The following is a 144179-nucleotide window of genomic DNA, read 5'->3' on the forward strand; positions in this document are numbered from 1 at the left end:
TGACTATATTTCTAAGACGTATGCAAATCAGATGTACTCAGAACTAGGTTTTTATTGAAAAATTATTCATCATATGGGGAAAATGTTTCCCTAACCATCACAAAAGGGCATATAATGAAAAAATAAAGTATTTTTTACCTCTTAGATTCACAGTTCTCCAGGCTGTTTCCCATAAGACAGGCACAGTCCCTCCAGAAGCAGTCTGTACTTACACAAGCGTAAACACAGGTATCTTCAATAAGTTATTCAACTTCTTTAGGTGTCTTAGTCTATTTTGTGCTGTTATAACAGAATATCACAAACTGGCTAATTTATTATAATGAGCAGAAATTTATTGGCTCACAGTTCTGGATGCTGGGAAGTCCAAGATCAAGGTGCTGGCATCTGGTGAGGGGCTTCTTGATGCGCCATCACATGTTGGAAGGCAGTGTACAAAGAGAAACTGTGTCCTCACAAGTGGCATTAATCTATTTGAGGGTGGACCCCTCAGGGGGGCTTAAACACCTCCAATTAGGCCCTACATCCCTATACTGTTGCCTTGGGGATTAAGCTTCCAACACATGAGTTTTAGAGGGGACAAAAACTGGGCTTCAGCGTCCTCATCCTTAGAATTATGAGGCTGGGCAGAACGTTTCCCAAACTTACTTGCTGGTAAGAATCATTTGGGAGGACTTGTTTAACATATAATTTCTCCAACCGAAGGCCCTGGGATTCTGATTTAGTGAAAATGCAGTGGGATTTAGGAATTTGTATAATTGGAAGAATCTCTAGGTGACTCTTATTATTAGGAATTTGGAGAATCACTGGATTTAGAGAGTCTCTAACAGTTAAAAATTTTCAAAAACCTATAATATTCTGCCCTTTAGAAATCCTAATATGATCTTATGTTGTACAAATCAGAACTAATGAAGAAGAAAGGTGCCTTTATGGGAGCATAGTAAAGTGACTGAAAGCCACCATGTGGGCCCTTTTCCAGTAACAGTGGGGAATGTCGGCACCTCTCCTTGGTCTTGTTGCTTTTGCATGCATGGAAGCTTGTAATTGTGATTTAGTTTGCTCTGATGACATGGACTTAAGGAAAGGAGCATCTTTTCTGGGCAATTCAGTGAAGATTAGAGAGCCTGGATCAGTCAGGAGAGGAATGTATGCGACTTCTTCTGTAAAAGCTGGGAAGTAAATGGAGATGGCTACAGACAACAGAAGGCAGTTAAAGCCTTCCCCAGATGGGTATGACTGGGTTTTAATCCAGATCTCAGCTTGAATGGATAACATGACCCAAACACTTGGAACTTAGGACTAGAAATGTAGCCCCCTACAAAAGGACTTCTTACAGCTGAAGAATCTCTCAAGTAGTGCAAACAATCTCTCAAGAAGATGCGTTCGTTTCCCTACATGGACTGTACCTTTTGTAGGGCCTTCCCTGGCTTGAGTGTGTTTGTGAGCACAGGCACACATGTGTGCACGTGCACATGTGCATGCCTGTGTATGCAGGCCGTATTAGGCCATTCCTATGTTGCTATAAAGAAATACCTAAGCCTAGTTCATTTATAAAGAAAAGAGGTTTAACTGGCTGATGGTTCTGCAGGCTGTACAACAAGTGTGGTGCTGGCACTTGCTTCTGGTAAGGACATCAGGAAGCTTTCAATCATGGTGGAAGGCAAAGGGGGAGCAGGCACGTCACACAGCGAAAGCAGGAGCAAAAGAGAGAGCAGGGAGGTACCACACAGTTTTAAACAACCAGATTTTGTGACAACTCACCATTGTGAGGACAGTACCAAGCCACTCATGAAGGATCTGTCCCCATGACCCAAACACCTCCCACCAGGCTCCACCTCTGATATGGTTTGGCTCGATGTCCCCACCCAAACCTCATCTTGAATTGTAATCCCAATGTGTCAGGGGGAACCTGGTGGGAGGTGATTACATCATGGGGCAGTTTCCCCTATGATGTTCTCCTGATAGTGAGGGAGTTATCATGAGATCTAATGGTTTAAAAGTAGTTTCCCCTGCTCTTTCTCTCTGTCCTGCTACATGTAAGACATGCCTTGCTTCCCCTTCACCTTCTGCCATGATTTTAAGTTTTCTGAGGCCTCTCTAGCCATGTGGAACTGTGAGTCAATTAAACCTCTTTCCTTTATAAATTACCCACTCTCAGACAGTTCTTTATAGCAGAACGAAAATGAACTAATACAGAAAATTGGTACCGGGATAGCAGGGTACTTCTATAAAGATAACCTGAAAATGTGGAAGCGACTTTGGAACTGGGTAAGAGGCAGAGGTTGGAACAGTTTGGAAGGCTTGGAAGAAGAGAAGATGCGGGAAAGTTTGTAATGTCCTAGAGACTTGTTGAATGGTTTTGACCAAAATACTGATAGTGATATGGAAGTCCAGGCTGAGGTGGTCTCAGATGGAGACGAGAAACTTATTGGGAACTGGAGCAAAGGTCACTCTTCCTCTGCTTTAGCAAAGGGACTGGTGGCATTTTGCCCCTTCCCTAGAGGTCTGTGGAACATTGTTTTGTTTTGTTTTGTTCTGAGACAGAGTCTTGCTCTGTTGCCCAGGCTGGAGCACAGTGGTGCAATCTCAGCTAACTGCACACTCTGCTTCCCAGGTTCAAGCTATTCTCCTGCCTCAGCCTCCCGCGTAGCTGGGATTACAGGCGTGCACCACCACACTTGGCTAATTTTTTAAATTTTTAGTAAAGACAGTGTTTTGCCATGTATCAAACTCCTGGCCTCAAGTGATCCACCTGCCTCAGCCTCCCAAATTGCTGGGATTACAGGCATAAGCCACCATGCCCAGCCAAGATCTATGAAACTTTGAAATTAAGAGAGATGATTAGGGTATCTGGCAGAAGAAATTTCTTTTTTCTTTTTTTTTTTGAGATGGGGTGTTGCTCTTGCTGCCCAGGCTGCAGTGCAATGGTGTGATCTCAGTTCACTGCAACCTCTGACTCTCAGGTTCAAATGATTCTCCTGTCTCAGCCTCCTGAGTAGCTGGAATTACGGGCACCCATCACTCCACCCTACTAATTTTTTGTATTTTTAGTAGAGATAGGGTTTCACCTTGTTGGTCAGACTGGTCTTGAACTCCTGACCTCAAGTGATCCACCCGCTTCAGCCTCCCAAAGTGCTGGGATTACAGGTGTGAGCCACCACTCCCCACCAATTTAGGGTATCTGGCAGAAGAATTTTTAAGCATCAAAGCATTCAAGAGGTAACCTGGCTGATTCTGAAAGCATTCAGTCGTGTGTGTTCACAAAGAGTTTATCTGAAACTGAAACTTATGTTTAAAAGGGAAGCAGAGCATAAATGTTTGGAAAATTTGCAGCATGACCATATGGTAGAAAAGAAAAACCCATTTTTCTGGGAAGAAATTCAAGCCGACTGCAGAAATTTGCATAAGCAAGGGGGAGCTGAATGTTAATAGCCAAGACAATGGGAAAAAATGTCTCCAGGGCATGTCAGAGACCTTCATGACAGCCCCTCCCATCACATGCCTGGAAGCTCAGGAGGGAAAAATGGTTTCTTGGGCCAGAGCTTGGTCCTGCTGCTCTGTGCAGACTCAGGACTTGGTGCCCTGTGTCCTAGCTGCTCCAGCTCTAGCTGTGGCTAAAAGGGATCAAGGTACAGCTTGGGCTATTGCTTCAGAGGGTACAAGCTCCAAGCCTTGGCAGCTTCCACATGGTATTGGGCCTGCGGGCCTGCAGAAATCAAGAGCTGAGGCTTGGCAGCCGCTGCCTAGATTTCAGAGGATTTATGGAAATGTCTGGATGTCCAGGCAGACGTCTGCTGCAGGGGTGAAGCCTTCATGGAGGACCTCTACTAGGGCAATGCAGAGGGAAAATGTGGGATTGGAGCCCCCACATAAAGTCCCCACTGGGGCACTGCCTACTGGAGCTGTGAGGAGAGAGCTACCATCCTGCAGACCCCAGAATGGTAGATCCACCAAAGCTTGCACTGTACACCTGGAAAAGCTGCAGGCACACAATGCCAGCCCATGAAAGCAGCCGCAGGGGCTATACCCTGCAGAGCTGCCCAAGGCTTTGGGAGCCTACCCCTTGCATCAGGGTGTCCTGGATGTGAGACATGAAGCCAAAGGAGATCATTTCAGAGCTTTAAGATTTTATGACTGCCCCATTGGGTTTTGGAATTGTATGGGGCCTGTGGCCCCTTTGTTTTGGCCAATTTCTCCCATTTGGAACAGGAACATTTACCCAATGCCTGTGCCCCCATTGTCTCTAGGAAGTAGCTAACTTGTTTTTTGTTTTACAGGCTCATAGGTGGAAAAGACTTGCCTTGTCTCAGATGAGACTTTGGACTTTGACTTTCGGGTTAATGCTGGAATGAGTTAAGACTTTGGGGGACTGTTGGGAAGGTATGACTGGTTTTGAAATGTGAAAAGGATATGAGATTTGAGAAGGACCAGAGGTGGAATGATATGGTTTGGCTCTGTGTCCCCAGTCAAACCTCATCTTTAGTTCCCCACATGTTGATGGAGGGACCTGGTGGGAGGTGATTGGATCATGGGGGTGGTTTCCCCCATGCCGTTCTCATGATAGTGAGTGAGTTCTCAGAAAATCTGATGGTTTAAAAGTGGCAGTTTCTCCTGCTGTCTCTCTCCTGTCACCATGTAAGCTGTGCCTTGCTTCCCCTTCGCCTTCCACCATGATTGTAAGTTTCCTGAAGCCTCCCCAGCCATGCAGAACTGTGAGTCAATTAAACCTCTTTCCTTTATAAATTACCCAATCTCAGGCAGTTCTTTATAGCAGTGTGAAAACAGACTAATACAACCTCCAACATTGGGGATTACATTTCCACATGAGATTTTGAGGGGACAAACATCCAAACTATTTCACAAGCTAATTTCCACAGTCATTAATGAAAGATCCTTATATTTTTACTTGGTTTTGGTGGTGTTGGGGGAAGGCAGGGTGCAGGCATTAAAGAACCAGCATCTATTTTTTCTGCTATTCCTGACATAAAGAGGAATAAGGGCACTTAATTTAAGTTTATTTTACCAATTTGGGAGTTGTTATTACTCACACTGATCATCAATAATAAATATATATGATGAAATGAAATGGCTTTGGACTGGAAATCAGGTATGTCTTGATGTGGCACTGCCACTAAGGAGCTATGTGACCTTAAGCAAGTCACTTACATCTCTAGACCTGATTCCTTGTGCAAATAATGAAAGTGTAGGCTAGGTGGTACCTGATTTTGCTTATTCTAAGGTGTGCTTTTTTCACATTTTAATATTTCTGAACTTGGGATGTATCTTATAATCAATGGGTGTCTCACAATTATTATTGGCAGAGTTTTCTTCTTGGCTGCCTTTATAATCTGCAGCATATTAGATTCAATTAAATACTGTACTTAGCTCTATGAGTAGCTACATAATAAAGCCTTATGTTTGCACATTAATATAATACTCCGCATCTTCCAATTATGTTCTAAATACTCATTCATGCATTTCTAGAGGACCCAGGTTGGTGGTTTTCAACTTTGGCTTCCCAGAGAAGACGTGAGCTGACTCTTATAAAGGAATTGTCACTTACCTGGCAGGCAGAAAGGAATGAACAGAAGAGACAAAAGGAGGAAATATGTGGGAAGTCACAAAGACGTAAAAAAACAAGACACATTTGGAAAATGTCAAGTGTCTTGTATGGCTGGACAACAGAGTACACATTGGTAGCTTAGCAGATGAGGCTTTAGGAGGACATAGGAACCAGATTGCAAGGGTTCTGGGTAACATCCTAAGAAGCTTGGATTTTATCCTCAGGGTTAAGGGTGCTGAAGGTTTATCAACAAAGAGGAGATCTATCCGGATTCACCTCTGAAGTTCAGGAAAATCACTCTGGTGGTATGGGAGATTGTCATTTAAAAGGGTGAGGGAAGTAAGATGAGTTAAGAGGTTGCTGACATATTCAGACAAGAAACGATGACAGCTTTAACTGACAACTGGTAGGAAAATGAGGGAGAAGAAATGAAGCTGAAAGATATTTATAGAATGTTGACCAAAGAGGTCCAGAATATGAGGGAGGGATCAAGGATGATTTCAAAGTCCAAGCATGGGGCTCACGCCTGTAATCCCATCACTTTGGGAGGTCGAGGTAGGAGGATCACTTGAGCCCAGGAGTTTGAGACTAGCCTGGACAACATAGGGAGACCCTGTCTCTACAAAAAAATTAAAAAATTAGCCGAGCATGGTGGTTGCACCTGTGGTCCCAGCTACTTGGGAGGCTGAGATGGGAGGTTGGCTCGACTCTGGGAAGTCAAGGCTGCGGGGAGTCATGTTCACACCACTGCACTGCACTCCACTCCAGCCTGAGTGACAAAGACTGACCCTGTCTCCACAGAAAAAAAAAAAAGGGAAAAAAGAAGTATAATTCCCAGATTTCTGGACTAGCTGCCTAAATGAAAAACAGTGCCATATAAAGTTGGGGGCTTAAGAAGAGAAGAGGGTTTGAAAGGCCAGAGTAGTTACGTTTTGCTTATGTTGATTTTGGGGTGCCTGAGAGAAATATGCAATTGAAGATGTTCACAAAATAAGTGAAAAATAAGTCTAGTTCTCAAAACAAGTTTAACTCTTATGATATCTTTAGGTAAAAAAAACTTCCATTTATTTGCTCCTCAGAATCCACTCTCCACCATTCTCCACCCTTCTCTGTGTTCTGGGAGGCTGAATTGTATGCATTACAGACGCTTCTTGTTAAGGTTGGCCAATTTGGAGCCCTGGCAGATCAGAGAGAGAGAGAGAGAGAGAGAGAGGATAGTCAGCTTGAGGTATTTGTTGTCTCCTATCTCCCTCCCTTCCAGGTCAACAGCTCCTGTCTGGTGGCCTTCTCCACACAGCTCTCTCAGAGTTCCTCAACTTATCCCTTCCCTTGATAGTTTAGGCCAAATTGCCCGATTTGAATATACCTCCTGTTTCCTTTTGGGGTCCTGATTAGTACAGTATAATGTACCAGGAGTGGCTAAGGAAGAAGAAATGGAAAAATAAATTGGTTTGCACACATATTTAAGGAGTGCATGGCACTTCACCTTACCCAGGGGAACAGGAACATGAATAGTGCCAGGCATGCGATGGTATCACAGTTTCTCATATATGACTGGTGCGTGGCATGAGATGAAGCGAAGGGGTAGGACAAGGCATTGGGAAATCAACTGACTCCAACTGACTCCAACTGAGAAAATATGTGGTCATTCAGAAATCTTCAGTGGCAGTTTTGACGAAGTCCCCCATCTCCTATGAGGTCACAGGGAAAGAATGGCTGAAGACCAACTTTTTAGGGCCTAACGGTTAATGGTAAGAGCTGCAGAGTTTCAGCACTAATTAAAAGCTGAATGTTGATAAGTGTTTAAGTCTAGGACACCAGTAGGGAAAGGGTGGAACCTTGAGACATGGGATGGGATGGGACCTATGGGAAGAGATAATCAAGGCTAAGAACTCTGAACCCAAGTGCCCCACACCACCCTTGGTTGCAGAGCCAGCCTTCCCTGCACAAAAGCCCTTTAATGCTGCATTTTGGGACAGCTGCCTTATAAGCCAATGCCTCTTCTGAGGGCCCACATCTGCAAGCCTTATTGCCTCAAGGCACAGGGCTTGGTGGACATCTTTGGATTTTTTAAAAATCCTTCAGCTGGGCACAGTGGCTCATGCCTGTAATACCAGCAGTTTGGGAGGCGGAGGCTGAGGCTGGTGGATCACCTGAGGTCAGGAATGCGAGACCAGCCTGTCAACATGGCGAAACTTCATCTCTACCAAAACTACAAAAATTAGCTGGGCATGGTGACGCATGCCTGTAATCCCAGCTACTTAGCTGGGCATGGTGACGCATGCCTGTAATCCCAGCTACTTGGGAGGCTGAGGCTGAGGCAGGAGAATAGCTTGAACCTGGGAGATGGGGGTTGCAGTGAGCCGAAATTGCACCATCACACTCCAGCCTGGGCAACAAGAGCTAAACTCCATCTCAAAAAAAAAAAAAATTTCGTCTCTCCCCTCCCTCTGATCTTTGGATTTTTGAGGTAATATGGACCACATTTGGGCATGCTGCTCTAATCCACTTAGTGGGCAACTCACAAGGCTACTGATTTTGAGTGTAGTCAGTTAAGCAAAGACTCTGAAGCAAGTCCAGGCTGTTATCCCAGCTTCCCTGTAGCTGGGCTTTATAACCCAAGGATACAGTGGTCCTGGAAATTTCTGTGTCAGCCGAAAATGCTATATGTAGCCCCTAGCAAGCCCCAACAGGAAAATCAAACACAAATCCCTAAGGTTTTAGAATTGGAGGACCATGTCTGCCAACGAGTATTCTTCTACCTGAAAAGTAGCTTTTAAGAGGCTCCTGAGCCCTTGTAGAGACTTAACACCTGAATCTGGGACCCCGTGTGCCTATGAAAACTGCCCATCATGAACTGAGTATTCATGAAGGGTAGTTAACTCATGATCCATCAAATCATATAATTAAACATGCACAGTAGCATTCCAAATAGAAGCGATCATGTATGAGACCAGGCTGAAACAGCCCAGAAGGCACCATAAACTATCACAAGCAGGTGGCCCAGAAGCCCACAGTACCTGCTCCTGGTACCTTCCTCCAGCCATCCTTACACCCTCATAGGGAGTTCCCTGTGGACAGTTAATGAAAGAGGCAGACAAGGAGGAATCAAGGACCTGCATCATTGACCAATCTGCATGGCATGTTGGTACGAGCTGAAATTAGAAAACTGCTGCCTTACTGCTCCACTCAAGGGGGCCCTGAAATATAGTGGTAAAGGACAGGGTTGGGGGAGGACACTTTATTATCTACTTCATGTGTAAATAAAGGTAGGCTGAGTATGGATCTGTACTTATAAATGGGGACTGGCTGGTGGGTTGTTAGCTGATCAGGACCTGGGAAAGAATTAGGCTAGAAAATTGTGACAATAAGATCTGGAGGGTGGAAAGTACATGAACGGACCTTTCAGAATGGTCACAGAATGTAGAGCTATGTCCCATATATCTTAGGCCCTCAAACCTAAGAATATGTCATCTTACATGGCAGAAGGAACTTCGCAGATGTGATTAAGGATTTGAGCCGGGAAGTGTATCCTAGATTATCCAGGTGGACCCAATGCAATCACAAGGATCCTTTTTTTTTTTCTTTTTTCTTTTTTTCCAAGACATGGTCTCCCTGTCACCCAGGCAGGAGTGCAGTTGATGCAACCACAGCTCACTGCAGTCTCAAACTCCTAGGCTCAAGCAATCTTCCCACCTCAGTCTCCCACGTAGCTGGGACCACAGGCGCATGCCACCATGCCAGGCTAATTTTTTATTTTTTGTAGAGGCGAGATCTCGTTATGTTGCTCTGGCTGGTCTTGAACTCCTGGGTTTAACTGATCCTCCCGCCTCAGCCTCCCAAAGTGCTAGGATTACAGGCATGAGCCACTGTGCCTGGCCATAAGGATCCTTATAAGAAGAAGACAGGAGTGTCAGAATCAGAGAGAGATTTGAAGATGCTATACTGCTAGCTTTAAAGAACAGTTCATGGCTGGGCACAGTGGCTCACACCTGTAATCCCAGCACTTTGGGAGGCCAAGGCGGGTGGATTACCTGAGGTCAGGAGTTCAAGACCAGCCTGACCAACATGGTGAAACCCTGTCTCTACTAAAAATACAAAAAATTAACCGGGCTTGGTGGCAGGCACCTGTAATCCCAGCTACTCAGGAGGCAGAGGTAGGAGAATCGCTTGAAGTTGCAGTGAGCAGAGATTGTGCCACTGCACTCCAGCCTGGGCAACAGAGCAATAGTCCATCTCAAAATAAAATAAAATAAAATAAAAAATAAATAAATAAAAAAGAGTTCATGAGCCAAGGAATGTAGGCAACCTCTATAAGCTGGAAAAAACAAACAGACAAACATGCATCCCTGGGGGCAATTTGTTTTGTTTGTTTGTTTTTTTGAGATGGAGTCACACTCTGTCGCCCAGGCTAGAGTTCAGTGGCACAATCTCGGCTCACTGCAGCCTCACTTCTCGGGTTGAAGCGATTCTCCTTGCCTCAGCCTCCTGAGTAGCTGGGATTACAGGCACCCACCACCATGCCTGGCTAATTTTTGTACTTTTAGTAGAGACGGGGTTTCTTCATGTTGGTCAGGGCTGGTCTTGAACTCCTGACCTCAAGTGATCCACCCCACCCACCTCAGCTTCCCAAAGTGCTGTGATTACAGTGAGTCACCATGCCCGGCCCCTGTTGCCAATTTGATTTTAGCACAGTGAGGCTTCTAAACTACAGAATTGTAAGATAATAAACGTGTAGTTTTAAGCCAGGAATTCTGTGGTGACCTTTTGCAGCAGCGATAAGAAACTGATATACCATGTAAATGCCCATCAGAGAGTGTTCCCAGTGGAGGGGGCACTTCATCAATCAGGTGGGCCGATGACTTGTTTTATAGATGGCAGTCAGCCTTTATTTTTTTCTCAATTAGCAATAATCGCACTTCAGATAAACCCCATTGTCTATGATGCTGCCGCTGCATAAAGGTGGCCTTTTTTATTTTTTATTTTTATTTTTTTGAGACAGAGTCTCACTCTGTCGCCCAGGCTGGAGTGCAGTGGCGCAATCTCTGCTCACTGCAACCTCTGCCTCCTGGGTTCAAGCAATTCTCGTGCCTCAGCCTCCCAAGTAGCTGGGATTACAGGCATGTGCCACCATGCCTGGCAAATTTTTAGTATTTTTTGTAGAGATGGGGTTTCACCATATTGGTCAGGTTGGTCTCCAACTCCTGGCCTCAAGTGATCTGCCCACCTTGGCCTCGCAAAGTGCTAGGAATACAGGCATGAGCCACCATGCCTGGCCGCAGTCAGCCTTTTAAAAACAATTTTATTTTAAATAGAGACAGGGTCTCATTCTGTTGTCCAGGCTGGTCTTGAACCCCTGGGCTCAAGCGATCCACCCTCCTCGGCCTCCCAAAGCATTGGGATTACAGCTGACACGCCTAGCAGCAGTCAGCCTTTTTCCCCAGCCACCTTAGTGCTAGCCTGATGGGCTCATGTACAAAATATATATTTAGTTTTTTAATCCTCATGTCAAATTATGAGGTTAGTACTATTATTATTTTTTCTGTTTTGTAGATGAGACCAGGGCATGAGAAGGTTAAGTAAATTCGCCAAAGTCATATTGTCAGTAAGTAGTAAAACCAGGATTTGAACATAGGTCATCTGACTCTGGTACTATACTATCCAATATAGTAGCCGCTAGCCATGTATGGGTTTTTAAAATTAAATTAAATTAAAATGTAGTTGCTGTCATACTAGCCCCATTTCAAGTGTTCAATAGCCACATGTGGCCAGTGGTTACCATATTGCACAGTGCAGAGAGAGAACATTTCTATCTTTGAAGAAAGTTCTATTGGACAGTGTTGATCTAGAGCGTGGGCTTTAAACCAATATGTCCTTCAGCATCTCCCATTGATAATCATATCAAGCTCTAAATCAGGTCACAGTGTGGCTGAGACTCTTCTCCAAGCTGCTAAACAGCGACTCCTATGGCTGCCTTGAGTCCTGTAGGTTCTTCAGGTTCCTATGAATATGTTACTGACACAAAGAAACCCTTATAACATTGGTGTTGGGGGTTCAAGCTTGGTAGCAAATAGCATTTTCTAGAATGTCAAGGGAGCTGCAAGGACTAAAATATGTTGGCATCTGCATTTGTGGCTGGTACCATGTCAGATGGTACTTGGGGGAGGGGGAAGAAAGATATTAAAGACCTATATCATAAAACCATTACCCTCAAAAAATGGACACAAGACTAATTTCATTCATCCCCAAAATATTTATTAAGTGCATACTGTGTTCTTGGAATGGTTCTCTCTTTTTAATATTTTATTTTTTGAGACAGCATCTCATGCTGTCACTCAGGCTGGAGTGTAGTGGCATGATCTCAGCTCACTCCAACCTCCACCTCCCAGACTCAAGGGATCCTCTTACCTCAGCCTCCTGTAGCTGGGACTACAGGTGCATGCCACCATGACCAGCTAGTTTTTGTATTTTCTGTAGAGACAGGGTTTCACTATGTTGCCCAGGCTGGTCTCGAACTCCTGAGCTCAAGTGATCTGCCCGTCTCGGCTTCCCAAAGTGCTGGGATTACAGGCATGAGCCACCATGCTCGGCCGGAATGGCTCTAGGCATTGGAAATTCATTGGCAGATAAAACAGACATGGTTCCTGACCCCGTGGAGTTCATGTTCTTTCCTGGGGGAAGAGAGATATTGAGTAAGAAATGACCAGTCTGATGAGTGTTACAAAATGGGAACTATAGGATGCCTTGGAATGAAATAATTAAAGAGCCAATAATGTAAGTGCTCTAGGAGTTCATAAACGAAAAATAGCCATGTGCACTAAAACTGGAAACACAAAGGTGACTCTAGTGACCCACCAGTAATAGGACGTGTTCTTACTTTAGGCAAGTGTGAATCTTTACGAGATTTTTAGCAGGGTAATGACATGTTCAGATGTGTTTCAGGGAAGCAGTATGTCGCAGAGGTCAGGCATTCTGGAAACAGGTAGGTATAGTTTAAATCCTGCGTTTGCCACTTATTACCCTTATGAACTCACTTTTACTATCTCTAAATGGGATAATCATGATAGTACCTACCTTGTAGGTTTTTGTAAAGAATAAATGAGACAATGCATTATAATGTACACTGTTATTACTACTACTTTTTTTGTTGTTGTTGTTACAGAGTCTCACTCTGTTGCCCAGGCTGGAGTGCAGTGGCATGATCTTGGCTCACTGCAACCTCTGCCTCCTGGGTTGGAGCAATTCTCCTGCCTCAACCTCCCGAGTAGCTGGGATTACAGGTGTGCGCCACCATGCCAGGCTAATTTTAGTATTTTTAGTAGAGATGAGGTTTCACCATGTTGGCCAGGCTGGTCTTGAACTCCTGACCTCAGGTGATCCACCCTCCTCAGCCTCCCAGAGCGCGGGGATTACAGGCATGAGCCACCACGCCCAGCCCTATTTATTTATTTTTTTAATCTTAGATCCTTGATCATTGTGTAGAGGACAGATTTGAGAGGATTAGATTATTGGGAAGAGAGACCAATTAGTGGGCTGTTGAAGTAGGCTTGGGCAAGCGATGAACTACAGTAGTGGTTGTAGAGAGGAAAAGAATTTCAGCTATTCAGAGAGTTTGGGGGAAAAAAGGTATACCAGCAATTCCACTCCTAGGGATATACTCAGGAGAACTGAAAACATCTGTCCACACAAAAACTTGCATATCAGTGTTCATAGTGATGTTATTCATAATAGCCCAATAATGGAAGCATCCCAAACATCCATCAACTTATGAATGAATAAATAAAATGTGGTATATCCAAACAATGGACGATGAAATTTGAAAACATTATGCTAAGTGAAAGAAGCCAGACACAAAAGGCCACATTATTGTATGATTCCATTTATATGTCCAGGATAGACAAATCCATAGAGACACAAAGTAATTTTGTGGTTGTTAGGCATTGGAAGGAGGTAGAAATGGGGAGTGACTGCTAATGGGTACAGGATTTATTATGAGATGATGAAAATGTGCTTACAGTGAGCCAGGCACTGATCTAAGAGCTTTACATCTAGGAAGTCTTTAACCCCTACCAACAATCCCCTGATGAAGATACTACTTTTACATCTCTATTTACAGAGGAGGAAGAGAAATGAAGCAGAGAGATTGTGGCTGAGGTCACAGAGCAGAAAGTGACAGAGCTGGGATTTGAAGCCAGGTGTGTCCAGCTTTAGAGTCCTTGCTCTTACTCACCTCACTATACTCCTCTTAGTATAGAGTAGCTAGTATGATATCCTTTCTGGCTAATTTATCCGTATTTTATCAAGGTCTTTCAGGATACCACACCTTGACTCAAAGGTGTGACGGAAGACAACTATTATAGATTTATTTTTGGTGAGTTTAGGGGCTGGCTTTCTCAGGCTAGCTCTACCTTGTGGCTAATTGACTGCCAATGACATTTCCTCTTTTACCTTCAGATCCTAATTGAGGTTCATAATTATGACCCTGAGGCACTACAGGTTCTTGAACTACCCTCTGAATCATGAAAGAAAGATTAAACTGTGCACAGCGTGGTTCATTCATTCCATAAGTACTTATTGGGTGCCTACCAACAGGCACCCAATACTGGCAACCTGCCCTCGTGAAGCTTATAGTTTGATGAGAGAGAGAAATATATATTAATCATATAATCACACAATAAGTATAAGATTGCAACTGTGACAAGGGCAACTAAGAAGAGATGTCTGGTGCTCTGAGAGCATAGCAAGGGTTTGACCCATCAAGGTCACGAGGGGTTGAATGAGTTGCGATCCCCAAGCATGAGGGTAAACCAGGTAAAGGGAAGAAGGGAGAACATTCTAGGCAGGGAGAACATGCAAAGCCCCCTGGTGGGAGGGAGCATGGTGAACAGGAGGCCAAGATAGCTGGGATAGAGTGAATAAGGAGGAAGATGCTGAAAAGGCAGGTGGGCCATACCACAGAGTCTTGTGGGCCACATGGAAGAATTTGCTTTATCCTGAGAGATGAAAGCACAGAGGATTTGATCAGATTTGCATACCAAACCAGTTCTGGACATGAAGGATGACAATCCCTATTATAATTGGTTGCTTCTGGTCAAGTATTTCATCTTTAATTGTTGACCCAGAAGACTACGTACAGCCATGCTGCCTAGACCGGGTACTCTAGAACATAAACTCTTCCAGGGCAGAGCCACCTACTTTTGACTTGTAGGTGTGATTTGCACAATGCATTCACTTATTAGAAGGTTGATTTTAAAAGACTGGCAATCGGCCTGGCACAGTGGCACACGCCTGTAATCCCAGCACTTTGGGAGGCCAAGGTGGGTGGATCACTTGAGGTCAGGACTTTGAGAACAGCCTGGCCAACATGGTGAAACCCTTCTCTACTAAACATACAAAAATTAGCTGGGTGTGGTGGCGCATGCCTGTAGTCCCAGCTACTTGGGAGACTGAGGCAGGAGAATTGCTTGATCTTGAGAGGCAGAGTTTGTAGTGAGCTGAGATCGCGCCATTGCACTCCAGCGTGGGTGACAAAGCAAGACTTTGTCTCAAATAAATAAATAAAAATAAAGGACTGACAATCATCTAGCCTAGTCTTTTTACATCAAAAAGCTAGGCGTTAGGCCAGGCATGGTGGCTCACTCTCACCAGTAATCCCAGCACTTTGGGAGGCCGAAGTGAGCAGATCGCCTGAGCTCAGGAATCGGAGACCAGCCTGGGCAATGTGGCAAAACTCCATCTCTACAAAAAATACAAAAATTAGCTGGGCATGGTGGCATGTGCCTGTAGTCCCAGCTACTCAGGAGGCTGAGGTGGGAGGATTGCTTGAGCCCAGGAGGTTGGGGCTGCATTGAGCTGAGATCACAACACTGCACTTAGCCTGGGCGACAGAGTGAAACCCTATCTCAAAACAAAAAAAACTAGATGTCTTACATAAATGCTGCCTCATTTAAACCCCACCAGAGTCCCATCAGGAAGATGTTACTGTTATTCTTGCCGTATGGGTTCAGATAGGTTAAATAACATGTTCAGGTTACTCCACTACTAGATGCCCAGGAAAAATATTCAAAACCCTCCAAAACTCCTTCCTTAAAGAAGCCCAAGTCAAGGGCAAGTAGGTGCGATACTGAAAGGTTGTTCCTACAGGCTGCATCTTTGAGAGTGCTGTTGTAAATAATTTTCACTACTGCCACACCTACTTTGACCCCTAAGAACCAGGGGAGAGGCCCCGTCTTCCTCTTTCTAGTTATGTGCTTGCTCATTGGGGTGTGCCAGCAGCACGCCGGCCTCCAAAGGCCTGCCAAGCAACCAAGCATAAAACTGGCCTACACAGACTCTTTTTAGGCAAGTAATTAACACCTGTCTTTTCTCCTCCAGTTTTATTCAAATAGCCTAGTAACTAATAGAGCCGGTTCATCAAAGCAGTTACAGTCAGTGTCTTGAAGCTTGACTGCTCAATGAAGTTCAAGGCAAAGTACCTTTAAAATACAGTTCTAATGTCCTATGTGTAGGAGGTGTTTCTTCCTAGCAACATCCTTGGGGCACAAATAACTTTTGCCTGGGAAAACATCAGTATTCTCAAAAATAATGACACTTAACTTTTCTCCAAGGTTCTACATTTTCTCTTTCTGAAATGAGTAACAGGACAAATCAGACAGGTTCTGAGAGCCTGTACTTTCGTAGGAGGCGTGGGGAGCAAGGTTGGCACAAAAAAGAATTGAGGCATTGTTTCTGCTCTGGCACAAGAAAGTAGGACAAAGCCCTGAATTTCATGGGTGGGTTCTGATTCACCCTTTGCATTTCTTTTTTTCCTTTCCTTTTTTTTTTTTTTTAAGACGGAGTCTCGCTCTGTCGCTCAGGCTGGAGTCCAGGGGCGCGATCTTGGCTCACTGCAACCTCTGCTTCCAGGGTTCAAGCGATTCTCCTGCCTCAGCCTTCTGAGAGTAGCTGGGACTACAGGCGCCCGCCACCACGCCCGGCTTTTTTTTTTTTTTTTTTTTTTTTTTTTTTTTTTTTTTTTTTTTGAGACGGGGTTTCACCATGTTGGCCACTGACCTCACCTCGTGATCCACCCGACTCGGCCGCCCAAAGTGTTGGGATTACAGGCGTGAGCCACGGCGCCCGGCCAGCATTTCCTTTTAATGTTCATATCCAACAATGAGGAGAGATGAGGAGCAGGGAGTCTGGGGGATGGGCATGGAGAAGGTAAGGAAGAGGTGAAATGCAGGCAGTACATATGTACTTGATGGAAGACACGAAACATAAGGCCAGAGAAACTAGACCATCAGAAGAGGGACTGGAAGAGGAAAGAGAATGGTTGAAAACGAACTGAGAAACTAAAGGGAAGAAAGCGAGGAAACAGAGGGAAAGAGGAAATGCTTACATGGGGGCAAGTACTGTTCTGTCCTTACCACTAAAGATCTGGCACGTGATCTGGTCTCCCTCTCACTTGACTCCAGCCAGACTGATCTTCTTGCTCTTGAACATTCATTCCTTCATCTGGACCCTTCCACTTGCTGCTCTTCCTTCAGGCATCTCCCAGGCCTGTCCTTCCTTCCTTCAAGTGGTCTCCCTAACCACACTCTACATGAAATAGCACCTCCCTTACCCTTATTTTCCTTACTCTGCTTTATTTATGCTTGAAGCTCCAGTCACCATCAGACAGAATTTCTGTGTTTTGGCTACTGGCTGTTGTCTGACATATACCCGCTCCTAGAACGTAAACTCCACGGGAACAGGGACTTTGTTTTGTTCCCTGCTGTATCTCCAGCACCTACAACACTGCCTGACACCCTGCTGGGTGACCGATATACGCCGGATGGCTCAGGGAGTGGGTGCAGGTCGAGGAAAGGGTATAGCAAGAGGTATGTCCGGGAGGGATGTTTAGGGTGTGCTTTTAGTCCAACAGAAAAGCACTTTCCATCCTTTTTCTATTTCTCTCCTCTCCTTCTCCCTCCCTCCGCACTTCAGAGGTTGGGGAAAAGCTGCGGGAAAGCAGGAAATAAGGAAAAATCCTAAATTGCCCAGCTCGAATTCCAATGAAAAATTAATGAGCGAGGAAGACAGGGAGGCAGGGAATAAATGCACATGCAAAAGTGAAGGAAACCAGTGGAAAGCAAAGAAAAAGGCGAACAGACGTCACTCTCTCTGGTCACGCTCCCCGACTCCCCAGAGGACAGGCGAGGCGCTTCTGGCACACGCCCCCGTCGCCCCGCGGCCGCGCGGCGTCACCACCACTTCGGAGAAGGCCAGGCCCCTCTTCCCCCGCGGGCTTCCCCGCGCCCGCACCGCCGAGGCCCCAGCACGCGCCCGGGGGAGCCGCGAAGACGGCGGGGACTACAGCTCCCAGGATGCCGAGCACAGGCGCGCCTGCGCAGTGCGGTCGGAGGCGGCGGTCTGTTCTCCGCTGAGGAGGAGCGGGGCAGAGGAGGGAGGCAGCGGGTGAGAGTTCAGAGTTCAGCAGCAGCAGCCCGAGCCCATGATTCCCATATGCCCTGTAGTTTCTTTCACCTATGGTGAGTCTAATGTGGCCCGCGAGGCCTCTGCCCGGCCCCCTCCCTGGCCCCGGGCAGCGGGGAGCCGCGGGGGTTGGGGCAGGCTCCGGGGAGGAGGCGGCGGCCGCCACCCGGGCGTGCGAGTGAGTGAGGGAGTGCGAGGCGGGAGGGGGAGGCGGCGCGGCCGCGGCCTGGGCCCCGCCAGGGCTGCTCTCACGGCGCCTCTCTCTTTCTCTCCCTGCCCTCCCTCGGCGTCTCGGCTCCTCTGTGTCTCTTGTCCCGCCATGGGACCCGACTCTTCGTGCCCGCCGCAGTGCCCAGCCGGCTGGGGGAAGATGCCAAAATGGCGACCGGCAACTACTTTGGATTCACCCACAGCGGGGCGGCGGCGGCGGCGGCTGCGGCCCAATATAGGTAACGGCATCCTGCCTTCTCCCTGTTCGCCCCTTGCTCTCCCCTCGGCCCCGATCCTGTCGATGCGACGCCCCCGCGCCCGCCCCCAGCCATCCCAGAGCCCCGGCCCGCTGCAGGCCTGGCCCGGCCCAGCCCCGCGGCCTCTCCCGCCCCGCCTTGCCCGGCCCGCGGCGGGGAGCGGCCCCCAGTAGGGGGGAGGTAGAGACGGCGGAGGTGTAGGGACGTGGAGGCCTCAGGGCCCTTCAGCGGCCCCTTAACTAAAATGGCCTCCTGCGGCCGCCGAGCGGAGCCGCCACCGCCGCCCGGCAGGCCCCCCAGTCCCCGCGTCCGCGCGTCCAGCCCCCACCTCCCATCTTCTTCCCACTTGGGGGATGGAGAGGGTGGCTGAAGGGACCTCACGGGGAGTGCCGTGTCGCAGGTCCACTGGCTTCTCCTGCGACGCCTCTCTGCGTCGTCGCCTGGTGCTTCAACCCCCGGAGCCCAGATAACGTGTCGTTGTCTCGGGTACCTTTTCCTCCGCCGTGGGGCTTCTTCCCCAGACGCTCCATCGCTAGCGAGTCCTGCTGACAAACTGCGGGTGTCACTGTGTTCATCGGGTTCCTTTAGTTTTTCCTGCAAGGAGAGAGGTTCACATACCAACCACCTGTAAATTGTGTAGTTCTTAGACTGGAAAAGATGTGCGAAGTTTCTAGTGCTGATAAATGAGTGCCCAGCCTTGTTTGAGCTATGGAGTTTAGGCCCCAGGTGGGCCTGTCATTCTCCTTGCGGGGGTCTTTCCCCTGCGGGGAATGGTGAGGAGGGAAGAAGATGCAAGTGAGATTGTACTGAGTCATTGTAATGCACCGGATGAAATCCCTACTTTAAGGGAAGCTCTCATTTCTGAAGTCTGTAGTTCATTATACATGTTACCAAAGACAAACACAACAGTGGATTGTTAAATTGTTACTTTTGAGTCAATCTGAGACTTTTGATTCAGGCCATAAGCGCACACGGCTCCTGCGTGATATGCTTTTTATGTATGTTAGATGTTGGTTAAACCCAGGCAGTTTTTTTCATTTGATTTACTTCAGGAGGCACGGTGTTTAATGGAAAGGGCATCATTGGGAGCCAGAAGACCCGAGTTCAGTCTCTTTTGCTCTTGATTTTTTTTTTTTGAATAAATAATTTTTCTTACAGAGAAAGGACCTATGTTGCCCAGGCTGATCTCGAACTCCTGGGCTCAAGTCCTGCCTCGGCCTCCCAGAGTGCTAGGATTACGGGCATGAGCCACCACACCTGGCCTCTTTTGCTCCTGATTTTATGACGTTGGGAACATCATATAGTTGGGTTTTCATGCTCATCATCTGTAAAATGAGATGCTGGGCAAACTATCTTTTTGGGCTGAAACTTGTGGTTTTGAGAAACCAGGTTACTGTATTCCATGGCATCCTAAGATGCCATTTGTTGTAAAAGGTACCATTATTGTAGGTAGCACTAAAAAAAAATGCTGCCAGTTAAGACACTGCTTAAGACTCCATTAAGAGATGTCAAAATGTATAAATGTGCATCATATTGGTGAAACTAGATTTTACTAATTGTTGAATGCCATGTGGCATTTTACAAGTGTTTTTTCATGAGGCCTGCATTCCAGAAAAAGCACTGAGATGACAAATTATTACAGCAAAATCTTGGGGCATTTCAAGTATTAGCAAATCGTTTGCTTATAATTTTTGATAATTAGACAACAAAAAAAGTTTCAGCTACTTTGATAAAACTTTTTAGGACTTTTAAAAAATTCAACAGCTTTTTGGGGTACAAGTGGTTTTTGGTTACGTGGATTAATTATATAGTGAATTCTGAGATTTTAGTAGGGCTAATAATTTTCAAGGAGAGGAAAAAACCATCTTTTTCTCAGAAGAGATAGCTAATCAGCATCTGTGCCATAAATCTGCTGGCAATTACTAGTATTCCGTCTAGAAAAGATTGTGTTTAACCATTACAATTTTACTTGTTTTACTCAGGTTTTTTCTGTTTTTCTCATATGGGCTGAGTGATAAGATTTGTTGAATTACTAACTTTATTTACTGTAAAGTGGTGGGTTCTTTGTGGCACTTCTGAAATGTTTTTCCTAAATGCAGACCTACAGATAGAAATGAAGAAAGGAAATGCTGATTTAAAGATAATTAATAATTTTTTGATAAAATATTTATGTGATTGTTTTATCCCAGTATAGGGAACTGTGACAGAATTTCTGTTTCTAATAATTTTTTTTTTGGCTTTGAAACTCAAAAGTTTAAACTGTAACAACAATCCAGGTTACTAAGTTGATTAAGTGTACATCTGATGAGAAAAGACTAGTCTTTTGACATTACTTATATTGCTAAAACTTAGGCACTCTTGTACATAAGGCCTTGTATATAAACATAGTACATGAAAAGTGTTTGCATTTAATGGCAAGAAATCAGGCCCAATAATACTGGGAATTTTGGCAAGGAAGATGAATGAATAACATTAATAACAAAAGCACATGCAAAAAGTGTGGTGGTGATGCTAATTTTTCTTCCTGGCTGGAAATAATTATAATGGAAATTTTAGAGATGGAAGACCAAGGTCTACTTTACTAATATTTTTTCAAATTTGAAGATCTCAAACTCAGGAAAATCTTAAGTACAGTTCACGCCTGAAAACATATGCAGTTTTTTTTTTTTTTCCAATCAAATTTGGATAGAAAATAGAGTATTCATGGAGGGCCAACTTTTTGTATTCGCAGGTTCCACAGGGCCTACTGTGGGACTTTATGTATGGATTTTTGTATACGTAGCGGTCCTGGAACCAATCCCCTGCTTATATGGAGGGATGACTGTATTTATGTGTAAATGATGTGATTGAATTGCTTCACCTATCATTGAATACAGATAAAGTAAACATCCTACACCTAAATGTAATTCCAGAGGCCAGGCGTGGTGGCTCACGCCTGTAATCCCAGCACATTGGGAGGCTAAGGCGGGTGGATCACCTGAGGTCAGGGGTATGAGATCAGCCTGACCAACATGGCGAAACCCGGTCTCTACTACTAAAAATACAAAAGTTAGCTGGGCATGGTGGCGGGCACCTGTAATCCCAGCTACTCTGGAGGCTGAGGCAGGAGAATCGCTTGAACCGGGGAGGTGGAGGTTGCAGTGAGCCAAGATCGTGCCATTACACTCTGGCTGGGCGACAGAGACAGACTCCGTCTCAAAATAAAATACAATAAAAGTAATTCCAGCTCTTAGTTTTCTTGATTACAGCTCTGTAAGATATTTGATTAAATTTATTTTAGATTTAGACTTTTTAGCTTGTTAATATTTGAGATTCATAATGGCACACTAAAGATCAGATTCTTTAAGATGTAAAGATCTGTAATAATGAATTTGTCAAGTATGGCTACTAGTAACTTGTAGATTAGTTACCACGTTTTTCATTTGTGTTCATGCATATTAGACAATTTTGTGGTAAGCGTTTCTCAGTCTTGTGTTCTAAGTCCCATAAACTATGGAATTTTTTTTTTTCCTGTTTTGTATTTTTTGTTTTTTTTTTGTTTTTGAGACAGAGTCTCCTTCTGTCACCCAGGCTGGAGTGCAATGGCACGATCTTGGCTCACTGCAACCTCTGCCTCTCGGGTTCAAGTGATTCTCCTGCCTCAGCCTCCTGAGTAGCTGGGATTACAGGCGTGTGCCACCACGCCTGGCTAGTTTTTGTATTTTTAGTACAGACGAGTTTCACCATGTTGGCCAGGCTGGTCTCAAACTTCCGAACTCAGGTCCTCCGCCCGCCTCAGCCTCCAAAAGTGCTGGGATTACAGGCATGAGCCACCGCGCCCAACCTTGTTTTGCATTTTTTTAAGTCAAGTAAATAATGCCAGTTAAGTATTCGTTTGTATGTGTTTACATGTGTACGTTTCTGATAGCATGTTAATTTGAGGGTGCACAGGAGAAAGCAGATTTCAGACATGGTGAAAATGTAAGGATGGCTTCATGGCCAAAAGGGAACTTGGTTAGGTAGATAACCTGTTAAGAGTAGAGTACCTTTTTTGTTTGAGGAAATGCACTTACATAAATCTAGTTTTATTTTTAAATAAATCTTGCGGAGAGAACTATTATGACAGTTCTAAGGACTTTAGGATAGCAAAGAATATGAGGAAAGGTAATTCTCAGTAGAAAAAACTTCCTAATAGTTTCATAGGATCAAAAATCATTTTTTTAAACTTCTTCATTGTCAAAGATAGAGAAGTTCTGATAGGAATTCTTCAGTTTTTGAGGAGAATTCTTGGCATATACATTTATAAAAGCATATGTAATAAACGTTATAAAATAATCCCATTATATCCCACAATTAATGAGACATAACCATTTCTTTGAGGCTTTTTTTTTTTTTTAAGACATGGTCTCGCTCTCTCACCCAGGCTGCAGTGTAGTGGTGATCATAGCTCACTGCAGCCTTGAACCCCTGAGCTCAAGTGATCCTCCTGCAATGGGCTTCCAAGGTGCTGGGATTACAGGTGTGAGCCACTATGCCCAGCCTCGTCGAGAGTTGTAAACAGCCACTTTTTCTTTATTTATACTTTAGAAAAACCTTGGCCATAGCAGTAAGTGGATTTTGACTGTTGCTGTACCTTAAGCATCTGCCAGTCAAAAGAAGGCATCTCATCTAATGATTTTGAGATGTCTTAGAGACTTCCATTCCTAAAGGATGAGGTAACTCGGGTAGGGTAACAGTAGCTTGGATAGGCTGATAAGCTAATGAGTTTTCCTTTTTTCCTTTCTCTTTTTTACTTTTTATTTGAAAGTAGTGTTATTAAGAATATTGTGTCTTGAATTCAGGAAAGAATAAAGGTAACACTAGTAAGGTAGAAAAGGATTAAACACTGAGAAAGTAAAAAAACCAGGTGAACAGGTTTTTGAAACCAACCTTGGTGATGGAAATTTACTGGCTTTACAAAAAAAAGAAATATTGCAACGACTAATAACATCAATCCTTCCATTGTTGAATCAGAGACCTTAGGATGTACACTGCATGGATAAGCTTGAAATAAGATAATTTTCATTCCAAAAGGATTGTTGCTATTACACTGATGGTATAATGGCTATTAGTCTTAATAGAGTAGGGTGAGCCAGAATATCCCTGTATAGAATAGGTATCTGCTTGAGTATGCTTTTGTAAACTGCCTTATAGTACACTGTGAACAAAAGGACATAACTTTGGAACTATATAGAGTTTGAATCCCAGCTCCATCCCTTCAGGCACCCTGGCCAAGTATCAACTTCTCTAAGACTTGGTTTCCTCACCTGACTTGCCTTGAGGTGAAGTTTAAATATAAAATTTTCTAGCCTAGTGCCTGATTATCAATAGGCATTCCTATCAATGCTGTTTCCTGCAGAGATTTAAGTAATAATATTATAAGGGTTTTAGAAGGATTCCTTGGTTAATATCTATCATATATTTATATAGAGAGTTTCATAATCTCACAGTAAAATGTTTTAAAACATTTGGAGTCCTCATTACTAATAGAGAAAGAAGGAAAGTTTCTATTTACAGGTAACATGATTATTATGCTTGTCAGGCAAGAATATGAGAACTAATAAGAGTACAGCAAGTTTTCTGGATCTATGATCAGGCAAAGGCCAGGAGCGGTGGCTCATGCCTGTAATCCCTGCACTTTGGGAGGCCGAGGTGGGCAGATCACTTGAGGTTGGGAATTCGAGACCAGCCTGACCAACATGGGGAAACCCTGTCTCTACTAATACTACAAAATTAGCCAGGCGTGGTGGTGCATGCCTGTAATCCCAGCTACTCGGGAGGCTGAGGCAGGAGAATAGCTTGAATCCAGGAGGTGGAGGTTGCGGTGAGCCAAGATCGCGCCATTGCACTCCAGCCTGGGCGACAAGAGTGAAACTCCATCTCAAAAAAAAAAAAAAAAAAAAATCAGATAAAATCAGTAGCATTCTTGTTTCATCAATATTGAATTAGATTATTAAATTTCAAATAAGTCCTGTTTATGTATAGCCACCAAATCTATTAAGTAAGCAGGAATAAAACAAATGAAGTATTCAAGACACTTTGAAGAGAAAATACAATAGGATAAAAAAGTCATAAAAGATGACAAAGATGGACTGTGTTCATGAGTGAAAAACCAATGCCATCAAATTATTATCTCCTATATATATTTAGCATTACTCCAATAAAAATCTCATAGGATTTTTGGTATAACTTGATAAAGGGATTTTAATGTATATAGTGAGGAGAGTGTTCAGCTAAAAATATCATGAAAGTCTTGCAGAAATGATAAGGAAGGACTTGTAATATCAGATACCAAAATATTATTAATAGAAAAATGTGGTATTGGTACAGGGATAGACAGATTATTGAGTTAAAATAGAGATCCCAGAGATAGACATGCTTATATAAGCAGTTGGATTAGAGTATATATCTAATATATGTCTGTTTAAATAGATGTATTTGTTTAAAAAATAATCAGCTACATTTTTACTCAGAGACATAGATCATCAGGTTAATCAGAAGACCATTCAGGCTTATAAATGTTGTAATTGATGAAGTATGTTAGTATTATTTGGATGGATCTTTAGTCTACTTATTAAAGGTGCTTGACTATTAATTGTCCATGACACCACTCTGTCAGAATACAGGATTAGAGTGATTGTTCTGAGTATAGCGTTTCTTAGTATTTCATGAAAGCCATGTACAGTACAGCTTTTATTCATACAGAGATAAAATGAATGAAATAAACTTTGGGTTTTTTTGGTTTTATTTGAATATTAGTCTTGTATACACTTTATATTAAAGTGCATTTGTAGGGAATAATTCACTTATTTAATATTTTATGAGCATCTACAATATGTATAGTCCCTGCTTTCAGGGAGTTTACACTTCTGGGGCATGAGGGTGGAGACAGATGAGTCTACAAGTAACTATGCCATTATAATTAAGTTTTAATGAAATACTAAAATGGGAAATTGGAGGATTTTGACTATGGAGTTTGAGGTAGACTTCGTGTTCTTTCATTCTGAAAATCAAGGGAAGGTCATTTTAGACAAAGGAAAAGTATTGAGCCAAGACAAATATCTGGATTGCATGATATAATAGAGACTGGGTTGGCTCTGAAGTCAGACTACCTGAGCTGAATCTGGCTCCTCCTATTACCTGCCATGTGACCTTGGGCAAACAGTTTCTTGTTCGTTTTTTTATCTATAAATTGAAGATAATATTTTCTTTGCCTCATAGGAAAACTGCACATGTAAGAGAATAGTTCAATGAAATGTCATAAACCGAGTGTACCTGTGTAACTTGCACTTAAATTAAAAACAAAAACAGAACATTATCAATATCCCAGGAGGTTTTTACATTCTCCATTGTGTTGTTTTGAGGATTCACTATTATTTGTAAAGTGGACCTGGCAGTGACTCACACCTGTAACCCTAGCACTTTGGTAGGCCTAGGCGGGAGGATTTTAATCCCAGGATTTTGAGACTAGCGTGAACAGCAAAGTGAGACTCTGTATTATTAATAAAATGAAGAAAAGAAAACATTATTTGTGAAGTGTTCAGAACAGTATCTGGCATATATTATATCTCTATCAATGTTAGCCATTATTCAGTAGGTGGCTGGTGAATATGGATGAAACTAGAGAAAGTACACTGCCTGGCATATATCAAGCATTCAGTAGACATGTTTTAAATTATTTATAGAAAAATAAAGAATACAACTATGGGGCCAGGCACGGTGGCTCACGCCTGTATTACCAGCACTTTGGGAGGCTGAGGCGGGCGGATCACAAGGTCAGGAGATCGAGACCATCCTGGCTAACACGGTGAAACCACGTCTCTACTAAAAATAAAAAAAAAAATCAGCCGGGCGTGGTGGTGGGCGCCTGTAGTCCCAGCTACTCGGGAGGCCGAGGCAGGAGAATGGTGTGAACCCAGGAGGCGGAGCTTGCAGTGAGCCGAGATCGCGCCACTGCACTCCAGCCTGGGCGACAGAGCGAGACTCCATCTCAAAAAAAAAAAAAAAAAAAGAATACAACTGTGGTTACCAACTTTAAGGTAGGACCAGGGAAAGAAATAAATACTGTGTGAACAGAGAGCCAGGAGAATTTAGGGTCATGAAAACCAAAAGATGATAGCAAGGTCGTCAGCTTTAGAGTTGCTGGATTAGGGATTTAGTACAGTTATCAAATTACTGGTGTAATTTTAATGAGTAGCCTTTGTAAGGAAACTAGAATCTGATCACTTGGAGCTACAGAAAAAAATAGCATAAAATTTTGCTTAAAATAAGTTTGTAGTCTAGTGTTCACATAGATACTTAAGAGCTCCAGAGGTCACATGGGCTTAAAGTATTGGGAAGCACTGTGGTTGAAATCAATCAAATGAAAATAAATTTTTTGAATTCATATTTCTGGGAAAAGCTATAGTATAAAATACACTACTAGTATGGTAGTCAGCATTAAATGGGCAAGGCATGTCTTTGAAAATAGGCTTGAAGAAATATGACCCTTTTTGATGGGAAAAACAATAAAACTGTTTAAACAATAACCATGTAGATGAGAGCAAAGAGTGCTGTGATTTATGAAAGTGGCTTTACAGCTTCTCTTACTTCCCCAATCCTGCCCATTCCCAAACCGTTTTATACTATAAGCATAATGGTCTCTATGAAATGTAAATTTAATCATAACACTCTTCTGTTTAAGTTACTATCAGAATATCTGGTTATCCTAGTTTTATATTTAGAAGTCTGTAATGCTTCACCCACATTTACGAAATTCACACACTTCCGAAAATATTCGTAGTAAGCTTGTAAAAGCTTGACAGTAAAAACTGAATTGACAGAAGGTTAGCTTTTTTCCCATCTCACTCAGTGTGAATATTCATACCTTTCCTTGAAGAAGTGTTAATACATTTGAGAAATGATGAAGGATTTATTTTTCGTGAGTATAAAAAGTTACAGAGGTCGGGTGTTGTGGTTCATGCCTGTAATCCCAGCATTTTGGGAGGCTGATGTGGGTGGATTCCTTGAGCCCAGGAATTGAGGTCACCAGCCTGACCTCAAGCAATCCACTTGCCTCTACAAAAATTAACCCCCCATCATGGTATACACCTGTGGTCCCTGCTCCTCGAGAGGCTGAGGTGGGAGGATCACCGGAGCCTGGGGAGGTCAAGGCTGCAGTGAGCCTTGATCGAGCCACTGCACTCCAGCCTGGGTGACAGAGTGAAACCCTGTCTTTAAAAAAGAAAGAAAGAAAAAGTTACAGAGTACTTCATTTTAATTAATTTATGGTATCCTTCAGAGTTTATTGTACCCAACCAATAGTGAGTTTCTTTTTTGAGTAGTTCTAGTTACAAGGATTGACATTCCATGACTTTTATTTCTTAGAGGCCTTCCAAAGAGCAAAGAAAACATTTCCCTTATTTTTCAAAATGGAATAAAATTCATCCTATCTAGCAAGATTTATATCATGGGATCTTAAACATTTTGTTGTTTTATCATTCTGTGAATTATTTCCTCTATCACGTATTCCCAACTATGTTAAAGACTAATATAATTGGAAAATGGAAGAATGTTGGAATCACCTACAAGGGTGGTACAGTAGTGAAATAACTGGATGATATTGCATTGCCCAAGTATCATATCTTCTTTCAAAAAGCTAGAAAAGAAAGTAGAGACACTAACTTCATAGTTGGCTTTTAGTTTTCCTTCAACACAGTTGAGAATGCAAAATTGTTCATTCTCTGCCCATACCAGCAAAGGAGAAGAAAGTTGACACAGGAAAATGTTTCCCGATTATCAGATATATCATAAGATGAATGCAAAAAGCACCGCTCTAGACCAATGATAATGTTGAAATTGTATAAGCAGAAAATCTCAGGCTACAAGTCTTCAGCTGATAATGTCCTACATGAATTTTTCAAACTCAAGAATCAATACATAATACATTTCTAAGGATTAAAAAGGAAATATGCCATTCTCATTCAGTTAGTCATTCACTAGAAGGGACTTCGTTTTATAATATTCTGTGAGGAGAACCAGAACATCCTATTTTGCTAAGCAGATACTTGGCAGAATTCTTTCACCTTTTTGTTGTTGTTTTGAGGCAAGGGTCTCGAACTCTAGCCCACGCTGGAGTGCAGTGGCACAATCTTGGCTCACTGCAAACCTCTGCCTCCCAGGCACAGGTGATCCTCCCTCCTCAGCCTCCTAAGTGGGACTACAGGCATGTGCCACCGTGCCCAGCTTATTTTTGTAGAGATGGGGTTTTTGCCATGTTGCCCAGGTTGGTCTCAAGCTCCTGGATTCAAGCGATCCGCCTGCCTTGGCCTCCCAAAGTGCAGGGATTACAGGCCTGAGCCACCGTGCCTGGTGAATTCTTTCATCTTTTGTGAAGTTTATGCACTAAAATATACTTGATATGGTTCATTAGTGGACAAATGCTGAAAACAGATGCTTTATATAAAAGTGATTGGAAAAAAGTAGTTGGTGTAGAAATGAGTTATTAGATTAAACATTCCAAATCTAAAATTGAAAATGTTTTGCAGGTAGGGAGTAAAGAAGATGGCCATCTCTTTAACAAAATAGGAGCCATCAGACGTTTCAGAAAAAATTTTTATGGATTGTATTTTGACCCTGCAAGTGCAGGAAGAAGAACCAGAAGTAATGATGAACCAGATAGAACTTGTTAGAGATATATTTCAAATCTGGAGTCAGCATTTGTGAGGTGGGCATGTTCCAAGTTTGTGCATCAAAATTGAGCAGTTAGCTGTGTTTAGAGAACATGGTCCATATACCTTTGAAGTCAGGGCAATATGGAATAAAAATTCGGGTTTACTATAATTTTTTAACTACTGTAATTCTTATTTATAGAAGTTTCTAATCGTTCTTTTTCGTTATCCCTTATTTTAATGGAAATTATTTGTTAAATGACTAAAATTAAAATAATTTAAAAGATCCAGTGGACGCAGATGGGAAATGGTGATAGCTGTCTTTCCTGGTGAGTTAAAGATTACAAGAAAATTAACAATTTTCATACGACATTTAACCACCTTGCTCCCCTGTGGTCTACACCATTCTAGTGAGTTGGTAGGAATTGTAGGATAAGCTGTCTTATTCTAGTGTTTAAGAAGAAATCAAGCGGCAGGGCACAGTGGTTCATGTCTATAATCCCAGCACTTTGGGAGGCTGAAGCGGGAGGATCACTTGAAGCTGAGTTTGAGACCAGCCTGGGTAGCATAGCAAGACCTCATCTCTGTTTAAAAAAAAAAAAAAAAACAATTAGCCAGGCATGGTGGAGTACACCTGTGGTCCCAGCTACTTAGAAGACTGAGGTAGGAGGATCACGTGAGCTGGGGATGTTGAGGGTGCAGTGAGCTGTGATTGCACCACTGCACTCCTTCCTGGGTGACAGAGTGAAAAAAATAAAAAGAAGAAATGGAACCTAAATTTAAATTTCTTCTAAAATCTATGGTAATAAAATTATTATTATAATAACATTGCAAAGATAATGGGAGCATGACATTACAACATCAAGAATAAGGAATAGCCAGGTGCTGTGGCTCACACCTGTAATCCCAACACTTTGGGAGGCTGAGGGGAGAGGATTACTTGACCTCAGGAGTTTGAGACCAGCTATATATAAAGAACTCTTAAAACTCAACAAAAGTCAAATAATCCAATTTAAAAATTGGCAGAAGACTTAAATAGAAACTTTACCAAAAATGACATACAAATGGCCAAAAAGCATATGAAAAGACGCTCAACATCACTGACTACCATAGAAATGCAAATCAAAACCACAATGGGCCATCACCTCACATTTAGTGAGCTATTACCTACATTATAGTAAACCCAATTTTTTATTCCATATTGCCCTGAAAGGTATATGGACTGTGTTCTCTAAATACAACTAACTGTTCAACTTTGATGCACAAACTTGTAGTGGCGCAATCAAAGTTCACTGTACCCTCAACATCCCCAGCTCAACATAGCGAGACCAGCATCTCTGCAAACAATTACCCGGGTTTGGTGGCAGGTTTCTGTGGTCCCAGCTACTCAGGAGGCTGAGGTGGGTGGATCGCTTGAACCTGGGAGGTTGAGGCTGCAGTGAGCCACGTTTATACCACTGCACTCCAGCCTGGGTGACAAAGTGAGACCCTGTGTCCAAAAAAAAAAAAAAAAAAAAATAGCTGGGCATGCTGGCACACATGCGTAGTCCCAGCTACTACTCGGGAGGCTGAGGTGGGAAGATCATCTGAGTCTAGTCTGCAGTGAGCCATGATCTTGCCACTGCACTTACTGGGAAACAGTAAACCCTGTTGGGTTAAAAAACAAAAACAAAACAAAAAGAATAAAGTTGCTTTGTCTTTGGGGTGATTCTGTGAGGAAGTTTGTCTTTTTTTTTTTTTTTCAATGTTATACCTAATTTAAAGACATTTAAATGTCAGTAGTTTCGTAGATACATAAAATGCCACAATTTGTCCTAGAAAAGTCCAACACTGTTGAGCATTAAACTTGGACTAAAGGGAAGGTCAGATTGTGTTTCATGTGCCATGAAAGAGAAAGAAATGTTGTATCTATCAACTACTTTGCTGTTTTACCCAAAATTGAAACATGCACACACACAGTATGTTTTCTAAGGTACGAAAAGCACATTTAATGTGAATAACAGAAGCTGTCTATGTTTTCTTTAGATTTTTCCCACTTCATTCTTTATAACTGCAGAAATACAATATTCTGTTTCCACCTGGTAGTGGTTCCTCTAGAAATGTAACATGAATATTTCACTTAGTCTAAAGTTAGTCATTAGTTTTATTCCCCTAACCAATAGACTTAAAATATTTTAAACTTGATCAGTCCTCCTGATTTTGTGTTCTTGTTATATGATAGCTCAGATTTTTTTAACCCCGTGACCAATTACTGTTGGACACAATTACTTGTTTTATATGGTCAATGATTATTTAAGTTTACCTTCATATTTACCACTCTTTTTGCTCAACATTCATTCATTCTGAGATCATTTTTATTCTTTCTAAAGTAAATCTTTGAGAATTTCCATTAGCGTGGGTCTAAAAAACAGGTTTTCCCTCTTGCTTTCGTTTTTTGAGACAGGGTCTCACTGTGTTGCCCAGGCTGGAGTGCAGTGGTGCAATTTCAGCTCACTGCAGCTTCAACCTCCCGGGCTCAAGCAGTCCTCCCACCTCAGCCCCCTGAGTAGCTAGGATTACAGGCACGCCACCATGCCTAGCTAATTTTTGTATTTTTTAGTAGAGACAGAGTTTCACTGTGATGCCCAGGCTGGTCTCAAACTCCTGGACTCAAGAGATCTGCCTGCAATAGCCTCCCAAAGTGCTGGGATTACAGGTGTGAGGCACCACAATCAGCCTGAGATTTTTTTGGTTTTTTTTTCTTCATCTTAAAATATCTTTGATTCTACCTCCTTGAGTAGTCATCACTTAATCTCTGTAGGCAGTTTTTTCCCTCTGGCTGCTCATAAGAGTTTTTCTTTATCTTTCATGTTTACAGTTTCACTTAGATATATCTTACTGTGAATTCTTGTTTACTAGGGTTTCTTGGGACTCCTGAATCTGAACATTGTTATCTTTCATTAATTTTAGGGAATCTCTTGACGTTTTTTTTCTATATTCCTTCCTAGTCTTTCTCTCCATTTGTAATTCCAATTAGATGTAAGTTAACCACTTTTTATTTTATCTTCCAAGTATTTTAATCTCTTTAAAGTTTTTCATCTCTTCCTCTCTCTCTGTGCATTCTGGGTAATTTTTACAGATAATTTTCTCATTCACCAGTTTATTGCCAGCCATGTTTAATTAGTTATGCAATAACCTATCTGAGTTCCTGACTATAAATTTGTCAGATGATTTAGTTTTAAAAGTTCATTTGGTTGTTTTTGACCCATCTTGTTCCTTAGTCTTAGTTTTGACAATCTCTTTTACTTCAAGTGTGCTTAAACATTTTGTATCCAATAATTCTAATGCTTGTGGTCTCAAAAAATTTTTTTTCTTTTAATTCTGTACACTTTTGCTTATATTAGTGTATTTCCCTTGGGTTTTATCATGATTTTTTTTTTTTTTTTTTTGAAATAGGGTCTCACTCTGTCACCCAGGCTACATCCCAGGCAACATCACCCAGGATTGCAGTGGTGCAGTTGTGGCTCACAGCAGCCTCAACCTCCTGGGTTCAAGCAGTCCTCCTGCCTCAGCCTTCAGGACCCCACCATACCTGGCTAATTAAAACAAAAAAATTTTTTTTTTAAAGGCAGGGCCTCCCTTTATTACCCAGCCTAGTGTCAAACTCCTAGCCTCAAGTGATTCTCCCTCTTTGACCTCCCAAAATGCCAGGATTACAAGCTTGAGCTACTGCGCCTGGCCTCTTAAGATTTTTTTGATTGAGGTTTCCTGTTTGTTGGAACGTTATTTGCAGCATTTACAGAAGAATATGTGTTTTGTGTGACCTGGAAGCACTGTCAGCCTTGAGTTACAGAGGTTAAGTATTTTCGGGTTAGGCTTGCTCAACAGGTAAGTGTAATGCAAATATTCCAAAATCGGAAACTTCTGGTCCCATGCATTTCAGATAATAGATAGTCAGTCTGAATTAAACTAACTTCTTGGTTGGGAATTTGCCTGGTCAGATAATGTGAATTCTAGAGTCCAAACCTAGGGGAAGACTGTCTTGTGCCTAAGAACTGTCAGGAAAGTATTTTCTCTTCTTTACCCACACCTGGCTTATTTTTGTATTTTTTAGTGGAGACAGGGTTTCACCATGTCTTGTGCCTAAGAACTGTCAGGAAAGTCTTTTCTCTTCTTTATCCAGAGCAAGACTGATATAGGAAAAAGTTTCCTTACAGTTCTCCCTTAAAAGATGGAAGAAGAGGCCAGGCGCAGTGGCTCAAGCCTGTAATCCCAGCACTTTGGGAGGCCAAGCCGGGAGGATCACGAGGTCAGGAGATCGAGACCATCCTGGCTAACACGGTGAAACCCCGTCTCTACTAAAAATACAAAAAAATTAGCCGGGCGTGGTGGCGGGCGCCTGTAGTCCCAGCTACTCGGGAGGCTGAGGCAGGAGAATGGCGTGAACCCGGGAGGTGGAGCTTGCAGTGAGCCGAGATCACGCCACTGCACTCCAGCCTGGGCGACAGACCAAGACTCCGTCTCAAAAAAAAAAAAAAAAAAAAAAAAAAGATGTAAGAAGACTTTTTTCTAATTCACCTACTGTGGTGGTTCGTTTGGTAGCCCCAAAGTTGTAAGCTGTTGCTTTCCAATTCTTCCATGTCTCTGCTAACACGGAAAGTGATATTTGTGCAGTAGCTTGCTGTGTAAGCTGAGAGATTGGAGCCTTGAATAAGGGATATTGCAGCTGCAGGCAACAGAATCGGGGCCTCCCTCAGGCCACTCATGCACTGTGCATTCTCCCTGAGAACTAACACCAACATCTGGTGGGACGCTCTGCTTTTATACTACTCAAAGTGTGGTAGGCAGACTGGTGCTGCTCTGTGACTTCTCTTGTTACTGCCTCATAAAAGGTATTTGTAGGATGATGTCAGTCACCCAACTGCTAAACGTACTATAATTGTTTGTTTTGAGACAGAGTCTTCCTCTTCACTCAGGTTGAAGTGTAGTGGTGCAGTCACAGCTCACTGAAGTCTCTAACTCCTCCTAGGCTCAAGTGATCCTCCTGTCTCAGCCTCTTGAGTAGCTGGGACTATAGGCATGTACCTACATGCTAGACTAATTTCTTTTTTTTGAGACAGACTCTCTCTGTTGCCCAGGCTGGAGTGCAGTGGCATGATCTCGGCTCACTGCAACCTCCGCCTCCTTGGTTCAAGCGATTCTCCTGCCTCAGCCCCCTGAGTAGCTGGGACTACAGGCATGTGCCACCACGCCTGGCTAATTTTTGTATTTTTAGTAGAGACAGGGTTTCACCATGTTGGCCAGACTGGTCTCGAACTCCTGACTTCAGGTGATCTGCCCACCTCGGCCTCCCACAGTGCTGGGATTACAGGCATGAGTCGCTGCACTCAGCCACACAGAGGTTTTTAATTTTGGTGTAGTCTCATTTGTCTAATTTTTTGCCTGTGCTTTTGATGTCACATCCAATAAATCATTGCCAAATTTCATGTCATGAAGCTTTTTTCCTTTGTGTTTTCTACTAAGAGTTGTATAGTTTTAGCTGTTACATTTAGATCTTTCATCCATTTTGAGTTAATTTTTGTATATTTTGTAAGGTGAAGCTCCAGCTTTTTTCCTTTTCGTGTGGATGTCCAGTTTTCCTAACACCATTTGTTGAGAAGACAACGCACTGAATGGTCTTGGCATCCTTGTCAAAAATTATTTGACTGTATATGCAAGGCTATGTATCTGGGTCCTCTATTCTATTTCATTGGTCTGTATGTCTGTATGCCAGCACTATACTGTTTTGATTATCATAGTTTGAAATTAGCAAGTGTGAGACTTCCAACTTTGTTCTAATATTTTAAGGTTGTTTTGCTATTAGGGATCTCTTGAGATTCCACAGGAATTTTAGGATAGATTTCTTTTCTGGCAAAAAAAAAAATCACTGGGATTTTTATAGGAATTTCACTGAATTTTTAGATCACTTTGGGTAGTATTAACATCTTAACAATAGTTTGCCTTCTAATCCGTGAACATGGGATGTCTTTCCATTTATTTGTGTCTTTAAATCTTCCAGCAGTGTTTTGTAGTTTTTAATACACACGTTTTTCACCTTCTTGGCTAGGTTTATTCGTAAGGTTGTTTTCTTTTCTTTTCCTTTTTTTTTTTTTTTTTTTTGGAGACAGAGTCTTGCTGTGTTGCCCAGACTGGCACGATCACGGCCACCTGCAGCCCTGACCTCCTGGGCTCAGGTGATCCCAGCCACCCAAGTAGCTGGGACTACATGCACGTGTCATCATGCACTACTAATTGTTTTTTGTATTTTTCGTACAGATGAGGTCTCACTATATTGTCCTCCCAGCTTAGCCTCTGAAAGTGCTAGGATTACAGGCGTGAGCCAGCCACAGTACCTGGCCTGAGTTTTTTATTCTTTTTGACGCTATTGTAAGTGGAATTGTTTTCTTAATTGCCTGTTTATTGTTAACGTATAGGAATGCAACTGATTTTTGTATCCTGTAACTTTGCTTATTTCCTTTATTAGTTCTAACAGTTTTTTGTGGAGTGTTTAGTGTTTTCCATGTATAAAATGATGTCATCTGTGAACAGATGGCTTGATCTTTTTCAATTAGGATGCTTTTTTTTTTTTTTTTAGAAAGAGTGTTTCTTTGTCATCCAGGCTGGAGTGCTGTAGCACAATCTCAGCTCACTGCAACCTCCGCCCCCTGGGTTTTCAAGCAGTTCCCGTGCTTCAGCCTCCCAAGTAGCTGGGGCTACAGGCACGTGCCAGCATGTATGGCTAATTTATTGTAGTTTTATTAGAGACGGGGTTTCACTGTGTTGGCCAGGCTGGTCTCGAACTCCTGGGCTGAAGTGATCCACCTGCCTAGGCCTCCCAAAGTGCTGTGATTACAGGTGTGAGCCACCAGCACCTGGCCTAATTTGGATGCCTTTTATTTTTCCTGCCGTATTGCTTTGGCTGGAACTTAAGTACTATGTTGAATAGAAGCAGTAAAAGCATGCAGCTTTGTTTTCTTCCTGATCTTAGAGGAAAAGCTTTCAGTGTGTCATCGAGTGTGAGGTTAGCTATGGGCTTTTCATAGTTTTTATTATATTGAGGTTATTTCCTTCAATTCCTAGTTGGTTGAGGTTTTTTTTTTTTTTTCTTTTTTTAATCATAAAAGGATGTTGAATCTTGTCAAATGCTATTGAGATGATCGCTTGGGTTTTGTCTTCCATTTTATTAATGTGTATTACATTGATTTATATGTTAAACTTGTCACCGTATTTTAAACTGTTAAAGAAAACACAAATGTTGTAGAGAGTAGATGTGATGGTTAAGAGCACATACACACTGGGGCCACACTGCTTAGGTTCTGGCTTTTACTCTGCCACTTACTAGTGATTTCATATCTTGGGTTTAGATTAAACAATTTTCTGCTAGGTTTCTATTAATTATAAACCTTATTTTACTGTAATTAGTAGTTTTTATTAATGAATTAAGCAATTTTCCTGTTGCGTGACAGAAACTTTTTGCATAAAGGGATAATAAATAGAGACCAAGAAAATAAATGGTGAATAACCATTACAGACTCAAGTTAATGGTCTGCATCATGAAATGAAGATTCTCAAACTTTTGGGTTTCAGGATTCCTGTAGCACTTCTAATTATTCAGAACCCCAGAGTTTTTGTTTATTTGGGTTATATTGGTATTTACTATATTAGAATTAGGCTGGGCACGGTGGCTCATGCCTGTAATCCCAGCACTTTGGGAGGCCAAGGCGGGTGGATCACCTGAGGTCAGGAGTTTGAGACCAGCCTGGCCAACATGGTGAAACCGTGTCTCTACTAAAAATACAAAAATTAGCCAGAAGGTGGCAGCTGCCTGTAATCCCAGCTACTCGGGTGGCTGAGGCAGGGAAAACTGCTTGACCTAGGAGGCAGAGGTTGCAGTGAGCCGAGACTGTGCCACTGCACTCCAGCCTGGGCAACAGAGTGAGACTCCGACTCAAAAAGAAAGAATAAAACTATTACACATTAACCAAAAATATGCTTATGAAAAATTAGTTTCAAAAACAGTGAGATGAGAGGCATTGTTTTACACTTGTACAAATCTTTTTAATGTCTTAAATTAAGAATATTCTAAAATTTGCCTTTGCATTCAGACTGTTGCAGTAAATTATTTGGATTAAAATATATGAAGGCAGCCTGGCCTCACACCAGTGTGTAATTAAAAAGAGAACAACCTTGTGTGGACCTCCTGAAAGGGTCTCAGGAACCCTTAGAGGAGTCCCTGGATCACATTGAGAACCACTGTTGTATACAAATTAAAAACTCCCCAGAGACCTTTAAAGCATTCTGGTTTTATTTCTTTTGGTGCTAACCTCCACATCACTGAATAGTATTCCTCTTTTGCTATTTTGTAACTTATCAACTTTATGCATATATTTTTATTTCCTACAATCACAGTTTAGGACTGCATTGCATATGCTCTCTTCTCATTTCTCCTCTTCCCAAATTCAGACTATTTCTGTTAATTTAGACAGTATACTCCATTTCTAGTTCCATCAAAGCTAGACAGTATATGAGTACTCTGTAGTTTTTAAAAATTCTTGAAACTCTTGTGTTTCACTCCTTCTCTTTCCCTACTTCACTCCCCAAACTTAATGTATACTCTTATTTATGATAACGTTTACATTATATTCTGTAATCATAGTTTATCTTCTCTAATTTAGATTGATTCTAAAACTTTAAAGCAAAAACTTTTATCTTATCAATAGTATTTATTGTGGAGCCTAGTACCATTCTATGATTATGATTTCTAATGTGTTCCATTTTACAATCCTGTACCGCTTATTAGAAAATCTTCCTAGGCTCAAGTTCAAATGGATTTTTTCCTCTTTTATACCATACTGATTGCTCACCTATAAAGTCTTTTATTGGGATCATGCCTTTCTTGAGCAGTTTACATTTCCTGAATTCATTCATTACCTTTTTTTCTTTTCTTTTTTTTTTTTTGAGACGGAGTCTCACTCTTTCACCCAGGTGAGACTGCAGTGGCGTGATCTCGGCTCACTGCAAGCTCCGCCTTCTGGGCTCACGCCATTCTCCTGACTCAACCTCCTGAGTAGCTGGGACTACAGGTGCCCGCCACTGCGCCCAGCTAATGTTTTGTATTTTTAATAGAGACGGGCTTTCACCGTGGTCTCTATCTCCTGACCTCGTGATCCACCCACCTCGGCCTCCCAAAGTGCTGGGATTACAGGCGTGAGCCACCGCGCCCAGCCTACCTTTTTTTCTTAATCATGTTGTCATTTCTTAAAATTTGTCTAGGCTCCCTGTCTACTGGCTCTGTGCCAAGTCCTCTGTTTTTCTGGATATCTTTCTCTGAGAGGCTTCTGTCCTTCCCCTAATTCCAATCTATACTCACTTCTCTCTGGGCCTGCTGCCACCACAGCTGCTGACCTAGGCTTTCATCTGTTTGCAGGATCCCATGTTTTCTTGGTTTACTTTTTGTTTTAGCTGGAATATATCTTCATGTAGCTTCCTAAGAAAAGGTTATAGTAGGTAAACTCCTTCCATCCTTGAATGGTTAAAAAATCTTTATTCTGCCTCCATAGTTTGGCTGGGTACAAAATTCTACATTAGTAATCATTTTCCCTTGAATTTTGAAGATAATACCTTATCTTCTTGCTTTAGTGTTACCAGTAAGAAGTCTAGTTTTCATTTAGTTGCAGGTGCCCAGTTTTTCCCTCTCTGGAGACAGGATCTTTTTGTCTTGAAAAGTAAAATGCTATGTCTCTAGGTTTGTTTTTTTCACTCTGTTTTGCTCTCTGTGAGCTTTTTGAATTTGAAAACGTGGTTCACGTCAGGAGTGGGAAATTTTATTTCTTAATTTTTTTTATCTTTTTTCTTTTCTGTCATTCCTTCAGGCAGGACATTGGGCCTTCTAGACTTATCCTTTCTTTTATATTTTTCATATATTTATCTTGTCTATTTCTCAACTTTATCTTCTCTTCTAGGTAGTATAAAGTTCTTGTTTTATAGATACAAATTAGAGTTTTTGAAAATTCTCATCTGTGGCCTTCATATGTTCATTTCCCACATGGTCATTCTTAATTGTTTTGCAGTTTATAATAGGCTTTCTTCAGACATGTGGTGATTTGTGTTGTCTGTTCATTTTTTAAAACTTTTTTTAAATTAAAAAAAAATTTTTTTTGAGACAGGGGTCTCACTCTGTTGCCCAGGCTTGCAGTGGTATGATCTCAGCTCACTGCAACCTCTGCCTCCTGGGCTCAAGTGATCCTCTTGTCTCAGCCACCCAAATACCTGAGACTACAGATGCATGCCACGACACGTGGCTAATTTTTGTGTTTTTTGTAGTGATGGAGTCTCACTGTGTTGCCAAGTCTGGTCTCAAACTCAAGATCCAGCCTTCTTGGCCTCCCAAAGTGCTGGGATTACAGGTATTCCGTGCCCAGCTTGACTGTTATTTTTTTAAGCAGTAAGATTGCCTGGAAGTCTTGAAAGTCTTATTTTTTGTAGTGAGTCCCTGGCTCACTTTTTGTTGTTGTTGATAAGTAGGTAAGGAGCTGGCCATTTCTTGAGTAAGAATATAGAGTGTGTGTACTCTGTAATAATTGCTTACGTGCTTTCTTTTCCTGTTTCTCCTCAGGGAAAGTACTCTTCCATTTATGTCTGACGCTTGAAGTGTTTCTTGGCTTCCTTTTTTTTTTTTTTTTTTTTTTTTTTTTTTTTTTTTTTTTGAGACAGGTTTTACTCTGTCATCCAGGCTGGAGTGCAGTGGCACAATCATGGTTCACCGTAGCCTCAACCTCCTCTGCTCAAGTGATCCTCCCACCTCAGCCTCCTGACTAGCTGGGACTAGAGGCACACACTACCATGTGTGGCTAATTTTTTAAAAATTTTCTGTAGAGATGTGGTCTTTCTACGTTGTCCAGGCTGGTCTCAAACTCCTGACTTCAAGCAGTCCTGCTGCCTTGGCCTCCCAAAGTGCTGGGATTACTGGTGTGAGCCACCGTGCCCAGCCTTCCTCATGCTTTTGGTAGAAGATATGGTTCCAGTCCAGATGATGGTTAGAGACCTGGCTATACAGAGCAGAGTTAGACAATGCCAGGGATGTGTAAATAGCAATTGCTAAATCTGCTGGCATGTTTTTCATATTTCATCTTTTCCTGGGACTGGTGACTGTATAATTTATTGTTCAAACTGAGACATGTAGGAGAGTGAAAAGTACTAAAAGTAATAATTACACCGGCAGTAGGCATTAACCAGAACATATGGTCATTCCTTCTTGAGTCTCATGGACATTTAGGGTGACGATCAGAGGCAGTATAAGTTAAATTGGCTTCCTGGTTGACTCAACATTCCCATCCTATTCCCACCTGCTTTTTGTCTAATAGGACATGTTTTGGGGACAAATACTAGATAAGGAGCAGTGGGATGAATAGAAACAGTCTTTTATATAACCAAAATTACTCTTAGGTGGTTTAGTCTGGATGTATTTAATCTTATCCTGTTAGTAAATGTTAAATACAAGTTTCACAGACCTGTTGTATTTGTATTTTAAATAGTATCTTTTTTTTCAGTTCTAGGAATTTTGGAAAAGTATGACATGTTACTGGCATTTTCTTACAGATATGGAGTTGTTCCTAGAAAATGTTATTCCCAAACAAGTTTTTCACTGTTTTAATGTAAACTTTTCCTGTCATATTGGCATATATGTAGAAAATGTTAGTTTTATATCAAAATATGGAAACCTCATCCAGATAGAAATTATATGAGTTTCTTTGGACTCTGTTCTAAGTTTTTTTTGTTTTTTGTTTTTTGTTTTCTTTTTCATATTGGACTGAAATCTGCCACCCTGTAACTTCCAACTATTGGTTCTAGTTCTGTTCTCTGGAGCAGCATGGAGTAAGTGTCTTCTATTAGAAGGCATCTGTCACCTTTTCTAGACTGAATTTCTCCAGGTGTCCTCCCCTTTTTATATGAAATTAAAACCCATATCTCTGACCTTCACATTGATTCCCTTTGGAATCTTACAATCTAATATGAACTTCCTAGTTTATCAGTGTTTTCCCTAATACAGTTAAAATATGATAGCCCCAAATTTTAATTTAATTCTGTACTATATTTCTATGTTACTGTGCACACCAGTACAGAATACCTTGTACTATAGACCATCAATCAGAGACTGAGTTAATTAGTGCAGCTTCAACTTTTTTTTTTTCTTTCTCTTAGCTATTCTTAGTTGTTGGCTCATACTAAAATGTGGTCAGCCTAAAACCTATCAGCTAAATAACTGTTGGGGCTCTTCTTTTTTTAGTAGGTGTTTCTGCCTTAGTAATGTAGCTTTACCTTGTGGAATTGAGTGTATTATTCAGAAAACCTAGAACAAGAAATACACTTTTATATGCTAACATCTGTAGGCCTTTGGTTTTAGTGATATAGGCTTTCAGTTTAAAAGTTAAAATAAACATATTGCTGTAAGAACTTTAGCTAGAAATTCATTTGATTGCTGTTTTGGAAAATGTTTTTGTCTCTTTGAGGTTTAAATGTTTTTAATTGCAAAGCATCTGATTTGTGTCTTCTTTTACAAAACATGCTATTATATATTTAAAAGTAACTTTGTATAATGAAATGCTCCCTGTAAGCTGGAAAATGTATCTAAAATAATAGATATTCCATTGTAGGTTTTGTACCCTGGAACAGAACTTCTCAACCCTCAGCACTATTGACATACTTTAAATAATTCTTTGTTATGCACGGCTGTCCTGTGCATTGTAGGATTTGTAACAGCATCCCTGGCCTCTATCCACTAGATGCCAGTAGCTCACATATCACCACCTCCTCTGCAGTTTGGTCATCAAAAATATATGCAGATATGGCCATATGTCCCCTGGGGGAAAAATTCCCCCAGTTGAATACCAACTGTCCTAAAGCAACAGAAGTATTTTTTAATCAGCTGGTCAGTAGTTTCTACCTTAAATTTCTTTCTGTAATTGGGCTAGAATAGAATATTTTTCTTATGATTTCTTTGTAGAGATTTGTAAAACTGTACAACATAATAAAGAACTTTACATGTAACTAACACTAAAGTTCCTAATTTGGTCGGTTTTTTCTTTTCTTCCTAATACTGTTTTTTATCCTAGTTTTTAATTCCTGTTATGTGATACAATCTATGATCTGAAACGTGTGACTATATAATGTATTGAGATTAAAGAATGAAAATTAAAAAAAAAAGAATGAAAATTACAGAACAGTAATAAATATGATATTGAATAGGAAGTTTATTGAGTTCAAGTACTTGACCTTTTGTGGTCCGTGATTAAATTACTTGAAAATGTGCTTTTTATTTCAGTTGAATAGCTTTTAATTGAAGTTGGTTAACTCCTGGATATTAAAATTGTATTATATTTATTCTTGTACTCCACAATGTAGCCAGCAGCCAGCTTCGGGTGTAGCCTATTCTCATCCAACTACAGTTGCTAGCTACACTGTCCATCAGGCTCCAGTAGCTGCTCACACAGTTACTGCTGCCTATGCACCAGCAGCCGCCACAGTTGCAGTTGCCAGGCCTGCTCCAGTAGCTGTTGCAGCTGCTGCAACAGCTGCAGCTTATGGAGGCTACCCCACTGCACACACAGCAACTGACTATGGTTATACTCAGAGGCAACAAGAAGCACCACCACCACCACCCCCAGCTACTACACAAAACTACCAGGTAAGAAAACTACTAGTTTTGGTAGCCTGAATGTGCGGGTTTCTTTGTCTTCGGTGTATAATGTAATGCCCTAGCCATTGCTTCTCAAACTTGGGGCTTCCAAAATACACATGTACTGATAGAGAAAAGTAAATGAGTATTCCTTGGTAGTTTGGGACATACCAACCATTAAGGTTCCTTGCCGGCTGGGCGCGGTGGCTCATGCCTGTAATCCCAGCACTTTGAGAGGCCAAGGTGGGTGGATCACCTGAGGTCAGGAGTTCAAGACCAGCGTGTCCAACATGGCGAAACCCCGTCTCTGCTAAAAATACAAAAATTAGCTGGGTGCAGTGGTGCGCACCTGTAGTCCCAGCTACTCAGGAGGCTGAGGCACGAGAATCACTTGAATCCAGGAGGCAGAGGCTGCAGTGAGCCAGGATTATGCCATTGCATTCCAGCCTGGGTGACAGAGCGAGACCCTGTCTCAAGAAAAAAAAAATTCCTTGCAATGAGCTTTGTATTAATCCTTCCTCTCACCCCCCATCCATTTGACTCTATTATTTATAGCTGTCTGTTAAAAACTTTCACATTAATTGCTAGTTAAATATTTCATTGTTTACCCCAAGTTTGTTTGTTATTGTTTTAACTGAAGACATAGAAAAGACTTCCCTTGTTTGTACTAGAGCATTATTCATCTGGAACACAGGTATGTCTCCTATTTTGAGAATATTTTGAGAGCAGGACAAACATATTACATATTTTCTTCTTGAAACTTAGCAAAGGTGGAGATTCTGTCCCCTTTACATTTATCCTGTCAAGATGTTCTTTTTTAATACATATTATAACAAAAATTGATCATGCCCTTATTCATCCAGTTGCCTCTTACTCAGTCTTATAGGAATTCTACATTCTCTTTATTATGTTTGAAAACAGTGCTAGATTACTACTTGCTTATTTAAATTAAATTTGGTCCTAATTTCTTTAATCTGTTTTTTTGCTTATTTGCTTTTAGGATCTGTTTTTTAAACTTTGATCCTTCTGAACTTTCCCTGGTTTTGCTATATTCTTTCTAAAGCATAGGAATTTATGCAGTAAAAAATTGAAATGTAAATCAACAATATTAGTATTTGCTATTAATTTTAGGCAGGTTACTAAATGAAATTCCTTTTGAGGTGTGATTATTTATGCCCAGAGACAAAATATAATAAATTTTGTTGTTTTTAATAGTGTCTGTGAAACCCAGTGTTTTCTGGGCCCTACCTGCTACTTCAGCCATTTCACCTACATACCTTTCTACCCCTCTTTACTTCATGGACTGCCAGAATTCACTCAGCTCACCTTGATCTTTCTTGAAAAAGAAATACTGAAAAGGAGCAATTACAAAGTTTAGTAACACAAGTGTTCTTTTGTAATATTGTAGGATCCGTCTTTAAGGCAAAACTTCTGTGACTTTTTTAATAAAATTAATTTTTACTTAAGTATTATTTAGAAATGTTTTGGTGATTGTTCTGATTGTAAAAGTTCAACATGCTGCTTGAAATGCTTTTGATTTTTTTTTTCTTTTTTTTTGAGGCAGAATCTCTCTCTGTCGCCCAGGCTGGAATGCAGTGGCGCAATCTTGGCTCACTGCAACCTCCGCCTCCCGGGTTCATGCCATTCTCCTGCCTCAGCCTCCCGAGTAGCTGGGACTACAGGTGCCCGCCACCATGCCCGGCTAATTTTTTGTATTTTTAGTAGAGACGGGGTCTCACCGTGTTAGCCAGGATGGTCTTTATCTGCTTACCTCATGATCCGCCCGGCTTGGCCTCCCAAAGTGCTGGGATTACAGGCGTGAGCCACCACACCCAGCCTTGATATTATTTTAATGAAGTACAAAATGAATCTTCTGTGTATTTAATTTGATTCTTTTATGTTTAGGTCTGTCATGAAACTACGTATTTAGTGTTTTGTTTTCCTTTATTGCACTTCTATACAGTAAGTATTTTTTTCCTTCCACTTGTCTCATAGCAAGATTTTCTTTCATTCCTTTTCTTTAGGATTCATACTCATATGTAAGGTCCACAGCTCCTGCTGTAGCTTATGATAGTAAGCAATACTACCAACAACCAACAGCAACTGCTGCTGCTGTAGCTGCCGCTGCCCAACCTCAGCCTTCTGTTGCTGAAACTTACTATCAGACAGGTGGGTTTTCTTAACCTACAGAGTTTCTTTGTAAACTATTGAAGTATATGACTTACTGTGTTTAATGAAGATAAGCTTTTGAGTCCATCTAAACTCATATCACATCATCTTAGGAGGCAGGTTCTAGACATGTCCTACTAAATGCCTTGGAGTCACAATTCATAATCATGCCTTTCTCTCCTGGAAATGTACTCCATTTCTGGACTTTCAGCCCACAGTCCATCCCTGCTGAAATAAGCTGTGCAAAAGAACCTGTGATGATAACTTCTGAACACATTTTTATCTTTGCCAGAAATGCCCAGAACATATGATACTGCCAACAAACAGCCTTTGTAACCAGTGGAGACCCTTTAATGGGCCCATATTTTTAATCTTTCTCTGATCACTAATGACAGTTGGTTCTGTTATCAGCCACCAATCATGTTAAATACAGTATGTAGAATGGTTCAAATCTAGGAAGCATTTCATTTGCAAAGAAACCTGTATATTTACAGACTTTAAAAGATGGATTTTTTTTTTTTTAGAGAGAGACTTGATAATTTTTAAAACAAAGCTTTTGAAAAGTGGGCAGTTCTTGGGGTGGGGGGAGGGAAAGCACTAGGAGATACACCTAATGTAAATGACAAGTTAATGGGTGCAGCACACTAACATGACACATGTATACATATGTAACAAACCTGCATGTTGTGCACATGTACCCTAGAACTTAAAGTATAATTAAAAAAAAAAAAAGAAAGAAAAAAAATGGGCACTTCCTTTAATTATTTTTGAAGGGTGTGAGGGTGTGGGTAGAGCCTTGGATTGTAAGAGAGTAGAATTGGCTTCCAGTACTGGCTTTATTGCTAATGTGGGCAAGTGATTTTTTACCTCTCTTATCTCTGTTCTCTTACCTGTAAATGAGGTAGTTGACCCAAATTTCAGTAGGGCCCCTTCTAGTTCTAAGATTTTATGAGTCCCTTAAAAGTGGTTTTAACATGTTTTGAATTATAGTGACTATCTGACTATTCCTGTGGTCTCTTCTCTTTTTTTTTTTTTTTTTTTTTGAGATGGAGTTTTACTCTTGCCGCCCAGGCTGGAGTGCAATGGTGCAATCTTGGCTCACCGCAACCTCCACCTCCTGGATTCAAGCGATTCTCCTGCTTCAGCCTCTCAAGTAGCTGGGATTACAGGCATGCGCCACCATGCCCAGCTAATTCTGTATTAGAGACAGGGTTTCTCCATGTTGGTTGGGCTGGCCTTGAACTCTTAACCTCAGGTGATCTGCCCACTTCGGCCTCCCAAAGTGCTGGGATTACAGGCGTGAGCCACCATGCCCAGCCTTGTGGTCTCTTCTCTATTGATTTCCGTGTATAATAATTTATAGTAAACTTCCTGTTTAATTACCAAGCTTAGGTTGTGCTTGAGTGCTAAATTATCTAAGAGAAGATCTTGATTTAGTCTAACTCTGGTATTGCTGTGACTTGTGTAAGTTATTTAGCTCTTGGATATTAGTCTCATCTCTGTAAAGTATTATCTTTTTGTGTTACATGGATCAAATTTCATAAGCAGATAAGTTCTACTTGAGATAAAAGTTCTACTTGAGAGGCTGAGGTGGGAGGATCACTTGAGTCCAGGAGTTTGAGGTTGCAGTGAGCCATGATCACACCATCATACTTCAGCCTGGGCAACAGAGTGGGACCCTGTCTCAAAAAAAAAAAGATAAAAGTTCTAATGTACTTTTACTTAACTGAACAAAAAATGAGCTTGGCCCCGTGATTTTGGGCCTTTTTCAGAAATAACATTTATGTGCTTTAGTGATCATTTACAAGTGATTATTAATTTAGTCATAAGGCTTCTGAGACTCTTTCAAAATATACATTGTTTTGAGTATGTCAGAGGCAGCAAAGAAGTTGACAGACATCAGTGGCAGCCATTTAAGAATAGCTGCATTCAAGTTATTGACATTTGAAAAATTATGTAGTACCTTGTTAGATTGTAGTTCACTATGGAAAAATCAGTTAAAATGCAATGAATGGTATATGAACAAGTTTCATATGATTAAACATTGAAGTTTTTACTGTGAATTGAAATATGTACATTGTAACTCATTCTGTCCTGTTTCCAATATTAAGCCTAACTGAAGTAGACTGACTAGTGCACACGCACACACACACACACACACACACACACACACACACACTCCTTTTCAGAAAAGTTTGTTTAGTGGTAGCACTGCTATTTCAGTTAGTTATAAGTTTTGCCAAAATAATCATTTTGGAAATACATAGAAAGCATTTGGCAGAAGATAGTATATTTATTTGTATATTCTATTCATATTGGTAATAAGAGTTTTATGCCTTTTGCTAAGGAGAAATTGCTGGCATAAAATTTATAGTTAATGATGTTTGTACCTATTCTTTCCAGCTTTTAAGGATACTGGTACAGTAACTATAGTGGCTTACTCTTCTAATTTTCTGATGTCTCTTTCCTACTTCAGCCCCCAAAGCAGGTTACAGCCAAGGTGCAACTCAGTATACTCAAGCCCAGCAAACTCGACAAGTGACAGCCATAAAACCAGCCACACCAAGTCCAGCTACCACTACTTTCTCCATCTATCCTGTATCCTCCACCGTACAGCCAGTAGCAGCTGCGGCTACTGTGGTGCCATCCTATACTCAGAGTGCTACTTACAGTACCACAGCAGTTACATATTCTGGTAAGACTGATAAACTGTGTTTAAATGAGTAAACAAATTAGGAAGAGACTTAGTAGAAACTATCTTGATTGTCTTTGAAATTACCTTACTCCCAATAATAGGAATTAAATTAATTGATAGACATAAATATAGGTACATAATGTGACTGTTCTGTAAATTGTATGCTTTTTTTGGGGCGTGGGGAGGAGAAGATCTTAGAAGAATACAATATGTTCTTGGGGGTTTTAAAGCTCATTATGAGTCTTGGGCTTAGCATTGCAATTAAAGGAAGTAACACCCAGTTTTCTACAGGATTGTTTACTTCCCTGCTTTTCCAAATGAAATTGAAAACTCAAGGTTAATACTCAGGGAATACTACAGACAAATTATTTCTGTTTATTTTGGCTCTCAAAGAGCTATTTATTATCAGAAATAGTTCATCATGGAAATGTTGGGTAGCCCTTTCTAAACATCCATAAGATGGTGGTTATGTAACACACCTTTTTTGGAAGAACAGAGTACCTTTATTTTCCTTAAATAATTATATATTTCTCCCAGAGAGGTACAATGGCTAAAACCTTTTTGTGTCCACTGCTGTTGCCAATTTCTAACTGAGGAAGTTTGCATTTTCACAGTGATTAAGATCACACATTGCCTTTTTTGTAGAGACTCAGCTTTTGTATTCCTCCCAGAAGATATGCTGTGAATGACACTCTTTTATTTCTCAGAGATTTCTTATCTCTTACTCTAGGGTGCTAGGGATACAATGATGAATTAGGCATGCATGGAGTGTTTGAGAACTGCAGTTCATTGTGGCTGGAATACAGGATACATGGGGTAAATGTCAGTAGATGAGGCTAGAAGTGTCAGAGTATGTAAAGCCATGTGTGCTCTGCTATGGTGTGTGTCTTTATCTTGTGGGCAGAAAGGGAGCTGCAGAGGCTATATTAAGAAATGGAGCGGTGTGAGCAGATTTGTAAGTTAACCGGACAACCAGGTGGAAATGAATTGAATGAGGAGACATTATCATCTGAGAACTCTGGCTGGAGTGGTGAATGATGAGGACCTGCTCATCATTCACCAGTATGAATGATGGTAGAAAGACATTTTATAATCTATTAAAGGCATAGTACAGGAGATTCCTTATTTAGGAAAGAAATCTTTTGTTAAGATCTCAAGAAAATACTGAATTTATGATTCCTAGATCTGTCATTTAAGATAGATAGGACTTTACTGTCTCTCCCTATTTGGTTGACTAGCTATAATTGTAACTAGGATTATATTACAATGAAATCTGATTAGTCACATTTTTTTTAAATGTCCACATTAGCTTCAACAAAATAGGAAGTACCAGAGTAGCTTTTCCTGTTCATTGTTTCTCTCTTATATGTGCTTCCTTTCCTTTCTCTTTCTCTGGTTGTCTATACAGTATGAAGATAATTTTTATTTACATGAGTAATATATTATTATTTATAAATTAGAAACTATATTTTTTTAGAAAGAGAAAAAAAGTTAAACCACTAGATTTCTACTCCTAGACACTAATTGTCATTAACATTTTAGTGCATGTCTCTGTCTACTTTTCTTCCATGGAATATACGTGTGTAAATACGGTTTATAAAAATGCATTTGTCTTATACGTGCTATTCTGTAAACTGCTTTATTGTTACTGTGATTGCCTTTCGTGTCACTAAGTATAGATATATACCTCTGATTAATGTTTTTTCCCAACTTTTTATATCAGGTTTTTTTTGTTTTGTTTTGTTTTTTTGTTTTGTTTTGTTTTTTTTGAGATTAAAAGAGTCTCACTCTTGTCGCCTCGGCTGGAGTGCAATGGTACCAGCTTGGCTCACTGCAACCTCTGCCTCTTGGGTTTAAGCGATTCTCCTGCCTCAGCCTCCCAAGTAGCCGGGACTACAAGCGTGCGCCACCACGCCTGGCTAATTTTTGTATTTTTAGTAGAGACAGGGTTTCGCCATGTTGGCCAGGCTGGTCTCGAACTCCTAACCTCAAGTGATCCACCCACCTTGGCCTCCCAGAGTGCTGGGATTACAGTACAGGCATGAGCCACCGTGCCCGCCCCAGAAAATTTTAATTCTCCAGAAAAGTGGAAAAAAATAGTTCCAAGAACTATTTTTTATGCCATTCACCTAGGTTCACCAATTATTAATAATTTTTCAAATTTGCTTTATCTCTCCTTTCTCTTAAAGGCTATTTTCAAATGGCTCAGCAATATAAGTTTATAAGCAATATGCTTTACAAGTTGTAGATGACATGGTACTTTGCCCTGAATTCTTCAGAAGGTATTTCCCAAGAATAAGGACATTCTTTTATGTAGCCACAATGGCAACATTATGAAAAGGAATTGAACATGGATACTATACTATCTAATACATAAATTTGTCCAGTTGTCCAAAAATGTATTTAATGGCTGGGCTTTGTATGTATTTGGTGTATGTATGTTTGTGCTTGTGCTTTGTTTTTGAAATTTAGAATCTAGTCAAGGATCATGGATTGTATTTGGTTGCCATTCTTTGTTAGTTTGCTTTAATGTAGAACAGTTCCTTATTTTTATCTTGTCTCTCATGATAGTGATATTTTTGAAGCGTTCAGGCCAGTTGTCTTGTAGAATGTCCCATATCTGGATTTATCTGATGATTTATGTTTAGATTCAGGTAACTTTTTAGACAAGAAAATTACTTGACCAGCCTTCCATTTCATCACATCAGAAGCATGTAATAAGTAATGTTTGTTTATTCCTATTGATGCTGGCTTTACTGGTTAAAGCTGTGCCTATCAGATCTCTCCATTATAAAGATACCTTTTTCCTTTATAATGAACAAGTACTCTGTGGGCCTGTTGCTCAACTGTCTTTCACCCTGTGGTGGTAGATCCTTTGAAAACTGAATGAATTTCTACAGTGGTAGTTGCAAAATCCTTTCACATTGATCCTTAGGCATTCTTCTCTAGAGTTCCCTCCTTCCACTTCTTTTTCTGTTATTACTATGAACTTACTCATTTTTATTCAATGTACAGTCATCCCTGCTATCCATGGGAGATTGGTTCCAGGGCCCCCATTGATACCAAAATTTGTGGATGCTCAAGTCCCGCATATAAAATGACATAATATTTGCCTTTAACCTATGTACATCCTCTTAAATACGTTAAATTATCTCTAGATTACTTACAGTACCTAATACCATGTAAGTGCTATATATAAATGGTTGTTAAGCTGTACTGAGTTTTGTGTTATATTTTCTATTCCCCGCCCCCCCCCCCCCCCATTTTTTTTTTTTGAGACAGCATCTCACTCTGTTGCCCAGGCTGGGGTGCAGTGGCGCAATCTCGACTCACTGCAACCTCTGCCTCCCAGGTTCAACCGATTCTTATATCTCAGCCTCCCAAGTAGCTGGGGTTACAGGCGTGTACCACCATACCTGGCTCATTTTTGTATTTTTAGTAGAGACGGGGTTTTACCATGGTGGCCAAGCTGGTGTGAAACTCCTGACTTCAGGTTACCCACCTACCTCGGCCTCTCCAAGTGCTGGGATTACAGGCATGAGCCACCGCACCTGCAGCCGAATATTTTCAGTTCATGGTTGATTGAATCCATGGTTGCTGAACCGATGGATACAGAGAGCGACTATATTATAATCTGTTACTCTCATTTCTCTCTTTGAGGCTCACATGGTTTTAAATTTGCCCAGTGAGATCCACTCAAACCAGCTCCTGAGTCTTTTTGACATATTCTCATTCGTCCTTGAACACATCTTTCCTCTTTGCCACTGAAAGTTATTACAGATACACTTTGAGCTTTCCCTGCCCTAGAGTCACAGTCAGCCATGTCACACAGGAGCCATGATTTCTTATAAATGCCAGTGGTATTTAGAAACCATTCTAATGGCCACAAAGTATTTTATTGTATGGATGTACTATGTTTTAAAGTGTGTATTTGAGGACATTTAGTTGTATATGAGACAGAAACTGGAAACAGCACTAGGTAGAACATCCTTACATGTAAAGATATGTACATTTGCCCACTTGTTTCCCTAGGATAAATTTCTAGTTCTGGAACAGTTATAAAGTATCTGTTTTTTAAAGACTATGTGATACACAGTCCAGAGTTGCCAAATCAGAGAAACCATTGTTAAGGCTTCTGAGTTCTTTATCTGCAATTTTTGGCAGCTACAATTTTGGTCAGCTATTCTCTTTATCTTAGTGAAATGAGTTCTAGAGTATTGCTACCTACCAAATGATGACTTGTAGCATGATGAATTTACTACTGAAATGTTAATTTTTTTGTTTCTGGTATCATACATTTAAAAGCTATATGCCAGCTCTTCTAATATCATAGCTTACTAATTGATTTTTTTTTTTGAGACTAGGTCTCATTTCATCACCCAGGCTAGAGTGCAGTGGCACCATCTCAGCTCACTGCAACCTCCACCTCAAGAGATCCTCCCACCTCAGCCTCCCAGGTAGCTGGGACTACAGACGTGAGCCACCATGCCTGGCTAATTTTTTATTTTTGTATTTTTTGTATAGATGGGGTTTTGCCATGTTGCACAGGCTGGTCTCGAACTCCTGAGCTCAAGCAATCTGCCCACCTCCCTCTGCCTCTCAAAGTGTTGGGATTACAGGTGTGAGCCACCACGCCTGGCCTTGATAATGAAAGTACTTTTTTTTTTTTTTTTTTTTTTTTTTGGAGACAGTGTCTTGCTGTGTCACCCAGGCTTGGAGTAGAGTGGCACAATCCCAGCTCACTGCAACCTCCACCTCCTGCGCTCAAATGATCCATCCTGCCTCGGTGCATGCCACCACACCGGGCTAATTTTTTGTATTTTTAGTTGAGATGGGGTTTCACCACACTGCCTGGGCTGGTCTTGAACTCCTGAGCTCAAGTGTTCCACGAGCCTGACCTAGTAAAAGTACTTTTTAAGTGAAACTATTTTAGTTTTCAAAAACTGTGCTTTTACTTAATTTATAGACACAGATTTCTTTTTTTCTTTTTCTTTGAAACAGGGTCTCATTCTGTCACCCAGGCTGGAGTGTAGTGGCACTATCATCATGGTTTACTGCAGCCTCAGCCTCTTGAGTAGCTGGGACTACAGGCACGCCACCACGCTTGGCTAAGCTGGTTTGAGCGGATCCCATTGGGCAAATTTAAAACCATGTGAGCCTCAAAGAGAGAAATGAGAGTAACAGATTATAATATAGTCGCTCTCTGTATCCATCGGTTCAGCAACCATGGATTCAATCAACCATGAACTGAAAATATTCGGCTGCAGGTGCGGTGGCTCATGCCTGTAATCCCAGCACTTGGAGAGGCCGAGGTAGGTGGGTAACCTGAAGTCAGGAGTTTCAGACCACCCTGGCCACCATGGTAAAACCCCGTCTCTACTAAAAATACAAAAATGAGCCAGGTATGGTGGTACACGCCTGTAATCCCAGCTACTTGGGAGGCTGAGGTACAAGAATTGGTTGAACCTGGGAGGCAGAGGTTGCAGTGAGTCGAGATTGCACCACTGCACCCCAGCCTGGGCAAAAAAAAAATTGGGGGGGGGGGCGGCGGAGAATAGAAAATATAATACAAAACTCAGTACAGCTTAACAACCATTTATATAGCACTTACATGGTATTAGGTATTGTAAGTAATCCAGAGATAATTTAATGTATTTAAGAGAACGTTTTAAATTTGAAAGCTGTGGATTTTACTTATAAGCCTACCTGAAAACTGGTAAACTGACCATTTCTAGACTAAGATCTCTGGAAATTTGGTAGACTGCCTATTCACCATATTTCAGTTAAATTTCCTTATTCCTGTAAGTGGTAATGGATGGGCAAAGAGTGATATAAAGCTTGAGAGAGATTACTAGTTGACAGAAAAGCACAGAAGAACTGCTTACAGAGAATTAAGCTTTTTGGTCTCTCAAATGCAGACTGCAATACTGAAAGACTTAGGACCCCCTAACTCCAATATGTCTGTACACATAGGGAAGGAAAAATAAATTGGAATGATGAGAGCTAAAATGCATGGAAAACCAGACATATCCAGGAGAAAAGTAGTCAGGCAACTTTTGAGAAAAGCCTTCTTAGACTTTTATGTCAGGCTACTATAGTATATAAAGTTTTAAGATAGAAAGTGTGATTATAGACAAGAAAACATCTGAAATGAAAATAGAAACAGGTAGCTGTATATCAGTGATAAAGCATGTATATGATCAGATAAAATTGAGAAAACAGTTGAGATAATTGCTTAAAACAAAATTTCTATAAACTAATAAACTCTACTGGGCAGTTCTACAAACGTCCTCTATTACTTACGAATGTGATAAAAGAACACAAGCTCACAGCCAATGTTTTCAAGCTTACAGCCAAAAACATGTATAGTTTAAATTTTACTGTAGAGAAATGCCATAAAATTGTCCAATTACAAATAATGAAGATGTTTTTAGATTTATTACCAAGTAGGATCATGATTTTTACATAAAATCTTTATAACAGATATTTTCCAAATGACTTCAGTTCTTCTATATAGAAACTATACAAATGCCACAGAAATGTAACTTTATGAATTATGTATTAAGAAAATATGAAGCAGAATAAGGACAACAGAGGCCAACAGTGCTGAAAGAATAGTTCTTCTAGTTTTGTTTTTTTTGTTGTTTTTTTTTTTTATCAAACGTTCACGATACAGGAAGCAGTATGCCAGACACAGTGTAGTTTTTAGAACAGATCTATAAGGTAAGTATCACTATCCTTAAATATGAGAAAAGTTAGGTTTAGAAATTGCAGTATCCTTTAAACACTGATCTAATTTAACCATAAAAATCACCAAGTTAAGCTTAATATTCATAAAATAATCTCTACTTGCACATAGGTAGTGTAAAACTAATAAAAGGCAAGTTTAGTTATAACTTACTACTTAGTTATAAAAATAAAGCATGCACTGAAAGGTGGGCTAAAGATTCTGGAACTCTGTTAAAGGGCATCTTAAATTCTCCTATAACTACTGGCAAACAAATGTACATTTCTTGTAAAAAGCATTGTAGGAAAACAGGTACAAGGCTGTGTCTGTGTCTGGCCTAGGCAACATGGCGAAACCCCGTCTCCACGTTCACAGATTAAAAATCTGTAAATCACTGAACATAAGCAACATGTATATATTATATAAACAGCTTGCATAATGTACTTATTCACTGGAGTCTCTGAACAATGGAAATGGGTAGAATTCATACATTTAACCAGAAAACACAATGCTTTTTCATCTTTTGGAAGATGAGAACCAATGTATTGGTCCCTAATTCCTAAATCTTTAACAGTTGTTCTGTATTTTCATCTGAACTTCAGTTCCACATCACAAACTTCTGCTAAACTTTATTTACCTTGCCTCCCCAGACTAGCATCTGTCAGCTTCTTGATTCTAGCAGTTGCACAGCCCATCAGTTGATCACTGGGGCTCCAGATTTTAGTGTCACATTTGTATGTTTTCCTCTTCTTTTATCTCTTTTGTCCTCTTAGCTATCAAGCATGTCAAATCTTACTTCCATGAGTTTTTGTTTTTCCTATCTAGTATCCTACTTCAGATTCTTCCTCAAATCCAACACTTCCTAAATTTTGTTCACAGGATTTTATTTGGGGACATATTAGCAGATTCTATAAACAGACAAGTTTGTCAAACACACTATCACATCTCTCCAATTAAACTATAAGGTTCTTCAAGGCAGGGACCAAATTTTACACTGTCTTTATACCTCTGTAACACCTGGCATATATTGAGTAAATACTAGTTGATGACTTTCTTAGAAGGAAAATAAGCTTTTTTCTGGTTCTGTGAGATATACGTTTGTAAATATGCACATGTAAATCTATCTTTATTGGCAGGATTAATTTAATTTAAATTTGTAAATTTTAACTTGTCCTTCTATAAGTATGTAACATAAGTTTTGTTTGATTTTTATTTGTAAGGTACGTCTTATTCAGGTTATGAAGCAGCAGTGTATTCAGCTGCATCTTCCTACTATCAACAGCAGCAGCAGCAACAGAAGCAGGCAGCAGCAGCAGCTGCTGCTGCTGCTGCAACAGCTGCCTGGACAGGGACCACCTTTACTAAAAAAGCACCATTCCAAAATAAACAACTGAAACCAAAACAGCCTCCCAAACCACCACAGATTCACTATTGTGATGTTTGTAAGATCAGCTGTGCTGGACCACAGGTACTTATGTTGTATGTTTTACCTTGAGTCTTCAGTGGTTATTAAGTGTAGTTGGTATTCTAACTCCTGAGCCTACTAAAAGAGGTTTACATTTTTTCCTGTTAGCTTTTAGCCAGTGCATTTTTTAAGTTACTTGTATTGTGGCATGAGAATTTTCAGGGAAAAAAAAACTGTAAAGATGATTGTGAATGTAAATGATAAATAGGCAAATTGGGCTTTTTTTTCCAGAAAGAGACTTTGCTCTTTAAAACTTAAATTTAGTTTTAAAATTTTGTAGTCAAATTAATTGCGACTTGGGTAAGATTGAATTTTTATTTCGTTGTGTTTTTAGCATCTGTAACTTACTTGCCAAAGCCTTTATTCAAAATTCTTTAACTTAATATAGCAGGTTACTGATAATCTATAATTTTCAGGATTGCATTTCTAATGAGACTGACTTTGATATATACTTTATAGTATGTTATTTCTGTAATCTCATAAGGGGAGTAGGAACTTCGGGAACAAGGAAGGTGTAAAGAAGTGTCTTTTTCAAAAATACCAATTAGTGAGGCATGTAAATGTAAAAACCTTATTCCTTTTTCAGTATTGTATTGTTTCTGGTTGCTAAACATTAAAATGGGTGATTATGACATGATTCTATTTATTAAAATTAATGGATTCAACTCCCAGCCTTATTATTATGCTTAAGAGTGTCAACTTTTTATATTAAAATTTGATAAACAGCTTGGCAGATAAAAGGCATGTTATTTGGAAACAACCAATTTTGACTCTCTACTAGCTTCTCCAAGTTATATCCATCTCTCATTTGCCCTACCTGTGTAACACGTTTACTTTACTGGATTAGTTTTCTCTACTTCTGAATTTTGGGGGGTATTTTCAGTTTCTAACATTCCCTGAGTTATACCAAATTACAGAACATTTTAATATATGTGGCTAGATATATAAAACCCTCTTTTCCCCTGTTTTGAGTATGGCAGGAAATAGTTTTGTTGTGGATTGCATGGTTGGCAGGAGGTGACGGGAGGCAGGTGTGGCACAGGTAGGAAATGTTTGCAGGGACCTGGAGTAAACATGAAAGGGAACAAGAATGATGGGCGGTCTTAGTATTTAAGGAGCATTTCCTACTCTATGTTGACTGTTCAGAGGGGTTAGTGTCATGAGTGCCAGACTTGGACATAAGAAATTTATTGATTACCTGGCTTATATGAAAGTATACAGCGTGACGCTTGGGTGATAGATTAACAGCAGCATGTGGAATGAGTGCATATAAGGCTGGCTATTTTTGCTGTGCTGGGTGGTTAACAAAAAGAACAGGCCACAGGTATTTCTGCAAGTCAGTGTCAGTACCTTAAGGGGGTGGTTAATGAGCCTTAGCGAAAAATATCATTGAGATTGAGTTAGAGTTCTAGATGCGTACATAAGAAGGAAAAGAGTAAGTTGATTGAGCTTTTGGGGGCCAAGATTGCAGTCCTGGCTCTGCCACTAGCTATATAACCTTGGGCAATTTAGAGACCTTAATTTCTTTGGGCTTTTATTTCCTCACTTTTCTATAACAGGACTTGCCTTAAATAATTGAGGCTCAGACTGCTTGGTGGAGCTATTTCAGGCCACTGCAGATAATGAAAGGAAAGTCCCATCCAGCTTTGAATTGTATGATGAACATATAATTGTATGCTAATTATTTGTCAGTTTACAACTGTCTTTTAAGAGGCAGTTTTTAAAAAGAGAGTTTGAGACCAGCCTGGGCAACATGGCCAAATCCCATCTTTACCAAAAATATGAAAAATGAGCTAGGCATGGTGGCAGGCACCTGTGGTCCCAGCTACTCAGGAGTCTTAGGTGGGAGGATCACATGAGCCTGGGAGGTGGAGATTGCGGTGACCCAAGATTGTGCCACCGCACTGAAGCCTGGGTAACAGAGTGAGACCCATCTCAAAAAAAAGTAACAGAGGAACCATTTGGTCCTACTCACAAAACTGTCCAGTTGTTCTTACTAATATCCTCAATATTAACAGCCTTCCTCAATCATGTGCATTCACAATGATTTTTAATATGTAATTTCACTATTTATTGGCTAATGTTACTATAATACTATTTTTGCTTGCAAGTATATACCATATTGGCCCTCATGTATTTTAAATAAGCATTCATTTAAGGGCCATGGATTCTAATACAGATTCTATGTCAAAATGTATTCTGAATTAGAAAAGTCAGTTTTATAAACATAGCTGTTTGTAAAGAATCTTGTTCCACCATACAGTAACTTTTTCTTTCTTCTAATGGTATAGGCACATCTCCCCCGCCTCATCTTAACCCTGTAACTAAATATAATTTCTTTATGGAATGATCACTGTCTATTATTCTCTGTCCAACATTTATATAAGCAACAAAAGATAAAATTTTTAAAACCGAAAGCCATTGCCTTATATTATGGCTATATATGAAAGTACTTTGTAACTCAGTGTTAGATAATATTCTTGATAAACAAGATACAGAGAACCATAGATATGTCACATATGTAACGAATGCCACATGCCCTTTTTCAACTTAAAAAGTTTGTTTTGGTCTCATTTTTAAATGAGTATTAGAGATTTCTTGAGAATTGAATAATCTTAATGTGTAAAGAAAATTAGTGAAGCAAAATGTTTCCTTTTTATTTGAAACAGACTTACAAAGAACATTTAGAAGGACAGAAACATAAAAAAAAAGAAGCTGCATTGAAAGCCTCACAAAATACCAGCAGCAGCAACAGTTCTACTCGTGGGACTCAAAATCAGCTACGTTGTGAGCTCTGCGATGTGTCTTGTACAGGAGCAGATGCGTATGCTGCCCACATTCGTGGTGCTAAGCATCAGAAAGTAGGTGTTTTTTTCCCACACACCCTTATGCCTTGATTCTGTTATCTTTTACTTTTTCAAAGGGGGTTAGGTAAAGGTAACTTCAAATTTCGAAAACTTTTAAGTGCATTATAAGCCTTGCTTATGTGCTAATAATACATAAAGGTGACATCAAATAATCATTGCTAAAAGAGGGAAAGACTGGAGACCTGTCTTTAAATTGAACTAAACCATTTATTTCACTAACTGGGAATTGTGATGTGATTATTTTTAATGTAGCCAAGTCTGTTCATCTTTCTCTACCTCAGTTTCCTCACCTAATAGTAGATGGAATATGTATGCATATTTGTTTCACAGAGATTATCTTGAAAGTAATGAGTTTTGTATATGTGTGTATATACAAAAACATATAGCAGAAAAAATACAACAAAGAAAAGCATGGTTTAGATTTTCATTTTATAATGTTCCAGGCAGACTTTTCAAAATCTATTTGAGTTTCCTGACAAATAAGTGTGCTTTTGTTTTATAGGTGGTTAAGTTACACACAAAACTTGGTAAACCCATTCCATCAACAGAACCAAACGTTGTTAGCCAAGCTACTTCTTCAACAGCTGTATCTGCTTCAAAGCCGACTGCCTCTCCTTCAAGCATTGCAGCAAACAATTGTACTGTGAATACGTCATCAATTGCAACGTCTTCAATGAAGGGTCTTACGACTACAGGAAACTCGTCTCTTAATAGCACATCTAACACTAAAGTATCAGCAGTGCCTACAAATATGGCTGCCAAGAAAACATCTACCCCCAAAATAAATTTTGTTGGCAAGTACTGATATTCTCTGTCCCTGCTGACTCTGTCAAAGTGTTGTTTCTTCTCCATTGCAGCACTAACCCTTCTCCCTGTGTTCTTGGACCTGTCTCCTCCCTTCTCTCTGGGACCTTGTTTCTTCACATATCTGCCTAGTGTGTGTGTATTTTTAATTTTTATTCCATCGTCTACTGGTTTCTTCCCTTCAGCCATACAGATATATCTGTGTCTTCCTCTAGTCATTTAAAAAAAAGATCTGCACACACAAAGACCCTTTTCCCATTTCTCTAATCTTAAGGTAACCTGATTGGTTTTTTTTGTTTGTTTTTTTCATTTTTGAGACAGAGCCCCACTCTGTCACCGAGGCTGGAGTGCAGTAGCACGATCTTGGCTCACTGCAGCCTCAATCTCCAGGGCTCAAGCGATCCGCCCACCTCAGTCTCCTGAGTAGCTGGGACTATAGCTGTGCTCCATCACACACAGCCAGTTTTTTTTTTTTTTCTTTTCTTTTCTTTGGTAGAGATGGGGTTTCACCACATTGCCCAGACCGATCTCGAATTCTCCTGAGCTCAAGTGAGCTGCCTGCCTCAACTTCCAAAGTGCTTGGGTTATAAGCAGGCCCTGATTTTTTCTCAACGTCTGTACTTCCTACCCAATCCTCAGTCTGCTATAGTGTTTCTACTCTACCTTTTTCTGAAGCTGCTTTCAGTAGTCACCAAAGACCTAATTGCCAATCCAGTGGCCAGTTTTCAGTTTCATCCTATTGACTCTCCTAATACTTGACACAGTTGACTGCTACACCTTTAGGCTTAAGATACATCTCTGTCTCTCAATTATGTGTCCATCCACCCCTTTCTCAGTTTTCCTTATTGGTTCTCCTGCCTATGTGTTCATTAAATGGTAGTGTTACTAAGATTATAACCCTGGCCCTCGTCTCACTGTCCACCTCTATTAATGGGTGGTCTCATTCATTCCCATGTGGGCAGTGACTTTTAAAATCTTTCTGGTAAATTCAAAACCCCCACCTGAGTTGGACAGCCACATTTTAAATATTCCCTGGACATCTTTTATATGGCGGTGTAGATGCCTCCCAATGTGTCTCATTCTAACCCATTAATTCATGAGAAGAGTACCATGAAGTAATGGCATAAAATTGCAGATTTCTGAAGTGGAAAATCCACTAACATTATTTCTTTGTTTTTATTGCCTTCTCCAGCTGTTTACCTAGTCTTGTTTCTATCTCTGTAATATTTCTACAAAAACTTCTTCGTTGCCATTGCCCTTTTTTAGGCCTTAAAAGTCTCTTCCTTGGAGCTTTATTTCTTACTGTACCCAATCTCAACATATTCTCCACGCTCTTATTTCATTAAAATACATATCTATTGTGTTAGTCTTCTGCTCAGCAGCCTTCCACTGCAATAGGATAAAATCTGTAGTCCCCATTTTTCATATAAGGCCCATCATTACCTGACCCATGCCTACCTTTCCAGCCTCATAACTCATCCATGCTACCTGTGTAGTAATTCATATTGAATTACTGGCTCTTCCTTGAGTTTACCATAGCCTTTTTCACACCATGTTGCTGTGCTTTTATGTACATGCTATTTTTTTCTTTTTAAACGTCATTCTTTTCTTTCTGACCAGTTCATATTCTTCTTTCAAATCCCAGTTCAAGTGTCACACCCTTTGTGAAACCTTTCCTTACTGGATCATGTTAAAGGGTGGTGGCTCCTTCTAAATTTCCGCAATATTCAGTCCATACTTCTTATAGTGCTTATCACATTGTATTATCGTTATTTGTATCTTCCCATAAATTGGACACTTGAAAGGCAGCTACATTGTCTTCTCTTTACTGTATTACCAGAACTTAGCGCCGTATCCAGATTGTTGTAGATACTTAAGAATATTTTTGAAAGAAAAGTTTAAAAGTAGGAGATTCACAATTAACATGCTATTCTCTTGGACAGTTAGTTGAAGTGTTAAGTTCAATTGATGATAAAAATGAAAGCTATTATTTATAGTCACTTCTACATCAGTTTCTGAGGTTCTTCATACTTTCAGCTTAGAACAATAATAGAAAATCTTTTGTAAATAAGTTAAAGGAAATAAACAGTGATAAAACCTAAATTGGTTCTGTTTCCTTCCCTGGTGGGAAACTTTGTTTGGACTAAGTTTGCAGAGAGACCTAATCATTGAACTTAACTTTTTTTAATTTTTCTAAATTGTAGGGCATGACCTAGACGTTACCCCAACTTTTTTTGGAGACAGGGTCTGACCAGGCCTGGAGTGCAGCGGTGCGATCTCAGCTCACTGCAGCCTCTACCTCTTAGGCTCAAGCAGTCCTTCCACCTCAGCCCCACAAGTAGCTAGGACTACAGGCATGCACCATCACATCCAGCTAATTTTTGTAGTGACCAGGTTTTGCCATGTTCCCCCGGCTGGTCTCAAACTTCTAGGCTCAAACTCCTGGGCTCAAGTGATCCTCCCACCTCTGCCTCCCACAGTGCTGGGATCATAGGGCATAAGCCACCACACCCAACTGGAAGTTAGCAGTTTTTAAGGAATAAATATTACTCATTTCAGTCACTTGCCAAGAAACTAGGGCTACAAACATCAATTAGGCTTAGTCCTTACCATTTCAGGTACTTGCTATTCACTTTGAGGGGGGATGAGGAGGGTGTTGGGTGTTCCAAGATGGAAAAGAGAAAAATTCAGAAACGTATTTCACTAATAGGGTAAAAAAGCCAAGTAGTTTATGTAGTTCTTCAAAATTCTCATCTGTTGTATGTCAGTTAGGAGTTTGACTATTAGCAGAAAAGAACTTTATCTGAAGTTTTCGTCTTATCAGGTATATATATTTATACAAAAATAAAATTTTTTTTAACTTTTTGATACTTTTCTAGGTGGTAATAAGCTGCAGTCAACAGGAAATAAAGCAGAAGACATAAAAGGAACCGAATGTGTTAAAAGTACTCCTGTCACTTCTGCTGTGCAGATTCCTGAAGTAAAGCAAGACACAGTGTCAGAACCAGTCACACCTGCATCTCTTGCTGCTTTACAGAGTGATGTGCAGCCAGTGGGCCATGATTATGTGGAAGAGGTAATTGATTTGAGAATACCATTGCTGTGAAATTGGATAAAGGGAAGAAGTGCATTACGAGCATATGTTACGTGTAAAATTAAATATACTTAATTGTATTTTAGATTTAGCTTAAAGAATATTAAAGGAATCTTTGTTATAAGAAAGCATGTCCTTTAAGCCTGCCTAAGTGACATCATAATGATTTTTTTTTGCTAACTTTTATATTATTTTCCCTGTGTATTGCCACTGTGGTGTGCAGAGTAACTTTCTATTTACTAGCAAGCATTCTTGTAATACATCCTTCAACTATCATAAAAGTTTAAAAGTTCTGAGCAGCAAAAATGTTGATAAAGAGAACCAATATATTTATTTTTGAATAGTCAGTTTTGTGATAAAATTAAGTTTGCTGATTTAACAGAATATATTCATTTGGTTTCTCAAGTGGAGTAGAAGACTGTTGCTGTTTTACAGGTAAAGTAAACTCAGTAAAATAAAGGAGTGAAGGGATATCAGACAGGACTGGATAAATACCTGCTGTTAGCAGAAAGACATACAGTGGCATATGACTACTATTTACTTTGACTTTAGAGCATATATGTTTTTTGAGCTTCAGTGTCGATATCTATAAAATTGGGATATTCCTTAACAAAGTTGTGAAGAGTAGATGAAATAAAGTACCTAGCATGGTGTCTAGCATCTAGGAGAGTTTTTGTTTTTGTTTTTGTTTGAGAGAGTCTTATTCTGCCACCCAGGCTGGAGTGTAATGACACAGTCTTGGCTCACTGTAACGTCTGCCTCCTGGGTTCAAGCAATTCTTCTGCCTCAGCCTCCCAAGTAGCTGGGATTACAGGTGCATGCCACCACCCCCAGCTGATTTTTGTATTTTTTTTAGTAGATGGGGTTTCACTATGTTGGCCAGGCTGGTCTCGAACTCCTGACCTCATGATCTGCCTGCCTTGGCCTTCCAAAGTGCTGTGATTACAGGCGTGAGACACTGCGCCTAGCCTAGTAGGTTTTAAATAAATATTTGTTCTTGCATCCCTTTTCCTATCAAGAAAAATTATCTATTGATGGCCAGGCACAGTGGCTCACGCCTGTAATTGCAGCACTTTGGGAGGCCGAGGTGGGTGAATCACTTGAGGCCAGAAGTTCAAGGCCAGTAGTTGCGCACACTTGTAATCCCAGCTACTCGGGACGCTGAGGCGCAATCACTTGAACTTGGGAGGTGGAGGTTGCAGTGAGCCGAGATCACACAACTGTACTCCAGCCTGGGCAACAGAGTGAGACTCTGTCTCACAAAAAAGAAAAGAAAACAAGAAAAAGAAAAATTGTGTATTGAATTCTTTGTTTCCAAGGTGGATAGCTGGGTTATGGAATATATAATTAGTTCAGAAATAATTCTGACTTTTAAGTTTCATCTCTTAAAGGAGTAAGATTTGATTATCTCAAAAAAAGCTCTCAACCAGAACACCCAATTTTTGATGATACTGTTTAATCCTAAACTTCAGAAAATTACATTCAGAACCTATCTTAAAGCTTGGACAATTTGAACTCAGTATTCATAATAGACTTCATAGTAAGACTCAAGTGTACTTGTCCTCCTGTAACTGTTCAGTTAGAAAAAATTTCATCTTAATTTTCCATAAAGTTACATATTATAAAACCTTGAGCTTTGAGAAATTTTGTATACCGAAATAATGCTATTATTCGTCTTTATCTTCATTTTCAAGAACAATACTTGGCCAGCAGCAATTATTCAGTAACTATTAGAAAATTTAAGACATCTAGCTACATTTAAATCTAAATGCTTACATACATACAAAAATATTAAATTGAAAGATAGTGGCCAGGCATGGTGGCTCACGCCTGTAATCCCAGCACTTTGGGAGGCCGAGGCGGGCGGATCACGAGGTCAGGAGATCAAGACCATCCTGGCTAACACGGTGAAACCCCCATCTCTACTAAAAATACAAAATTAGCCAGGCGTGGTGGTGGGTACCTGTAGTCCCAGCTACTTGGAAGGCTGAGGCAGGAGAATGGTGTGAACCCAGGAGGCGGAGCTGACAGTGAGCCGAGATCGCACCACTGCACTCCAGCCTGAGCGACAGAGCAAGACTCCGTCTCAAAAAAAAAAAAAAAAAAAAAAAAGATACAAGAGCAAACACATGCTATCACATCTTGCATGCTAAAATTCCAACTTTTCATTCCCATTTCTACAGTTTCTATCCTTTTAAAAAGTAATAGGCCAGGCGCAGTGGCTCGTGCCTGTAATCCCAGCACTTTGGGAGGCCAAGGTGGGCGGATCACAAGGAGTTTGAGACCAGCCTGGCCAACATGGTAAAACCCTGTCTCTACTAAAAATACAAAAAACAAATTAGCCGGTCGTGGTGGTACATACCTTTAATCCCAGCTACTTGGGTGGCTGAGGCGGGAGAATCGCTTGAACCCAGGAGGCTGAGGTTGCAGTGAGCTGAGTTCAAACCACTGCACTCCAGCATGGGCGACAGAGCAAGACTCTGTCCTGGGGAAAAAAAAAATGTAATAGACATTGCCACTTCTTTCTAACTGTGTACAACTTCATCAAATAATATGTGGGGGTTTATGAATGATATAATCTTCAACTTTGATGATTCTTGAGTTTTTTTTCCACACCAAGGTACGAAATGATGAAGGAAAAGTAATTCGGTTCCATTGTAAATTATGCGAGTGCAGCTTTAATGATCCCAATGCTAAGGAGATGCACTTAAAAGGGCGAAGACACAGACTTCAATATAAAGTGAGTAAAATTTCAGCTATTACCTTCTTTAAAACAAAAAACAAAAACAAAAAACACCCAGAGCATTCTATATGTAAAACAAAGCATCTAAACACAGCTTGCCAAGTCCACGATGTCCCATTCTAAGATTAGCATGTCATGTTGGTAGACTCAGATGGATGTTTGGTTTTTATTTATCCATTTTTATACTTAAAGAAGAATAACATTCTCATCAGTTTTAGTAATTGTGGCAAAAACTGAAGCATTGCCTGGACCAAGCAATCATGTAAAGATAATTAATTCACATAAAATGTTTGAAAAAAGTCTCAACTCTTTATCCACCTTCTTTATCTGGTAGAATTCCCACCAAAATGAACTTTGAGATGAGTTGATATGTTGGAAAATCCCTTCACTTATCTTAGTGTAGGAATTCTTCACTGAATACACTTCAAATGTTAAGATAAATCAGATATTGTATTTGAAGTTTTTTTTTTTAATGAGATGGAGTCTCGCTCTGTAGCCAAGGCTGGAGTGCAGTGGCATGATCTCGGCTCACTGCAGCCTCTGCTTCCTGGGTCCCTGTTCAGGCAATTCTCCTGTCTCCGCCTCCCGAGTAGCTGGGATTACAGGCATGCACCCCCATGCCCAGCTAATTTTTGTATTTTTAGTAGAGGTGGGGTTTCACCATGTTGGCCAGGTTGGCCTGAACTCCTGACCTCATGATCCGCCCTCCTTGGCCTCCCAAAGTGCTGGGATTACATGCGTGAGCCACCGTGCCTGGCCTGTATTTGAAGTTTTTAACTAGGCTAGATTGATGTACTAGATCCATGTTTTCTGTTTTAAACACGGAGGAGGTGAAAATTAAAACAGTGTAAAAGGGTAGTACTTAAATATGTAAAGAAACTTTTTAACCCCAACGTAGACATTTAGAGTCATCTGTTTATAAACAGTTACAGTTGACCCTTGAACAACATGTAGGTCAGGGGCCCCTCACGCAGTCAAAAATTTGCCTGCCTTTTTTTTTTTTTTTTTTTGAGATAGGTCCTTGCTCTGTTGCCCAGGCTGGAGTACAATGACATGAACATGGCTCACTGCAACCTTCCAGGCTCCAGTGATCCTCCCACCGCAGCCTCCCAAGTAGCTGGGACTACAGGCATGTGCCACCATGCCTGGCTAGCTTTTGTATTTTTCTAGAGAACGTTTCACCATGTTGGCCGGGCTAGTCTGAAACTCCTGGCCTCAAGTGATCCGCCTTCCTTGGCCTCCCAAAGTGCTGGGACTCCAGGCTGCTTATAACTTTTGACTCCCTAAAAACTTCTAAAAGCCTACTAATGACCAGAAGCCTTACTGATAACATAAACAGTTATTTTTATGTTAACACATATTTGGTATGTCGTGTATCTCATATATACTGTATTCTTAGAATAAAGTAAGCTAGAGAAGAGAAAATATTATTGAGAAAATATGAAAATCAGAAAATATTTACTATTCATTAAGTGGAAGTGGGTCATCATATAAAGGTCTTCATCCTCATCATCTTCAAGTTGAGTAGGCTGAGGAAGAAGAGGAGGGGTTGGTCTTACTCTCTCAGGGGTGGCAGAGGGAGAAGAAACTCAGCAGCATAGATGTAAGTGTATTCATATACTTCAAACGCCTGTTGTTCAAGGGTCAAATGTAAAATAAAATTAAATATCCATTAGTTTTTCTAAGGATTTCATGACTTTTTGTTGGTCAGCACTAAGTTACATACTTTTTACATAATTTTTATTAATGTATTTTGAATCTTTTCTCTGATTTACCTTAATTATATTGATTTTACTCTCTAGTGGGAAACTTGCAACTAAAAGCCTCCATGATTAAAGAATAAGTATAATTGTATGATTAAAAATACATGTAGATTGTTTTGGGGCTGCTGTTTTTTAAATGTCTTATTTATATTAATAGAAAAAAGTAAATCCAGATTTGCAAGTAGAAGTAAAGCCTAGTATTCGAGCAAGAAAGATTCAAGAAGAGAAAATGAGGAAGCAAATGCAGAAGGAGGAGTACTGGCGAAGACGAGAAGAAGAGGAGCGTTGGAGAATGGAAATGAGGTAATATCTTTAACTTTTAATAGCCTGGTAAGTGGTTCAGCCTTTCTTAAAAACTTAGCCATTCTGAGCATGTGACTCCCATTCAAAGCAATCCAGATTTATTTACTTCCAATTTTCACTCTTGAGGAAGATCCTAGGTCTAGGAAAGACATGCATTAAAATTGTTACTGGCTATACTAATATTTTACTGTGGCCTTGGTATTAGAGTTATATGTTTAAGTGGCATCTTTTATAAATTAAACATATGAAGAAATAGTTTCATATTATAAATAAGTGCCTCGGTTTGAAACAAGCAAAATAGACATACATTACCTGATAGAAGTATAAGATTTGATAGATTCTACATGTTAATAATGTCCATAAACTTTAGTGGCTACAGGGAAGGAGAATTGAGAAAACATATTTCAAATATTTATTTATATATATATAAAGATATAAATGTTAAGTTTTATTGAAATATAACATATCTTCTAAACTTATACAGTGACAGAGTTGTGTAACAATCACCACAATCAATTTAGAACAGTTCATCACCCTCAAAAGAAATCACGTACCCATTAACAATAATTCCCCATGTGTCCCACATACCTAGTATCTCCCCCAGCCCCAGCCCTGGACAACCTCTAACCTTTCTGTCTCTATAGATTTGTCTATTCTAGAGATTTAATATAAATGGAGTCATATTAGGTTAATGCAAAAGTAATCGCGGTTTGTGCCAGATGACGATTTGAATTAATAAATTCATTTGGTATAAACCGCGATTATTTTTGCATCAACTTAATACAGTCTATGGTCTTTTGTGTCTGGCACCGTTCACTTAGCATGTTTTCATGGTTCATCGAGATTGTAACATGTATCAGTATTCCATTGTCTTTTATGACTAAATAATACTGAATAATACATCCTTATGTACCACATTTTGTTTATTCGTTCATTAGTTGATGGACATGCAACTTGTTTCCACATTTTGACTATTATGAATATTGCTGCTGTGAATATTTTTGTATAACTTTTAAAATACAGTTTTAGCAGAAACATACCATACACGTATTTTCATAATCCACTTTTTTCATTTACATACCTTCAACTTTAAAAACTAAATTTGGATTATTTTGTTTTTCATGAGGACATAGTAATTTTTGTGCATATGTAAAATTTTCTTCATAACCAATCCTTGTTGTTATTGTTTAGATATTTAGGTAGTTTCCAGTGTTTCCTTATTATAGTTATTAATATATTGACCCTCCTCGAGGCACTTTTTTGTTTCTTTCACCAAGTATGTGAACCTATTGAGGCGATATTACTGCATACATTATCGTTAGTTGCTAATAATAGAATATGGGAAATGGAAATGTTTGAAGGATACTCACATGTCTGCCTATACTGGATAGCATAACTCAGTGGTTCTCAAACTTTTTGGTCTCAGGATCCTTTATCCTCAATTATCAAGGACTCCAAAGAGTCCTTATGTGGGTTATATCTGTCAAGACTTACTGTATTAAAAATTAAAACTGGCCGGGCACAGTTGCTCATGCCTGTAATCCCAACACTTTGGGAGGCTGAGGTGGGTGGATCACCTGAGGTCGGGATTCAAGACCAGCCTGACCAACATGGAGAAATTCCCATCTCTACTAAAAATACAAAATTAGCCGGCGTGGTGGCGCATGCCTGTAATTCCGGCTACTCAGGAGGCTGAGGCAGGAGAATTGCTTGAACCCGGGAAGAGGAGGTTGCGGTGAGGCGAGATCGTGCCATTATACTCCAGCCTGGGCAACAAGAACAAAACTCCGTCTCAAAAAAAAAAAAAATTTAAAACTAAGAAATTTAAATATTTGTTAATTCATTTTAAAATGACATTTTAATTATTTTTTGAAATATGGTTACATGTATATTTGTTAAAATATTACACGATATATTTAATCAATAAAATACAGTAAAAAAATTATTCCACAGAATAGTGGGGAAAGTTATGCTATTTTACATTTTTGTACATCTCTTTAATGTCTGGTTTTAACAGAAGGCAGCAAGATTCTCATGTTTGCTTTTGTGTTCATATGTGGTGAATAACACATGTTGCCTCTGGATAATTTCACTGTACATTTAGAATGAAAGAGCAAGTAAGTGTCTTTAGTATTTATTATGAAAATAATTTTTTTTTTAAAGAGTCTCACTGTGTTGCCGAGGCTGGAGTGCAATGGCACGATCTTGGCTCACTGCACTCTCCACCTCCTGAGTTTAAGTGATTCTCTTGCCTCAGCCTCCCATGTAGTTGGGATTACAGGCACCTGCCATCACGCCTGGCTAATTTTTGCATTTTTAGTAGGGATGGGCTTTCACCAGGTTGACCAGGCTGGTCTCAAACTCCTGGCCTCAAGTGATCTGCCCACCTCGGTCTCCCAAAGTGCTGGAATTACATGTATGAGCCACCACGACTGGCCTTATTGTGAAAATAATTTTGACCCCATGGATCTCCTGAAAGGGTCTCCGGGACCACTTGGTGTCCCTGAATTGCACCTGGAGAACCCCTGCTACAGCTTAATAAAATCTCTACCAATTAAATGTGATAGCCATTTTGTTTCAGTTTGAATTGTTTTCATGTTTGGCTATTTATACTTCTTTTGTGGTAAATTGCCTGTTTTTTCTTATGTGTTGATTTGTACAGACGTTTCTTACGTTGTTATTATTAATAATCCTTTTTTATGGGTTACCTTTAAATAGTTTTTACTATTATGTATGTGTTGGTTTTAATTTTTACACATTTATCAGTTAATGTCCTTTATGAAGTTTCTGCCTTTGTAACATATTGGGAATTCTCTTCTATAGCTAGATTATACAGTGCTTTCCTCTTTCACTGATAATACCAACTATTAAGCATCTCCAGTGTGCCAGGAACTGTATTAGGTAGTGAGCACAAATTGGTAAACAATGGATAAAGGTCCCTGCCCTTATTTGACTTAAACGTTGTTAGCAACAACAGTAAACTATTAGAAACTGAAACGAACAGGATTTTCCAGAACGTTTAAGCTGTTTTTATTCATTTTTTCCTCAAAGCCTAAATAACATAGATAGAAGAATGGTTTCTATCAGTCCCTAGTTGGTTAATCCTAAAAAGCACTGCTGGCTGGGCACGGTGACACACTGCCTGTAATCCCAGCACTTTGGGAGGCCAAGGCGGGCAATCAGTTGAGCCCAGGAGTTTGAGACCAGCCTAGGCAACATGACAAGACCCCGTCTCTACAAAAAATACGAAAATTAGCTGGGCGTGGTGGTGCACACCTGTATTCCCATCTGCTTGGGGGGCTGAGGTGGGAGGATCACCTGATCATGGGAGGTCAAGGCTGTAGAGACCGGTGATCACGCCACTGCAATGGGTGACAGAGTGGGACTCTGCCAATTTAAGGGAAAAAAAAGCACTGCTTATTCCCAACCTGAGGAAATTGGTAGTTTCTGTAATGGTAGTCAGGAAGCGCACTTCTTTCTTATGTGTTAACAGATGACATTAGTAAAACCTTAACCTAATTGTTAACAGAATTTGCTGTAGACACATGGTTTCCCTTGGGAATTATTGTTATCCTAGTTTGAAGTTGAAAATGAGGAAAGAACTGGGAGGGCAGAGGGGAGGAGATGGTAAAAAAAAAAAAAAAAAAGTAGATTTCGCACATGTTGGTCAGTAAAGCAGAGGCTGTACACTAGCTGCCCACATTCTGAGTTCAGCTCAGAGGTGTTATATTTGGTATGCATAGTATTTTGTAATCTGAACCAGCAACCGTGAAGTTTCACAAAAATCCTGATGACCTCAGCAACACAGCCTGTGCAGTAGTCCCTCCTTGTCCAAGGGGGTTACGTTACAAGACCACCAGTGGATACCTAAAATCGCAGGTTGTACCAAACCCTGTATATACTATATGTTTTCCATCTGATAACGGTGTTAGTTACTAAGCAACTAATAGGCTAGTAGGGTGTATACTGTGTGGACATGCTGGACAAAGGGATGATTCATAGGTGGGATGGAGCTAGACAGTGCAAGATTTCATCACACTGCTCAAAATTGCACAAGATTTAAAACTTATGAATTGTTTCTTTCTGGAACGTTCTTTTCTATATTTGTATACTGTGGTTGACCATAGGTAACTGAAACCACGGCGATGAGAATGGTGGGGACTATTGTATTCCCTTATGGCAACAATTAATAGGAGCTGAGTTGCAGCAGCTGTTATCTCTAGCCAGGACAAGTTCTTTACCATAATTCCCAACACCCTTAATGTGTCCCCAACAGTAAGACTGACTATGACTTGCCATTTATCACTGCCTTGCACTGTTTTTCTTCATAGTAGAGACATAGGAAAGAGCATGTTTCTTTGAGGACATGAAGAAAATTCCCAAATGTTGATCTGTGCACTTCAGGTCATTTACTCACAGTGTTGGCCTGCCTCCTTTAGGTGGCATTGGGTTTCTAATTCATACTTAAAGCAGGAGAGAGGTAAGAAACTGAGGTTTCTGATGCCTGTTCTTTTTACTTTTTCCTCAGGCTGAAATTTTCTGCTTTTCATGCTCTCTTTTCTCTTTCATTTACTTCGCAATGAAAGCAAACATGGAAAATCAGATACATTTGGGAAGAAATTTTAGCTAGGCTGATGTTGGTGGGGTTTTTTATTGCTTTTTATGTCACTATTGATGCAAGTTCTTGGGCTGTATTTTTCCTCATATGCTTATAATGTCATTCTTTATGTTTCAGACGTTATGAAGAGGACATGTACTGGAGGAGAATGGAGGAAGAACAACATCATTGGGATGATCGCCGCCGAATGCCAGATGGAGGTTATCCTCATGGTCCTCCAGGCCCATTAGGCCTTCTGGGAGTCCGACCAGGCATGCCTCCTCAGCCTCAGGGGCCTGCAGTGAGTGTCCACGTTGGTGATACAAGGGGTGAAAGTTTGACTGGTTCAACATTAGAAGAAAACAATTTTGGAGGGGCTAGTGTTTAGACTTAATAATCTTGTAATCTTAGTAGTTTTTTTGAGACAGAGTCTTGCTCTGTCGCCCAGGCTGGAGTGCAGTGGCGTGATCTCGGCTCACTGCACGTAACGTGCGCTTCCCAGGTTCAAGCAATTCTCCTGCCTCAGCCTTCCAAGTAACTGGGATTACAGGTGCTCACCAACACACTTGGCTAATTTTTGTATTATTAGTAGAGAGAGAGTTTCGCCACGTTGGCCAGGCTGGTCTTGAACTCCTGACCTCAGGAGATCCGTCCGCCTGGGCCTCCCAAAATGCTGGGATTATAGGCATGAGCCACCTCACCCAGCTTGATACAAGTTTTTTATCTGATTTAGAATCTTTCCTCCATTTTTTATAGGAAGGGAATATGTTTCCTGTGTCTTCTGTGTAAGGACCTCATAGAATTTCTGGGTATCTTTCTTATTTTCAGTATATGCTAAACGGGAACGGAGCTTTTTATGCCAACTGTTCTTTCACATGAGACTCTTGCCTTTGGTTTTCCTTACATGAGCAGGAACAACTAATTTTTTTTCTTGTTTCTTTTCTTATTTTTCCTTTGGAGTGCAGTGGCATGAGCGTAGCTCACCGAAGCCTCAGCTTCCCGAATAGCCGGTACACAGGCATGAGCCTCTATACCTGTCAGGAACAACTGATGTTGAAGGCAACTGCTTTGTATTTAGATTTATTCTTACTGGTCTGGGTGCAGTGGCTCATGCCTATAATCCCAGTACTTTAGGAAGACCAAGGTGAAAGGATGGCTTGGTGCTAGAAGTTCAAGACTAGCCTGGGCAACATGGTGAGACCCAGTGTCTATAAAAATTTTTTTTAATAGAAATTTATTCTTATTTTTCTATTACCAGTGGCTTAGAATCTTTTTTCCTTCTTCCAGTTTTGACCATCTAAAACATACTACTTCTAAATTGAGTGAAAGATAAGGGGTAGATAAAATGGTTTTAAGATAAGCCCCAGAGTTGATGTGTTATTAAGACTATAGGAAAAATCTGCATCTTGAGAGATGCAGAAGCTGGGTAAAAGGGACATCTTGTGTAAGTTCAGTCTACCAAAAACAAGATTTGTTTCTCTATAGAGCAGTTACAAGAAAAAAGTAGACTTCTCTTCTTTAACCTGTTCTCTCATTTATCTTTGCTCAGAGGGTTGGCAGTTGTAAGACTTGAATTACTGAAAGCAAAGAAAGTTTCAGAATCACTGGTTTTTAAGGTTGAGTAAAGAGCATTTTCATAGCTTTAGGTTTATATGTATTATAAATGTTACTTGTTTTGAGGCAAAGTGGGTGTACATGCATGCATGCATGCATACATACATATAGTCTTGATGGTATAACTTTCCATAGTTTGCATTTTCGTTTTTACTGAAATGGAAAAAAGAAGATAAAGGCTTTCTTATTGAAAAGATACAACAAATATGTATAGTTGAAAAATATAATTTGCTTTTGCTCAGGAAACTTTTTTTTAAATTGAGCAACTTTGTTTCTCTGTAGCCCTTACGTCGTCCTGACTCATCTGATGACCGTTATGTAATGACAAAACATGCCACCATTTATCCAACTGAAGAGGAGTTACAGGCAGTTCAGAAAATTGTTTCTATTACTGAACGTGCTTTAAAACTCGTTTCAGACAGTTTGTCTGAACATGAGAAGAACAAGAACAAAGAGGGAGATGATAAGAAAGAGGGAGGTAAAGACAGGTGTGTTTTGAAAGTTATTTACCATGTGTAATTTTGGTTTTTCTTATGTGGACTTCTTACATTTGAAATATAGCTTATGACTGGTAACTCTGGTGTGAGTTCTGTGTTTTAACCATGCCTGTGTTCGATATTTCATGTATTCTGCAGCTGCTTGCAAAAATAGAAATACACAAGTTCCATGGACACATGTAGTGTCTAACCTTGTAATTGTACTCATTTTAAGTTTATATAAACTATTTTGAGTCTATTTCAAAGCAGCCATTATAGTTTTACAGTTGTACTCAGCTGCTGTTTTTCTGTTCTTATTTGTTTGTTGCTTCTGCCCCACACTCAGTCTTTGTTTTAATAACTATTTCCTTAAAGCACTGACTGTAAAGCATGATTAAGCCTAAGCTTTAGTAATGTCTTTATGTCAAGTTTGCATTATTAGCTGTAACTTTTTATTTTCCTTTTACCATTTGGAAATATTTTTGTATTACATTAAACATAACTCTTATTATTCTGACTTGTGAAATAAGAAACAGAAGTGTTAATGTCCATTGCTTTGCAGTTGTCTTTCTGTAAAGAACTTAGCTCTTTATTATTATTTTTTTTTATCCACATTGCTTAAATGAAGTATAGTTCTAAAAATGCTGGATGTCTTTCTACTGCGGTTGATGGAAATTTTAATGGTACAAAAGTTATTTCACTTACTATTGTATGTTTACAGAATATCATGCTTCCGGTTAAGCAGAGAAATATCATAATATTTTATTTTACTGCAGAGCTTTGAAAGGAGTTTTGCGAGTGGGAGTATTGGCAAAAGGATTACTTCTCCGAGGAGATAGAAATGTCAACCTTGTTTTGCTGTGCTCAGAGAAACCTTCAAAGACATTATTAAGCCGTATTGCAGAAAACCTACCCAAACAGCTTGCTGTAAGTATTATGGAAATGTTCATTTTTACCCCTTGTCTGGTTCAGAAGTTTTTGGCGGGACTGACTGTGCTTCGGTTTAAACCTAAGCCAGCCTTTAAAATTTTGGCTTGACTTTCTGTATTGAGTTTTTTTTGTTTGATTGTGCAAACTGATGAAACTATTTTCTACTTCATCTTTTTTAGGTTTTATAGTGATTATATTTGGCATGAAGCCATCTTGCTGATTTATTTAAAAATGTAAAATTGCAGCATATGCCTTCCTTCTCTTGTTCTTTTTCCAAGACTTGAATCATAAGAAGGCAGTTGTTAGGACAAAGTGATTTTTTTTTAAAAAAATCCCATGTGTGGCAAGGTTAAATTTTTTTAATTCATGAATCTCTTGCCTATTTAGTTTAATGCTTTTAATAAAATATAGTAACTAAAATAGTCTTTCTGATTTTAATTTCCCCAGTTTTATTGTGAATATTTTCAGTTTTCTACATGTTTATAATGGTAGGAAATACTTCTCGTCTCCATCCAGCAAAACATGGCAATGCAAAACTAATAATTTTATTTGGGTCCTACAAAAACAAACTTTTTTTAAGCTTAAATTTATAAAAATTTTATATATTAGCTTGTCAGAATGACTGAGATTTAAAATAGTGATTCCTTTAATAATTGAGGGTATAAAACTCGCAATTTAATAAAGCATTCTAAATTCAAGGAATCAGCTTTCATTGGTAACATGTATTCTACAGTAGTGAATTAGAACAGTACCTTACTGTAGCAGAGCAACTGATGACAAAAGGGACAATGAAGCACACTATTAAACTTAAAACTCTGACAACTCTGCACTTACTGTTGCTTGTTTTATATTACCATTATTCCAGATGGGAAATTTTTTATTGTAGATGAGTCTTTTTTTTTAATTATCGGGAGCCAGGAGAATTAGCTTTGTTGTGTGTTTACTTCTTACTCCTGTTGAGGCTGCTAGGGCAATGAAGGGGGAAAATAAAAGGTTTGGAAGCCTTGGAAGAATCATAGAATTTGCGAGAAACATCTTGATCCTAATTGTGGTGTTTAGTAAAACTGCAAACCAAGGAATATATCATAACTAAATAACTAACAACCAGTTAAGCTAAAAGTGGAATACTCTTCAAACCCACCTATATAAGTGGATAAGCAAGTGAAATAAAATTAATTTATAGTTAATTTATACTATAGTAAGTGCTTTATATAGTTGATTCATTTAATCTTCCAGCCACCCTATAGGTTAGGTACAATTATTTTCTCCATCTTACAGAAATAGGTGCAGGATAGTTAAATAATTTGTCTATCATCGCATCACTGTAAAGTATCAGAGCTAGGATTTAAACCTAGATACTATACTGGAAATACTGTATGTAGTTTCTGTAGAGTCTTCATTTGTTCGTATAAAATGGAGCTTATTACGTGTCTACCAAATTACAGCAAATCCTGGTTTTTCTGGATATTGACTGAGACTTTCTGCTCCCTGATAAAATGTGTATTTCACAGAAAATGTACAATATGGGAATAAATTGTAGCTCCTATTAAGGTCAGGTAGCTATTTTAGCTTCATTCAAATTATGCAAATATATGTTATAAATATGGCAGTGTTTCTTTTATCCAAGAATTTATTATCTAAGAGAGACATACCTATGTACAAATAACTCAAAATACAAACAATGGTAAATATTAGTTCAACACAGAATTCTGAAAGTAGGGAGTAAGACTAATAATACTGGCATGTATGGCAGGGCTTCCTAGAAGGAGCAGTATATAATCTAGTCCTCATATAGAATGGTTAGGGTAGTAAGAGAGTGAAAGAGCCATAATGAAAGTGCTTTTGTTTGTTAACACAACAGATCCAATCCAATTTGTTTCTTATCATCTTCATTACACAGGTTATAAGCCCTGAGAAGTATGACATAAAATGTGCTGTATCTGAAGCGGCAATAATTTTGAATTCATGTGTGGAACCCAAAATGCAAGTCACTATCACACTGACATCTCCAATTATTCGAGAAGAGAACATGAGGGAAGGAGGTTGGAAAGCCATTAAACTTTCTACTTTCTATTAACTTTTTTTTTTCATTTATCTACTCTTTAAGATGGCATTAAGCCCTAGAAGGCAACATGCTGGCATTACACGTGAATTTGATAGATTTGACTTATTTAGCAACCGGTTTTGCCTAAGATAATTTCCCACAGAGTAAATGCTCTTTTTAGTGATGTATTTTTATATAAAACACTATGGTATGATTGATTTTCTTGATTTCTTTCTTTTCTTGCTAACCTCAGATTTCTGGAAAAAAACTTCAAAATTATTTTTACTGGCATAGTCAATGCATGAAAAAATGGTTTTAAAATGTTGCTAGTGACTAGGGGGACACAACTTTAAGTTGGATTAAGAAGTTTTTGCTCTTGCCTTGTCTTACAAAAAAGACAAGAGTTTTCACAAACAAAATTGGCTAAGTATTCGTAACACATTTTAAAGAGGCATTTTTATATATATAATAATGGATTTGGCTTGTCCTGTGGTAAATATTTCTAGTTCTCTGAGGTTGCTCTTTGGCTTGGAGCGCTTTCATAAATGCAGAACATCCTAAAGCAGGAGGATTTGGACATTTGACCCTAATATCACACTTGAGATACTGAAAAATAAACTGTGTAAATGTAGATAGTGAGTCACAGCACAATTCAGGGTTTTTAAACTTAATTTACAACTATAGAATATGAAATCCTGCTGGTGCCAGCAATGTTGCTTTAGGGACTATTCTGTAACATTTTCAAAGCTTCAAAAGCTTTTAAGCTGAAAAGCATGATCAGTGTCTGCAGTATGTTGGTTCTGTTGTTTTATGGGTCAGATAAAATTTACTTTGTTTCCTTTCATGTTTTTATACATCTTGTTGAGTATGGAATAACAGTCTACACTAATATTTCTTTGTGATACAGGTTGAGGAGGAAGAGGGTACTACATACTTAATATTAAAATTGATTTGTATAAAATAGCATCAGTAGTCTCTCAATTACTGTTTCTTTAAATTTGTTTGCTTATAACAAAGCAATTTTTTAAGACACTGGGCTTTTCACAACCCAGGAAAAGAACATTTTACCAAAAATGTCATTGGGAGCTATGTCTAATTTTACATACTTTGCATGTATACCATAATCAGATGATATTTATATCTTAAGCTTTGCATCTTAAATGAGTTTTGTGTAAAGGATTTTCTTACGTGAACGTGAGTTTCTACTCAAGGTCTGGCCATGGGTGTTGCTGGAGAAACAGTTCCTGAGTCAATCTGGTCAGGTCGTATACAGCATATGGGATTTGATAAAACTAATATGATACATTATAAATGTTGCTATATTTAGTGTAAAGTGATAACCATTTAACTTTATTTCAGAATACATTTTGTTCAGTTATATTTAGACTTAATTAAATTTATACAGTATCAAGCCATTTTATGTTGTAAAAGTCTAAAGTGAATAGTATCATATTTGCAGTAAATTATTTGATAACCTATCCCTTCTAAAGGAAACAAAATTATATTTTTGTCTGACCCAGACTTGAGTTAGAATTATTGTTCTGAATTTCATAAATATTATGATGAGGAAAATGGTCAGTCCAAAATGGAAAGATTTTGCTTCAAGACACTGAGCTGAAAAGTTGGATGTGCCAAAGTGTAGAAACACTGATAGTGTTCCTTGCTGCAGATAACTGCAGTAAACCATGTCTTTAGCTTCATTATGAAGATTGCTTCTTTCTTGCTGCAGAATAACGGTATGTATTCTCTCTCACTGCAGCTCCCAGTGCTCTGTGTCTTAAAATCATTTAAAGCCTATAGCTTGCTTTGGGGAGTTAGTACAGGGGTTAAGGAAGGCTTTGCCGGAAGAACAATTGTAAATCATGAGAGTTACTACTTGCGCAATGTGTGGTAGTCTCTTTAATGCATAATGGTCCTTTTTAATACCAAAAATTAATTAATAAAGGAAATGATTACATTGTCCAAATAACTGTTAAACGCATGACAGATCTGTTTTATGATACTGTGTTTGACAGTTAAACATTAAGTAAACATTTAATTGACTTTAAGCTTGAAATGTTCAGAATGCTCTAACCCTTGCTACAGAATCTTTTCTGCAGCAAGTTAAGTATTTTGTGTGTTTTTTCCCACCTGTAGCTTATCAGGCCCGGTCCAAAGCCTTCTAGCAGAGGGGATTGATCCTGTCAGGGGTTGCTGCCAAGACATCGGAAGGATTTTTGACCAAGGTTTTCAAAAGCTCAGTGTCACATCTGCCATTTGATAAAGGAGGGATTTTGGATGCAGAGCCTGGCATTTATTGTCCTTTGTGTGGCTGTTTTGTTTGTTTTGTCTTTGTCTCTTCTAGAATTGAGCAGTGTTCACACTAGTTTTTAAATGGTTGAGTGGGTTATATATTTTACATGACCATGTTAATTTGAATTAATATATTCCCATTAACGTTTAATCTTAAAATAGTGTGGACACAGCATGTCTTCTAATTGGTGATTAACCCCTTAAAATCTATGAAATACATTCACATAGAATAAGAATTAGCATTTTGTTTTTATAAATTAACTGATTTTTTTTTGCTTTGTTAACTGGGTGTTAGGCAACAAGTATGATTTTAGCAGAATATAAGGGGTTAATCTACTTGAAATAGAAAATGGGTACAAAAATCCACACTAAATTTAACAAAAATTTTCTACTTATAGCTGTAATTTGTTTTTAAATTGCAATAGGTATTAGCTGGGCGTGGTGGCGAGTGCCTATAATCCCAGCTACTTGGGAGGCTGAGGCAGGAGAATTGCTTGAACCCAGAAGGTGTAGGTTGCAGTGAGCCGAGATCATGCCATTGCACTCTGGCCTGGGCGACAAGAGTGAAACTCCATCTCAAAGAAAAAAAAAATTGCAATAGGTGTCTTGGCATCTTTGAATTTATATCATGAATTACAATTTCCAAAGTTATGAATGCTTATGTGCAAAACAAAATTTTCTTGCATATTGGAGGAAATAAAATTGTGAATTAACATTAGAAATTTAGAAACATTTTAGAGATTGCACATTGTCACCTATTTGCATTCTAGCTTTAGCAAATGTAAGTAAATAAGGGACATAGAAAGAGGTTCTTTAGCATGTTATAATACTGCTTTGGGGAAGTCAGCTTTTTCTTTTTTGTGTGTGTGAGGGGTTTTGTTTTGTTTTGCTTTGTTTTTGAGACAGTCACTCTGTCACCCAGGCTGGAGTGCAGCAGCACAATCTCGGCTCACTGCAACCTCCACCTCCCAGGTTCAAGCAATTCTCATGCCTCAGCCTCCCAAGTAGCTGAGGAGCTGGGACCACAGGCATGTGCCACGACACCCAGCTAATTTTTGTATTTTTGAGTAGGAATGGAGTTTCACCATGTTGGCCGGGCTGGTCTCGAACTCACTACCTCAGATGATCCACCTGCCTCAGCCTCCCAAAGTGCTAGGATTACAGGCATGAGCCACTGCACCTGGCCCTTTTTTCTTTTTTAAAACTTCATAGTTAGCTGTCTCTTGTGTCCCTTTTCTTTATCTATTCCTGACAGAATAGTTCATTTCTTATGTTCAGGTTATTTCTAGGTTCAATAGTTGGTCTTATAAGTTTTGAGAGTACTAATATTTTTGTCTTGATAACTTCTTTTTAGCACCAAATTCCACTTTTAGTATTTATTCTCAAAATGTCACACAGTTTTCCTTGATTATCTGTCTTTCCTCTAAATATGTCTTCTGAAGAATCTGTGTCCATCTGATTACTCGAGGAGTAAAAAACTAAGAAAAAGAAACCTTAGACAGAGAATAGAATTCTCTATCAGTTTCAAAATATGTTTTTTATATGTCATCTACTCAAAATAAGAACAAGTTATCCTTTAAGATATCTGAATGCTTATGAGATATGAGTAACTTGACCAGAACTGCAGCTAGCACTCTTAAGATAATTAACTTTTTCATACTTTTATCATGTATTTTTTCGTCCATATTCATTTTATATACTCGATTATTAAACTGTATTCTAAATGCCCCATAATTTCCAAAGGACTATTATATTTAATAGATTATATAATTTTTCTATATTGAGAAAATATTCATACTATTTAAATCACTGAGAGCTGTGAATTAGATTGGAATAATTGCCATTTGCTTACTAATAGCTTGATTAGCAGATTTGCTGTTAATATACACATTTTACAGATGTTTAGATGGATATAAAGATAGCCCTTTGTCTACTTTTATGAATGATATATTAATGTAAAGTTAACTTCTTGTCCTGGTTTAGTTTCATATATTCTCAAGTTTTGTGTAGCTCATTTATGTTTTAATCAGCTTAAAGACCCTACACATCTATCATCACAGGATGCTGTTTGTTGCATCTTTTCCACTCTTAATTCTGTTTAACCATACTAGTTCCTATTCGCTGTTCTGCTTGCCTATTGTTTCTCTTTTATCATTTTTTGAAATACTTTATGGGAACTTTAAATTTTAAAGGGCATTTCATACTCTCTGATAACGAAAATTTTCATGCGGAAGGGAGAGCATTAAACTTTTAGAAATGCCTGTTTTGGGCCGGGCACAGTGGCTCACGCCTGTAATCCTAGCACTTTGGGAGGCCGAGGCGGGTGTATCACTTGAGGTCAGGAGTTAAAAACCAGCCTGGCCAACATGGTGAAACTTCGTCTCTACTAAAAATACAAAAAATTAGCCTGGTGTGGTGGTGCACACCTGTAATCCCAGCTACTTGGGAGGCTGAGACAGGAGAATCGCTTGAACCCAGGAGGCCGAGGTTGCAGTGATCTGAGATCGTGCACTCCAGCCTGGGGGACAGAGTGACACTCCGTCTCAAAAAAAAAAAAAGAAATGCCTGTTTTGGATTCTTCATTTTTTTTCTATAACTATATTGAGCATTCTATATTTATCATCAGTTCTTTGTTATATTAGCTCCAGAATAACTTATGACCATTTAGAGTACTGAACAAACTCAGTAGTTTATTGTACATACTCATTTATTAAGGTGGATTTTTGTGTTCCCTCTTGTCTTGTTGTCTTTGTGCTAGTGCACTGTGTCCAGTAATCTTTCCTTCAGATTTCGTTTTGGTGGGTAGGGTTTATATTTCCAGAAATTGTTTTATTATATTACTAAATTAATAAGTTAACCTTTTGTTCCTCATATTGGATTATGTAAATTTATTGAAAATAACTCCGTGGATATATTAAAATGCCAACAAGCTCTCAAATGGCTCATGTGACACTGATGCTACCTTAAGGAAGTGTCTTGCTCACCTGGTCAAACACCCATTCCTCACTGCATTTTGCCAATTCAATCCATTTTAGATGTAACCTCGGGTATGGTGAAAGACCCACCGGACGTCTTGGACAGGCAAAAATGCCTTGACGCTCTGGCTGCTCTACGCCACGCTAAGTGGTTCCAGGTTCGGAACATCATTTTACTTTTTTCTTGTAGCCTTATGAGAGAGTAGTTCAGTACAACATGTTTAACTGTGCTTAAACATTTCAAAAGACTGCCCAAGCAATACTATTTTAAATTAAATATCAGAAAATATGTTAACATAGAAAGCTGGGTATGATGATCTGCATATTGCAGTTATTATTAATTTGACAATGAACTTAGGTTTGGGGAGTGTTTTGTAGTTGGGGTTTTTTTATTTTTTATTTTTAGTGGCTATATTTAAAGTTGACTTGTTTAGGAACATCACATGTTTGTGTATATATATTATATTCCATAAGGCTGCAGATTAACTTTGCTTTAAATAATGGAATATGTGTTTAAAGCTTTGTGTATAGTTTTAAGATTTTTTTCCCCCTCTTTCTCTAAGTTAATAAGTGTAGGGAGTGAAAGGTGAGGAAGCAGCTGTTTGGTTTAGTGACTTTGCAGTCATGCAAAGGCACAGAAGGGAAACCAAACAGATTTCCTTAACCTTTCAGTCCCTAGACAAACTTTTTAGCTCTTTACTTTTTCTTTTATTTCTAATATAGGCAGACTTTTTTTTTTAAGTTTACTGTTTTAAATGAACACAGGTCAAGGTTCACAGGGGATCAAGAAATATTATTCTTGTATAATCTGTTTACTTTGACCTAAATACCAGCTTTTAAATACTAACCCTGGCATAAAATACTGCTGTAAATGGCAGCTCATTGAATCCAATTTTAAGTGTGATTGTTTTTGTTTTTATCTGAGCTTCCATTGAACGGTGGTATTTTAACTTTTTTTCATCAAGGGATATATTCAGTATTTCTAAGATTAATTCAATTGGTTTTTGTGTTGCTCTCAAGGCTAGAGCTAATGGTCTGCAGTCCTGTGTGATTATCATACGCATTCTTCGAGACCTCTGTCAGCGAGTTCCAACTTGGTCTGATTTTCCAAGCTGGGTAAGTAGTATGTAACTGTATGGTGTAAAAACATGTAGGAAATAATTCTGCAGTTTTTATCCTCTCAGTTTACATGTAATTATCAGCCTTATTTGCATTTACTAAATATAGTTTTTTTTTCTGATGAAAAATCCTGGGGGAGTCTTAGAATGTTTAATTTTCTCAGATGTGACTAATTAAAGAATTTTCATTGATGTTTCTCTTTGTGTGTTTTTTTCTTTTTGCTGTTTTCACAGTGTTTTTTTTTTAATATTACAGCATTTATTAGTTGGCTTTTACATATAATATACAAATGTATAAAGAAGACTTTGAAGAACTGTTAATCTCCTTATGCAGGGACATTTTTTAAAATAATGTATGTGGTTGGGAACTGTAAAAATTCAGAAATATATATTATTCAAAAATAATACAAAAAATAGGAGATTCAGTAACGCAGAAAGCTACAAAATAACCAAAAGCCTTCTTATTTAAAGGCAGATTATCTTAACAATCTGCTATGATTTCTTCTAGGAGAAAAAAATTATACCTATATACAGTATATGTTTCTATCTTTATGTACATTACTGTTTGAAACTTTGATTCCTGAAGAGCAAGAATTCAGATAGACAGGGATTCATCAAAAAATAAAACAACCTATTGACTCCAGAGTTTAATTAATGAGAGTTAATAGGCAAGATTACCTTAGTTCTTTTTTTTAATCTTTTTTAACAAAAGCATGGCCTTGCTATCACAGTTTAAAACTGTACAATTTAAAACTTTCTTAACAAATCTCATCTTAGAGTTCTTTGAAAAGGCAGTCACATCTGCATTCTTTCTATGGACATGCCATATTTTATTCAACTTACATTCATTTGATAGACATTTAGGTTTACAATCTTTTGCTATTAAATCCTTATTATACCTCATTGTATATATTGTTGTCAAGCTTTTGAGGGCGGAATAAATTGCTAGGGCTGAAATATCAAGGTTAAAGAACATGTACTAATTGTTCACCAGAAGGTTGGGTCATTGAAAATTTCAAAAAAACTATTAGACTAATTATATTCTTTACACTGTCATAGTTCTGGGATATTATCACACTTCTTAATAGTTAACAATATGATAGGCAAAATATGGTATTCACCAAGCACAGTGGCTCATGCCTGTAATCCCAACACTTTGGGAGGCCGAGGCGGGCGGATCACTGAGGTCAGGAGTTCGAGACCAGCCTGGCCAACATAGTGAAACCTCGTCTCTACTAATAATACAACAATTAGCTGGGCATGGTGGCGGGCACCTGTAATCCAAGCTACTCGGGAGGCTGAGGCAGGAGAGGAGAATCACTTGAACCCGGGAGGCGGAGGTTGCAGTGAGCCGAGATTGTGCCACTATCTCTAGTCTGGGTGACAGAGTGAGACTTCATCTCAAAAATATATATATATGCTATCTAATTTTTTGTATTTCTTTAATTGCGTAATGGTTGGCATTTGTAATTGTTTTTTTCTTAACTGCCAGTTTCTTATTCATCATTTTATTATAGTAATTCTTTTTACAATAATTAGCCTTTACCTGTGTTGGAAATTGTGTTCTCCAGTTTTTCATCTACTTTTCAGCTTTATGATGATTTTTGCTATATGAAAGTTACCACATTTTGCCGGGCACGGTGGCTCACGCCTGTAATTCCAGCACTTTGGGAGGCCGAGGCGGGTGGATCACAAGGTCGGAAGATCAAGACTGCCCTGACCAACATGCACACCTGTAATCCCAGCTACTCAGGAGGCTGAGGCAGGAGAATCGCTTGAACCTGGGAGGCAGAGGTTGCAGTGAGCCGAGATCACACCACTGCACTCCAGCCTGGCAACAGAGCAAGATCCTGTCTCGAAAGAAAGAGAGAGAGGAGAGAGAGAGAGAGAGAGAAAGAGAAATAAAGAAAGAGAAGGAAAGTTACCACTTTTTTTTTTTTTTTTTTTTTTTTTTTTTCCAGATGGAGTCTTGCTCTGTTGCCCAGGCTGGAGTGCAGTGGCACGATCTCAGCTCACTGCAAGCTCCGCCTCCCAGGTTCTTGCCATTCTCCTTCCTCAGCCTCCGAGTAGCTGGGACTACAGGCGCCTGCCACCACGCCCGGCTAAATTTTTTGTATTTTTAGTAGAGACAGGGTTTTTTTTCAGACAGCTTGTTGCCCAGGCTAGAGTGTAGTGGCATGATCTCAGCTCACTGCAGCCTTTGCCTCCCGGGTTCAAGCGATTCTCCTGCCTCCGTTTTGCAAGTAGCTGGGATTACAGGCAGGGGCCACCACGCCCTGCTAATAATTTGTTTTTTTAGTAGAGATGGAGTTTCATCATGTTGGTCTCAAACTGCTAACCTTGGGTGATCTGCCCTCCTTGGCCTCCCAAACTGCTGGGATTATAGGCCTGAGCCCCACTGTACCTGGCATTAAATTTTGATTCATTAATTTTTTTTTATCATTTCTGGATTTTGTATTCTGACAAATTAGTTCACACCTGCTTTCTTTTTTTTTCTTTTTTTTGACACAGAGTCTCGCTCTGTCACCCAGGCTGGAGTGCAGTGGCAGCTGTAGTACAGTACGGCTATCTCAGCTCACTACACACTACAGGCATGCGCCACCAAACCTGGCTAATTTTTGTATATTTTAATAGAAACGGGGTTTCACCATATTGGCCAAGCTGGTTTCAAACTCCTGACCTTGTGATCCACCTGCCTTGGCCTCCCAAAATGCTGGGATTATAGGCATGAGCCACTGTGCCTGGCACATCTCCTTTGTTTTAGAGCTTTTTTTTCATCGAATTTTATTTTCTGTAGATATGTATATGTAAATTTAAATACATAACAAAATTTTTGGTAGGATATATTCTAATTTACAGTAGTGATTATTTCTGAGGAGTGGGAGGAAGAGATGACTAGTATAGAGACCTGTAATGTTTAATTTTTACCAGGATAAATTATACATGTGCATTACTTAAAAACTAATTTAAAACTGGGCATGGTGGCTCATGCCTGTAATCCCAGCACTTTAGGAGGCCGAGGCGGGTGGATCACAAGGTCAGGAGTTCAAGACCAGCCTGGCCAAGGTGGTGAAACCCCATCTCTACTAAAAACACAAAAAATTAGCCAGGCTCGGTGGCAGACGCCTGTAATCCCAGCTACTCGGGAGGCTGAGGCAGGAGAATCGCTTGAACTCAGAGGGCGGAGGTTGCAGTGAGCCGAGATCGTGCCACTGTACTCCAGCCTGGGTGACATAGTGAGACTCCGTCTCAAAAAAAAAAAAAAACTAATTTAAAAACTATAAATCGATAGATCAAAGATCAACCAGTCATGGTCTAGTGGCTCATGCCTGTAATCCCATTATTTGAGAGGCCCGAGGCAGGAGGATCGCTTGAGTCCCAGAGTTGGAGACCAGCTTGGGCAACATGGTGAAACCCTTTCTCTGGAAAAGATAGAAAAATTAGCCCGGCATGGTGGCATGTGCTTGTGGTTTCAGCTACTGGAGAGACTGAAGTGGGAAGATCTATTGAGCCCAGGTCAAGTCTACAGTGAGCCATGATTGTGCCATGGCACTCCAGCCTGGGTGACAGAATGAGACCTTATCTCTTTTTTTTTCTTTGAGACATATCTACAAATGATATTTTGCCTTCTTTCCAATACTTGTTTTTCTATTTTAATTAAAAGATAATTCTAGAGTAACAAATACGGAATAAAAGAAATACTGCTTGACATGTATGATACGTTCCTGATTGTATTAAAAATGTTTCTGGTCTATAAACTGTATTAAGCATGACGGTATATAGCCTTTTATTTGAGATATTTACTTGTCATGTTGAATTATCAATCTTTTTCCAGTTTAAGTAATTTTTGAATCAGTAACGGAAGTTGAACTTTCATCAATTTTTTAAGTCTTATTAACATGAATGTATAGTTTTTCTCCTTCAACCTTTTAATACTGTGTAAATAGATTTCTTCATTTTGAGCTACCTTTGCATTCTGGGAATGATTCTTCATACATACGAGAATGGTGTTGTAATGAACTCTTAAGTTCTGCTTGCCAATAGTTTAAGAATTTCTCAGTGACATGAAACAAATTTTTTATGTTTTGTTTCTGTGCTCTTTGTCAAATTTAGAAGCAGTGATCACTAACTCTGTAAAAATAATTTGGAAGCTTTTCTTTGTTTAAACTCTGAAGCAGTTTTAGTAGCATCAAAACTTTGTTTCTTGTCAGTTTATAAAAATTTATGTGACATCATCACTTCCCAATTCCTTTTAAGGGAATAGTGTTTTCTCAATTTCTTCTATTGTAATTAGTCTCTCTCTGGTGGTTAATTTTGGCAATTTATATTTCCTTTAAAAAAATCAACCCATTCAATAGAGTTACGCTATTTTAGGATTTTTTTTTGCTTGTTTGTTTGTTTGTTTGCTTTTAATTCTTCCTTGTGTCATTGATTAGACTAGCCAGTAAAGTATTTGCCAGATGGGAGCAAAATAACAATGTGGGTGTTTCAGTATTTAGGTGTTTGGAATTTATTAGATTCTTAATAGATTTTAAATACAATAATTTGTAGGCATTGTATAGCTTCAAATTTTATTTATTTATTTATTTATTTATTTATTTTTGAAATGGAGTCTCGCTCTGTACCCCAGCCTGGAGTGCAGCAGTGCTTTCTTGGCTCACTGCAACCTCCATCTCCCAGGTTCAAGCGATTCTCCTGCCTCAGCCTCCCGAGTAGCTAGGATTACAGGCATGCACCACCACGCCTGGCTGATTGTATTTTTAGTAGAGACAGAGTTTCATCATGTTGGCCAGGGTAGTCTAGAACTCCTGACCTCAAGTGATCCGCCCACCTTGGCCTCACAAGTTGCTGGGATTACAGGCGTGAGCCACCGTGCCCGTCCCAAATTTTAAAAATGTATGGAAATACAAGCATTGTACATCATGATCCTGCTTCCTGCTTTCTTAAACTTTGGTCCCCTCTACCCACCCAGGGTGTCCTTGAAGCTATCTCTGTTGTAGTAAGTCCACATTGTTACTTGTATGAATAGACTCTCAAGACCACTGCATCTGGGCCACTCTTGCAGTCTGGATTTTCAGCACTGCAGATTGGTCCTACCCAGGCCTTCTTTGAGAGAGTCACCCATGCACTTCACAGGGTGTGTTCTTCTTTGAGGGTAGAGAGCCGTAAGAACTGAGAAGAAAAGAGAATGCACAGGTCAAAGGAATTGAAGGAGCATTGGCCATGGCAGGGAAAATGATTGTGAAGAAAGTCAAAAGTGAAAAAAGCTGCTGGCTGATCTTTGAAATCATTTACATATAACAACAAATACATTAGTATTTTGGTACTTTAAAAAAAAACACCAAAATGTCAGTATTTTGACATTTAAAATTCGCTCCTAGTATTGTATTCTTTAGGCAGTGGTTTATCTGTTTTATTGCTTTTTTGTCTCTTCAAAATCAGCTCTATTGTAATCCTCATTAATAACTTATTACCTTATGATTTTACCTTTCTATATTTATTTTCCTTGGGGTTTTCTGTTATTATTTTACAAACTTCTTGAGTTAGATGCTTGATTCATTGATTTATTCTGTAGTTACAGAGGTTTTAAAGCTGCAGTTTAAAGATGAACACAAGAGTTTTGGCTGCATAGGTAATGCTTTGTAATTTGTTTTCATACTATCTTTAAACCAACAGTAGTTTTGAGGGAATTTTATTTCCCCACCCTTTCCCCGAGACGGAGTGTTGCTCTGTCACCCATGCTGGAGTGCAGTGGCTCAACCTGGGGTCACTGCAACCTCCACCTCCCAGGTTCAAGCAATTCTCCTGTGTTAGCATCCTGAGTAGCTGGGATTACAGGCATGCACCACCACGCCTGACTAATTTTTGTATTTTTAGTAGAGATGGGTTTTCACCATGTTGGCCAGGCTGGTCTTGAACTCCTCATCTCATGATCCGCCTGCCTTAGCCTCCCAAAGTGCTGGGATTACAGGCGTGAGCCACGGCACCCAGCCAAGGGAATTTTTATATTCTGCACAGTTGAAGGAGGGTTACTTTTGTTTTGGTAAATAATAATTTAGTTTTTATGGCATCGTGATTCGAAAAATGTAGTCTGCTATTTGCAATTTTTGGAATTTAAAGGGTTTTTTGGTTGCCTAATATATGTTCAATTTTTATTAACTATGGTTATTTAAAAGAAGAGATCTGCTCTCAACAAGGTATAATGTATACCTCTTAATTTTTTAACTTCAGTCATTTTGTTCCTTTTTTTGTTTGTTTTGTTTGTTTTTTTGAGACCAAGTCTCGCTGTGTCGCCCAGACTAGAGTGCAGTGGTGTGATCTCAACTCACTGTAACCTCCACCTCCTGGGTTCAAGAGATTTTCCTGCCTCAGCCTTTCAAGTAGCTGGGATTACAAGCGCGCGCGCCACCATGTCTGGATAATTTTTGTATTTTTAGTAGAGACGGAGTTTCACCATGTTGGCCAGGTTAGTCTCGAGCTCTTGGCCTCAAGTGATCTGCTCCCCTCGGCCTCCCAAAGTGCTTGGATTGTAGGTGTGAGCCACTGTGCCCAGCCCTCAACTTCTTATTGAATAGGCTAAGGGTGAGGAAGGAAGATTGATGTTGCTGTCTCTGGTGGCAGAGATGGAAGATAACTCCCATATAAGTGGATCTGTGCAGTTCAAACTCACGTTTTTCAAGGGTCAACCATATAGAGTTCCCACATATCCCCTGCCCTCACACATACACAGCCTCCCCGACACTAGAGTAGTATGTTTGTTACAATTAATGAACCTACATTGACCTGTGACTATCACCCAAAGTCCCTACAGAATATATTTTTATCACTAGTTTTCATGCTATGTTCCACACAAGTACAAAGATGTCATGCAAATCTATTCTCACCTTTTTTGATAACTCTTCTTTTCCTTCCCCTGTGAGATATGATTGGAGGATTACTTATGAAAAGGAGTAGGATTTGGCTACCTGCAGCCTTGTTAGCAAATGTAGGCTACACTCTCCTGTGTCTTCATCAAATATACTATGGCACTCCAAATGTGATGGATTTTATTGCCACCCCTTCAGTTTCAGGTTTCAATCCAAGAATGGACTCCTAGAGCTTTTGTCTTTGCAGGATTTGCTCCATTTGTTTCCTGAACCTATTTTACCATTTCCTTTCACTAACAATTTATATTCCCCTGAACCAAGAGAGCATTTGGGTATGTGAAGCTAATTTGGGGCTCTATGAAGTTTTTTTTTTTTCCCTACCTCTAATTCCTTTGGAAGATCTTACCTTTATTTTTTCTTTTATCTGCATTTTAGCCAAATGCATTTATTACTGGAAATAGTTAGATACGAATGATTACCATTTTTCTGCTCTTTCCTGATTTCCTGATTGCTTCTGTTCTTTCCTGGTTTTCAAAGTCTTCAGGATAGCAAATTCTAGTGTTTTTCTTTTTTCTGGTGAGATAGAAGATGGTCAGATGGAGTTTTTACGTTTAGGAAAATTTCTTCTGAAACTGCTTATAATGTGATTCATTTTACCTTTCTCCAAATTGAAAGTTATTGGTGAAGTTTTTGCGATTTGTTGAATCAGCTGTCATCCCCACCCTCATCTCTGGAGAGCCAAGCTTAAGCAGGGTAAACACTCTGTTCTTAAGGAATGTTCTCTGTCACTGGCCTTTTCCTCTGTTTGATTCAAGCTATTACATTTTTTCTTGAAAGGCAGTAGTGTGTATATTCTATCATTTGTTTTTGAGACAGGGTCCTGCTCTGTCATCTAAACTGGAGGGCGATGGAGCAGCCCTGGCTCACTGCAGCTTTGAACTCCTGGGCTCAAGCATTCCTTCTGCCTGAACCTTCCTAGTGCCTGTGACGATAGGCACATGCCACCATACCTGACTAATGTCTTTATTTTTAATAGAGATGAGCTCTCACTATGTTGCCCCAGCTGGTCTCGAACTCCTGGGCTCAAGCGATCCTCTTGCCACAGTCTTCCAAAGTGCTGGGATTATAGGCATGAGCCAACATGCCTGGCCCTAATATATTTCTTAATCATGTTTTGGAGGCAAGAGATCTTCAGTTTGTGTCTGTGCTATTGTCATAAACAGGAGTAACTTTTTTTCTGTTATCAAATAAATTTGAAATTCTTATGAACTGTATTATGTTTAATTTTATTTAGCATTCAGATTACTTTGAACAAATCCTTAAGTAACAATGCCTGCTTTTGTGGCCTTTCCTTTGCCACTGCAATGAGGATTGAAAATGGTGTTCTGCCTTCAAATTAGTTGTTCTTTTGTCATGAATCCATGGTGATGAAATAAAATATAGGTAGAGTTCTGTTGTAATGTTGGTCTGATATCAGAATTGCTGTGTGCTATCTAAACCTTTAGAATAATATAACTGCAGTGACTTACAAAAGGCATGTAATTTTTTTAATGTTTATTATAGACCTAGCACAATGGCTCCTACCTGTAATCCCAGCACTTTAGGAAGCCAAGGTGGGAAGGTCACTTGAGGCCAGGAGTTCAAAACCAGCCTTATTTGTATAGCAAGACCCTATGTCTACAAAAGACAAAGTTAAAAATTAGCTGGATGAGATGGCGCACACCTGTAGTCCCAGCTACTCAGGAGGCTGAGGTCAGAGAATCACTTGAGCCCAGGAGGTTGAGGCTGCAGTGAGCTGTGATTGCACCACTGCACTTCACCCTGGGCGACAGGGCAAGACCATGTCTGTCTGTCTGTCTGTCTCTCTCTCTCTCTCTCTCTCCCCCCCCCCAACACACAATGTTATTATATATTTTATTTCTAGACAGTGTCCTATGATGAGTATTTCAGCAAAAAAATCTGTTATTAAGCTGGGCACAGTGGCCCATTCCTGTAGTCCCAGGTACTCAAGAGACTGAGGCAAGAGGATCTCTTGAGCCCAGGATTTTGAGGCCAGCCTGGGCACATCGTGAGACCCTATCTCAAAAAAAAAAAAAAAAAATCTGCCACTGTATTGATTAATGTTGAAAACAGTATGCTAAGTGCAAGAATCCAGGCTCAAAAGGTCACATGTTGTGTGATTCCATTTATATGAAATATCAAGAATATATAAATCCATAGAGACAGAGTGCATGTCTCTATGGAAATAGGGATAAGTTGCTTAATGGGTAAGGGGGTTTACTTTGGGGTAATGGAGATGTTTTGGAACTTGATATGGACAACATAGTATAATAATGCTGCTGAATCATTCGTTTTAAAATGTTTCAGGTTATCTTTTTTAAGACAGAGTTTCACTCTGTCACTCAGGCTGGAGTGCAGTGGCATGATCATGACTCACTGCAGCCTCGACTTCCCAGGCTTAAGCGATTCTCCTAACTCAGCCTCCCACGTACATAGGACTGTAGGTGCATGCTACCATGCCTGGTTACTTTTTTTTTTTTTTTTTTTAATTTTTTGTAGAGATAAGGTCTCACTATCTTGCCCAGCCTGGTCTGAAACTCCTGGATCCAAGGGATCCTCCCAACTTGGCCTCCAGAAGTGCTGGGATTATAGGCGTGAGCCACCATTCCTGACCAGTTTTTTGTTTTGTTTTGTTTTGAAGAATGATATATCAAATGTAAAGGAATCATTCTCAAAGAAAGGTGAAGAAAACTGCTATAATTATTCTTCCTGCCCAAATAACAGTTGAAATACGTTAACATTTCTTTTCACGTATTTTACTGGCTTTCAGAGGTATTTGTAAGTAATACAGATTTTAGTGGTGGTGGTTTGTACTAACAGTTCTCCCGGCTGTTGCTGATAGAACCAACAAAGAGTTCTAAAATGATAGGACACTGACATCTCAGGGCAAAGAACAAACAGTCTCAGCTTACAAAAAAATCAGCAAACGGTACATGAACTACCTTAACATTTAGATACCCCTTAACAAAAATCATCTATTTAACTGTATGCACACCCCAAATCACTAAAAGCTGTAAGTAAATCTTTTCCCTGCAAGACATGACCATTTTTATTAAGACTTTCATACATTTCACCATATAAAATAAAGTGCTGTGAGTAAATATATTACAAAAATGCAACAACCTGCAAATGGGCTTACAAATCAAAGTCTGTTGTGCATGTATCAATAGTGATCCATGTCAACTGGACTATGTAAGTGGCTTTTGTATGTACAATTGCCCATTGTTGTGGTATTCATAAAATCCTATTTTAAGAGCATAAACATCTTAATTTGTAAAATGGGAATGATAGTCATATCTACCTTCAGAATGTGATTATAATGGTTAGAATCGGTTAATATATGTGAAGACTTAGAGCATCACTTAGCGAGGATAAGCACTCAGTAAGTGGTAGCTATAATGAAGAGGATAACTGCTACTACTGTTATTTAGCCAGAACTCCTAGTGCTAGAGATTGTTTCCAGTCTGTTACAAATTAAGAGCAGGGCAGAATATTTTTTGTGCTTTTCTTATGTAGTAATAGCCCTATTGTAAATCTTAGTACTGCCATTGCTGGGCTAATTAATGTGTGTCTTTTAAAAATTTGTGGCCAGGTGCAATGGCTGTAATCTTAGCACTTTGGGAGGCTGAGGTGGGCAGATTACCTGAGGTCAAGAGTTCAAGACCAGCCTGACCGATATGGAGAAACTCCCATCTCTACTAAAAATACAAAATTAGCTGGGCGTGGTGGCTTATGCCCATAATCCCAGCTACTTGGGAGGCGGAGGCAAGAGAACCGCTTGAACCTGGGAGGTGGAGGTTGCGGTGAGCTGAGATCACGCCATTGCAGCCTGGACAACAAGAGTGAAACTCCGTCTCTTGTTGGGGGGGAAAAGAAACGTTTTGATGCAGTTTGCCATTTGTGCTTTAAAGGAAGATTTTACTGGTTTACACTCCCACCAGTGAAAGTGCCTGTGTTACTGAAATCTCATCAGGTGGCTTTGTTTTGTTTGTTTTACATAGGTCTTTGTCTCTACCAGAGCTGGAAACTAATATTCACGGAAACTAGTTAATGTTTTCTCTCTGGATCACCCATTGATGAAAGATACTTATTGAAACATAGTAGGAAAGAAAACATAAGGGAAAGAAGAAAAAAAAAAAGCATTATTTTGATTTCAGAAAGACCTGGGTTCAAATCTCAACTTTATCACCTAGCTACATGACCTTGGACAAAACTATTTTTAGCTTCTTAAATTTATGGGATTTTTTTTCCATCTTGAATTAAATTATGCATATAAGTGATCATTTAGCATGGTGCCTGCCACTTACTAAGAGTTACTCTTATTATAACTGGAGATGGGATGGGAAAAAATACACTTCATGAGTGTTTTTAAAAAGCAAATAAGGCTGGGTCCAGTGGCTCACGCCTGTAATCTCATCACTTTGGCCTGTAATCTCATCACTTTGGGACACGAAGATGGAAAGATCGCTTGAGCCCAGGAGTTCAAGACCAGCTCAGGCAACATAGCAAGACCTCATCTCTACTAAAAATAAAAATTAGCCAAGCATGGTAGTGGGTTCTGTAGTGCCAGCTACTCAGGAGGCTGAGGTCAATCACTTGAGCCTGGGAGGTCAAGGCTACAGTGAGTTATTTATTTATTTATTTATTTACTTACTTTATTTATTTATTATTTTTGAGATGGAGTTTCACTCTTGTCGCCCAGGCTGGAGTGCAGTGGCGTGATCTCAGCTCACTGCAACCTCTGCCTCCCAGGTTCAAGTGATTCCCCTGCCTCAGCCTCCTGAGTAGCTGAGATTACAGGCACCTGCCACCACACCCGGCTAATTTTTTGTGTTTTTGGTAGAGACAGGATTTCGCCATGTTGGGCAGGCTGGTCTCAAACTCCTCACGTCAGGTGATCCACCCACCTTGACCTCCCAAAGTGCTGGGATTACAGACGTGAACCACCACACCCAGCCTGCTACAGTCAGTTATAATCACACCACTGCTTTCCAGTCTAGGAAACAGAGCAAGACCCTGTCTCTCAAAAAATTAATAAAAAGCAAATATACAGTGGAGTGCAGTGGCATTCACTTGTAGTCTCAGCTACTGGGGAAACTGAGGTATGATTACTTGAGCCCAGGAGTTCAAGCTCGGCTGCAGTGTGCTATGATCGTGCCTGCGAATAACTACTGCACTCCATCCTGGCAACATAGCGAGAGCCTGTCTGTAAAAAAAAAAAAAATTAAAAAATCTTTTAAAGCAAATATTACAATCCTTGATTTTTTTAATCATTTAATATGGGGAGCTTTTTCCATCTCCAGTTATAATAATTCTTAATAAGTTATTCTCTTATATAATTATAGCCTCCAAGACCCTTTACATTAAAACCTGAAGTGTTGTAATCCTTAATTTGATTCTATTTATTTTTGATATTATCTTTTTACTTTTGAATTATATTCTTCTATTTTCATTGCTCTTTTAACTGTAGACATGTGCTTGGAGAATAGCTATGTTCTTTAGAAAATTAATATGTTTTAATTGCTTAGTTCACAGTAAATGGTGTCAGAGATAGGTAGTTGATTAGTTTTATTGTGTGTGTTTAAGTGTATTGACTTTTTTGTGTTCCATAAATAATTGATTTCTTTCTTGACTTTTAATTAATTTCTGCTTTTACCTGCTGGTATAAATCAGAAATGCCTGATTCTTAAAGCCAATCAATAAACAGATTTTGAAAAAGCTTTGAGTTACTTGAAACACATTTTTATGTCTTGACATACCTGAACTGTAGCTGATTACTTAATCCTCACTTTTCTCATAACATTTGCTAAAAGTACTCAGTAAAAATTTGTGGCATTTATCGAAAGTTACGTATTTTGTGACTTCAATTTTGTGTTTTAATCACAACATCAATATTTTGCTAATTATTACTCTTGGTTTATTTTATCACTGAATTGTCAGGATTATTCTCACATTCTTTCCAAAATCATTCCATGTCTTAATCATTTACTAAGTATTTACAAAATTCTGGCTACTTGTACTAGGCAAGTGGGTTCAAGATGAGTAACACTGACCTTATTATCCTCAAGGGTCTCAAGTCTTTTCGCATCTTAAAATATTCCATACACATGCATATTCCATACATACACATAGAGTTTTCTAGATGACTGAAGCTTGTCCCTTAAAATATTAAAACTTAACTTTAAAATGAAAATCCATAAAAAATGAAAAATGTCTTGAGGGGCTGTTGCTGTGATGCCTGTAATCCCAAGGCTTTGGGAGGCCAAGGCAGTTGGTTTACATGAGTCCAGGAGTTCAAAACCAGCCTGGACAGCATAGTGAGACCCCATCTCTACAAAAATTAGCCAGGCATGGTGGCTGCGCCTGTTGTCCCAGTCGTACAGTGGCACGACCACAGCTCACTGCAACCTCAAGCTCTTGGGCTCAAGTGATCCTGCGCTGAGGTGGGAGGATCACTTGAGCCCAAGAGCTTGAGGCTGCAGTGAGCCATGGTCATGCCACTGCATTCTAGCCTGGGTGACAGAACAAGACCCTTTCTCAAAATAAAAAAGAATCTTGAACATCTTCCTGCATTCTTCAACGGAATAAACTGAGCTGTCTTAATTTTTTTAATTGTGACTTACATTTATCACTATTAATATTCATTATTTTCAGGTTTTTTCCAATCGTGCTGGAAGCTATCATTTATTTTTCATAGTTGTTAATGTGTACTATTTCTTTAAATTCTCATCTCTTAAAATGTAAAGAGATTCTGAGAAATGGCCTTGGAGTGAATAGGTTGACGTAGTTTTTACTTCTGATAAATAAGTCCATGAGCTTTTTTAGTGTATAGCCAAAAGTATGGATTCTCACTAATGTCTTTTCAGCTTTCATTATCATCTTAGGGATTTCATAGTGGTTCCAAACTAGTTTCTTTGAATTGCTGTTAGTAGTCTCATTTAAACTTTTAAGTAAAAGCTACAACATGGATAAGCCTTAAATATTATGCTAAGTGAGAGAAGTCAAACACAGAGCCACGTATTACATGATTCCATTTGTATAAAACGTCCATAGTAGGCAAATCTGTAGAAACTGGAAGTGATTTAGGGGTTGCCAAGGGCTAAAAGAAAGGGAGAATGGAGAATGACTACTAGTGGCTATGTGGTTTCTTTTGGAGATCATGAAAATGTTCTGGAATTAGGTAATGGTGATTATTGAACAACTTTGTGAATATACTAAAAACTACTGAATTGTACAGTTTAAAAGGGTGAATCTTACATGTGAATTATATCTCAATTTTTAAAAATCTAAATACAAATTTTTATCATGAGACCCTTCAAAACACCACTCCCTGCATTGGGTTTTTGTTTTGTTTTTTTTGTTTTTTTGTTTGTGAAGAGAGATGGTCTCACTCCATCACTCAGGCTACTAGAGTGCAATGGCGCGATCTCAGCTTACTGCAGCTAGTAAACGATCCCAGGCTCAAGCGATCCTCCCGCCTCAGTCCCCCAAGTAGCTGGGGCCACCAGCATGTGCCACCACATCCAGCTAATTTTTGGTTTTTTGGGGTTTTTTTTGTAGAGACGGGGTTTTGCCATCTTGCCCAGGCTGGTCTTTAACTCCTGAACTCAGGCAATCTGCCTCCCAAAGTGTTGGGATTACAGACGTGAGCCACTGTGCCCGGCCTATTCCTTAATTTTGAATGTTTTTATATTATATGTAATATTTATTTTCTGTTTTTGTGACTTGTTCTATGTAGCTTTTTCAGTCTTTAAAATTTTAGTTTGTCATGCTAGTGTTTGAAAATGAGTAATTCCTTTGGTAAGCTGTTAAACACATTTTTATGTTGTATTTTTAGGCTATGGAGTTACTAGTAGAGAAAGCAATCAGCAGTGCTTCTAGCCCTCAGAGCCCTGGGGATGCACTGAGAAGAGTTTTTGAATGCATTTCTTCAGGGATTATTCTTAAAGGTAACTCTTACTTTGTTTTTAATGAAGTAAAATGAAGTTTACTCATTTGCTGGTTGAATAATTTTTTTTATAAGTGGACAATGCTAATAATTTCCTCTCCCTGTGGTGATTGCTGTAGGTAGTCCTGGACTTCTGGATCCTTGTGAAAAGGATCCCTTTGATACCTTGGCAACAATGACTGACCAGCAGCGTGAAGACATCACATCCAGTGCACAGGTACTGGTATTCCTAAATTCAGAGCCCTATTGGGTTACTCCATTAAGGTTTTATTTTTCTGTTATTGTCTTAAGGAATATTATAAGTCACTATATAATATTCGTTCTTCTGCTTCTGTAGTAAGCAAGCCCCTAGAAAGGATATTAAAATAGCTTGCCCAAAACTAGATTTCACTAATAGAGTTTAAAATTTTATTATTTAATTATATGGGCATTTCTAAGTAAGTGTATTATATATTATAAAAATACAGCAATATTTTCAGTGTCTCATTAAATCTGGGTAATAGGTTATGTATCAAGATCAGCAGAAATTCTTATGTCCTCTGGTTGTACAAAAGTAATTTGCTGTGGTGTTTATGGTCATTATTGTTATAATTTAACCTTTCCTGCCACTGTCAAATAAAGTAAATAAAAATGTGGGCTCTGGAGACAGACTCCCTGGATTTGACTACCAACTCTGCCATCTCATCTGTAATATGGATATAAAAGCAGTATCTGTCTCAAACAGGATTGTTGAGAAGATTAAATGAGTTAATATGTGTAACCATCTTAACACCTGGTATATGGAAGGATCTTAAATGTTAGCTAGTATTATCATCTTATTAACCCTATTGAATAATTATGAAAAAGAAAAAACATTGAACCTAATGAATGAATGGAAAAAAATCAACCTAAGATTGGTACAGCTTCCCTTTGTTGATTCCAGAAATGTGCTGAGTAGGGGAAAAAAGCGTACTAGCTATGAACAGTAATCCACTCTTAAGATGCTTGGGAGTTGTTGGATTTAAGATCTTGATTGGTTATCTTGAATAATTTGGAATCTGAAAGATGTCAGGATCAAAGTAAATTGTTAGGCCAGAAATGGTATTGGGGGAGAGAGAGTAGTAATAGAATATTATGGATATCTTACAGACTCAAAACATGACCAAATTCTTATGCATTCGCTGTTTTTATTTCTTTCATTTTATATTCTAGGGAAGAAGATAGTTGCCTTAAGTGTCTGTTCTTTCTCCCTTTAGTACTTAAAGGAATTAGTTATAAATTTAAGGGAAAAGAAATTCAAAAGGAAACACTTGAAAACTAACAAAATTCATCATTAAGAAGAATGCTTACTTTTCTAAAAATGTGACCTTAAAGAAAGTGGTCTGGTTTTAAGAGGACGTTTAGGAGAACATTTAGAAGTGTTCTTAATAAAAGTGAAGGAGTTACATAATATATAATGCATTTATGTAGCACTCATGATGTAATACTTGGATGAGGAGGAAAACAGATTAGTGTTTCCTAGGAGTGTTTAAGGATAGGAAGAAGGAATGGCATGGCTCTAAAGGGGGTCTTGTGGCAACAGAACAGTTAACCATCTTGATTGTGGTGGTAGTTACATGACATAAGGCAGCATGTGTGATAAAATTGCATAGAGCTATACACACATGCACACATAAATTAGTGCATATATAACTGGTGAAATCTGAAGTACCAGTGTCAATTTCGGTTAGTTTTTCGGTGGCCTGTAGTGCCCATGTTAACGTCCCTCTTCCTTCCTTTGTCTCTGGAATGATTCCATATTTCCTTCCACAGTGTCTACCTTTATTCTTGTATGCCACTATATGTCTTTTCTCCAGTGATCCTTTTCAAGTTGCTTCTGCCAGATACAGCCTTTGTCATTTATTAAAATTCCTTCCTATAGGTAGGCGTACATAGTTTAACATACCTTTAATAAACAGGCAAAATTTATAGGGTTAATCATCCCTTCCCAAGAAGCAAATGGATTATAAAATAAACCTTTAATCCTCGATGATTATTAAAATTCCAAAATGTCTTTGGGAATGATTTGTATCAATCTTCAAATTTAGTTTGCTGCTAAATAATTGCCAGTAATATGGTAGAATTTTCTCTTCTTGTCAGACCTTAGAAGTACCTACAAACCACATGCAGAACAAGAGATTATAGGGTGCTCACTCAAACCTCAAATGCTATATTGGTTTTACTTACTGGAGTATTCCTTCATTTAGAAACTCATAAAATATTAGCATAGGCTGGGCCGGGTGCAGTGGCTTCCACCTGTAATCCCAGCACTTAAGGAGGTCAAGGCGGGCGGGCCACCTGAGGTCAGGAGTTTGAGACCAACCTGGCAAAACCCTGTGTCTACTAAAAATAAAAGAATTAGCCGGGCGTGGTGGCATGTGAGTGCCTGTAGTCCAAGCTACTTGGGAGACTAAGGCACGAAAATCGCTTAAACCCAGGAGGCACAGGTTGCAGTGAGCCGAAATCGCACCATTGCACTCTAGCCTGGGCAACAGAGTGAGACTCCATCTCAAAAAAAAAAAAAAAAGAATAGGCTGATGCTTAGTAAGAATATCTCTGTGGTAAAAATGTATAAATATTCTTTATTATATATGAGATATCTTTTGATATTTTCTGTTAATGTAGAAGAAAACACTATTATGTTATCTTTAGGAAGGACCTTTTATAAGTCTCTCTGAATAAAGAATTAGTATATTATGATGATAAATATTCCTAGTTCTCACCTGGGAAGTTAACAGTCTTATAACTTAAGTGAAGTAGAGAAACGGTACTGGCAAAAGTCCCTAATAATTGTAGACTAAGTAGAATGCTGTATCAAGTCCTGACTACAGATGACTTTGAGACTTTCAGGATTTTCAAAGCAGGTGTATGAGCCAAAATTCTTAGCAACTAGAATTATCTAACTTGGGGGAAAAGTTTTGGAGCAATAAATTCCCATGTGGATGACTAAACCAGTAACTATCCTTTATCTCAAAATCAGAGCAGGGATTTAAAATAGTGTGAACAGCAGTCACTTTGAAAAACAGGTTAGGGCCAGGCCCAGTGGCTCACGCCTGTAATCTCAAGACTTTGGGAGGCTGAGGCAAGAGGATTGGTTGAGCCCATGAGTTCAAGAACGACCTGGCAACATAGCATAACCTTATCTCTATAAAAAATTTTAATTAGCTCTGGGCATGGTGGCGTGCACCTGTAGTCCCAGCTACTCAGGTGGCTTGAGGTGGGAGGATCACTTAAGCCCAGGAAGTTGAGGGTTCAGTGAGCAACGGCTCATGCCTGTATCCGAACAGTTTGCGAGGCCGAGGTGGGAGGATCTCTTGAGCCCAGGAGTGCATTACCAGTTTGAGCAACATAGCAAGACCTCATCACTTAAAAAAAGGAAAAGAGAAGCAGGTTAGCAGCTCCTCAGTAAGTTAAACATGGATTGCTATATGCCTCAGCAACTCTTTGATATCTAGATATATACTCAAGAGAATTGAAAAAAATATGTCCCCACAAAAACTTGTGCACAAATGTTCAAAACAGCATTATGTGTGATAGTCAAAAAGTAGCAACAACCTAAATGTCCATCAATTGATGAATGGGTGAATAAACAAATACAGTCATACGTTAGAATATTATTCAGCCAGACATTAAAAGAAAGTACTGACACATGCTATGATGTGAATGAACCTTAAAAACTTTATCCTAATTATCTCGTTTATATGAAATATTCATAATAGGCAGTGGTAGTTCTCAGGGCCTAAGGATAGAGGGGTTGGGGAGTAACTGCTGTTGGGCTTGGGGTTTCCACTTAGGGTAATGAAAATGTTCTAGGATAAGATAATAGTGATAGTTGAGTAACTTTGTAAGTATTCTGAAAACTTCTGAATTTTACATTTTAAAGGTGTACATTTTAAAGGTATATGAATTTTACCAGAAAAAAAGAGTCCAGTTACGTTGAAGCCTATAACTATGTAGAGAAAGTTGCTGTTTAATCAAGTGACTGTAAAATTTCCTTGAATTAGGTTAAGTGGGTATATCCCTAGAAATGGAGGGATAGATTAAATCATGTCTCTGAAGTCCCCCTAGTTTCAAGATTTTAAGAAATCTTTTGAAATTGGTGCCAAAGATATTCTTACATACACATGGTCATGTAGTGAAAGTTTATTTTTATTCATGAAGTAACAAGGAATTTTTCTTTCTTTTTTTTTTTTTTTTTTTCCTTAAGACGGAGTCTCGCTCTGTCACCCAGGCTGGAGTGCAAAGGCGCAATCTCAGCTCACCTCCGCCTCCTGAGTTCAAGCGATTTTCCTGCCTCAGCCTCCTGAGTAGCTGGGATTACAGGCATGCGCCACCACCCCCCGGCTACTTTTTGTATTTTTAGTAGAGACGGGGTTTCACCATGTTGGCCAGGCTGGTGTCGAACTCCTGACCTCGTGGTCCACCCACCTTGGTCTCCCAAAGTGCTGGGATTACAGGCGTGAGCCACCGCACCCGGTCAAGGATTTTCTTTCCTAATCATAGTGATTTCAGTCATACACAATGTTTCTATACTGATGCACATTTTTTTGTGTTCTAAGGAAGGAATCTTTTGGCATTGGCTGCTGTTAGGGAGCAACTTAGACTCATTGAAAACCAGCTACAGTATCAGTACATTTTTAAGATTGCACAGTGAATGCCACATTCTTCTGGCTGAAAGTAAACAACCCATTAAATAGATATTAGCATATCTTTAAGCTTTAGGGCAGGGGTATCCAGTCTTTTGGCTTCCCTGGGCCACATTGAAAGAAGAATTGTGTTGGGCCATGCATAAAATACACTGACACTGATGATAGCTGATGGGCTAAAAAGAAAAAAAAATCGCAAAAAAATCTCATAATGTTTTAAGAAAGTTTATGAATTTGTATTGGGCCACATTCAACACTGAGGGCCACGGATTGGACAGACTTGCTTTAGGGGTTTTTTGGTTTTGTTTTTGCTGTTTTTTTTGAGACAGTTTCACTCTGTCACACAGGCTGGAGTGCAGTGGCACCATCTGGGCCCACTGCAGCCTCAACCTCCCCGTCTCACACAATCCTGCCTTAGCCTTGCAAGTAGTTGGAACCACAGATGTGCGACACCATGCCCAGCTAATTATTTGTAGAGACAGGGTCTCCTTATGTTTCCCAGGCTGGGCTCAAGTGATCTTCCCACCTCCACCTCCCAAAGTGCTTAGCCACCATGCCTGGCTAAGCTTTAGAATTTTAATAGATTTTAATAAATTTTAATAAAAGAAAAATGAAGTAAAAGCACAAGATAAGATGATATGATTCAGTGCCAAAGTTTGCCTTCCCTTCCCTTATCTTGGAAAACAGTAGGCTCTTTTTGGCTGTCAGTTCTGCTGATAGTTCGATATGCCCTTCAGCCAAGACGATTAATTAACATTTGGTCTGAACTTCCCCCCTCCCCTTTTTTTTTAATTTAAAAAAAAAGTTAATTAAAATTTCAGAGGGAGAAGAGGATAGAACTTTAAAAATTGATTTAAATTTTTTTTTTTTCTTTGAGATGGAGTCTCGCCGTGTCGCCCAGGCTGGAGTGCAGCCGCCTCCGGGGTTCATGCCATTCTGCCTCTGCCTCCTGAGTAGCTGGGACTATAGGCGCCCGCCACCAAGCCCGGCTAATTTTTTGTATTTTTAGTAGAGACGGGGTTTCACCGTGTTAGCCAGGATGGTCTGGATCTCCTGACCTCGTGATCCACCGGTCTAGGCCTCCCAAAGTGCTAGGATTACAGGCTTGCGCCACCGCGCCCGGCCTTAAATTTTCTTTTTTTATTTTTTGAGACAGAGTCTCTCTCTGTCACCCAGGCTGGATTGCAATGGCACAATTTTGGCTCACTGCAACCTGTGCCTGCCGGGTTCAAGCGATACTCCTGCCTCAGCCTCCAAAGTAGCTGGGACTACAGGTGCATGCCACCACACCTGGCTAATTTTTCTATTTTTAGTAGAGATGGGGTTACACCATGTTGGCCAGGCTGGTCTCAAACTCCTGACTTAAGTGATCCTTCCACCTTGGCCTCCCAGAGTGCTGAGATTACAGGCATGAGCCACCACATTCAGCCAATTTTAATTTTCATTTGGAATTGGAAATACAAGAGAATTGCTAAGAAAAGTTCAACTCTACCAGATATCAAAACATCCTATAAACCAACAGAAATTTAAACTGTAGTTATGGCACAGAAGTAGACAGATAAACCTTTGGAATGGAAGAACCTTGAAGTAGACCATTAGATATAAGGGAATTAATGTATGACAGACCTGATGCTTCAAATCAGTGGGAAAAGATGAATCATCAGCAAAGTGGTATTGAGATAACTGGCTAATCATCTAAGGAAAAAATTAAGCTATACATATATACAAGTAAATGCCAGCTGACTTAAGGAGCCACACATAAATTATCAAAGTATTAAGAAAAATATAATTTTTACATAGGCAAGATCTTTTTAAGAAGGCTGTAAATACAGGAAGCCATGAAGGATATTATTGGAAATTTCATATGGTATCTTTAAACTTAAGGAAATGAGCCAGCAAAAATATGCTGCACCTCACTGATTGATTAAAAAATACAAGTTGGCTGGCCCTGGTGGCCCACACCTGTAATCCCAGCACTTTGGGAGGCCAAGGCAGGCAGATCTCCGGAGGTCAGGAGTTCAAGACCAGCCTGGCCAACATGGTGAAACCCCATCTCTACTAAAAATACAAAAGTTAGCCTGGCATGGTGGCATGCACCTGTGATCCCAGCTGCTTTGGAGGCTGAGGCAGGAGAATCACTTGAACCCTAGAGGCGAAGGTTGCAGTAAGCTGAGATCGCGCCACTGCACTCCAACCTGGGCAACAGAGCAAGACTCTGTCTCAAAAAATAAATAAATAAATACAAGTTATAGCCAGTCATGATAGCTCAAGCCTGTAATCCTAGCAGGTGGGCAGAGTTCAAGACCAGCCTGGGCAACATGGCGAAAATACCCCGTCTCTACAGAAAATAGAAAAATGAGCCAGGTGTGTTGGTGTGAGCCTGTGTTCCTGGCTACTCGGGAGGCTGAGTGAGATCTGAGCCCAGGGAGGTTGAGGTTGCAGTGAGTTGTGATGGCACCACTGCACTCCAGCCTAGGCAACAGAGTAAGACCATGTCTCAAAAATGTTGTAAATAACAATTAGATACTGTTTTGCCCATCATACTTGTGAGAATATTTTTCTGTTTATAGTATCCAGAAGGGGGAAGCAGACTTGCATACATATTACTAGTGGATATATTAATCAGTATAAATTTTGGGGAGCTTCATTTGTTAGTACTCATCACTTTTATATGTTCAGCGGTCCCACTGATTAATAAAAGTTCTTTCTCCAGAACCTGTCACATAAGTGCACAGAAACATCTTAAAACAAGCATTCATTGTAATACAGTAATAAAAATACTTGGAGGCCGGGCGCAGTGGCTCACGCCTGTAATCCCAGAACTTTGGGAGGCCGAAGCGGGCAGATCACGAGGTCAGGAGATCGAGACAATCCTGGCTAACACAGTGAAACCCCGTCTCTACTAAAAATACAAAAAAAAAAAAAATTAGCCAGGCGTGGTGGCGGGCACCTGTAGTCCCAGCTACTTGGGAGGCTGAGGCAGGAGAATGGCGTGAACCTGGGAGGCGGAGCTTGCAGTGAGCCAAGCTCGTACCACTGCACTCCAGCCTGGGCAACAGAGCGAGACTCTGTCTCAAAAAACAAAACAAAACAAAAATACTGAAACCAGCCTAGTGTTTACCAGTAGAAAATTAGGTAAATAAGTTTGGTACATCCACATGAGTATAATTACAGTTCTTAAATTACATACTGTCTACCAAATGCCTAGGAAAGCCATCAGCAACCATTCTGTTAAAGCAGGTAGCTCCCATTTTTCTTTGTTTTCAACATCCTGCTTGTTTCTTTGATGTCACTTCTCATAATTTTTGTAATTTTGTGTGTGTGTTAAAGTTTTTTGTTTTTTTTTTTTTACTTACTGTTTAAGATAACAAAATGGCATGCACACAGAAAAGCTAGGAAATAAAAACATGAGAACATACAGATTATTTCAGTTGTGAAAGTAATTCCTTTAAATGTTTCTTTCATTACACATGCTTTTTTATGTTGCATTTGGAGGGAGGTAAATGTAGTAAGTATTACTACTTGGGGTTTTTCAATTAACTCAAAATTCTGACTCTCTTTGTTGCAGTTTGCATTGAGACTCCTTGCATTCCGCCAGATACACAAAGTTCTAGGCATGGATCCATTACCGCAAATGAGCCAACGTTTTAACATCCACAACAACAGGAAACGAAGAAGAGATAGTGATGGAGTTGATGGATTTGAAGCTGAGGGGAAAAAAGACAAAAAAGATTATGATAACTTTTAAAAAGTGTCTGTAAATCTTCAGTGTTAAAAAAACAGATGCCCATTTCTTGGCTGTTTTTCATTCATAATAATGTCTACATTGAAAAATGTATCAAGAATTTAAAGGATTTCATGGAAGAACCAAGTTTTTCTATGACATTAAAAAATGTACAATGTTAGGTATTATTTGAATGGAAAGACACCCAAAAAAAAAAAAAATGTGCTCCGACTAGGGGGAAAACAGTAGTTCCGATTTTTTCCCATTATTTTTATTTTATTTTCTGGTTGCCCTAGCTTCCCCCCCTCTTTTTGTGTCTTTTATTAACTAGTGCATTGTCTTATTAAATCTTCACTGTATTTAATGCAGGATTTGTGCTTCAGTTGCTCTGTGTATTTTGATATTTTAATTTAGAGGTTTTGTTTGCTTTTTGACACTAGTTGTAAGTTACTTTGTTATAGATGATATCCTTTACCCCTTCTTAATATTTTACAGCAGTACGTTTTTTTGTAACGTGAGACTGCAGAGTTTGTTTTTCTATATGTGAAGGATTACAACACAAAAAGTTATCCTGCCATTCGAGTGCTCAGAACTGAATGTTTCTGCAGATCTTGTGGCATTTGTCTCTAGTGTGATATATAAAGGTGTAATTAAGACAGAGTTCTGTTAATCTAATCAAGTTTGCTGTTAGTTGTGCATTAGCAGTATAAAAGCTAATATATACTATATGGTCTTGCAACAGTTTTAAAGCCTCTGCATAAATGATAATAAAAATGCATGACATTCTTGTTTTTAATAGACTTTTAAAATCATAATTTTAGGTTTAACACGTAGATCTTTGTACAGTTGACTTTTTGACATAGCAAGGCCAAAAATAACTTTCTGAATATTTTTTTCTTGTGTATAAGTGGAGAGGGCATTTTTCACATATAAGTGGGCTAACCAATATTTTCAAAAGAACTTCATCATTGTGCAACTAACAACAGTAACTAGCCCTTAATTATGGTGACAGTTCCTTATTGGTGTGTGTGAGATTACTCTAGCAACTATTACAGTATAACACAGATGATCTTCTCCACACACCCCATCACCCAGATAATTTACAGTTCTGTTAACAGTGAGGTTGATAAAGTATTACTGATAAAAAATTATCTAAGGAAAAAAACAGAAAATTATTTGGTGTGGCCATCTTACATGCTTATGTCTCCTACACAAAGCTAAATATTCTAGCAGTGATGTAATGAAAAATTACATCTTACTGTTGATATATGTATGCTCTGGTACACAGATGTCATTTTGTTGTCACAGCACTACAGTGAAATACACAAAAAATGAAATTCATATAATGACTTAAATGTATTATATGTTAGAATTGACAACATAAACTACTTTTGCTTTGAAATGATGTATGCTTCAGTAAAATCATATTCAAATTTATTGAGTACTGCATCTTGTTATTCCTGACAAATGTTTGTTGTCTAAGCACATAATTTTCAGAAAATTTTGTAATTCAATACTATATTGGCTTAATTTCTTTCTAGGGTCAGAATCTACCCCCAAAGTCTTAGAGGGCCAGGAAACTATAGGAGACCACAGGGGAAATAGAACAGGAGACTCAGACTTTTCTCCCAGATTCATCACATACAGATTATCTAATCTAAAAATCTGAAAATTGTCAAAATCTGAAACTTTTTGAGGGCCTACATGACATTCAAAGGAAATGCTCATTGGACCATTTCAGATTTTCAGATTAGGGATACTCAACTGATAGAAATATTCCACAATCCAAAACACTTCTGGTCCCAAGCATTTCAGCTAAGATATACTCAACCTGTACTGTCTGTTTAACTTGGACAAGGCTTTTTTCCCTTTGTAAATTTTCCTGGGCCTCATTTTACTCTCCTTTAGAATTTCGTTCCTCACAATTCTCTTGGAAGAATGCTGGCCTGGCACAATGGCTCACGCCTGTAATCCTAACACTTTTGGAGCCCGAGGCAGGCAGATCTGCTTGAGCTTAGGAGTTTGAGACCAGCCTGGGCAACATGACATAGTATACATCATATTTTTTCGATGAGGAAACGAGCCCAGAATGGCTAAATGAAGATTATACACCTTATGTCACTGTTTAAGTGACAGTTTCAAAGTTCATGGTCAGCACTTTGCCAGGCTGCTTCCTTCACCCTCCAATTATGTACTAAAGATGTTTTCAGCCCATCTGGGACCAAAATTTTGCATTTGGTTTGAGTGTCTTCATCCAAAAATGCAATTGGTACCATTTAAGTTTTTTACTAAAATAATTATTTCTGTATTTTCTACATAGCTTGTTTTCATAGCTGTGACTAGACCCACATTAGTTATATGAAAGAGTAACTTGGATTGAATATTCCTTAGTATCCTCTGACAGTTCTTTTGTTTGGTTGTTTTGCTTTTTGAGACAGGGTCACGCTCTGTCCCCCAGGCTGGGGTGCAGTAGCACGATCCTAGTCACAGCAGCCTCGAACCCCTGAGCTCAAGCAATTCTCCCGCTTAAGCCTCTCAAGTAGCTAGGTCTAGAGGTGTGCGTCACTACACCCAGCTCTTTTTTTGTAGAGTTGGAGGCCTTGCTGTATTGCCCAGGCTGGTCTCAAACTTGTGGTCTCAAGCAGTCCTTACCCACCTCGGCCTCCTAAAGCACTGGGTTTACAGGCATGAGCCACCACACCTGGCCTGATTTTTTTGTTGTTGTTTGAGACAGTCTCGCTCTTGTCACCCAGGCTGGAGTTCAGTGGCGCTATCTTGGCTCACTGCAACCTCTGCCTTTCAGGTTCAAGTAATTCTCGTGCCTCGGCCTCCCGAGTAGCTGGTATTACAGACGTGCACCACCACGCGCAGCTAATTTTTGTATTTTTAGTAGTGACAGGGTTTTGCCGTGTTGGCCAGGCTGGCCTTGTGAACTCCTGGCCTCAAGTGATCCACCTGCCTTGTTCTTCCAAAGTGCTGGGATTACAGGCTGGCCTGATTTTTTTAAGTCAACAGTATTGTAAATAATTTTTCTGCTTACTGAAAAAAAGCAGAAGTCTTGTTTTTGCATGGTCATTACATTATTATGTTATGAATTTATAAGCAGTTCCTTTAGAGGAGCCACCATTTTTTGAATTTGACAGAGCTGTTTTATTTTTTAAAAAAATTTCCCAATAAAGGACAAATACTGGCCAGGCACAGTGGCTCACGCCTGTAATCCCAGCACTCTAGGAGGCCGAGGTGGGCAGATCACCTGAGGTCAGAAGTTCAAGTCCAGCCTGGCCATGGTGAAACCCCGTCTCTACTAAAGATACAAAAAATTAGCCGGGCGTGGTGGTGCACACCTGTAATCCCAGCTACTCAGGAGGCTGAGGCAGGAGAATGGCTTAAAACCAAGAGGCGGAGGTTGCAGTGAGCTGAGATCATGCCATTACACTCCAGCCTGGGCAACAAGAGCAAAACTCTGTCTCAAAAAAAAAACAACAAAAAAGGACAAATATAGGTCATACAAAGATGATAATGTTCATAGCAGTGGTCTGAAACTTGACTGTTCATGAGTCATCTGAGGAACATTCTAAAAGTTAAGATTTCCGGCCAGGCGTGGTGGCTCATGTCTGTAATCCTAACATATTGGGAGGCCAAGGAAGGCAGATTCCTTGAGCCCAGGAGTTCAAGACTAGCCTGGGCAACGTGGCAAAACCCTGTTCTAAAAAGTTAAGAGTTCTAAATCCTAACTGCAAAGATTCTTATTGAGATAGGCCAGAAAAGCCTGAGAATCTGCAATTTAAGATGATTTTATATTAGGTAATTTACTTGAATGGGTGGTTCATACACATGATATTTAAAAAGTTGACAGGTATAAAGTGATACATAGCATAAAACAAGTATTCTCCTTTACCTTGCCTTCCAATTATGTTACTTCCCTTCCAAGAGGTAGTGTCAGCTCTTTGTGTGTCCTTCCACAGATGATCACTGTATGTGTTAGCATGAATGGATGCATCGTGTTTGTTCTTTACAAAAATGGTAGCATACCGTGTATGATCTACACCTTGCTGCTTTTTATTTAAGGTATCCTGGAGTCTTGGAGGTTATTATGTATCAGTACACATAGAGAAACTGCATTTTTAACAATCACTATAGGATCATTCCAAATTAGATTTTTTGTTTTTCTTAAATTTTATGTGGGAGACTATGCCATTGCACTCCAGCCTGGGTGACGAGCAAAAATCCATCTCAAAAAAAAAAAAAAAAGAAAAGCTGGGCACGGTGGCTGATGCCTATAATCAACACTTTGGGAAACTGAGGCAGGTGGGTCTCCTGAGGTCAGGAGTTTGAGACGAGTCTGGCCAACATGATGAAACCCCCTCTCTACTAAAAATACAAAAATTAGCCAGGCATGGTGGTGGGAGCCTGTAATCCCAGCTACTCGGGAGGCTGAGGCAGGAGAACGGTGTGAACCCAGGAAGTGGAGCTTGCAGTAAGCCAAGATCGTGCCACTGCACTCCAGCCTGGGTGACAGCAAGACTCTGTCTCAAAAAAAAAAAGCCAGGGAGCGGTGGCTCACGCTTGTAATCCCAACAGTTTGGGAGGCTGAGGCGGGCAGGTCACGAGGTCAGGAGTTCGAGACCAGCCTGACCAACATGGTGAAACCCCCATCTCTACTAAAGATAGAAAAATTAGCCGGGCATGGTGGCGCGCACCAGTAATGCCAGCTACTCGGAAAGCTGAGGCAGGAGAATCACTTGAACCCAGGATGTGGAGGTTGCAGTGAGCCAAGATCGCACCACTGCACTCCAGCCTGGGCAACAGGGCGAGACTCCGTCTAAAACAAACAAACAAAAAATGTACATAGTTCTGATACAAATTGTGGATCATGCTTTAATAAATGCTTTATAGCAGTGACCATAATGTACTATACAATGCAAAACTAAACTATATTTTAAATTTAGTATTGTGTATTTTGTCATCAGCCAAATCGTGTATATATAGTTATCAGTATGTTAATCAGAATATTAAGCAAATCGTAATATCCCCATTCCCTAAGGAATTTTTTTTTAATACTTCAAGTTTTACAGTACATGTGCACAACATGCAGGTTTGTTACATATATATACATGTGCCATGTTGGTGTGCTGCACCCATTAACTCGTCATTTAACATTAGGTATATCTCCTAATGCTATCCCTCCCCCCTCCCCCCACCCCACAACAGGCCCCAGTGAATTTTATTGATTACCTGTAGTCTCGGTAATTTTAGTCTTCCTTTATCTTGCTTAGTGTAATAATATTGGGTGTAAAATAAAATCTGGAAATATGAAACAGTTATATTACTAACTTAAAGCCTGAATTTTTTTTTTTTTTTTTTTTTTTTTTTTTTGAGACAGAGTTTTGCTCTGTCCCCCAAGCTGGAGTGCAGTGGCACAATCATGGCTCACTGTAACCTCTACCTCCCAGGTTCAAGCCATTCTGCTTCAGCCTCCCGAGTAGCTGGAATTACAGGCAAGTGCCACCACACCTGGCTAATTTTTGTATTTTTAGTAGAGACAGAGTTTCACCATGTTGTCTAAGCTGCTCTCCATTTCCTGACCTCAAGTGATCTGCCGGCCTTGGCCTCCCGAAGTGCTGGGATTACAGGTGTGAACCACCGCGCCTGGCCTGAAAAATATTTTTTAACATTAATTAAGCTGATTCTATGTTAAATACAAAGCTAATATATTCACCTCATTCTAATATAATCCCAAGTGAGACAAGCTATTTAATATTAAAGAAATTGGGTCTTTAGTTTGGAAAGGACTATTCAGTTTAGCAACAAACCTAATGTGAAAGCCTTTTTCTAAAAAAAGGAAGCAACCTATGGAATAAAAGTATGAAATTGATTAAATTTCATAAAATTTAATCAAATACGGAATAAAAGTATGAAAAGATTAAATTGATTGTAGGAACTGATTACTCTAAAAATACATGAAGATTAAGAGTTCAGGCTGAGTACAGTGGCTCACGCCTGTAATGCCAACACTTTGGGAGGCCCCAGTGGGCAGATCACCTGAGGTCAGGAGTTCGAGAACAGCCTGGCCAACATGGTGAAACCCTGTCTCTACTGAAAATACAAAAATTAGCCAGTGTGGTGGTGCATGCCTGTAGGCCCAGCTACTTGGGATGCTGAGGGAAGAGAATCTCTTGAACCTAGGAGGTGGAGGTTGCAGTGAGCCAAGATCATGCCACTGCACTCCAGCCTGGGCAACAGAGCAAGACTCCATCTCAAAAAAAGAAAAAGAAAAATGAGAAAACTTGATGACACAGGGCTTGTGTTTCTACGTGGTAACAATTAGCTAAAGCTGAGAGTAGGGGCCACTCCCTTTAGAAGATAAATTTTAGACATAACCTGTTCTGAACAGTTTACCACAGCCTCCATCATTTCCTATTTGTCTACCAGGCTAGCCCTGTTGGCATTTGATTTTATTATATCTCAGACCCCAGACATTTTACCTATGTATTCTTCCAACTTTAACATGGAACCGTATCTGTTAAGTTTGGGAACAATCTCTAGTTATTTTCCATTCTAAATTTTTAAATTCTGTAATCAGGTATTTCCTATACATTAGGATATTTAATGCTCCTCTACTTAATGTAACAGACAGCCACAGAGAAACACTTGCACTTTCTTCACTGACTTTTTTCAAAAGAAATATCAGGAAGAAGGCCTGATATTTAAGCAAGCTACAGCCTTAAGAAAATCCATCCTTTCATTGGAGAGACCAAATCCATTACCTTCTGAAAATCTCAGTCACGTTGGAGTAGCCTGCCTGTCATCCTGTCTGCCCTCTGGACTAAGAGAAAGAGGTAGAAGAAAGGGCATTGGGAGTTGAAGAAGAAGAAAACATAGATGAGCTAAAAGGAAAATAAGATATTTCTAGATGACAAAATTTCTAATTGTATTGTTACTGGAAAGGGGTCCCAATTTCTTGGATCTCACATGAAAAAGAATTCGGGGCAAGTCCACAGAGTAAGGTGAAAACAAGTTTATTAGGAAAGTAAAGGGATAAAGAATGGCTACTCCATAGGCAGAGCAGCAGCCTGGGCTGCTCAACTGCTTATACTTATTGTTACTTCTTGATTATATGCTAAACAAAGGGTGGATTATTTATGAGTTTTCTGGGAAAGGGGTGGGCAATTCCTGGAACTGAGGGTTTCTCCCATTTTTAGATCATGTAGGGCAACTTCCTGACATTGCCATGGCATTTGTAAACTGTCATGGTGCTGGTAGGAGTGTCTTTAAGCATGCTAATGCATTATAATTAATGTATAATGAGCAGTGAGGATGACCAAAGGTCACTTTCATCACCATCTTTGTTTTGGTAGGATTTGGCCAGCTTCTTTACTGCATGCTGGTTTATCAGCAAAGTCTTTGTTACCTGTATCTTGTGCCAACCTCCTATCTCTTCCTGTGACTACAAATACCTAACCTCCTGAAAATGCAGGCCCATAGGCCCATAGCCTTGTTTTACCCAGCTTCTATTCAAGATGGAGTTGCTCTGGTTTGAATGCCTCTGACATATTTTCCCCCTGCCTTTTATAAGAAAACCCTTAATCCTGAGTTCTAGAGGGACAAAGATCCATCTTCTGTAACTTCTTCAGGGTGAGTAAGGGCAATGATATTCCTGCTTAACAAATTAGGGTCTCTTGTATTTGTGGTAGAGAGGTACTCAGTAAGAAAGCATCAGTATGGTGAGGGCCATTCATAACTTTGAGTTCCAACAAAAGGTAATATCTAGAAGATTAATAAGTGTTCAATTTAAGAAAACATTCAGTAAGCTTATCCTGCATTCCTACACAAAGAGTACAACAGCAATATATTCCACAACAGTAAAGCAAAATAAGTAAAATTATCCCAAGTAAACTAAATAGAAGACTTTCCATGAACTGGGCAACCGTTGGAACCAAGCTGATACAGGGTTGCCAGCTGATTCCAATATGTGCCTAGAATTAGAATACTTATCCAGACTTTTTTCACAGTACCCATCCATCTCTCTTGTTTCTTCTAAGCTGCAGCCAAAGATCACTGGTTGGTTCACAGGAATAAGCAGTCGGTCTAAATTGCAGAATAAAAAAAAACTTTAAAAATACTGATGAGACTAGAATCTAATCACAGGTGTACCATAGTTCTTGAAACCTGATTTTTTTCTCTTTCCAGTCTTCCATTTTTACTAAAGACAAATCATACTAAGACCGATTTGCTTGCAAAAATAAGCTTTTTTGAAAAGATAAATCAGGTAGAGAGAAAACAAATATACTCCAAATTTTGTTCATGGGAATATACTTTACTCAATTGTTAAAAGCTGTAAATAGCTCAAAAGAAAAGTTGTCTTGACTCCGAAAAACAAAACAAAGGATTAGCAATATTTTAAGCAAAAGGTCAAAAAAGATTACTTCAGTCTTCTATTAGTTCAGTCCTTGAAGTTAACTCCTGTTGATATTCATGAACATTTCAACTCTCCATGAGAGTCCTGAAAGTTTTTTCCTCTATTCTAGTGTCACAGTCTTCAAAGTTGTCAGAAACCTGCATTCAACAGCGCTTGTCAAAGTCCTACAGCTAATTATACACCACCTTTTGAAGAGGATTAAAACAAAACAACAATAGTCTGTGGATGACAAAAACTCTTAGACCAGCCATTATTTAAGCCACAATGGATTAGGAATTTTGGTTACCTCTATGGTACACAATAATTTTACATAACAATTATAATTATTAATAACATACACTATGTCATATCAGAATTATAGGAGTTTCCCATAATTTTGGAACACATACCAATAATGTATTTATACAAATATAGTGCAAAGAAAGCCACCATTTCATATTTGGCAATGCTTCCTATATGATTTTTATACCAAATAAACCAGTTTCACCTTTGCATTAATGTACTATTAATGTTAAACCCAATTCTTAATAAAACCTTGGCTGGGTGCAGGGGCTCATGCCTGTAATCCCAGCACTTTGGGAGGCTGAGGCAGGCGAATCAACTGAGGTCAGGAGTTCGAGACTAGCTTGGCCAACATGGCAAAATCCCGTCTTTACTAAAAATAGAAAAAAATTAGCTGGGCGTGGCGGCGGGCACCTGTAATCCCAGCTACTCAGGAGGCTGAGACAGGAGAATCTCTTGAACCCGGGAGGCAGAGGTTGCAGTGAGCCAAGATCACGCCATTGTACTCCAGCCTGGGCAACAAGAGTGAAACTCTGTCTCAAAAAACAAACAAACAAAAAACAAAAAAAAATTAATTTTTCACAAACCTTCAGATTTATCCTAACTTGAAACAATCATTTAACCCTTTAAGCAAAAAAAAAAAAAACCCACATTCCCATGCCTTCTTAAAATATTTTACTTGGGGTGGGTGCAGTGGCTCATGCCTATAATCCCAGCACTTTGGGAGGCTGAAGCAGGCGGATCATGAGGTCAGGAGATCAAGACCATCCTGGCTAACACGGTGAAACCCCATCTCTACTAAAAATACAAAAAATTAGCCAGGCGTGGTGGCAGGCACCTGTAGTCCCAGCTACTCGGGAGGCTGAGGCAGGAGAATGGCGTGAACCTGGGAGGCGGAGCTTGCAGTGAGCAGAGATCACGCCACTGCACTCCAGCCTGGGCCTGGGTGACACGGCGAGACTCAGTCTCAAAAAATATATATATAGATAGATTAGATAGATAGATAGATAGATGATAGATAGATAGATAGATAGATAGATATAGATAGATATTTTACCAAAAACACATTTCACTTTTCTTACACACCTTGCATGTAAAACTGTTTTTACTTCCCAAAAATTACTTAAGTCACATGAACTAAAAGACATTGCACCTTTTACTTTTCTGACAAAATATTTGAATTAAGCTCTTCTTATTTTATAAGCCAATTAATCAGCTCTTTCATATATAAACATCACACACAGCACATATAAATAGGTAGAGAGAAGAAGATCCAGTAGTTGTAAGATTTTTCATTTGCCAGTTTCTTTTTTTTTTGAGACGGAGTCTCGCTTTGTCACCAGGCTGGAGTGCAATGGCACAATCTTGGCATACTGCAACCTCCACCTCCCAGGTTCAAGCGATTCTCCTGTCTCAGCCTCTTGAGTAGCTGGGATTACAGGCACGTGCCAACACGCCCAGCTAATTCTTGTATTTTTAGTAGAGACGGGTTTCACCATGTTGGCCAGGATGGTCTTGATCTTTTGACCTCATGATCTGCCCTCCTTGGCCACCCAAAGAGCTGGGATTACAGGTGTGAGCCACTGAGCTTGACTTTATTTTTTTTTTTTTTTTGAGACAGAGTCTTGCTCTGTCCCTAGGCTGGAGTGCAGTGGCACCATCTCAGCTCACTGCAACCTCCACCTCCCAACTTCAAGCAATTCTCATGCCTCAATCTCCTGAGCAGCCGGAATTACAGGCGCTTGCCACCACGCCCAGCTAAATTTTTTTTTTTTTTTTGAGACAGAGTCCTGCTCTGTCTCCAGGCTGGAAAGCAGTAGTGCGATCTCAGCTCACTGCAACCTCCACCTCCCGGGTTCAAGCAATTCTCCTGCCTTAGCCTCCCAAGTAGCTGGGACTACAGGCATGCGCCACTACGCCCAGCTAATTTTTGTATTTTTAGTAGAGACGGGGTTTCAGCATGTTGGCCAGGCTGGTCTCAATCTCCTGACCTCGTGACCTGCCCCCGCCTCAGCCTCCCAAAGTGCTAGGATTATAGGCATGAGCCACCAGGCCCAGCCAATTTTCTGTATTTTTAGTAGAGACAAGGTTTCACCACGTTGGCCAGGCTGGTCTCAAACTCCTGGCCTTAAATGATCCACCTGCCTTGGCCTCCCACAGTGCTAGAATTACAGGTATAAGCCACCTCACCCAGCCTCATTTGCCAGTTTCTTAATTGGATTATGGGCTTCAGGGTAGAGCCCTTGGAGGGAAAGGCCAGGAAAGCATACAGTTTCTATGACAGGCACAGCTGGAAGACAAAAACAGACCCCCAAAATGAAGGGTCCCATTTTTATACTGAATCCTGGATCCCCAAAAGAGAAACGCAACAGAACAAGACAATGCAAAGATTTTACCGTGCATTTCTTTGAGTCTCACTCTGTCGCCCAGGCTGGAGTGCAGTGGCACAACTTCGGCTCACTGCAACCTCCACCTCCCAGGTTCAAGCAATTCTCATGCCTTAGTAACTGAGATTACAGGAACGCACCACCATGCCTGGCTAATTTTTGTATTTTTAGTAGAGATGGCGTTTTACCATGTTGGCCAGGCTGGTCTCCAGCTCTTGACCTCAAGCAATCTGCCTGCCTTGGCTTCCCAAAGTGCTATAATTAACAGGCGTGAGCCACCATGCCTGGCAACTTACATTTCATTGCAAAACAATCTGAAGCCAGTTAGCCCATTCCCCATGGGAGTCTTATCTCTCAGTGTTGGGGTTGGGATATTGCCCTACCTTCCAGGTGGCCAACAGCATGCTTCTCTAATCCAAACGTACAAAGAGCTGAGTATCCTCCCATAACTGCCATTAGCCATCCCCAAAGTATATTTCCTACCTAGCTATTACACATCAAAGCACTCTCATAATGTAAAATAATTTCTGATACCCCCCAAAATAAAAAACGACAGATAACGCAAAGCAAAACAGAACAGAGCCTTAGATTTTGAGAAGGATCTATTCACTTCTAATTCCCGGGATTTCATGACGAAAACAGATATTTTTCTCAAAACAGGGTCTGTAGCACCTCCTCTGTTTTTCCCAAGGAGTCCCAGACTGTTACAGCTTGAATAAGCTGACTTTTATCCATAGAGCTCTTAAAAAAAAAAAAGTCCTCTTAAATCTCTTATTGCCTGACTTTAGCCAGGCTACACTGCCAATATTTCTGGCTTTTGAATTTTACCAAAAGTAACCTCACAGGTTACAGCATTGGGCAGTTGCCATTGCTCTTCCCAGAAGGGGCTTAGAGCAGCCAATTTTGAGCTTGCAATGACTTTTAACTGCTCAAGATAATCTTTAGAGCTTACTATGACATGAATTCCAAATTTGTGGTCCACTGAATGGCAGAGACCAAAAGAAAGTACTGCCACATGGTTACAAACTCAAGCCACTCAGAGTGGGGTGAAATGACCTTCTGACCAGGAATTTCAGCATGTGGTCTCTGGGCAAGATCAAAGAGCAGACAATTGCCCTCAGTAATAGAAAAAATAGAGAAAGGGAAAAAAGCATTGCCTGCCACAGGGTGGGGAAGGCAAGGTCAGAGAAACACCGACCCTCTGCAGCAACGCTGAATCAAAAGTCAGACAGCCACTTGTCACTAGCAAAGAGATCTTCTCCAGCATCCCATTAGCTCTCAAGTTTCCGCCTTTGGGAAGAAAAAGGTTCTCTATGTCCCATGAACCTGCACATGCCTAGTCCCATCACCCATAGGTGTCACTTCCCATTTTTGTCTATAAATCTTCTTCCACCACTTGGCTGTGCTGGAGTCTCTCTGAATCTGCTGTGATTCTGGGGGCTGCTCGATTCGTGAATCATTCATTGCTCAATTAAACTCCCTTAAATTTAATTTGGCTGAATTTTTTCTTTTAACAGATGGTACCAGAAGTGGGTAATTACTTGGCTTGGATCCAGTGAGATGCCTCTTACAACTGACTGAATCAGAAAGAAACTGGTGGTAAATGATAATATTACAGGGGGTGTAAGATTTGACTTTTAAAAATTCACGGGGATGTTTGTGTTCTACCCCTTTGTTTCATTTTTCTCATATGCTCAGGTAGCAAAAAAAAAAAAAAAATCATTGACTGAGTTAATCAAGGGCACCTGAGAGTAAAGCCAATATTTTAGGTAAAAGTGGGATCCTTAATTTCTGGAAAACTGAGCTCCTTCCAACTTACACGTTAAACACAGAAAATAGCATAGTCTTACAGAAATGATGAAATCTTACTAAAGGTAACTTACAGTGGAACATTCTGAATGAACCACGACAGACTGAAGTACATTTAAAAATGAGGACTCCCAAAAATTAAAATCTGCTAACCTTTTAACTTAGTTACTATCCCCATCTAAAGGAAATAGACTACAGCACCAACTGACTGACTTTGAATAAGTAACGGGGTACATTTTACCTGAGTAAAGGATGGCACTGGGTTAGAGGCCCTCCCCTCAGTAAAGTCCCTCTTGGTTAAAAATGGGTTAAAGATGACAGAGCCTTGCCAGTTTAATATTTGTTGCCTCCATGCAGCCACTTGGGTGGCAACTTGCAAAATTGAGAGGCTTTTGCCTGTGCTTCCATGAGACAGAAAAATATTATTTTCCTTTGTGTTGCAGCTTGGCCCCCAGGGCCGTGGTGCAGCCAGCAGGTCACTAGGGCCACTTGGGGAAAGGGAACCCAGAAGCCTGACATGTCAGCAAAAGAGTAAAAGAGTCAGACTTCTGCCTCTCTCTCCCTGTACAAACTGGTTGAATGAATGATAAAAATCATTATCTCCTGTGAAGTTTTGATTAATGAAAAAAGGATTTATGAGGCTACTCTTGAACTATAGCCAATCTGGTAAGCTTTATGTGTCTTCCTATATCATTCTGTCATAAAGAGGAGTTCTTTCTTTTTTTTTTTTTTTTCGAGATGGAGTCTTGCTCTGTCACTCAGGCTGGAGTGCAGTGGCACGATCTCAGCTCCCTGCAACCTCCGCCCCCCCCGCAGGTTCAAGCGATTCTCCTGCCTCAGCCTCCCAAGTAGCTGGGATAACAGGTGCGCTGTAATTTTTGTATTTTTAGTAGAGACGGGGTTTCACCATCTTGGCCAGGCTGGTCTTGAACTCCTGACCTCATGATCCACCTGCCTTGGCCTCCCAAAGTGCTGGGATTACAGGCGTGAGCCACCACATCCAGCCAAGAGGAGTTGTTTAGGATAGAACATGGGCTTAAAACCCCATAAGCCCGCTGCTCAAGATGGCTCAACAAACTGGTTAATAACAATCTTTACTGAAATAAACAAACAAGAAAACTGGATGAGGTCTCCATCTTGTTTTATGTACTCGGGAATTTGACTTTGTGAGAACATGGCGGTACTTTCTCTTGGTCTCAGCCTTCCAAGGAAGAAGAATTTTAAAGTTCATGTCATAGTTAACTCTAAAAATTACCTTAAGTAGTTAAAAGCCTTTACAAGCTCAAAATTAACTACTCTAGACTCCTTCCGGAAAGGGCAATATAAACCACCCAGTGCTGTAACTCAGTAACTAAGATTTTGTCCTTTCATAGTGACAGCCCAGGTTCAATTCCTGACTTAGAAAATAAGTCCTTTCTTGTTTAATATCTGCATAACCATTACCATTTGTTGATTGTCTTCCCCTTCTGTAACCATCTTGAATTTTCCTTTCTCAGAACACCTGTAAGGTTACTTGGTAAAGTTTAAAAGTCAGAAATATTGGCCATTTGACCTGGCTAAAGTAGGGTAATTTAAAAGAAATTTAAAAGGATTTTTTTAAAAAGAGCACTATTGTTAAAAGTCAGCTTAATTAAAAATAGATATTCAAGCCCTAACAGCCTGAGACCCTTTGGGAAAAACAGGAGATGCTAGAGATCCCGTTTTTGGAAAAACCTGTTTTCTTCATGAAATCCCCAAAATTGAAAGTGGATAGACTCCTTTCAAAATCTAAGTCTCTGATCTGTTTTGTATTACATTATCTGACATTTTTTACTTTTGGGGTTATCAGAAATTACTTTACATTATAAAAGAGATTTGGTGTGTAATAACTAGGTAGCAAATATATTTTTAGGGTGTCTAATGACAGTTATGGGGAAACACTCAGCTCTACACATGTGTATCAGAGAAACATACTCTTGGCCACCTAAGAAGTATAGAGATGTCTCCACCCCCAGTGAGAATGAGACTCTCATGGGAGATGGACTAATTACAAAATGGATTGATTGGCTTTAGGTTGCCATATAATGAAATACATAGTAGTAACATTACACTGTCTTCTCCAATAGCATTTTGCTTTGTAGGGGGATCCAGGATACAATATGAAAATGAGACCCTTGGCTGGGCACAGTGGCTCACACCTGTAATACCAGCATGTTGGGAGGCTAAGGTGGGAGAATCATGAGGTCAGGAGTTCGAGACCAACCTGACCAACATGGTGAAACCCCATCTCTACTAAAAATACAAAACATTTATCTGGGTGTAGTCGTGGGCACCTGTAATCCCAGCTACTTGGGAGACTGAGGCAGGAGAAATGCTTGTACCCGGGAGGCAGAGGTTGCAGTGAGCTGAGATTGCGCCACTGCACTCTAGCCCAGGTGACAGAGTGAGACTCCATCTCAAAATAAAAAGAGACCCTTAATTTTGGGGATTTGTTTTTGCCCTCCATCTGTGCCTACTTATTAGGCCATAGAAACTACATGCTTTCGTAGCTGTTTCTTCCAAGGACTCTACCCAAAAGCCAGTAATCCAATTAAGAAACTTAAAAATGTAAATGAAAAATATTACAGCTACTTAATCTTCTTCTGTCTGTGTAGTTATATATGTGTTGTGTGTATAATGTTTATATGAAAGAGCTCTAATTAATTGGCTTAAAGAAAAGTAAATGCGTAAATCAAATATTTTGAAAAAAATAAAAACTATAATGTCTTTTAGTTCACATAACTTTAGTGCTCTTTGGGAAATAAAAACAGCTTTAAAGATTATTGACAAAATAAAAACATTTGATCTAAATTATACAGATTGGATATTAGCTTTACTAAATTCTTTAAGGTCATAAACTGCTTCCTTGACTTTTAAAAATTGTTCAGTTTATTTTGAAGTGTTAGATTCTACATAAGGCCTGCAAACATGTGGAATTAACAGTGCTCCCTAACTATACGAAGAAGGTTATAAAGAAAAGAGATTTTATATAAGAAAGACCTTGTATAATAAATTATTGTCCTAAAATAAAATAACTGGTTATTTAAAAACAGAGATGTTCAGGACAAGTCAAAGTCCAAACATGTCATAGATGGTCTGTGTAAGTCGTGAAAGGATTCACGAAAGGAAATGTATCCACCAAAAGTAAAAGTTGTTAAGAGTTACCAATAAAACATGTAATTGAGACTGGAGAAATAGGTTCATGTACAAGGTGTGAGAGGAAAGTAAAATATGTTTTTCATAAAAGATTATAAAAAGGCATGAGAATGTAAATTTTTGCCTGATTTAAAGGATGAAAAGATTTTTAAATTAGATAACATAAATCTAAAAGTTGAAGCAAATTGTGGAAAAATTAATCTTGTAAAAAAAATTCTGTGCGCAGCCAGGCGCGGTGGCTCACGCCTGTAATCCCAGCACTTTGGGAGGCGGAGGTGGGTGGATCACGAGGTCAGGAGATTGAGATCATCCTGGCTAACATGGTGAAACCCCGTCTCTACTAAAAATACAAAAAATTAGCTGAGCATGGTGGCAGCTGCCAGTAGTCCCAGCTACTCAGGTGGCTGAGGCAGAAGAATGGCATGAATCCGGGAGGCAGAGCTTGCAGTGAGCTGCGATCATGCCACTGCACTCCAGCCTGGGCAACAGAGCAAGACTCCATCTAAAAAAAAATAATGTGTGTGTGAACATACTGGCTAAATTTAAAGGGTTATTATTTGGTTTTCCATAAATTGAACATCGAAAAAAAACACAACAGTGTTTTCTTAAAAACCTGATTTACTCAGCTGGGCACGATGGCTCATGCCTGTAATCCCAGCACTTTGGGAGGCCAAGACAGGCAGATCACCTGAGGTTGGGAGTTCGAGACCAGCCTGACCAACGTGGAGAAACCCCATCTCTACTAAAAATACAAAATTAGCTGGGCGCAGTGGCACATGCCTGTAATCCCAGCTACTCGGGAGGCTGAGGCAGAAGAATCTCTTGAACCTGGGAGGCGGAGGTTGTAGTGAGCCCAGATTGCACCATTGCACCCCAGCCTGGGCAACAAAAACAAAACTCCATCTCAAAAAAATCTTTCATAAACATTGTAAAGGGTTATAAAAGGTTTATAAAAATCTCACCTCATGGTCAAACTGGTTAAGCATAATATAAAGTGTTTTAAACCTTTAACATCTTTAACAGACTCCCTCAAATCAAATTGCAGCTTCAAAATTGTCTTATCTAACCTCTAACTTTGGGATACTACAGAGGGCCCCAAGACATCCAAAAGAAAGGTAAACAGGATTATTTGACATACAAAGTTACATGGGAAACATTATCAAAATAAAAATAATGTTTAACCTTCTTCAGGTTATGTTTTAATGAACAATATTAACATATGTTCCAAAATTGTATGGGATTTCTAAAATTCTAATGTGTCTGAGTATATGCTATCAATCATAATTAGTTATTATGTTAAGTCATCATAGACCACAGAAATAACCAAATTTCCTTGTCAATTGTGTCTTTTTTTTTTTTTTTTTTGAGACGGAGTCTCGCTCTGTTGCCCAGGCTGGAGTGCAGTGGCGCGATCTTGGCTCACTGCAAGCTCCGCCTCCTGGGTTCATGCCATTCTCCTGCCTCAGCCTCCTGAGTAGCTCGGATTACAGGTGCCTGCCACCACACCCGGCTAATTTTTTGTATTTTTTAGTAGAGATAGGGTTTCACCGTGTTAGCCAGGATGGTCTCGATCTCCTGACCTTGTGATACGCCCACGTTGGCCTCCCAAAGTGCTGGGATTACAGGTGTGAGCCACCACACCTGGCCTCAATTGTGTCTTTAACTATAACTATCTAAAGTCATTTCCACAGTTAATTGCTTAATACTGATGCAGTTTCTGAAAACTTTATAAACACACAAAATCCCAGAATATGGTGTCTTTTAGGAGATTCAAGAAAAGATAAAAAGGACCCTAAAAAACACTCTTAAGTACAGGTTTCTAATAACTTTAGAATCATATCATTTAAACTGGGTAAGAATTCCCGGTTTAATGAAAAGACTGACTGGTTTATAAAACTACTAACCTAAATAGACAAAAATTAATTGAATACCAAGAAAATACTTTACCAGATTTTCAGGGTAAATCAACTGATACTGAAATCACTTAAATATACAATTCAATAAACTCCATGGTCTAAGTCAAATTACCCATGGTAACCCATCAGTTATCAGTACTATGCACCTAATTTAGAAAAACAGCTGGTATTCAAGAAGACCTAAGTCTAATATTAATTAAACATGGACTTATGGAGAACCAAGAAGCCCACCTTGTCTTTCCTGAGTTCTTAAAACTTTTGTTACTAAAAGTTATGCATTCCATGACTCATCATGGAAAAGTTGAAATAATCCAAATTAAATATATTGGTGTGGTAACTTATAAATTGCTAAAATAGTTTATAACCAATGTTTAGTTTGTCAAACGCATATTCCTGTGAAGACAATCAAAGCTTCAGGTACACTCAACTACCTGATGGGTCATTTAAACGTTTATAAAGAGATTTCATTAAATCATCATTTTCAATACATGTTTTCTGATTATATAAAACCTTTCCCATACAAGAGGACTGATGTTATAACACTAAATTATTATGCCACAGTATATTTTCACCAGGTAAAGAAAACTTTTTATGATTCACTGAGGACAATCAACTCCTTCACAATCTAGAACCCAAAGATTGCAAGAAAGACCCTCCTTGCCATTGAAGACTAAGCTCTGATTTTTTTTATCTTGCCCAAATTCTTATCCAAGGGGTCTGAGGAGTCATGCCCTGCAAACCATAAATTCTCATCAGATGGGTTTTATTTAACCCTATATTCATGACTTACTTTCCAACCTCACTCTAGCATTACAAGACAAAGAAGAAAATAAAAATATTGTACCCCAAAACATGTTTCTTTGCCATATCTTGAAATGGCCCTGAAAAGCTGTCCTTTGTGGGGGAAAATTTGCATCTGTAAAGAATCTCTATTAATATAGCTAGATTTTTTTCTTCCAGGCTCTCCCAATCCTAAAGAGATTAACTGAAAGTCTAGCACCTTTTAAAGATCTGAATAGGCAACACTTGTCATCTATTGTCTCTGAGGGCAGCCACTATAAGACTTCAAAAGAACCTTGGTCTTCACAATCTTTTATCTTAACCTGAACATTTATTTTCTATTGATCCTAGGTCTTTAGACAAACTCAACCAGTTGTTAACCAGAAAATGTTTAAATTTACCTATAGCCTGGAAGCCCCCCGCTTTGAGTTGTCCCACGTTTCTGGATCAAACCAATATATTTCTTAAATGTATTTAATTGATGTCTCTATGCCTCCCTAAAATGTATGAAACCAACCTGCTCCCTGACCACCTTGGGTACATGTTCTCAGGACCTCCTGAGGGCTGTGCACAGGCCATGGTCACTCATATTTGGCTCAGAATAAATCTTCTCAAATATTTTACAGAGTTAGACTCTTTTCATTGACACCATCCACACTGCAACAAAACTTCAAGACCTTGAACTTTGAGTTTATAATCTTACAACTGAGAAGAGTCCCTCCACACTCTTGGAACTGTACACCCATTAGAACCCTGAAGGTAAAACTAACCAGGGAAATTTATCCCCAGAAAAAGATGAAATCCTTGATGTGAACAACTTTTCCCAAGATCACAGATCAAGACTTCTACTATCATGAGACTCTTATCTTTGAATACTTTTTCCTTGTTTATGCCTCTATAAACAATAGAGATGAAAAGGGGATGTTATGCACACTTATGGGATATACATTTATTTGTAAATGATTTTACAGCCAGCCTTATACACAGATAACCTTATACCTTGACAGATAAAAGATAAAGACCCAAGGTAGGTGAAAAACTTTAATGATACATACGTTGCCTCATAATCAGTCAGAAACAGAACATTGATTCACTCCTCTTAATCCACATCATGGGTTAAAGATAACATTGCCAAGAGGCCTTCACTCTCCTAAAAATACATCATTTGTTAGGTTCTTTTCCCATGGTTTGGAATAAAAGAAACAATGATTAGAAATCTATCCCTTATGATAGGCTCTATAACGAGTTCTACTGTAAAGACTATAGTTACCCAACAGACTTTAAACTCTCTTGTAAAAATTATGCTAAATTGTAGAATTGACTAAACAGAAAAGTATCTGTACAGCTACTGGCACTTGTGGCCTATAGAGAAATACATCAAATGTAAATTATCAAAATTCAGTTGTAGGGAATTAATGAAAAGACCACTTAGCCGAGTAGACTCTTCATGTAACTCATTCTTTGATCTATTTGATTTTAGCTGGTTTCATTTATAGAGACCCTGAATAAAGAACATACTCCAAACTCTTGGTATTATCCTCCCAATAGTCATAATAATAGTCTCCCTGGTACACTGTATTCTCTCAAAGGCTTTAAATGTTTACATACAGCCATCTCTAAAATGTCAAATGGTCTCTCTTCAACTGGAATGACAAAAACTGAAAGAAGTATATGGCCATGAGGACACTATAACCTATGAATGACATACTGAGATCAGAAATGCAAAATGGTAGTAACTGAGAGTGACACTAAGGCCCTAAATTGTGGTCACACGCTCACCTAGGTGAGAACCTGACCAAAAAGGGGGAATTTTTAAACAAAATTATGGGAGGCCATTGTTTTGGACTGAACTCACATACTAGACCGCAAACAGACCAAACTAAACAAAAGTGGAGTCACTCATGCTAAACGTGACATAATCAAACTAAAATTTTAAGGAAACACATAAACACTAAACCAGAACACACCAGGTTTTGTTTTTCTTCTAAAAATGGGACCTTCCAACATAGGTAGGTACCCTCTACTCAGTCCTTGCTCCTACCTTTGCAAAACTCACTGTTCTGTTTCCCAGTGGGTTTCAAAATCAAATAAATACATTTATGATGGTGATAGTGACATCAATGACTAAAGTTTTAGTCAATCTTTTAAAATTGAGAAAATGACCAAAAGGAGGGAATTGTTAAGGCAAACTAAATATGGCCCGAGAAGGACTCCATTCTTCTATATTTGAGTCCTTGCGGATGTACTGTAACGTAGCTTAATAGACAGACAAGATTGAAAACCTAATTCAGGAGCATGAGCACTTATAACAATAGCTGAGTCTTGGCCAATCCCAGTGGCCATACTTCAACCACTCATAGACTGCTGCATGTTCAGACTGTGTTCAAATAGGACAAATGCCAACCTGTAACCATTCCAGCTGTTTTTTTGTTTGTTTGTTTGTTTTTGGTGTTTTTTTTTTTTTTTTTTGAGGCGGAGTCTCGCTCTGTCACCCAGGCTGGAGTGCAGTGGCGCGATCTCCGCTCACTGCAAGCTCCGTCTCCCCGGTTCACGCCATTCTCCTGCCTCAGCCTCCCAAGTAGCTGGGACTACAGGTGCCCACCACCACGCCCCACTAATTTTTTGTATTTTTTAGTAGAGACGGGGTTTCACAGTGTTAGCCAAGATGGTCTCGATCTCCTGACCTGGTGATCCGCCCGCCTCGGCCTCCCAAAGTGCTGGGATTACAGGCGTGAGCCACCGTGCCCGGCCCAGTCCAGCTGTGTCTATACTTCACTTCCCATTTCTGTGCGTCATTTCCCTTTTATTGTCTATAAATCTTTTTCCACCATTTGGCTGTGCTGGAATCTCTCTGAATCCACTGTAATTCTGGGAGCTGTCCAATTCGCAAATCGTTTTTTGCTCAATTAAACTCTTTTAAATTTAATTCTGCTGAAGTTTTTCTTTTAAAAGTGTACAGAATTATAAATTCATGTGTGTGTGTGTATATATATATATATATATATACTGAAGCATTATTGGCAAGTGTGCGACATTAAAAACAATTAAAATTGTCCCATAAGGACTTTAATGAAATACAGCCCAATCATCTAAATTAATATATAGACCAGTAAGTCAAAAGGAGAGTGCTGGCTGGGTGTGGTGGCTCACACCTGTAATCCCAGCACTTTGGGAGACTAAGGCAGGAGGATCGCTTGAGCCCAGGAGTTCGAGACCAGCCTGGGGGCACAGTGAGATGTCATCTCTGCAAAAATTTTAAAAGTTATCTGGGCATGGAGTTATGAACGTGTAGTCCTGGTTACTGGGGGACTGAGATGTGAGGATCCCTTGAGCCCGAGAAGTCGGGGCTGCAGTGAGCCATGATTGTACCACTAAACTCCAGCCTGGGTGACAGAGTGAGGCCCTGTATATATATTAATTAATTAATTAATTAAAGGGGAGTGCCTCATTTTTAAATATCATTCCTTTTTCAATCCCTGTTACTCATGAGAGGTGTCAACTCCTGAGGAATGTTAGGTCAGGAAAAGACGAAATAACTATGTAGGCGAATAACACATGAAGAAATCTACTTTATAATGTTTGATGAAAAAAAAATCAGATCATAAAACCAGGTGTAGGCTGGGCACGGTGGCTCACGCCTGTAATCCCAACACTTTGGGAGGCCGAGGTGGGTGGATCGCTTGAGGTCAGGAGTTTAAGATCAGCCTGGCCAACATGGCAAAACCCTGTCTCTATTAAAAATAAAAAAATTAGCCGGGCGTGGTGGCACACACCCATAATCCCAGCTACTCGGGAGGCTGAGGCAGGAGAATTGCTTGAACCTGGGAGGCAGAGGTTGCAGTGAGCCAAGCTCGCACCACTGCACTCCAGCCTGGGTGACAGAGCCAGACTCCATCTCAAAACAAACAAACAAACAAACAAACAAAAAACAGGTGTAAATCATTATTCTTTTTTGTTTGAATAGACATGAATATACATATAGACCACTCTTCCCCAAAATGTTCTCATGTTTACCCTGTGTAGTATGATTATGGCTTGTTTTCTTTGGGATTTTGATTTCTATTTGATTAAAATTGCTAATATCTAGTTTCTAGTATTTCTGTAATTATTTTTCCTACTTAATAGTGAATTAATTAATAATTCTTAAATAATGATGACTTAATAATTCTCTTTTTTTTAAAGCTGTAAGCTGGGCACAGTAGTGCATGCCTGTAAGTCCCAGCCACTCGGAAGGTTGAGGCAGAAGGATGGCTTGAGGCCAGGAGTTCAATACCAGCCTGGGCAACATAGTGAGACATTGTCTCAAAATAAAATATAACATAAAATTTAAATGTAAAAGGCGTAAAAATTATCCTAAGGATAAATTGCAGCATGCTTAAGGATAAATTGCAAACTTTTTAGCATGGTATTCAAAGCCCCATCAACTGTGGCTCCAACCTGTCCTTCTCGTCTTGTCTTTGACTTCTCCCTGTGTTATAACCAACAGTAACCTCCAGAGCAAAGTCCTTGCTCTCACCTCCCCACATATATGTGTGTCCTGCTTTCTTTCTGAGTTCAGCCTCACAGACCTTTGTGAGATGCTTCTTCTCTGACCGAGTGTGACAGAGTCTTTCCTCTGGGATGGGGAAAGGTGTTGTCTTGGTGACATGAAGAGACCAGTAAAAAACAAGAACAGAGCTTTCTAAAAATGAATGGATTACTTCTCTGCCCCTACGTGGTTCCAAACTGAGTTTCTCTTGTCATTTTCTTTTCAGTTGATGTCGTCTCACATGAAGTGAGAAAATAAATGGACTCCTCCCGCTCCCCGCCCCCTTTCTGGCTCCCAGTTCAGCTAAGCCATAAAACTTCTTTTCAGACAGCTTAAACGTGTGTAAGATATTTGCAGCGTCTGAGGTTGCCTTGTTTGGTGCTGTACTTGGCTGCTCTCAGAACCCGTTCCAGAGGCCAGGTGAATGAATGGTGAATAGACTCCAGTGTTCTGGAGGGAGGTAGGGGGACAGGGAAATGGCTGATCATGAACAACGCCCAAGCAGAAAAGTTAGTCTGTAAAATACAGAGATGTTTCTTTGCAGCTTAACAATTTCTATTCCTTATGTTCTCTTTTTTACCTTTGGACAAAAAGGATTTTTAAAAAAATTGTTTGATTACATTTTAACCTTGAGACAGATGACCTTTACAAATATTAAACAGTGGGCCTTTCACAACCTCCGGGTTCTTTTACAGCCACCTGAACAATAAGCCCTTCAGCTCTTCAGTGAGTAGGAACGGTTAGCCAAGCCCAAAAGAGGTCTAACTGCACTTTAAGCAAAGATCGAATATCCCAGCAGGGAGGCACGCCTGGCCTGTTTTTATTTGAGAAGGTTCTCCCAACCTCTAAGTCAGCAACAGCTTCCTTCTTTCTAAGATCATTAGGCTCCAAACACCAGCAGCCCTCCTCTGCGGAAAAGAGGTGTCTTCTCATTCTTCTTCCAGATTTTCAAACCCTATTCAGCCCTGAACAAAATTTGGAAGGAAGAGAAGATGGTCTCAGTGTCATCTTCCTTCAACTTGAAGAACAGACAGCCTGGTTCTTCTCACCCTTCCCTGATCAGCTCAGCCCAGCCAGAAATTCTCAGATCTAAACTTCATGCTTTGATCTCAGATAAAATCCAGAAGAACACATTATTTTTATTGGTGATGCGCAGCCTTTGTTTGATTGAATGACATGTAAAGCATTTAATTGTGTCAATCTTAATAATTTGAGACATCAACAAGCTTCTTCATTCCTCCCTCCTGGATGGAGATCATCCCTAAGTCAGATGCCTGAACTTGACCTCTATTATCCTGGAATGAGTCAAGAGAAAATTAAATGGGGAGCACAACAGGTTTTTCTAGCTGCTACTTCCCTCTCCTACACCCCAACTCTCCTTCCCTCCCAACATGACCACGCACACATACACATACACGCACCATGAGGGCTCTGAGCCAGGAGAGAGACAGGTCTGGAAAGAGCGCAGGGAGAAGGAGGTAGTGTCATTCCACTTATCACCTCCCCACAGTTTGCCTGTCATTTGGGGGATATGAGAGAAGAATGGGCCTGAGTCCTGCACCTCTGTCTGCGAGTTTTGTAGCTGATGGACCTCCTGACCAACTCCCTCGGCCCTGCCACACACGCACACACACACATACTTGCATGCACACACACATACTTGCATGCACACACACACACACATGCATACATGTGCACACATGCACACGCATGGTATGGAGTGGTTGAAATGGAGCCATGGTCTTTCCAGGTGCTGCAGAGCTTGTCTCTATGTCTCCCAAGTTTTCCACGGCCCTCAAGTGAGACACAGCAAGTAATTAGGAGAGAGAGCCAAGGTGCAACTGGGAGGCCGCCCAGCAGAGGAAATGAGCACACCGGTTCAAGGACATGGCATAAGCCAGCCAAAGGGTGAGAAAGGACTTAGCTGCATCTCTGAGGAAGCAGCGAGCTGCACGGGAGCAGGAAGGAGTGACGGCAGGCCTGAGTTAGCACCCTCCAAGCCAAGCACCTTCCCTGCCAAGGAATGGACAAGCCCAGCCCTGGGACCCAAGTCAGGGAGATGGGCAACCCCACCCATCCCACCCCAGATAGAGGCTCTGCGCACTCCTAGAGCCTTCAATTCAGCCCAGAGGGGAGAGGGAGGAAAACAGAGAGAGGAGCTGGAAATGAACTGTGACTGGCTCATAAGGCCTGGATTGACAAAGAAAAAGCTCAGAAATAACCACATTCAGTTGCCTGCATCAGACCACTTGGCTTAGAATCAAGGTTCAGAAGTTACATGGTCGGAGTAAGTGTCAGGGTGACACTGACCAGCACTGTGATCCTGGGCGAGTTGTTTTACTTCTCTGGGCCCTGTGACCCCACCTTCAAAATGAGTTTTCTCCCAGCCCTGGGAGTTACAGTTCTATAGCACCCAGGTGGCCTGCAGCTCAAGCCGAGCTTCTACTCCATGCCTGATGTGGTTGTGGGCCCAGTAAGTGTGCCCAGAGGAGGCCTGGTGACAGAGGGCAGGGAAGGACCAGGCCCAGCCTCCTTTGTCATTTTCCTTTATGCTGTGCAGCTACGTGGGAGAATTTCCCAGTCTGTGCTGAGAGTACCTTTCTTGCCACCACTTTTGAAATCGTCCTGTAGAGGGCACAGTGTCCTCGTCCCCGCGGCTCCCATGGTTCAGTCAAGTCCTGAAGGCTTTTCTGTCCATCTGCTGATCTACTCAAAGCACTGAGGATGGCACTTTGGGAACAGGGCACTTTGGGAACAGGGCATATTGGGGAGCGCAGGAGGGGCCTTTGACTGTGAGGAGCTCGCAGTAGCTCTCAAGAAGAAAAGACACGGACCTATACCAGTCAATCCGAGACATATTCACGTGGACAGACTAAGATAGCAAACAGATTCTAGATGCTTAAGAATTCAGAAAGAGGCCGGGCATGGTGGCTCAGGCCTGTAATCCCAGCACTTTGGGAGGCCGAGCCAGGCGGATCACCTGAGGTCAGGAGTTCAAGATCAGCCTAGCCAAAATGGTAAAACCCCATCTCTACAAAAATACAAAAATTAGTCAGGTATGATGGCGAGTGCCTATAATCCCAGCTACTCGGGAGGCTGAGGCAGGAGAATCGCTTGAACCAGGGAGGCAGAGGTTGCAGTGAGCCGAGATCACGCCACTGCACTCCAGTCTGGGTGACAGAACAAGACTCCATCTCAAAAAAAAAAAAAAGAGAATTCAGAAAGAGGGCAGGGCGCGGTGGCTCATGCCTGTAATCCCAGCACTTTGGGAGGCTGTGGTGGGTGGATAGCTTGAGGCCAGGAGTTCGAGACCAGCCTGGCCAACATGGCGAAACCCTGTGTCTACTAAAAATACAAAAATTAGCCAGGTATGGTGGTACACATCTGTAATCCCAGCTACCTGGGAGGCTGAGGTGGGAGGATCGCTTAAACCTGGGAGGCGGAGGTTGCAGTGAGCCGAGATCACGCCACTGCACTCTAACCTGGGCAACAGAGCAAGGCTCTGTCTCCAAAAAAAAAAAAGAATTCAGAAAGAGTCTAACTCTAGACCACTTCCAACAGTCTCTAAGGAAGATATTAAAAGAGCTGGTAGCACTGAGAGTAGACATTTGGATGGGATGACTTGGCGACCCACGCCAAGACCGGCAGAAACAGAAAATGGTAAAGTTCTTGGTAAAGGCTCATGTTTTAATGTTAAAATTTAGATTATTTTAATTCCTACTATAAAATGGCTAATATTATCTTATACAACTTTCACCTCAGTTAAAAAAAGCTACACTGAGACAGCAAAAAAAATTAATTTATTTATTGTTGGGGCTAGGAAATAATTCTCATGGCTCAAAATCCAAAGGTTTAAAAAGGGCATTTTTTTTTCCAATAATTTCTTCAAACACCCAGTTTCCGTTTGTTTGTTTGTTTGTTTGTTTGTTTGTTTTGAGAGAGAGGCCTACTCCGTCACCCAGGCTGGAGTGCAGTAGTGTGATCTAAGTTCATTGCAACCTCCACCTCCTGGGCTCAAGCAATCCTCCTGCCCCAGCCTCCCAAGTAGCTAGGACTACAAGCATGTGCCACCATGCCGGGCTAATTTTTGTATTTTTTGTAGAGATAGGGTTTCACAATGTTGCCCAGACTAGTCTTGAACTTCTGAGCTCAAGCGATCCACCCACCTCAGCCTCCCAAAGTGTTGGGACTACAGGCGTGAGCCGCTGTGGCTGGCCCAGTTTCCCTTTCTTTTTTTTTTTTTTTTTGAGATGGAGTCTCACTCTGTCACCCAGACTGGAGTGCAGTGGCGCGATCTCGGCTCATTGCAAGCTCCGCCTCCTGGGTTCATACCATTCTCCTGCCTCAGCCTCCCGAGTAGCTGGGACTACAGGCGCCTGCCACCACGCCTGGCTAATTTTTTGTATTTGTAGTGAGACGGGGTTTCACTGTGTTAGCTGGGGTGGTCTCAATCTCCTGACCTCATGATCTGCCCACCTCGGTCTCCCAAAGTGCTGGGATTACAGGTGTAAGCCACCACGCCCGGCCCCAATTTCCCTTTCTAAAAGCAATGAATGTTATAGTTCCCTTTGTATTTACCCAAAGATGTTCTATGCAAATATAAAGAGATAGGTACCACTGTGGGAGGCCGAGCGGGGAGGATCACCTGAGGTCGGGAGTTCAAGACCAGCCTGGCCAACATGGTGAAACCCTGTCTCTACTGAAAAATACAAAAATTAGCTGGGCATGGTGGCATGTGCCTGTAATTCCAGCTACTCAGAAGCTGAAACAGGAGAATCATTTGAACCCGGGAGGTGGAGTTTGCAGTGAGCCAAGATCGTGCCATTGCACTCCAGCCTGGGCAACAGAGTTAGACTCTGTCTCAAAAAAAAAAAGAAAAAGAAAAAGAAAAAGAAAAAAAGAGATACATGTAGTCTATAATCCACCCGTTTTTACAGACGCATGCTGCTCTGCACCTTGCTTTAATCACTCACTGTATCTTGGCTTTCATATAATATATGTCAACACTCTAAACACGTTATATTTATTAACTCATTCAATCCTGTGAGGTAGTTCCCATTATCATCCTCACAACCATCACTTTTATAGGTGAGAAAATTGAGGTCCAAGAAGATAAATGCATCATTAAGGGTCACATATTTAGTAACTGGTGGAGGCAGGACTTGAACCTAGGCAGTCTGAGTCCAGAATATCTGCCTCCAACCATGAAACTTTACAACCTTTACACATGTATATCTGTAGGCTAAACTTTTAGAAGTCAAAGCCCTGAGGTGGTTTATTTATTTATTTATTTTGGAGACAGAGTCTTGCTCTGTCACCCAGGCTTGAGTGCAGTGGCCCAATCTCAGCTCACTACAACCTCAGCCTCCTGGGTTCAAGCAATTCTCCTGCCTCAGCCTTCCAAGTACCTGGGATTACAGGCACACACCATCATACCTGGCTAATTTTTATGTTGTCCAGGCTGGTCTCAAACTCCTGACCTCAAGTGTTCCCCTCAACCTTGGCCTCCTGAATTGCTGGTATTACAGGCATGAGCCACCGCACCAGGCTGTGAGACAATTTTTGATGTACATTGCAAAATTACCTTTCCTCTTGTCCCATCAGTTGACACTCACACCCTAATGGATGAGAGTCCTCATTTCTGCAGTCCTCACTGAGGACTTACTTAATATTGTAGTGTCAGTGGTTGGTTAGGTGCTCGTGATAAAGGAGACCATCCCTGCTCTTGAGAACTTCCAGTCTTATTAGGAGAGGCTAAGAGGTGAGTCACAGTGACCACTGGTAACCCCTACTTGATGAGTAAACCAACCAGGTCATTAACTTGTGCTTTGAAGAAGGCAGAATACAGATCACAAAGAGTAAGCTCCTCAAGTCTCCCACCATGCGACCAGCTTAGGTTGTGTATTTTTTGAAACAGCAAAAAAATGAAAGCAAACAAACAAAAATCAATAAATCACCACAAAGTCTTCCCAGCAGGCCCTCACATTACGACACCACAAGATTAAGAACAATCCAAATGCTTTTTCATCCAGGTCTGCTCCTCACCATCTTCACAGGAGGGCTGAAAGACCCTTTGTTGCAGTAAGAGGCTAAGAAATTTTCTAGTTCCAGTGAAAGAAGAGAGAAGTCTGCAGACACCAGACCATTTGCTAAAGGTGAATTTTGGCAAGAGGCATTTTAGTCCTTGAATATATATACAAATTATATATACATAAAAACAGGTCCTAGTTTGTATCCACTTAAAAGTGCAGGCAGGAGGCTCGGTTCAGTGGCTCACGTCTGTGATCTCAACACTTTGGGAAGCCAAGGCCAACAGATTGCTTGAGCCTAGGAGTTTGAGACTAGCCTGGCCAACATGCTGAAACCCTCTCTCTATAAAAATTAAAAGAAAAGAAAACTGCAGGTCTAACCAGGGTGCTAGAGTTTTGGTTTCTGTTTTTTTTTTTTTGTTTTTTTTTTTGAGATGGAGTTTCGCTCTTGTTGCCCAGGCTGGAGTGCAATGGCACAATCTCGGCTCACCACAACCTCCACCTTCCAAATTCAAGCGATTCTCCTGTCTCAGCCTCCCGACTAGCTGGGATTGCAGGCATGAGCTACCACGCCCGGCTAATTTTTGTATTTTTAGTAGAGACAGGGTTTCTCCACATTGGTCAGGCTGGTCTTGAACTCCCGACCTCAGGTGATCCACCCGCCTCAGTCTCCCAAAGTGCTGGGATTACAGGTGTGAGCCACCACACCCACCTAGAGTTTTAATTCTTGCTTCTGTGCTGAGTCAGTCACTGGCCTCTCTGCTTTTCATCTAATGAATGTCATTTCACTCACTCAGGTGAAAATATTTATTAAATTCCTGCTGTGTGCTAAGCACCTGTTAGATACATATGAGTAAGACACACAAATAGGCTGCTTCAAGTGACTCCCAAGAGGAGGAAATGCAACTGGCTACGCTTCAACCATCTGCCACAGTAAAATGCTCCTCGCCACAGCTGGGAGCGTGCTGCTGCCTGTCAGTTTCAGTTGTCTGTGGGAAGAAATGGGGCTGCCTTTGGTCTGGCATACATTTCTACGTGAGCTAAGATTTGTTCCTATTTATAATTCTCCAAGAAAGCTTAGGGAAGCATTAAGAGAAAGAAATGTTCATGAAGTATTTTCTGTAAAGTAAAATATTTCAAAGTCCAGGGGCTTCCATCCGTGTTTATGAATAGATGGAAAATTATTTGACCTCAGCATACAGGAATTTGTCAATCAGTTGGGAGACTCTCCCAAGGAGATTTGACCTCACACCCTAAAGACCAAGTAAAAATATGCTGATAGCTGGAGAACCTTAAAAGCAAGATGGAAAAAAATATAAATAAATAAATAAAAAGCAAGATGGAAGCAGATTTTAGTTTGTCCTCTGTACTCATTCCATTTCTGTTTTTCTTTCTTTCTTTCTTTCTTTCTTTCTTTCTTTCTTTCTTTCTTTCTTTCTTTTTTTTGTGAGACGGAGTCTTACTCTGTCGCCCAGGCTGGAGGGCAGTGGCACGATCTCGGCTCACTGCAAGCTCCGCTTCCCGGGTTCACGCCATTCTCCTGCCTCAGCCTCCCGAGTAGCTGGGACTACAGGCACCCGCCACCACGCCCAGCTAATTTTTGGTATTTTTAGTAGAGACAGGGTTTCATCGTGTTAGCCAGGATGGTCTCGATCTCCTGACGTCATGATCCGCCTAAGTCGGCCTCCCAAAGTGCTGGGATTACAGGCGTGAGCCACCGCGCCTGGCCCCCTTTCTGCTCTGTAAAGAAAGTGTGGGAGCCAGGCGCGGTGGCTCATGCCTGTAATCCCAGCACCTTGGAAGGCTGAAGCAGGTGGAACACTTGACGTCAGGAGTTCAAGACCAGCCTGGACAATGTGGTGAAACCTCGTCTCTACTAAAAATACAAAAATTAGGGGGGCGTGGTGGCGCATGCCTGTAATCTCGGCTACTCAGGAGGCTGAGGCAGGGGAATGGCTTAAACCCGGGAAGCAGAGGTAGTAGTTAGGGGAGATTGAGATCGCGCTGCCACACTCCAGCCTGGGCGACAGAGCAAGACTCCCTCTCAAATAAAAAAAAAAAGGAGAAAAAGAAAAACAAAAAAGAAAAAAAAAGCGTGGGTTTTCATCACTGCATCAAAACTGATTCTGGAAGTGAAATGGGAAAGTTCCCTTGTCTCCCTCGAAGGGCGTGCGATGAGGGTGTGGCTCGTCTCTTTGGTGCTCAAACCCCTAGGGGGAGCATGCAGATGGGCAGGCTGTGGGGCTCCGACCCCACGACAGTGCCTAGGGCTGAATGCTTACAGCTCCTGAAGCCCTAGTGGGCATGTGTTACAGGGTGCTCCTTTAGTTTAGCCGTCCATAAGTGGCTTGTCTAGTCAGCTCAGTTAGACCCCCTGCCTTACCGCGAAGACAGAGGGCTTTCTGTATCCTGGGGTTTCTTGCCTTGGTGTACCAGAAGAATCAGATCACTCGTAGGCTTGGAGAATGAGCGCAAGGTTTTATTGAGTGGAAATAGCTCTCAGAAGATGGGGGACCCAGAAGGGGATGGAGTGGAAAGGTGGTTTTCCCTGGAGTCAGGCCACTCAGTGACCTGCCCTCTCCTCTGACCGCCTCTGCCAAACTCCGCCTCATTCTGCTGGTTGATGGCTTGCTGCCTTGCCGGTGTCTGTCGGCGTGCTCTTACGCCAATGCGTTCCTCTCAGCGTCCAGCCGCCTATGTCTTCTTCCGCTGGTGTGTTCCTCTCATATCCAGCACCTTTTTTTTTTTTTTTTTTTTTTTTTCTTTTTTTGAGACAAGAGTCTCGCTCAGTGGCCCAGGCTGGAGTGCAGTGGCGTGATCTCGGCTCACTGCAACCTCCGCCTCCCGGGTTCAAGCTATTCTCCTGCCTCAGCCTCCCGAACAGTTGGGACTACAGGCGCCGGCCACCAGGCCCGGCTAAATTTTTTTTGTATTTTTAGTAAAGTCGGGGTTTCACCACATTGGCCAGACTGGTCGGATCTCCTGACCTTGTGATCTGCCCGCCTGGGCCTCCGAAAGTGCTGGGATTACAGGCACAGGCCGCCACGCCCGGCCGATGTTCATCCACTTATGTGCATGCTCACTAGGGTCTTGGAACAGGATGGGGGCGTGGTGGCCAGGGTGGTCTTGGGAAATGCAACATTTGGGCACAAAAACAGAAATGCCTCTCCTCACCTACGTCCATGGGCACAGGCCCGGAGTGGAGCCCTCACCAGCATGCCTTAGTTCATTCCTACTGCTCTACCAAAATGCCTTCGACTGAGAATTTATAAATATTAGATATATTAGAAATTTGTTGGCCGGGCGCAGTGGCTCACGCCTGTAATCCCAACACTTTGGGAGGCTGAGGCGGGTGGATCACTTGAGGTCAGGAGTTTGAGACCATCCTGGCCAACATGGTGAAACCCCGTCTCTACTAAAAATACAAAAATTAGCCAGGCGTGGTGGCACGCACCTGTAATCCCAGCTACTCCGAAGGCTGAGGTAGGAGAATCGCTTGAACCCTGGAGGTGGAGGTTGCAGTGAGCTGAGATGGTGCCACTGCACTCCAGCCTGGCGAGAGAGAGAGAGACTCCGTCTCGAAAAAAAAAAAAGAAAGAAAGAAATGTATTTCCCATTGTTCTGGAAGCTGAAACTCCAAGATCAAGGCGCCAGCAGATTTGGTGTCTGGTAAGGGCTGCTCTGCTTCTGAAACTGGCCCAAATGTCCTATAAAACTGATGTTTACAGTTTCTTTGAATAAACATAGAAATTGATCTTCTCAGTCTGTTTTTTTTTTTTTTTTTTTTTTTTTTTTGAGACACGGTATCTCTCTGTTGCCTAGGCTGAAGGCTGAAGTGCTGAAGTGCAGTGGCATGATCATGGCTCACTGCAGCCTTGATCTCTCAGGCTCAAGTGATCCTCCCACCTCAGCCTCCAGAGTAGCCAGGACTACAGGTGTGTGCCACCATGCCTGGCTATTTTTTGTATTTTTCTAGAGAAGGGGTTGTGCCACGTTGTTCGGGCTGGTCTCAAACTCCTGGGCTCAAGGGATCTGCCTGCCTCAGCCTCCCCAAGTGCTGGGATTACAGGCCTGAGCCACAGCATGGCCACATTCTCCCAGTCTTAAAACTTGAGAAAGTTATATTTGTCTTATCTGAGTTCCTTTCTCAGGAAACCAACCATCTGTCCTCCCAGAGAGTAACAAGGAACTGAAACTTACCAGATCACCACCTCTGGACAATGAGATGCCAAACTCCTCACCTGTCATGATTGCCTAACTGACCACTTGCTTCCTCTTAACCAACTTCTCTTTCTTACCCCTCCCTAATTCCTGTTTTCCCACACGTGGTCACATTTTTTTCCCCACTATATAAGCCCCTAATTTTAGTTGGTCAGGGACATGGATTTGAGACTGATCTCCCATCTCCTCGGCTGCAGCACCTGAAAAAGCCTTCTTCCCTGGCAATACTCACGTCTTAGTGATTGACTTTCTGTGCTCCAAGCAACAGAACCTAGACCAAACCCCTGGCATTTTGGTAACACTTCAAGCTGGTGCCTTCTTGCTGTGTCCTCACATGACTGAAGGCAAGGCAACCCTCTGGGTCCTCTTCTATAATGGCATGAATCCCATCCCTGAGGGCTCTGCCATCATGATTTAATCACCTCCTAAAGGCCCAGCTCTTTTTTTTTTTTTTTTTTTTTTTATTGAGACAGAGTTTCACTCTTGTCGCCCAGGCTGGAGTGCAGTGGCGCTATCTCAGCTCACTGCAACCTCTGCCTCCCGGGTTCAAGCGATTCTCCTGCCTCAGCCTCCCTAGTAGCTGGGATTACAGGCGCCTGCCACCATGCCCAGCTAATTTTTGTATTTTTGGGTTGGCCAGGCTGGTCTCAAACTCCTGACCTCAGGTGATCCGCCTGCCTCGGCCTCCCAAAGTGCTGGGATTACAGGTGTGAGCCACTGTGCTGGGCCAGGCCCACCTCTTAATGCTATCATATTGGCAATTAAATTCCAACAAATCAATTTTGGGAAGGACACATTCAGACCATAGCAAAGCAGCTGGCCTTTCAGTCTTTAAAAACTTTCCTCACCTGTTAGCTATAGTTTTCTGGAAGTATATGGATCCAGTAGTAGTGTTGATGGCAGCAGCGGGCCATCTGGAGCAGCCACTGCCATCACACCGGCTGGGACTGGGGGCATTACAGGCAGTGGCGGCAGGAGTGGCTGTGAGAGTGGCAGGACCCCTGTGTCCCTGAGGCAGCCGACTGCACTCCCCCACCCTCAAACAGCCAGGCAGAACCCACTCCCAGGCTCGGAGCCTCCACTGCTCTGGCTCCTGGCCCCGTGTTGCCACTCTCACCTGCCACCACTGTGGCGAGGGTGTGGGGAGGAGGCAGACGGTTCCCAGAGCCCACCCCTAGGAGCACCCACCCGTGCCACAGCCTGCTGCCCACTGGCTGGGGAGCAGCATGGTCAGGTACAGAGGGGCGGGCAGAGAGGGGCCCTAAGGCAGAGCTGGGCCTGGGGTGGTGCTGCACTATAGAGAGCTAGCAGGAGCCAGAAGCAGGCAGGAGCCCCACCTTCCCAGGAGTGGCTGCAGCCGCCCAGGTTGCAGCTGCGGACCCAGGCATCTCTGCACTTTTGGCGGGCCCAAGAAGGCCCCCTTTTCCCGTGCAGGTGTCTGCTCCTGCTTCCTGGCCTCTTCCTGTTGTTGGCACACCCTCTGATCATGGGGTGGAGTTGAGGCTGACCATGGGTGCTGTCACAGCCCCGTTGGGTGTGCACACTCTTGAAGCAGCACTGACACACCAGCCCTCTGCCACCTCGGCCCCCTCCAGACTTTGGGTACTGACAAGCATGGGAAAGAGGCCAAGGGAGTGCTGAGAACAGGCCCAGCACTGGCCTGCAGGTGCCCCTTGGCATGAATAGCCTGGGCGCCATGAACAGCAGCAGGAGGCAGGCAGGCTCCTGGGCAGAAGGGGGTGGTCCCTGGTGAAGTCCCACCTTCAAACCAGGGAGGGCCTGAAGTCTGGGGGCCAGGCCACCAGGCCCCTGGACCACAGGGGGAACTTGTGGTACTTTTTCCTGGGCCTGCGCATGGCCTACCATGGACCAGTCAGCATGCACTTCCTCTCCTTTGAGGCCCATAGAAACCCCCGGACTCAGCCAGACTCCAGCAGAGGATGGAGAAATGATGGAAAATGACAGGGTGACCAGCTGCAGAGAGAAGCTATTCTCTCTGCTGACAGCTGGACACTCATCAGGACGACCTGCACAGCAGAGAAGAGCTGCCCTGTCTGCTGAGAGCTAAACACTCATCGGGACACCCTGACTATGGAGAGGAGCTGCCCACTGCGGATCTCCTCTGAGCTATTTTATTGCTCAATAAAGCTTCTCTTCGTCTTGCTCACCCTCCACTTGTCTGCCTACCTCATTCTTCCCGGATGCAGGACAAGAACCTGGGACCTGCCAAATGGTGGCGCTAAAATAGCTGTAACACAAACAGGGCTGAACCATGCCCCTTACCATATTGTGGGCCACAAGGAGGAGAGAAGAGAGAAGGAGAGAAGAGCTGTGGCCCTGCAGGGAGCCTAGACCTGGGAGCTACCCAAGCCAGGGCTGTGACTCCTGCTTTGGGGCCAATGGTTCCCGGAGCCTCCAAGCTTCCAGGCACCACCGCATTCCCTGGTGCTAGCTATGGAAGCTGCTTGCAGTGCACCTGGTTCAGCTGCAGCCTCACAGTGAGCTGGCACCTGGAGCCACCTGCCCCACTGCAGCAGCCAGCATGCCTGACTGTGCACAGTGGCTGGATCCCGTGCTCGCTCACTCACACACCCCTAGCCACTCCTCTCCAGTCTTTTTGAAGGTGGGGGATCGAGGCTGGTAATGCAGGCCTTGAACAGCCTGCCAGGATGAGTGGGCCCAGGGGGCCTGAACCAAACTCAGGCAAAGGTGCTACCAGCCACAGAGGCTTCTGGCCAGAAAAGCAACACGCCCGAGGATCTCATAGTAGTGTCAAGTTATCAGAATCATCACATTGCAAACTAACCTGACCACAAATGGATATTGAAAGTCAGGATAAAGTAATTATATAACACAGGATGATTTGAAAGATGGGAAATTTGGTGTCGTGAACTAGAAATTTGAAATCTAGGGCTGGGCATGGTGGCTTACACCTGTAATCCCAGCACTTTGCAAGACAGAGGCAAGAGGATCACTTGAGTCCAGGAGTTTGAGACCAGCCTGGGCAACATAGTGAGACCTCATCTCTATAAAAAACAAAACAAAACAAAAAATTAGCTGGGCGTGGTGGCATGTGCCTATAGTCCCAACTACTTGAGAGACTGAGACGGGAGGATCTTTACCTGAGCCCAGGAGGCTGATGCTGCAGTGAGCCATGATCGTACCACTGCACTCTAGCTGGGGCAATAGAGTAAGACCTTGTCTCAAAAACAAAAACAGGCTGGGCATAGTGGCTCATGCCTGTAATTCCAGCACTTTGGGAGGCCGAGGCAGGTGGATCATGAGGTCAGGAGGTTGAGATCATCCTGGCTAACACGGTGAAACCCTGTCTTTACTAAAAATACCAAAAATTAGCCGGTCGTGGTGGTGGGCACCTGTAGTCCCAGCTACTCGGGAGGCTGAGGCAGGAGAATGGCATGAAGCTGGGAGGCAGAGCTTGCAGTGAGCAGAGATTGTGCCACTGCACTCCAGCCTGGGCAACAGAGTGAGACTCTGTCTCAAAAAAAAAAACCAAACAAACGAACAAAACTGTGAAATTAGAAATCTAGTCCAAGGTTTGGGCCAGAAGTTAAAGACAAACAAACAATCAAACTTCTTTCTTTAACCAAGTCCCATAGTTAATTAGCAGGGAGGAGTCACTTTGCTTTTCCTTCTATAATCCCTGAAACTGAGTAAGTTACGTTCTACTTGGTGAGATCATACAGAGGATAGCTATCACCTATTTAGTTCTTGCTGTGTACCAGACATCACCTGAATCAACTTGTTTAATCTTCCGAACAGTCCCTGTGATGGTTAACACTGAGTGTCAACTTGACTGGATTGAAGAATACAAAGTATTGATCCTGGGTGTGTC

At 40.5% G+C, this 144179-nt stretch overlaps 1 protein-coding gene and 1 non-coding gene across 3 annotated transcripts; both read left to right on the forward strand.

Moving 5' to 3' along the window:
- Positions 1 to 16975: 16975 nt before the first annotated feature.
- Positions 16976 to 108218, forward strand: ZFR (zinc finger RNA binding protein). 2 transcript variants are annotated; one of them, XM_016953476.4, is made up of 20 exons: positions 16976 to 18072; positions 18366 to 18465; positions 42570 to 42852; positions 44868 to 45012; positions 47489 to 47707; positions 55655 to 55902; positions 58569 to 58760; positions 59269 to 59560; positions 62450 to 62646; positions 65285 to 65404; positions 67328 to 67473; positions 72209 to 72371; positions 73967 to 74172; positions 74937 to 75087; positions 76991 to 77132; positions 82462 to 82559; positions 83422 to 83517; positions 98283 to 98394; positions 98513 to 98610; positions 106626 to 108218. In XM_016953476.4, the coding sequence occupies exons 1-20, from the start codon at positions 18036 to 18038 to the stop codon at positions 106803 to 106805; spliced, it is 3225 nt and encodes a 1074-aa protein (XP_016808965.1). In that variant the 5' UTR covers positions 16976 to 18035; the 3' UTR covers positions 106806 to 108218. The 2 variants fall into 2 exon arrangements, 1 of the variants encoding a protein (XP_016808965.1); XR_010156931.1 differs by lacking the exon at positions 82462 to 82559.
- MIR579 (microRNA mir-579) lies at positions 68154 to 68250 on the forward strand. Its single transcript, NR_035919.1, has one exon. It is a non-coding gene; the product is annotated as a microRNA mir-579 (primary transcript).
- Positions 108219 to 144179: the final 35961 nt, after the last annotated feature.

The sequence above is a fragment of the Pan troglodytes genome, chromosome 4, assembly GCF_028858775.2.
Source record: "Pan troglodytes isolate AG18354 chromosome 4, NHGRI_mPanTro3-v2.0_pri, whole genome shotgun sequence".
In the NCBI taxonomy this organism is placed as follows: domain Eukaryota; kingdom Metazoa; phylum Chordata; class Mammalia; order Primates; family Hominidae; genus Pan; species Pan troglodytes.

Excerpts from the sequence above, each read along its gene's own strand:
- ZFR (XM_016953476.4), top strand. The coding sequence starts at position 18,036 with ATGATTCCCATATGCCCTGTAGTTTCTTTCACCTATG. Across the intron at positions 59,561-62,449 it reads CCCCAAAATAAATTTTGTTG|GTGGTAATAAGCTGCAGTCA; the intron begins GCAAGTACTGAT and ends ATACTTTTCTAG. Across the intron at positions 65,405-67,327 it reads GACACAGACTTCAATATAAA|AAAAAAGTAAATCCAGATTT; the intron begins GTGAGTAAAATT and ends TTATATTAATAG.